The sequence below is a fragment of the Muscardinus avellanarius genome (genome assembly GCF_963383645.1).
Source record: "Muscardinus avellanarius genome assembly, chromosome: 11".
In the NCBI taxonomy this organism is placed as follows: domain Eukaryota; kingdom Metazoa; phylum Chordata; class Mammalia; order Rodentia; family Gliridae; genus Muscardinus; species Muscardinus avellanarius.
Genome location: NC_137797.1, coordinates 71,937,342 through 72,071,485, shown reverse-complemented (window position 1 = coordinate 72,071,485; position 134,144 = coordinate 71,937,342). Strand labels below are relative to the sequence as shown.

Genomic DNA, 134,144 nt, shown 5'->3' with positions numbered 1-134,144 from the left:
AGGTGCTAAGCTAATGTTAGAAGAGCCTCATAGGCCAAGTGTGGTGGTGCGTGCCTGAAATTCCAACTAGTCGGGAGGCTAAGGAAGGAGGACAAGCTCCAGGCCAGCCTGTGCAACTCAGTGAGCTCCTGTGTCCCATCCTCCAACCCCCACATCCTTTGCCAAAAAAACAAACAACCCTGTTGGGGGTATAGCTCAGTTGACAAAGTATCCCTGAGTTCAATCCCCAATACCACCACCACCAAACCAACAAGCCTTAAATCCATCTCTCTCTTCCATCCTTCACAGCCTTAACTTTGGCTCTTACCTCTCACTTTTGGAACATTCTTTTTTGTGTGTATGTGGTACTGGGGATGGAACCTAGGTACCATTCTACCTCCGAGCTACTCCCCATCCCAATTTTATTCTTTTATTTTGACACAGGGTCTCACTAAGTTGCAGAGGACCTCACTAAGATGCTGACACTGGCTGTCAACCTGCAATCCTCCTGTCTCAGCCTCCCAAGTACTGGGATTACAAAGGTGTGTCACCACGCCTGGCTTTTTGGAACATTCTTTAAACTGGTCCCCTTGCTCTAAATCTATTTCTAGTTTAATTCATCCTCTGTGTTTTCCCCAAGTTCTCTCACTAATGAATCTCCAATGTGGAGGATTTTCAGCTTTAAGCAACCAAAACTTACTCGTTTCTGAAGTGGTTCAGTCCACTGACAGAAAGCTGTTAAAAGCATTCCCTGCAAAATACACTCGTTTTCAGGGAATCTTCCATGTGTCCCCTTATTACAAAACAAAGTTCAAGCTGAGTGTAGTAGTGCACAACTGTAATCCTAGTATTTGGAAAGCTGAGACAGAAGGATCAAAGATTTGTGGCTAGCCTTAGCAATTTAGGCCCTCTACAACTTACGGAGACCCTATTTCAAAATAAAAAATAAAATATAGCTGGGGTGTAGCTCATAGGTAGAATGCCCCTGGGTTCAATCCCCATTAAACACACACACACACACGCACGCACACGCACACACACCTAAAAATATAAATCTAAAACAATCTAAACTCTGAGCCAGGCATGGTGGCTTACATGGTGGTTTAAGAACTGAGATTAGTTCTTGGGAAGCTGAGATAGGATAGCAGTTTCACAGCCAGCCTCAGCAACATGATGAGGTCCTCTACAAATTAGTGACAACCTGTTTCAAAACAAAAGAATAGTGGGGTGTGGCGATGCATGCTTGTAATCCCAGTACTTGGGAGACTGAGACTGGAGGATCACAGGTTCAAGGCCGGCCTCAGCAACTTGCGAGACCCTCTGTAACTTTGTGAGACCTTGTTTCAAAATAAAGAATAAAAATATAGGACTGGGGGTGTAGCTTCAAAATAAAGAATAAAAATATAGGACTGGGGGTGTAGCTTGAAGGTAGAATGGCCCTGAGTTCAATCCCCAGTAATGAAAAAACAAAAACAAAAACAAAAACAACAAAAAAAAACAAAACCCAAAAGAATAAAACAGGCCTGGGCGTATAGCTCAGAGAAAGAAAGCCCCTGGGTGTGGTGGTGCATGCTTGTAATCCCAATACTTGGGAGGCTGAAACAGAAGGATCCCAGGTTCGAGGCCAGCCTCAGCTACTAGGCCCTCTGCAACTTAGCAAGACTGTTTCAAAATAAAAAATAAAATAGGGCTGGGGGTGTAGCTCGGAGGTAGAATGCCCCTGGGATTGATCCCCAGTACTGCAAAAAATAAAACAAAAAATACATAATGCTTTATAAACCATAATACATTTACAAGTTAGTGAAAAATGATACATTATTTTTAATTTAATGGAATGAGACTGTTCTTGCTCAGAAATCCTCTTACTTTGTAGAAGCACTATCCTTTGCCTCAGGGACCAACTGCATATCACCTTACCATTTTGCTTCTTTTTCTTTTGTATAATCTAATGGACACCACCTCTCTGCAGGCAGGGATAATGTGGCAAAGAGGTACTCTTAGCACATAACTGATCAAAAACAACAACAACAACAAAAAAAAAAAAAAAAAACGTGAACTTGCTCTACAACTAAAGTAACAGATGATAAAAACCAACTTAGAAAAGTTACTCTGCCTGACAGAATTTAAAGTCTGTGGAGCAGATATGTGGAAGCTAGAGGGGAAAAAAATAGGCGGCCAGTAAAGTAGTGAAAGGGAGTGAGGGAGGGAAGAGAAGAGAAGAGGAGAGGGAAAGGGAAGGCACTGGGAAAGAAACAACAAATAATGCTACAGACATAAACGAATGTATCACTATGAATCTCACTATTACATATAATCACAACTCACCAATAAAGACAAACAAACAAAACAAACCGAAGCAGGAAGTGGATAGGAGGGGTTCCAGAAGTGATGAGGGACGTGGGTCCAGGCATGTAGCAGGCAGCCTGCAGCATCTGTGGGAGAGTGACAGGGACCCGCCACACAACTGGGCAGTGCCTGCTCGCCCAAAATGAGCTGTCAACACGCCTGCTTAGAGGTGCACGGCAGGACGAGACTTAAACTTATCCAAGGGACTCAGCGGCCTCTTAACACTGAAAGAGTCCCTCCTTCACGGCAACCTCGATTCTGTCTTCAATAAAGGTATGTGACCTCGCTGCATGCAGTATAAAACTTTCAGAGCTCCCTCCAGAGAGGGTTCGCTGGAATCACAATTAGGCACCGGGGTCCAGGAGCTACCTTCAGGCATGGGCGGAGGGCGGTTGCCCTCATGCTAGATCACAATCCTATTCATAATGCAAACTTTTGAAAGGGCTCGAGGTGATAAGAAGAAAGGAGACCTGACTGCCGCGGCTCCAAGGAAGGAGTCACTGCTCGCTTGGGCCGAGGATACATACGGTGGACGCAGGGCAGGCACCGGTGTGGCCCAGTCCTAGGAAATGCGCCCAGCCAAGGAGCAGGGGCACGGAACAGACCAGACATCAGGCTGCCGCTGGTTTGCTAGACATCGCGCCAGCCCCAGGTCGGCTCGCTCCTAACGGGGCGGGGGGGAGGGGGTCTCAGGCTCCACAGCGCCTCCCGCCGCCCTCTGCGCTCCTCACCGTCTCCATCCCAAAAGGCGCCCGCCGCTTCTTTTGCTTTGGGACGCTCACTGGGGCAGGGCCCGCCCACATCCGGTGCGGCGACGCCACTTCCGCCTACGTCACGGCGGCGCAGGCCCAGGCGGAAGGCGGGGAACCCACCCTTCCGGCGGCGGCCTGGCTCCGAGCCGCCCTCCCCAGGGTCCTTGCGGCCCTCACGGATCCGGCTGACGGCGACGGTCACGGGACGGAGCCGCTTGTATTTAAAATGTTCTTTTTTTTATTTGTCGTTTAAAAACAAACTTGGAAGAAGCAAAATCCAAAACTTGCCCTTTGCCTCTCGCAACATAAATTATGTACAGTTCAGAATGATCGCTGATACAAAACATGCCAAGGACAGGATCGCTGGGGGTGGAGGGAGAGAGGGCGCTTTAAAAAAGGGAACCATTTCATCCGTTGTTACGAAGGACCAACCTTGCTGTACAGGATACACACAACACAAAATAAAGTCTTCACGGGATTCACACTTGTCAGCGATTTATTTTTTTTTAAAAAGGGGGAGGGTCCTGGAGGTGAGGGTAGAAGACGGTAAAGGGGAAAAACTGAAAATTGAATATGTGCAAGTGTAAACCAACCCAAAATACAAACGGGGGGGGGGTAGGGTGGGGGTTGAGGAAGGGAATTCTGATGCAATTATACAGGCAGGGTACTTTAAAAAAAAAAAAAAACAACAACCAAAATTCCAACCTTGTAGCTTGGGTCTGAGTTATAGTTTATATAAAAATTAAAAACTGTATAAGGTTTCTTCACTAAATTCTACAGGACTATCGGATACCTAGCATATGCTTACAAAGTCTGCCCCATCCCCTCTTCCCAATTCCAGAGCCCAAGCCCCAACCAGAGCCTGACTCACTGGAGCCAATCTCCCCCTCCCAGTAGCCTAGACCTTTTTGCTCTTGGAAAAGGAGCATCTAAGGGCTGTGGCTTTGGGGGCAGCTGCCCAGTCTCTCCACTGTATGATCTAATTACAGTGGGTTCCTGTGGGAGTGGGGGGTTGTTATTCTCTTAAACATTTGCAGCTTGAAACAGTTGAGGAAGCAGCTAAAAAAAAAAAAGAGAGAGAAAGAAACAAAGAAATTTCCCTACCCCCATTAATCCACAACCCCCCAAATTCAAAACAAAACAAAAACAAACCTAAAATCACAACAGCGACCTTGCTCCCCCTCTAGCAGGCCTGCCCATCTGCCACCACCAAGCCCACCCCTACACTCCAGACATCTGATTCTTGAAAATATTAATTACAAAATGCCCTTTGCCCACAGCCCCTAGGAGAGAACTGCATATGAGTTTCATCTTCATCCCCATGGCTCCCTACAAGAGGGGTCTGGCACCTCACCCATCCACTACCTAACCCCACTCCCAGGAAGAGGTTCAACTGCAGCACAAGCTTGGGCAGAAAAAGGAAAGGTAGGCAGGGAACCCATTACCCTCTGGCTCCCCCTGGGGCCAGCTCACTTTTGTGCGTTATAACATAGTCCAACTATACAACAGGGGGTGGGAATTGCCCAGCCTCTCTCTATACCCCCCACCTTACAGCAGTCACAGCCAGGGGGTGGGGAGTGGGGGGTGAGGAAAAGGGCGGTAGGTTGGGTAATGGAGGGGGCCCCCCCACAAGGGGAGCTCCATGTGTCCGCCCCACACCCCCCTACCATTTATAAACTGGTTTTGTAAAAAGAAAATAGATATATTTATATAGAATATATAAAGCACAAAAATTAGTAGTTTTACATTTGCTCTCCCCGGGGGTGGGGGGAGAGGGGAGGGTTCTCACCTCCAGCCGGCTCCCCCATGCCCCACAAGACTATGTACAATCCCATGTATAAATAGATAAATACCCCCCACCCTCCCCGCGCTGACACTAAGCTCCCCACCCCCACATCACCACCCCTTCCCACCAGACCAGCAGCAGTTTGGTGACTGAGGGAAAGTGGGAGCTCCGGGCCACACCCTGCCTCACTGGGTACGGGCATGCCACTCAGGGATAGCCCTCACCCTACCCCACCCACCCCATCCAGGGGCTGGAGGGCAAATGGGCTCATGATGAGGTTGGGAAAACAGGAGGGAGATATCCTGGTCCTAGGTTTAGCATGCCCCTCCTGCCCCATGTCCAGATGGAGAAGGAAGTCTTAGAGCAACTAGGGGCCAGTCATCCCCAATCTTCAATCACCATTTGCCTCAACCACCATCCCATGCCCATAATTAAAAACAAAGATGGATTTTTTGTTGTTGTTTTTTTCTTCTTCCTCCTACCCCCCTTCCACCCACTCAGAAGAGGGCAGTGAGGTGGGGGAGAGGGTTGGGGCAGTAGGGAGCTTGGAGAGGGTCTCACATTTCAAAACAGCAAAAAATCCAACACTTAAATGAGGTAGGTGTGGGTGCGGGGTCTCCTTGCCTGGCTCGCCCAGCTCGCCCTCTGAGCAGCTAGGTGCCTCTTTCCCGTTCATGTTGCATTTGTCAGAGTGGAAAACAAGGAAACACAACCCATAGAGAGACAGAAACACAGAGGAGAAGAGGGAGACAGAGACAGATAGAGAGGGAAGGAGATGGGGGTGCGGGTGGGGGCAGGACCTGGCAGGCAGGGCCAGGTGTGGGACCCGGCCTTTGGGATTGTCAAGCTTAGTCAAGTCTCTTTGCAGCCTTGAGTCGGGCCGGAGAGGTCAGTGGGAGCAGCAGGGCTGTGAGGCCCGGCCACACATCCTCCTCCCCGCTCCCTGCTGCCTCCCAGATGCTTCTGGGTAGTCCCGGCCCATATCCCCCTCAAACCTGAGATGCACAATGGCTGCTTCTGTCTGGCCCCTCCTGGAGCTAGGGGCAGAGATGCCAGCCTGAGGGCCGGTAGTGGGGAGAGGGTTGTCCCTGGTGCCCAGGGTGGGCTTGGCCTAAGGGCCCTCTGCCCAGCCTCCTGCTCCAGGGGCTCCGGTCAGCCGGCAGCCCCTGCCCTGGGTCCTAGCTCTGGCTGCTACCTCTCTTCCCCCTTATCCCTTTCAGGGAAGAGGTTGGGGTGGGGGGACTCCCCTGCCTGGTAGCCTCAAAGCTTCTTAGTTCATCCATTTCCGACAATTCCAGGCTCCACAGTGACAGGGGATCTTGTGCTGATCGTCTTCAAAATCAAACTGATAGTCATAGGTCAGCTGCAAAGGGAAAAGAGCACAATAAAGGCTTGCTCCCCAAGGAAGGGGGAGCAAGCCTTTCGGGTAATGGCCTTGGAACCCAGCTCCCAGGAACTGCAGAGTTGAGGAGAGAGGGAGGAGCTGCTTGGTCACTCACTCAGGATGCTTTCTCTTACCTCTTCTCCTTTGGGGATCCGCCGGCTGGAGATGATGATGATTTTGTCCTCCTTGTCAAATGTCACGACTTCCGCCACACAGTTAGGGGCACAGGAATGGTTGATGTACCTAGGCAGTGGGATAGTCAGTGATCCATTCACCTGAGTGGATCTGAGTGGAGACAGTTTTGGCTCCCCGTTGGCCTACACTCAGGTGGCCACTCGCTCTCTTTTTTCTTTTTGCTGTACTGGGGATGGAACCCAGAGGCATTTGACCTCCAAGCTACACCCCCTGCCCTATTTTTTTTTTTTCTTTACTTTGAAACAGGGTCTCACTGAGCTGCAAAGGGCCTCACTAAGTAGCTGAGGCTGTCCTCAAACCGCAATCCTCCTGTCTCAGCCTCCCAAATGCTGTCTCCTAAATCCCTCTTTTCTCTCACCTGGCAGGGCCTCCAGTCAACGTAGCATCAATCACATGTTCATTGTTTATTCGGAACATATAGATGCCTCGGTTCTAGAAAGGTAGAGGTTGCAGAAGAAGGGACAAGACTATTAGGTAACAGACTCAGGCTGCTGGCTTATCTAGCATGTGCTTCTTCATTTCTCCTACCTTTCCCCCCTCCCTCCAATAGCTTTCCACCTGCCCCCCTGTACCCAAACCTTCCCTTGGCTCAGTATGGACCATGCGCCGCAATGGCCCCTTCCTTAGCTAGCCCATACCTGCTCTTCATAGATTTTTTCCCGCCGGTTGGCCACCTCGTTGCGAATGATGGTGCCAATATATTCGATGACCATTGTGTGCTTTTCTAGGTCCTTGGCTGCATAGAGCCCCAGGCCTTGGATACGGGAGCGAGCCAGATACACATTGTTCTTCCACTCGGTGCGCAGGCGCCGGTACTGAGATGACTTAGAGTGCACAAACTGCTTGCTGTACGGGGTGTTGGTTTCGCCTGTGAAGGTGCTCTGATATGCCTTAGACATGCTGGTGCTGTTCAGGGTATGGGGCCTGGGAGGTGATACAGTCCATGACAAGAAAGCTCTCTCTCAGACCAACCACATACCACCCACCTCCTCCCTGGGGTGTACAACACTGCAGTTAGGGGCATGTGCTGCTGGCAAGCACTGGACGTGCTGCCTGGGGGGAGGGAGGAGTGCAGGCACCTGGGTCTCAGTTATGGAGGAGGCAGCAACTAGCCACGAAGACCCTTCTGGCACCCTGGGTGGCACAGACAGCCCAGGATGGGGATGGGTATGGAGGGAGAGAGGGCATCAATTCCCCTACACTGAGCCTACTCTCTCATGCCTTCCCTTTCTACCACCCTCCTGCAAAATCATATACAAGGTCATGCTTCTCAGGGAGGTCTTCCCCAGGTAGGCCAGGCCTAGAATTTAAGCTGATGGTTTGCTCAAATGCCCGAGTCCTACCTTCTGCACATATTGGGGCTGTGTCTACCACAGTGGACTGGATTCTATTAACATGGGCTGGGAATCTGCAGCCTATTCTTGCCTTTCTTCAGACTGTCCCATTCTCTGACACATACTGGGCTCTGTGCAGTGGCTCAGTGCAGGGGAATAACTGCTGCCTGGCAGGGTGCCTTTTCACCACCCTAAGGCGCCAGCCAGACTCCTGCCCACCCCAGAGCAGTGGTTTTCAAACATTTGGTTTTTTTTTTTTTTTAACTTGGTAGAATTTTCTTTTCTTTAACAAAACGTGCACTAGAACTCCAGTTTTTTTTTTTTGTTTTTTTTTTTTTTTTTTTTTTGGGTGGTACCAGGGCTTGAACCCAGGGGCATTCTACCTCCGAGCTACACCTCCAACCCGATTTTTTATTCTTTACTTTGAAACAGGGTCTCACTGAGTTGCAGAGGGCCTCACTAAGTAGCTGAGGCTGTCCGCGAACTGCAATCATCTTGTCTCAGCCTCCCAGATGCTGGGATTACAAGAGTGCGCCACCACGCCCAGCTTTCCAATCTATAAACTATGTAAAAAAACAGAGCTTGTCTGGTTAAATCCAATTTGGGTATGGTGGAGTTACGCATAAGGAAGGAACTTGGCCTTATGTGTTCCAGGGCTTCCTGGAATACATGCACCAGAGTTTGAAAACCACTGTTGTAGAGCATCAAGGACTGGGACTGCCTAGGGGTAGTCTCTGACGCTCTACAACAACCTAGAGCCACCAAAGGCCTTTAAGAAAGCCCTGCTACCGTGGATCCTGCCTCCCTCTACCCAGGGAACAAGGTCAGGCTACTGTGGTACACAGAAAGAACAGTGACCCACAAGTCAAGAGGTCTGGGTCCGGCCCCAGCTTTGTGACCTTTATCTAGTCACGTAGTCTTTCTGGGCCTCAGTTTTCTCCGCTGTAAAATGGGGGTCATACCACCTGCCCTACCTACCTCATAAGGTTGTTGTGAGGATCAAATGAGATAATGGATGTGAAAACGCTTTGAAAAAAAAAGTATAAAGTGCTATACAAATGTAAGGTCTTATTATTTTCCTATTATATTTCTAAGTATTTTTAATACCAACTCTGCCTTGGGAAGGGAAGGTGACCCTAACACTCACAGGGTGTCTTAGGTTTGAGAGAATCAAAGGCCCCCCTGGAAGCAAAACAGGAGAAGGAAGAAGTGACCAGGTCCCTTAAATAAGTCATAATATTTCACCACTGTTTACCCAGAGCCTTCCCAGCAGCAGTTCCCAGAGTGCCCAAGACAACCCTGTCCTATACCTCCAGTCAAGCCAGTACACCTGAGAAGACTGGGGGAAGGAAAGGGACACCCTAGTGATACCCGTGTACCCTTTAATCAGGAGATCTAAGAGTGAATCCCCCGTTTCTCTGAGGGAATGCTGATCTGAACCCCAAACTCTCATCATGTGGCCAGAGGATCCCTACCAACACCCACACCCATAGCCCGTGGCCCCGGCCCCACAAGCTCACCGTTTGTAGTGTGTGAGGATTTTAGGCTCTGACCGAGCACAGCCAGTGGGGTTGATCATGAGTGGCAACTCCATCAGGGGGTGGCGCCCATAGCGGAATAAATAGTTTTGACAGCTCTCCACCCCAGGCAGCTGTGGGCACAGGTAGTGCTTGTCTTAGTTCGAGCTCCTGTGGGGCAAGGCCAAGGTTCCCAATGCCCAACTAGTCCCCCAGCTTCCAGCCCCTTGCTTACTGATTCAGCTATGCGAAGCACAGCATGCACCGTCAGACCAAAGAGCTCCTCGCCTTTCAGGTATTCAGGGAAGAGCCGCAACATGTCAGCCTCTTTTCTCATGGCAGCCACAGGCTCAATGATGCGATTCCACACAGCTAGAAGGCAGAGAAAGAGCCCTCAGAGCAATCTCTGCTCACCACCCTCCAGCCCTAACCCCACTCCTAAGCTGTGGTTGTTTTCTGTGGCTTTTACATCTCCCTGATGTAAAGAGGTATGGATCTTCGGGACCCCTTCTGATCTCCAAGACCCACTCTCTCTTAAGCCAGAAGCCTTCAATTCTGAAGGGGAATTACAGAGCCTGTGAGAAAGAAACACAAACCCAGGTTCCAGACACCTTGGGAGAGGCCACAGACTTATTCAAAGAACACATACACTTTGGAGTTGGAAGGACTTGGGTTTGGGTTCTAGTATTGGCCATCAGACCTTAATCCCAGTACTTGGGAAGCTGAGACAGGAGGATCACAGGTTCATGGCCAGCCTCAACTACTTAGTGAGGCCCTCCATAACTTAATGAGACTCTGTTTAAAAAAAAAAAAAATACGGGCCGGGCGTGGTGGTGCACACTTGTAATCCCCGCGCTTGGGAGGCAGAGACAGGAGGATCGCGCAGGTTCGAAGCCAGCTGCGCGCGCTGGCTTAGGAGACCCTGTTTCCAAATAAAAATGTAAAAATAGGTCTGGGAGTGTAGCCCGGAGTAGAAGGGCTTCCAGGAACCCCAGTACCACCCAAAAAAAAAAAAAAAAAAAAAAAAAAGGGCTGAGGTATAGCTTGGAGATAGAATGCTCCTGGATTCAATCTCTAATTCTGCAAAAGGAAAAAAAAAAAAAAAAAAAAAAGACTCAGTTTCTTTCTCCTTTTTCATCTTTTTTTCTCCTTTCTTCAGTGCTGGGGACTGAACCCAGGGCCTTAGGTATACTAGACAAGCCCTCTACTACTGAGCTAAATCTCCAATTCCTGTACTCCATCTCCAGCATGACCTTACCTAACTCATAGGGTTATATGAACAAAATAACCTATATAAAACACTTACCTTGGTTTGTGGCTCAATAAAAGGTATCTGCTCTTTATTTTTATTATTAATACAAACATCAAGATAAAAGTATTTTATATCCAGAGGATTAAGCCTCACTGGTACCAAGAAGCCAAAGCTTACTTTGTAGAACTGGCACTAAATATCCAAAGGACTTAGGTGCTTTGTGTATTTAACCCCAGGATTCCCTTTATTTTTTAAGATAAAGTGTGGAATTATACTTTTAAAAAATTTATTTATTTATTTATTTATTTATTTTTGTGGCACTGGGGGTAGAACCCAGAGGCTTTCTACCTCCAGGCTATACTCCCAGACCTTTTTTTAATTTTATTTTATTTGGAAACAGGGTCTCACTAAGTTGCTGAAAGCCTCACTAAGTAGCTGAGGCTGGCTTCGAACCTGTGCGATCCTCCTGTCTCAGCCTCCCAAGCGCAGGGATTACAAGCGTGCGCCACCACGCCTGGCGGAAAAAAGAATTTTATATAGGAAAAAATACACACAAGAACTTAGAATCAGGTTGGGTACACCAGATGATGGGGATCTCAGAACTGAATCCTTTCATTCCACTGAGGGTAGGAACAGAAGCTAGAATATGTGAAAGTAGACAGCAAAATATTTTCAATTACAAAGAAATTTAAAGTCACTGAGAGAGTATGAAACATGTTCTCTGGGGATTTCATGAGACCCCTGCCTGCCTGCCTGCCTGAGGAAGGGAAGGATCATCTGCAGGGGGACTGCAGATACTCAACTGACATAAAGTGATCCCTGGGCAAAGCTTGCCCCCCCCCCCGCCCTGATTTTGGTGGTACCGGAGATTGAACCCAGGGGCATTCTACTCTGAGCTCTCCCCCCAGGCCTATTTCTTGTTCTTTATTTTGAAACAGGGTCTCACTAAGTTAAGAAGAGCCTCAATAAATAGCTGAGGCTGGCTGTGAACCTGAGATCTTCCTGTCTCAGCCTTCCAAGTAATGGGATTACAAGTGTGTGCCACCACACCCGGCTAAACTTGCCCAATTTTATACTAGTGTTTCAACGGCTCAATGCTCACCCTGGGGAGAGGCATCAGTGAAGACCAGGTCCTCCAGGCCCTGCTCCATGACTTTGATTACAAACTCCGGCTGCCCGTTGTTCTCGCCAATGGAGCAGCGATAGCAGCAGCGACGATTGTTGGTGCGGAGGCTCCAGTAGATGCGTGTGGCCTCATAGCCCACAGGGTAGAGGGCAGTGGCACTGTGGAAGTCTGCCATCTGATGAGGAAGCAGCTGTCCAATAGCATGGAACACAAGGCCTCCCACACGGAACATGTGCAGCCGCTCTCCCCGCTGGATGATGCTGGCAATTTGCTTCACCTCATCCCGTTCAATGTAGACCCGCCGGAAGACAGCGAATGAGCTCAGCTCCTGCTCACAGGGCCCCTTGATCTTATGCATAGGACACAGCATTGTCTTGTCCTTAAAGAACATGCACTTGGCGCGAATGGCACAGGCAAAATGGTAGACATTGGGGCAACGCATGCGATTGCAGCTGCTGGTGGCACCGGTTCGCTGGCACAGGGAGCACTTAGTTAGCAGTCCTCGGTGCAGGGCAACCTCCACATTCATCAGTGCCCCGCCCTGGGTCTCATACACCTCCGTGGACCAGAGGGCACAGTTGAGGTGCACCCATAGGTCCAGGTCCAGGTTTAGCAAGCGAGCAGGGCCATCGGTGGCCCCGTCCCCCTCCTCGTGGCAGAAGCAGCAGCGCCGCATGTCTCGCGGCACCTTGTCTGGTCGCAAGGCTGTGCCAAGCTGCTCCATGAACTCCGCCACTTCTCGCTCATCCTCCTGCCGCCCACTGCTCTTCTGGATGGTCAGTAGCAGCCGCAGCCGCTTCCAGCGTACCCCTTTCCACTTCTTGAGGCGAGGGGGTCGGGAATCTTCACTCTCTTCAGGGGGTCGGGCTCGGGGCTTGGGCCGGGCAGCCTCAGGGGATGAGGCCAGCGGCAGGGGTGAGGGCAGGGGTGGCTCCACCGAGGGTTCAGCAGGAAGTTCGACCGGGGGCTCAGCAGGAGGGCTGGCAGGAGAAGGTGCCAAGGGGGAGGGTGGTGGGGAGGGTTCTTCGGGCGGTGGAGCGGAGAGCTGTCGCACATCCAGATTGGAGATATTGTAGGTATAGCTGTGCTGGGTGGGTGGCTCTGGGATGGGGCTCTCCTACAGGAGGGTGCCCTGGATTGTTAGTGCCAGCTCCACAGCTAACTAGCCCTCTCCCTCCTCTCACCATAGCCTCTCTCCCTTTGCCTTCTTTGCCCTAGGCAGCACCTTCTTCCTAACACCAGCCCCTTTTCCTCCCCCAGACCCACCTGTTTCAGGAGGCTCAAGATGTCTAGCTGGCTCTTAAGGGTGTAGCCAGGCAACACTGCATCAAACTGCTTCAGCCAATCAGGGCCAGCATCTGGACTCTTGATGCCCAGACCCTTTTCTTTCCCGCCTGCAGGAAGGAAGGGGTCAGAGCCTCCCACAGGAACCCTTCCCCTCTGGTCCCAAGGCGCTCTTCTGCCCCACTCACCCGGGCCCTCAGCTTCCCCTTTCTTAGGCTCAATGCCTGCCCGGGCAGGGCTCTCTGGGAACAGCACCTCATAGGAGTTGGGGATCTTCATGCTTAACAGCTCTGCCACTGCCACCATCACACCATTCAGATTCTGCCAGGGCAGGGAAGGGATGGGAGAGACGTGTCAGCAGTGTCTGGTGTGAGCCCAGGTGGATGGGGACAAGGACACTCTGAACCCACTGCGCAGGGGTTGGTCAGAGCTGCCAGTACCATTCTCGATCTTCTCACGCAGCTCCCTTTTCCCAAACTGCTGTAGGTACTTGGAGGAACTCACAAGAATGGAACATTAAGTGAGATTTAAGAAATGGTACCCACTGTACCCACAACTGGGAGATTTACTCCATATTTGCAAATTAAAGGACCTGAGGGGTGTGTGTATGTGTGTGTGTATGTGTTTTGCTGGGGACTGAACCTAGAGGTATTCTATCTCTAACCTATACCTCCTAGACCAAATTTTTCCCGCCCTGGTACTGGGGATTGAATCCAGGGGGCATTCTGCCTCTGAGCTACAACCCCCAGTCCTATTTTTTATTATTTATTTTGAAACACAGTCTAAGTTGCAGAGGGTCTCACTAAGTAGCTGAGGCTGGCTACCAACCTGCAATCCTCCTGTCTTAGCCTCCCAAATACTGGGATTACAAGTGTGCGGCACCATGCCTAGCTTCCAATTTTATATTTATTTTGAAACAGGGTCTCCCTAAGTTGCTGAGGGTCTCACTTCTTGTTGAGGCTGTCCTCAAACCTGCAGTCCTCCTGTCTCAGCCTCCCAAGTGGGATTACAGGCGTGTGCCGAGATGCCTGGCTTGAGGGACCTTGTAGTGAAGAAGGTAGGTACTTGTATTTTAATTTACTTTCTGATTTCTTTGAACACAAAACCCTGCAAATGTTCAAACACAACAGATAGCATTTCACCAAATGTGACCAAGGAAACACTTGGTCTTGTAGCATTTGTTGCACAATACACAGCAGGCTGATCTGTCCGTCTTAACTACTGAACGATAAACCCTGGAGGTGAAAATGTACTTCGTTTACCCTTACCCCACAGCCTCGAGTGTGGGCTTTCACACATGGCAGGTACACAGACAAATTTTTGAACGAACAGTTTTTTTATACTGAGAAGCTCCAGGGACTGCCTTCTGAACAGGGTCCCCTTGGCTTGAGGCACCCCAGGACACACCTTGGCTGCAGCAGCAGAGACTGTCAGCATGACTGACACCTCACTTCCTTTGCCCTTCTCCCAGGTTGTGGAAGGCAGCTTCCCAGGGACCTCCAGGTCGAGAGCTCCATAAGGTTTGGTGTCTGGGAAGACTGGATGAGAAAGAGGGGCTTGTGTAGACTCAGCTATCTCCCTCAACCATTCACCCCAGCTCTGACAGCTCAGCCAGGCTGGGCATGCCCCGTCCCCAGAGCAGCACGTACCTGGGATGCTGGCCCGAGGAATGATGGGGATGACAGGAGAGAGAGCCCGGTCACCCTGCTCCCACCGCCCTGCACCCAGCTGAGGGAAACGAGGCGCCTCCTCCCCCAGGATGCTCTCGGGGGACGAAGCTGGCACAATGCTATCAGGGGAATCGCTGTCCTCGTCACTCTCCATTCTGTGGGGCAAATACAGACACCCATTGGTACAGCCCCGTGTAATCCTTCTTCCAAATACAGAGATCAGTAAGTGTCACAGCCGTACTTAAAACTTGCCATTGGCAAGGAAAGCTGAGGCAATCTGTCTCCCACCCCATTCTCCACCCCCATTTTCAGCCCCAGCCCCACCTGACGTCCTCGGTCTGATTGTGAGGGGGCGTAGGCAAGGCAGCCAGCAGGTCTAGACTCTTCACCTCTGAAGCATCTGAAGGGTAGGTAGGAAGGAAAGTCATAGTGAGAATGAAACTTCAAGCCCAAATAGCATGAGAGCTTAGCTTAGCTATTATTATGATTAACCATCAACTCACCTACCAGTTTGGGGCAGACAACCTATATTTTCCTGTATGCCAAACACTAGGCTTTACGTACACTTTTTTCTTTTTGTAGTACAGGGGATTAAACCCAGGGGTATTCTACCTTTGAACTGCACCATCGGCACTTTTATTTAGAGAGGGGTACTGGAGATTGAATCCTGGGGCATTCTACCTCAAAGCTACACCCTAGCTGTTTTTCTGTGTGTGTGTGTGTGTGTGTGTGTGTGTGTGTGTGTGTGTGTTACTGGGAAAGCTACACCCTAGCTGTTTTTCTGTGTGTGTGTGTGTGTGTGTGTGTGTGTGTGTGTGTGTGTTAGTTACTGGGAACTGAACCCAGGGGCGTTCTACCTTAGAGGTATACCCCCAGCCCTTATTTTATTTTGGCTCTGGAGATTGAACCCAGAGACATTCCTACCTCCAAGCTATACCCTCAGCCCAATTTTTTTTTTTTTTTTTTTTTGCAGTATTGCAGATGAAACCCAGGGGTATTCCACCTCTGAGCTATACCCCCAGCCCTATTTTTTATTCTTTATTTTGAAACAGGGTCTCACTGAGTTGCAAAGGGCTTCACTAAGTAGCTGAGGCTGTCTGTGAACCAAGATCCTCCTGTCTCAGCCTCCCAAATGCTGGGATTACAAATGTGTGCCAGTACACCCAGGTCTTTTTTTTTTTTTTTTTTTTTTTTTTTTTTTTTTTTGCAGGTCTGGGGATGGAACCCAAGGGCATTCTACCTCTAAGCTATACCCCCTGCCCTATTTTTTATTTTTTAGTGGTACTGGGGGTGGAACCCAGAGGCTTTCTACCTCTGGGCTATACTCCCAGACCTATTTTATATTTCATTTGTAAACAGGGTCTCACTAAATTGTTGAGAGCCTCACTAAGTAGATGAGGCTGGCTTTGAACCTGTGTGATCCTCCTGTCTCAGCCTCCCAAGTACTGGGATTACAAGCGTGCGCCACCACGCCTGGCTTATTCTTTATTTTGAAACAGGGTCTCACTAAGTTGTGGAGGATGTGGAAGCACATGGTAGCTGAGCTACTAAGTGAGCTAAGGCTGTCCACGAAACCTGATCCTCAAGTCTCAGCCTCCCAAATGATGGGATTGCAAGCATGCACCACCACGCCCAGCTTTTTATTCTTTTTTAAAAACAAGGTCTCACTGAGCTGCAAAGGGCCTCACAAAGTAATAGCTGAGGCTGTCTGCCAACTGCGATCCTCTCAGCCTCCCAAATGCTGGGATTACAAGCGTGCACCATCACATCTGGCTCCCCCAGCCCAATTTTATTTCTTATTTGGAAACAGGGTCTCACTAGGTTGCAGAGAAACTGGCTAAATTGCCAAGGCTGGCTTTGAACCTGTGATCCTCCTGTCTCACCCTCCCAAGTACTGGGATTATAGGTATCCAGCTGTTTTAAAATTTTGAAACAGTCTTACTAGATTGTTGAGGAGCTCTCTAAATTGCTCAGGCTATCCTCAAACCTTTGATCCTTCTGTTTCAGCCTCCCAAGTACTGAGATTATAGGTGTGCACCACTGCATCCAATTTATTTTTTGTTTGGTGTTACTGGGGATTGAACCTAGGAATGTTCTACCTCTGAACTACACCCTTAGCCTTATTTTATTTTTTATTTTGAAACAAGTTCTTGCAAAGTTGATTGCAGGCATGTGCTACCACATCCAGTTTATACATACATACACACACACACACACACACACACACACACACACACTTTACATAGATATATAGATATATTTTTTTTTTTCTTTTTTTTTACTTTGTGGTACTGGGGATTGAACCCAAAGGTTTTCTATCTCTAAGCTACACCTTCAACCCAATTTTATTTCTTATTTGGAAACAAAGTCTCACTGAGTCACTGAGAGCCTAAGTTGCTGAGGCTGGCTTCGAACCTGGGATTCTCCTGTCTCAGCCTCCCAAGTACTGTGAGATGACAGGTGTGCATTACCACATCCAGTTCCAGCTTTCTTTTCTTTTCTTTTTTTTTTGCGGGTCTGGGGATGGAACCCAGGGGCATTTGACTTCTGAGCTACAATCCCTGCCCAATTTTTTATTCTTTATTTTGAAACCGGGCCTCACTGAGTTGCAGAGGGCCTCACTAAGTAGCTGAGGCTGTCCGCAAACCACGATCCTCCAGTTTCAGCCTCCCGAATGCTGGGATTACAAGCATGCGCCACTACGCCTGGCTTCCAGTTTTATTTTCTTTTTGAAAATTTCAATTACCATGCTCTAGCCTCAAATTTGCAATCCTGTCTCAGATTCCCATGTACTGGGATATAGACAAGTGTCATTGTGCCAGGCTTTAGGTATACTTTTTTTGTTTTAGTCTTTTTTTTTTCGACACTGGAGAGCAAACTCAGCTTTGTATGTACTAAGCAAGCACACTACCACTGAGCTAGGTCTCAAGCCCTATTTTTTCTTTTTGGTATTGCAGATTGAACCCAGGAGTATCATAGCTTTGAGCTGTTCCCCAGGTCCCCAGCTCTACTGTATTTCTTATTTTGAAACAGGCTCTCACTAAGTTGCTGAGAATCTTGTTAAATTGCTAAGGCTAGCTTCAAAGCTGCAATCCTCCTTTTACAGATTCCTAAGTACCAGGACTACAGGCATGCACCACCATGCTTTGTTCTTTGTTTTTACTTAAAACTTTTTTGAGAGCTGGGCGTGGTGGCGCACGCTTGTAATCCCAGCATTCGGGAGGCTGAGACCTGGAGGATCACGGTTCGCAGACAGCCTCAGTTACTTAGGCCCTCTGCAACTAAGTGAGACCCGGTTTCAAAATAAAGAATAAAAAATAGGGCAGGGGGTGTTTCTCAGAGGTCAAATGCCCCTGGGTTCCATCCCCAGACCCGCAAAAAAAACAAACAAAAAAAAACCAAAAAAACGTTTTGTGTCTGTGTGGCACTGGGGACTGAATCCAGGGGCATTCTACCTCCGAGCTACACCCCCAGCCCAATTTTGTATTCTTTATTTTTCTTGTTTTGTTGTTTGTTTGCTGTACTGGAACCAAGAGGACTTCTACCACCGAGCTACACCTCCAGCTCTATTTTTTTCTTTTTTCTTTTTTTTTTTTTTTTTTTTTTTGCGGGTCTGGGGATGGAACCCAGGGGCTTTTGACCTCCGAGCTACACCTCCTGCCCTATTTTTTCTTTAATTTGAAACCGGGTCTCACTGAGTTGCAGAGGCCTCACTAAGTAGCTGAGGCAGTCCGCGAACCGCGATCCTCCAGGTCTCAGCCTCCCAAATGTTGGGATTACAAGCGTGCGCCACCACGCCCGGCTCTTTTTTCTTTATTTGGAAATAGTCCCACTAAGTTGCTGAGGACCTCCCTAAGTACCTGAGGCTGTTTGTAAACTGCGATCCTCCTGTCTTAGCCTCCCTAATGCTGGGATTACAAGCATGAGCCACCATGCCCAGCTTTTATTTATTTATTTATTTACTTGTGTGTGTGTGTGTGTGTGTGTGTGTGTGTGCGCGCACGCACGTGCGCGGCGCGCGCGTGTGCTACTGGGGATGAAACCCAGGGGTCTTCTACCCCCGGGCTACACTCCCAGACCTATTTTATATTTTTATTTGGAAACAAGGTCTCTTAAGCCAGCAAGGCTGGCTTTGAACCTGAGTGATCCTTCTGTCTCAGCCTCCCAAGTACTTACAAGGGTGTCCCACCCCAAGTGGCTTCCAACCCTATTTTATTTCCTATTTTGAAATAGGGTGTCACTGAGTTGAAGAGGGCCTCACTAGGTTGCTGAGGGTGGCCAAGAACCTGTAATCTTCCTGTCTCAGCCTCCCAAGTACTGGGAATACAGGAATGTACAATCATGCCTAGCTTTAATTTTTTTTTTTTTTTTTTTTTTTTTTTGTAGTACTGGGGATGGAACCCAGGGGCATTCTACCTCTAAGCTACACCCTCAGCCCTATTTTTTATTCTTTATTTTGAAACAGGGTCTCATTGAGTTGCAGAGGGCCTCACTAAGTAGCTACGGCTATCTGAGAACCATTATCCTCCCATCTTAGCCTCCTGAATGCTGGGATTACAAGAGTGCACCACCACACCCAGCCCTATCTTTTATTCTGTATTTTGAAACAGGGTCTCAATGAGTTGCAAAGGGCCTCACTAAGTAGTTGAGGCTGTCTGAAAACAGTGATCCTCCTGTCCCAGCCTCCCAAATGTTGGGATTACAAGCGTGTGCCACTATACCCAGCTTCTTTATTATTATTATTATTTTTTTTTTTGGTGGTACTGGGGTTCCTGGAAACCCTTCTACTTCCAGGATACACTCCCAGACCTATTTTATACTTTTTTATTTGGAAACAAGGTTTCTTTCTTTTTTTTTTTTTTTTGGTGGTACTGGGGTTCCTGGAAGCCCTTCTACCTCTGGGCTACACTCCCAGACCTATTTTTACATTTTTATTTGGAAACAGGGTCTCCTAAGCCAGCGCGCGTGGCTGGCTTCGAACCTGCGCGATCCTCCTGTCTCTGCCTCCCAAGTGCGGGGATTAGAAGCGTGTGCCACCACGCCCGGCCAAGGAAACAAGGTTTCTTAAGCCAGCATGGCTGGCTTCGAATCTGCGCGATCCTCCTGTCTCTGCCTCCCAAGCACGGGGATTACAAGCATGTGCCACCACGCCTGGCTTTTATTATTTTTTTTGAAACAAGGTCTCACTGAGTTCCAGATGGCCTCACTAAGTAGCTGAGACTGGCTGAGAACCTGCAATCCTGCAATCCTCCTGTCTCAGCCTTTCAAGTACTAGGATTACAGGTGTGTGCACCACACCTGGCTTTGGACTGTGCTTTCTTTTTTTTTTTTTTTTTTTGTGGTACTGGGGTTCCTGGAAGCCCTTCTACCTCTGGGCTACACTTCCACGGGCTACACTCCCAGACCTATTTTTTAACTTTATGTGGAAACAGGGTCTCTTAAGCCGGCGAGGCTGGCTCCGAACCAGCACGATCCTACTGTCTCTGCCTCCCAAGCATGGGGATTACAAGCGTGCACCACCACGCCCAGCTGGACTGTGCTTTCTAAAGTCTCACACTCTCCTTTCCACCCACCTCCTCTATTGCCTTTGCTCTAGTCTCCAGAAGCCTATCCTTGCCCTCCTTTGTCTGTCATATAAAGGCCCTTTTCACCCAGACAGCCTGTCCTGTAAGCTTGCAAGGCAGCACACAGCCACTTGTTTCCTATACTGTGTGGCAAGACACAGTCATTGCTCGGACCCAAGCCATCAAATACCTCTGGGGAAGGAAAAATGGCTCTTCACTTACCCCTCAGTGCCCCTTCAGTATCCCGGGCAGAGGCTGTGTCCTTGGGATGTTCCCCCAGTTCTTCAGAGGGAGTGACACCATTCACCATCTTCTGCTGCACCGATGGGGGTGGGGTGGGGGGCAGCGACGAGGGTGGTGTCGGCGGGTTACTCAGGTTATTCTGGGGGTGGGGTGGGTGTTGTGTGCAAGATGGCATAGGGAGACTAATATAATCTCCTGGCCCCACACGACATCAGCACTTTCCTCAGGTCTTCCACCCCCATCCCCACCTCCCCAAGAACTTCATTATTCCCAAAAGGTATTGCCATTTCTCTGACCTTGGTAAGCAGCTGGGAATAGTAGTCAGGGCCACTGGGAAGTGCTCCACTTCCAAAGGTCCCCCTCAGCTGGCTGTGCCCACTGATTGAGCAGCCGCTGCCAAAGGGGGCAAAGAGGCTAAAATTGGCAGTGATGGTGGGTTCCGTCAGGGGCAGCAGGGACAGCTCCTAGGAGGGGTAAGATGACAAAGTTGGAAACCACAGCACTATACTTCTGTCACTGCACAACTGGGGACATGGTGCCCCTTATCCTGGGATGGGACCAGGGGACTGGCTCCTGGGAGGGGCGTCACCTGCTTCAGCTGTTTCAGCAAGGCCTCGTTGGCCCTGACCCCGTCCTCCTTCCGTAGCTTCTTTCGGGAGCTCACCAACCTGTCGCTTGCCTTCTGTACCCGCTTGGGCTTCGGTGTTAAAGGCTTCCTTGCTGCTGCATCCTAAGCCAGATAAGCCCTGTGAAGGCTGCTGCCCTTATCCGTAGGGCCCTCACCTGTTCTGACTCAGACCTGGTCCCTCTTGCTGCCCACCACTCCAGGCCCCACTCTGTCTGCCGTTATATCCAGAGTACTCACCTCCTTGTTGCCGGGAGTACCCTGTAGTTTCTGCTCCAGCCCTGCCAGCTTGCTGTCAATGTGCCCGTTGATCTCAGCTCGCAGCCCCTCAGGCCCCCGCCCAGCGCCGAGTTGTACATTCTTTGCCCGTAGAAGCTTCTGCAAGAGCAGATGCCCAGCCTCTGAGCGTGGGCCTGCCAGCAAGAGGTGGTTGCTGGTACCTGGTGCCCCTATTGGCTCCCCATTGGCCTCCCTCTTCACCGCTTGGGCTCCCAGGGCGCACGGTTCTTCCCGAGGTTCCTGCTTGATGCTGAGATGGGGTGGCTCAGGCACCACCTGTCCGTTCACCTGATCCAGATGCCCAGGTACCAGGCTGCTTTGCTCTGGCTTCTGGGCTTCTGCTAGGTTGTCTGGGGGGTCCCAAGGTCCCAGCCCCTTGCCAAAGAAAGTATCCGCAAGCTGGGCAGCAGCAGGTGAGACCCTCCCAGGAGGAATCTCCGAGGTTGGCCCCTGGGGCTTTGGAGTCCCTGGATGGGTAGGGGTGAGCTGGGTGCTGGGGGAAGGTAATTGGGAAGAAGGTCTCTTTGGCTCTTGGGGGCTGGATGGTGGAGGTGTGGGATGAACAGGGCCAAGGATTGGTCCTGTGGATAAGGCTCCTTGTGGGGCAGGGAGCCGGGATGGGCCCTGAGGTCGAGGCCCTGCCCCTAGCTCCTGGAGGGGGCCTGTTTGAGATCCAGGGAAGCCCCCAGGTTGAGGTTGGCAGCCCAGGAGGCCCTGGAGGGGAGAGGGCTGGGTTCCAGGCTCCTGGTAGGGTGGAGTCTGACGTATTGCCTGACTCTGCTGCAGCTGCCGCTGCATGAGGAGTGCCTGAAGTTGCTGCTGCTGCTGAGGACTCAGATGCCGCAGCTGTGGGTTTTTGGCCAGGACTCCTTGGAGCTGTGCTCGAAGCTGACCCATTGTAGGCATGACTCCAACGCCAGGTAGACCCTGCCCAGACTGGAGGCCAGGTCCTGGTTTGGAAGGCTGTGACCCTGTATTAGTTTGCATGGGTCGCTCTAGCCCAAGGGGCTGTTGGGGGCCCAGAAGGTTCTGATTCATGGGCCCAGCCTGCTCCCCTAAGGAAACAGAGGGTTGGCCCAATAGGTGGGGCACAGATGAGGCCTCAGAAGATGATCCGTTGCCTAGTTGCCCATGGCTTCCTACACCTGCTGTATGCAGCAAGTTAACTTGCTGCTGTGGTTGTCCTGGGGGCCTGAGAGGTGGCTGTAGCTGCAGAGAGTTGGGTTGAGGCTGGGCCTGGGGCTGGACCAACAGGAGTTGTGAATCCCCAGAAAGAGAGGGCTTTACCTCCGCTGGTTCAGCAGCCATCGATTCAGGTGTAGTCCCTATTGCTAATGGCCCTCCCTGATGTGTTGAGGGCCCCTCAGTGACCTCTGAAGAAAGAGCCGTCTCTACAATATTTTGTTCCTTGCTCGTCAGGAGGAGGGTTGGGCCCAGGGCTCCAGGGCTAGAAAAATGTTGAAGAGGCTTGGCTGGCATGCCAGGGCCAAGTGTCACCTGCTGCTGCTGAGGAGATAATAAAGTTCGACTCTGGTTCAAGAGGCCCATCTGCTGTTGCTGTTGCTGTAGTTGTTGAAGCTGCTGCTGCTGCTGTTGCTGCTGAAGCTGCTGCTGTTGCTGAAGCTGCTGCTGCTGCTGTTGTAGCTGCTGTTGCTGTTGTAGCTGCTGTTGCTGAAGTTGCTGCTGTTGTTGAAGCTGCTGCTGCTGTTGTTGAAGCTGCTGTTGTTGTTGAAGCTGCTGCTGCTGCTGCTGCTGCTGCTGCTGCTGCTGCTGCTGCTGCTGCTGCTGTAAGGAGCCCAGGGGCTGAGTGTTGAGTTTGGGTTGCCCACTGTGTGATATTAGGCCCTGCTGAAGATGAGAAAGCCCTGCCATGGATCCCTGCTGTTGGTGCTGTTGCTGGGCTGTGACCAGCCGGTGTCCCATAAGGCCATGACCCTGCTGTGCCAGCTGGGGGGAACTCAGCACCCGGGACTGGGTCATAAGCACCTGTCTGTGAGAGCCCTGAGGGCCCAAAGCCCCAGGGTGTTGTTGTTGCTGCTGCTGCTGCTGCTGCTGCAACACTGCCACCGGGGCAGGACCCAGCATGCCCTGGGCCCCCTGGGATGGTTGGGGGGACAGCTGCTGGGCCAGGAGGCCCTGGTGGCTGCTGGGAGGCAAAAGACCCTGGGGTTTGGGACCCAGAGCCTGATTTGTCTGTACCCCAGGCCCCTGCTGCTGCTGAATTGCCACCTGTCCAAGGAGGTGCTGCTGCTGCTGCTGTTGCTGCTGCTGTTGCAGTTTCTGGGCCAGCTGCATGCGTTGCTGCTGCAGCTGCAACTGCCTTTCCTGTAAAAGCCTTGAGTCAGGTCCAAGGCTTCGGAGAGCAAGGTTGCCAGGGAAGAAGCCCCCTGAAGGGCCAGCTAAGGACCCAGCCCCACCAGAATGCTGCTGTTGCTGCTGCTGGGCCAGGGCAGTGTTGAGAAAGGGGCCACCAGGCTGTCCAGGTAGTCCCATGCTCCCAGGTGGGAGGCGAAGACCTCCAGCTTGCCCACCCGGGGGCCCTTGTGGTGGCTGCAGCCCATGGCCAGGGAGTAGCTGGCCAGGGAGTTTGGTAAGTAGCCGGGGACTCTGAGAAGGACTGAGAGCCAGCACGGCTGAGTGCTGCTGCTGTTGCTGCTGCTGTTGCTGCTGCTGCTGCTGCTGCTGTTGTTGCTGTTGCTGCTGCTGTTGCTGCTGCTTGTTTCGATATTCTGCCATGAGATTAGTATGCTCCTTCTGCTGTTTCCGGACCTAACATGGGAGGGTAGAAGAGGTCAGCCTGAAGCCTGCCCACCCATGCTATCCCTGGTCCCTGACTTCTGGGTGATAGGTTGAGGTATGCTTCCCTCACCTGATCCAGCTGCTTCTGGATCTTGCTCTGCTGCTCTGTAACCAGCTTCAGTTTCTCGGCATCAGCTTCTGGGAACTCACGGCCAGCCTTTTTGGCAGTGCGCTGCTTGGCACACAGAGCCTTCCGGGACTTGCGGTGCACACCAATTTGCTCCTCTAGCACCTTCAGCTGCATCTGTAGGAGCTGCTGGGTATGGAACAGCCACTCCTCATACTGCCGCTGATCAGCCTCATCTAGGAGAGGAAGCATGATATCCGGACCTACAAAATGATGATGGCAATCCCTCTCCCTCTGTAGGTCCCTAATCACTTCTTTGTGCCCTTCTACTATGCCCCATACTCACTGATCACTCCCTGGGCAAAAGTAGGTGGGTTGGGACGAGGCTGGGAGGGGTCACTGGCATTCCGCTCCTGTGATGAGAGGAACTGCTAAAAGGTCATCGTTCCATGCTGGTCCCTAAGAAAGGTGGCCCAATAGCATAGCACCCAAGTGCTTACGCCCCCCACACAAACTTACCTGGCCACTCCCAGGTACCACATGGTTTTGCAGATCACTGCCGGGTCCCCCAGAGAGCCTCTGGGCTAGTAAGGACACTTGCTGCCTGGAGTTCATCAAAGAATAGAGGATTAAGTGTTGGTGAAGGCAAAGTTGAAAGGCAAAGTGGGACAATTAATGGGGTAGGGGCAAGAAAGGTAAGTTATGACTGGGAAAGAAAAAGGCCAGCCCCACCCCAGCCCCAAGTCTTACCTATTCATACCAGGTGCTACCCCAATGCTGCCCTGAGCCATCACTTTCTTGATGCCTTTCAAAGCTACCATCTTGGCCTTTGCAATGGGATCAATGATATCTTCTGCAGCAAATTTGTCCAGGTCTAGAGAGGAAAGAGCTAAATAAGCGAGGCTTCGGGATCAATGCTCCTGTGGATAGCTAGGTGTGGTGCTGCACACTTGTAATCCTAGTACTTGGGAGGCTGAGACAGGAGGATAGCAGGTTCAAGGACAGACTCAGCTACTTAGTGAGGCCCCCTGAAACTTAAACCCTGTTTCCAAATAAAAAATAAAATAGGGCTAAAGCATGGCTCAGAGGTAAAATGTTCCTGAGTCTCATTCCCAGGACCACAAAAAAAAAAAAAAAGGGAAAAAAAAGTTACATGGTCTGATTGCTGTTCTAACACCTTGACTTCCACCAAGCCATGAAGAACAAAGGTTTAGCTGGACAGAAAACCCACTGAGATAGAAGCCAGGTGGCCTAGTGATGTGTGGTCCTACTTTTACTCACAATACTATGGAATGGAACTTGTTTTATTTTTATTTATTTTAATATTTATATTTATTTATTTATTATTTATTTATTTTGCAGTACTACAGATGGAACCCAGGGGCATTCTACCTCTGTGCTATACCCCCAGCTCTATTTTTTATCATTTATTTTGAAACAAGGTCTGAGTTGCAAAAGGCCTCACTAAGTAGTAGCTGAGGCTGTCGGGGAACCTCAATCCTCCTCAGTCTCTGTCTCCCAAATGCTGGGATTACAAGCATGTGCTACCACATCCAGCTTTTTTTTTTTAAGGTACTGGGGATTAAACCCAGGGCCATTGTAGACCTCCAAACTACATCTTCAACTCCCTCCCTTTTTTTGAAACAGGGTCTTGCTAATTTGCTGAGGGACTTGCTAAGTTACTGAGACTGTCATCACACCTGCAATCCTCCTGTCTCAGTCCTATAAGTAATGGACTATATATGTGTGCCACTATGCCCAGCTCTCAGTAAATATTTGTTGAGTTAACAGATCAATGTCATTTCACCTCTCTAAGCCTCAGTTTATCTCTATTTGATAGAGATCATGATCCCTATTCTGTTCACCTCGCGGAGCAGGGAAGGATGACATGTAACAAGAATGTGGGTATACTTTATGACCTAAAAAGTACTCTCCAAAATAGTGTTCTCAGAGGGCGTGGTGGCACACGCTTGTAACCCCGTGCTTGGGAGGCGGAGACAAGAGGATCGTGCAGGTTAGAAGCCAGCCGTGCTGGCTTAAGAGACCCTGTTTCCAAATAAAAAATATAAAATAGGTCTGGGAATGTGGTACAGAGGTAGAAGAGTTCCATCCCCAGTACCACCAAAAAACAAGTGTTCTCAGTACAACTAGCACAGCTCAAGAACCTAAGATGTGGACACAGTGGCAGGCAAAACCCTAGAAGCTAAGCATGGTTTAGGACACAAAAAAGCATCACCTATAAACCAGTGTTCTGCCAATCCAAGATGCTGGGTGAAAACAGAAATAAGCAACCATCAAAAACTCAAGCTGGGCATGGTGGCACATACTTGTAAATATAGCTACATGGAAGGCTAAAACAGGAGGATCACAAGGTTAAGGCCAGTCTCAACTACTCAGAAAGGCTCTCCACAACTTAGTGAGAAAATAAAGACTAGAAAATAGGACTGGAGTGTAACTTGGAGATAGAATGCCTCAATCTCCAGTATTGTGAAAAAAAGTCTCAGGATGTAGCTCTGTGGTAGAGCACTAGCATAGTATTTATGAGGTCTTGGGTTCGATCACCAGTACCACAAAAACAAACAACCCCCACATTTACATATATCTCCACTGCTCAGAAAACTGAACTGACAAGCCAAGTATGATAGTGCATGCTTGAAATTCAAGTACTTGGGAGGCTGAGACAGGAGAATCACAGGTTCAAAGCCAGCCTCAGCTACTTAGGAGGCCCTCAGTAACTTAGCAAGACTGTTTCCAAATAAAAAATTAAAAAATAGGCCTGGGAGCTGGGCGTGGTGGCACATGCTTGTAATCCCAGCACTTGGGAGGCTGAGACAGGAGGATCGCACAGGTTCGAAGCCAGCCTCAGCTACTTAGTGAGGCTCTCAGCAAATTAGCAAGACCCTGTTCCCAAATACAGTATAAAATAGATCTGGGAGTATAGCCCCGAGGTAAAAAAGCTCCTGGGTTCCACCCCCAGTACCACCAAAAAAAAAAAGGGTCTGGGGGTGTATCCCAGAGGCAGAAGGTCCCTGATTTCCATCCCCAGTACCACAAAAATAAAATAAAATAGAAAACAAAAACCAAACTGATTCCTTACTTTCTGAAGGACTAACCAAACTCGTTCTGGAATTCTGAGGCAGTTAAGAGGAGTCCTAGAGTTCAAATCTAGCTCTGCTAATTGCTGTATAATCTTGGACATTTACTTTTTTTTTTTTTTTTTTTTTTGGTGCTTGGGATTGAACCCAGAGGCACTGATAGAATGCTACAACCTCAGGCTTTATATTTTTTATTTTGACACACGCTCTTGCTAAATTGCTGAAGCTGGTGTGGAATCTGCAATCCTCCTGTCTCAGCCCCTAAGTACCTGGGATTATACGCATGCACCAATACACTCCGTGGACAAGTTACTTTTAACTTTATGCCTCTTCTGTAATCAAAGGCAATAGTGCCTACTTAATGAGACTGTTATGATGAGATTAGACAATGAGTGTAAAGCACTTAACATACTATGCTTAGCAAATAGTACTCAGTAAGTGCTGCTATAAGTGAGGTTTTCCTCTAAATTGCGCCTCTTCTTTTTTCTTTTTTGTGGTACTGGGGTGGAACCGAGGGGCTTTCTACCTCTGGGTTATACTCCCAGACCTATTTTATATTTTATTTGGAAACAGGGTCTCACTAAGTTCCTGAGAGCCTCACTAAGTAGTGGAGGCTGGCTTCGAACCTGTGCAATCCTCCTGTCTAAGCCTCCCAAGCGTAGGGATTACAAGTGTGCGCCACCACGCCCGGCTCTATTTTTTTTTTTAATTATTTATTTTGAAACAAGGTCTCACTGAGTTGCAAAAGGCCTCATTAGCTGAGGCTGGCCATGAATCCAGATCCTCCTTTTTCAGTCTCCCAAATGCTGGGATTACAAGCAAGTGCCACCACGCCTGGCTATTTATTTATTCATTCTTACAGACATCTGAACTGCTATATGTCAAGAACTGCTTACTCCTTTCTTTTCAAAAGCTACAGTGCAGCCGGGTGTGGAGGCACATGTTTGTAATCCCAGCATTCGGGAGGCTGAGACCAGAGGATCATGGTTCGCAGACAGCCTCAGCTACTTAGTGAGGCCCTTCACAACTTAGTGAGACCCTGTTTCAAAATAAAGAAGCCGAGCGTGGTGGCACACGCTTGTAATCTCCGCTTGGGACAGAGACAAGAGGATCACACAGGTTCGAAGCCAGCCTCAGCTACTTAGTGGGGCTCTCAGCAACTTAGTGAGACCTGTTTCCAAGTAAAAATATAAAACAGTTCTAGGAGTATAGCCCAGAGGTAGAAGGCCTCTGGGTTCCACCCCCAGTACCACCAAAAAAAATTTAAAAAATAAAAAACAGGACAGGGGGTATAGCTCAGAGGTCAAATGCCTCTGGGTTCCATCTCTAGACCCCCCGCCCAAACACACACACACACACACACACACACACACAAAAGCTACAGTGCTTCTGCCTACCCCACTAATATTCAGCCAAAGCCCTATGTCCAATCTCCCTTAACTAGGGCTTATTTTAGGTCATGAGCCTCAGGGCCCATTTGGTGATAATAATGATCACACATAAGTAACTCAACCAGCCAGAAGCTAAGGTTACCTGTGTCTGGGAAGAAGCTGTTAGCCAGCTGCTGCTGCATCGCCAGTTGCTGGGGCTTCATGCACATGGAAGGTGGCATTGTGCCCATTGGTTTCTGTGCTAGCACTGGTTGTGGGCTCTGCTGGGGTACCAAGCCTGCCTGCCCCCCATGCTGCCCACTTAGCATATGCCCTTGGTTGGAGACCATGGCCATAGATGAGGTCAGGCGCTGCTGAAGGGCATGAGCTGGTGGCTGGGTGGGCATCAGTGGTTGGCCCAAGCCTGGCTGTCTGGCAGCCCCAAGACCCAGGGCAAGCTGCTGTTGGGGCCCAGCCAAAGCAGAAGAGCCCTCATGTGGCAAAGGCATAGCCTGAGCAGGGCCTGGTGTGGACATTAGGGAATGTTGTTGCTGCTGCTGCTGCTGCTGCTGCTGCTGCTGCTGCTGCTGCTGCTGCGCAGACTGCTGCTGCTGTTGCTGCTGCTGCTGCTGCTGCGCAGACTGCTGCTGCTGCTGCGTAGGCTGCTGCTGCACTGAGAGCTGCTGCTTCTTCTGTAGCTCCTTCTTTTCATGCTCCAACAGATCCTCAATGAGTAGAGGCAACTCACTGGCTACCAGTGAGCTCTCCATTTTGTCCAGCTCATCCCCAGATGCTGTGTGTCCTCCAGGCAAAGTCAGGGCCCCACTCTCTAGCTCAAACTTTTCCAGCAGGGAGGATCCTCCTGGGCCACTCAGTGGGCTAGGGGTCAGCAGGTGAGCTGGTGGTCCTCCAGTGGCCCCAAAGGGTCCCTTCTCAGTTGTATGCCCACTGCTGGAAAATGGTCCTGTGCCCATACGGGTGTCCCGGGTACCCATCATGCTCTGTCCTGGCTTGAGCCCAAGACCAAGGGAAGTGGTAGCAGGTGCTGGCTCTGCTTTGGGTGCAGTAATGGTGAACTGGCAAGGGGAAGGGTGGCGCCCACCTTCTTCCACCTTAGGCTTCACCTCAGGGAGCACAGATGCCAGGCGGGGCTCTGATGCATCAGCAGCAGGAGTAGGGCGCTCCTCAGGGCCCAAGGGTCCTGGCTCAACTCCCCGCAGCAGGGCCTCCCGCTCAGCCTTTTCATTTGCAGACTCCACCAGCCGGAGGTGCTCATTAAAGATGTCCTTCTTATCCCCAGTGTCCAGTTCAGGGTCAGTATATGCCAGCAGGTCAAATTCATCTCCGTTGAGTAGGTCATCCAGGTGGGGATCATTAGTCTCCAAGTTTTCCAGAGTGCCCAGCTCATCATCACCCTTGGCGACGTCCACACCCAGACCCAGGTGAGCAAGCTCTTCATCATCCTCTAAGGCTTTGTGGGCATCAAAGTCATCATCCAGCTCAGAATCCTCACAGGGTAACTTCCCAGTTTCCAGCGAGAGAGGAGGGGCGCGGCCAAGCTCAGTGCTCGAAGGGGGCCGGCTGACCAGTTCTAAGCCAGTTGGCAGGGCTGGCCCCTTAGTATGGGGTGTTGGATGGAGACTATTGTTTAATTCAGGGGCTGGCGGGGCTGAGGGTTTCTGTGGGGGAAGGCCAGATACCGCCAAGCCCCGAAGCCCTTCAGGAGCAAGTCGGTGGGGTTCCTCACTTACAGGGTAGAAACGGGGCCTCTGAGGAGGACCCTGACCAGGAAATGGAGCCCCTCCAGGTCCTAGTCCTTTCTGTACATTGTGCCTCAACTCAATGAACTGGGGAGGACCAGCTGGACCAGGCACTGGCTCAGCAGGGACTGGCAGACGGGTGGGAATTCCTGCCAAGGGGGAACCTAGTGCTTGGCGGCCAAGTTCAGGAGTTGATGGAAAGCGAGTAGACATGGCAAGTCGCATGGAGGTTGCTGCTGTTGCCTGTTGCTGCTGATGCTGTTGTTGCCATAGTTGCTGCTGCTGTTGCTGTTGTAAGGGCAGGGACCCAGGATAGGGCGCTCGTTGATAGAAAGCCTGGGAGCCTCCTACCAATTGCCTGGAAGAATAATGCAATAGTCAGTGAGATGCAATCAAAATGGAGAGCTAGAACAGAATTAAAGCAGTGAAACGGAGTGTGGTGGCGCATGATTGTAATTCCAGCATTCGGGAGGCAGAGACCAGAGGATCTTGGTTCTCGGACAGCCTCAGCTACTTAGCAAGGCCCTTTGTAACTCAGTTGAGACCCTGTTTCAAAAAATAAAAAGACTAAAAAATCGGACTGGGAGTTTACCTCAGAGGTAGAATGCCCCTGGGTTCTATCCCCGGTACCAAAACTCTCAGTACCTGGGAGGCTGAGATACGAGGATCCCAGGTTTGAGGACAGCCTCAGCAAGTAATGAGATGCTCTTCAACCTAGAGAGACCCTATTTCAAAAATAAGTAAATAGGAAGCTGGGCGTGGTGGCACACGCTTGTTATCCCAGCATTTGGGAAACTGAGACAAGAGGATCATGGTTCAAGGACAATCTCAGCTACTTAGTGAAGCCCTCTGCTACTCAGTGAGACCCTGTTTCAAAATAAAGAATAAAGCCGGTGTGGTGGTGCATGCTTGTAGCCCCAGCATTCAGGAGGCTGAGACTGGAGGATCACGGTTCGTGGACAGCCTCAGTTACTTAGTGAGACCCTCTGCAACTTAGTGAGACCCCGTTTCAAAATAAATAATTTAAAATAGGGCAGGGGAGCCAGGCGTGGTGGTACACGCTTGTAATCCCAGCATTCGGGAGGCTGAGACCAGAGGATCGCAGTTCGTGGATAACCTCAGCTACTTAGTGAGGCCCTGTTTCAAAATAAAGAATAAAAAATAGGGCAGGGGGGTGTAGCCCAGAGGTCAAATGCCTCTGGGTTCTACCCCCAGACCCGCAAAAGAAAAAAAAGAATAAAAAACAGGGCTGGTGGTGTAGCTCAATGGTAGAATGCCCCTGGGTTCCATCCTCAGTAGCAAACACACACACACACACACACACAAAGCAAATAGGCTGGGTGTTGTGGCGCACACCTGTAATCCCACTACTTGGGAGGCTGAGACAGAAGATCACAGGTTCGCAGCCAACCTCAGCTACTCAGTGAGGCCCTCCATACTTAGTGAGACCTTGTTTCAAAATAAAGAATAAAAAATAGGGCTGGGGGTTATAGCCCAGAAGTAGAATGCTGCTGGGTTCAACCCCCAGTACCACACACACACACACACACACACACACACACACAAACCCACCAAAAACAAATAAGTAAGTAAAGCCAAAATAAATAAATAAAATAGGGCTAGGGGTACACCTTGGAGGTAGAATGCTAAATTTAATCCCTAGTACAAAAAAAAAAAAAAAAAAAAGAAAGCAGTGAGAGGGAAAGAATGAAGAGTAAGTGATACTGGAAAGGATTGGTGAGAAAAGAAAAACCAGAGGGAGCATACAATGGTGACAAAATCTATTCCTTGGCGTACCCCCAGGGAACTGCCTGGAGCCTCACCTGCTATTCACATCCATAGTGGAAGGTGTGGCTGGTGGAGGTGGCCGGGACAGTCGGTCATCACTGGGGAAGGCCCCTGGCCCTAGGATAGGGCCACCCAGCTTGCCTGGGGGTAACCCCATGAGGCTGCTCTTGTCCTGAAAAAGAGAGAAAAAGTAAGTAGAGCCACCTTCAGCATCCTGGCCCTACCACCCCTTGCGGGCCTCTCTATCTACCTGGGTCCCAGTGAAGGGGGTCTGGCCTCGACTAAGCTGCTCAAAGGCAGGGCTGCTAGGCTCAGCACCCCAGCTGCCTGGGGGCCCCACTGCGCCTGCAGCCGCTGCAGCTGTTTCCTTCTCCTGCCGCAGGGTGTTGCGCTGTATCTGCTGCCGAATCAGCAGCTCCCGGAGTCTCTGGCGCTGTGCAGAAAATGAAGAGTAAACTCATTCTATTCCAATCATGGGGCTGACACAGAGACAACAGAGGAATGGGAGAAAGCTCAGCTCCAGAGTGTCCACTCACCTGCCGTTGCTTCTCCAGCTCTGTCTGGCTGAGGCTAGACATGCCTGGGTCCTGAGTACCTGGGAGTTCTGGTGCTGCCAAAGAACTACTCATTGCAGATCCTGGGTCTTCTCTCTTTTCTATTGGAGAAGTGATGCCTGCCCGCTGTGAGGCTCCATGGGACAGGTAGGGGAGGGATCCGTCGGGTGCAGGTGGTGGCAGAACTGACGCTGGGCGTAGCGGGGACAGCCCATAGCCCTCTCCTGTGGACCCGCTGCTGGGCCCCAGGGGGCTGCCCGAAGGGTGGAAGTTCCCCGTGGCTACTGCGTAGTTTGTGCTTTGAGGCTTGCCCAAGGTGGGGCCAGGCCCAAAATGGCTGTTGATCCCATGGGGTGGAGGGAGACCAGGCTGAGGGACAGGGGCCTTTAAGGAAGGCTCCCCTATCGCCTGAGGGAAAGTGAAACGCATAGGAGAGGGAGTGCCCACAAATGCACCTGTCCCAGGGGAGCGGGCAAAATTTGGGGGCTGTCCACTTGGGACCTTGGCATGAAGCTCACCTGCTGGCCCCGAGGGCAGGGCTGCTGGGAAGCCCCCAGCCCCCAGCGGAGTGTGGGCTAGAGGCCCAGCCTTAAAGGCAACTTCAGGGGGCTGGGTTCGGGGTGGCTTATGCAAGGGGGCAAATGGGTCACGGGACTGAGGGCGTGAGGGTGGACGAGAATAAGGGTCAGGGGATTGAAAGCGAGGGGTAACGGGGGATGGGCAAAAAGCCTCAGCAGACAGAGGACGGGGAGTCAACGGGGACTGGGAGCTGGACTGGGACTGAGGACTGGCTGGCACTCGGGAAAAAGGGTCAGAGGGCAGTGAGCGAGGGGGCAGAGCACAGCAGCTCTCAGGGGGTGGGGGCTGGGGTCGAGGAGTCAATGGGGGTTGGGCATAGGGGTCGGGGTAGGGACCAGGACGAAAGACGTCAGGGTGACTGGGAGGAGAAGGGGCCAAAGCCTGGGCAGGAGGTGGGTCCTGGGGCCGTAGGCCCAGGCCCGGGCTCTGGGGCTCTACCTGAGATGCCCGAGGGGTCAAAGGGGCTTTGAAGACATCAGGTGCCTTCAACTCCATGCCACCCAAGTGGGGGCCTGAGGAGGGTGAGTCAACAAAGCCCAGGTTTGGGGGCCCATAGCTAGGAGAAGATGCCCCAAGTTCTTCCTTCTTCACCTCTAGGGCCTTCCGGGACTCTCCAAAAGGTGGAGGTGAGAGCAGGGGCTCGGAAGCCTTGCCTCCCACTACCCCTGGGCTCTCAGGCACAGCCAGGTTGTCCAGTGAGGGACAGCGGGGTTTGAGGAAGGGGTCAGGTGTGGAGGGCTGGTGTCGTGGAGTGCCCGGTGGTGTAGTATGGAATTCTCCCGGCTGGCCAGTCCCAGGACGAGATGAGGTGCCCAACACTGGGGGCTGAGCAGGAGCCCCAGTTGGACTCGGATAGGGAGGATAGGTAGGTGGTGCCGCAGGGAAGCGGGGCTCCAGGGCGTAGGCGGGGGCCAGTCCAAAGGGGTCCTGCGAAGGCACTTGGGCGGGCACCTGGGACGGGAGCTTGAGGAAGAGCTCACCGGGCGAGTCGGGGCCGGGCACTGTGCCCGCTGGTGGCTTCAGGAACCCGTCCGCAGAGGTAGACAAGCCAGCGGGGGTGGTGGGACTGCCAATGAAAATGGTGGGGGCCACAGCAGGGGGCGGACTGCCCAGTGCCCCTGGCTGGGGGGGAATGCGGAGATGGAGGGCCGGCCGATCAGTCTTACGGGCTATGTCGCCCACCTTGGTCTGCTTGTTGATCTGGCTCTCAGCCTGCTACAGGGGAGACCAGCACAGAGCAGTTAGGCTGCTGCGCGCAGGCCCCAACTCTCCCACCCCAGAGGAACTATCCTCCTTTCAGACTTGGATGACTGGGCTTCGTCCCGCCCCACTCACCTTCTGCACCTTGTTGATGCGATGAGCTGCCCGGTTATCTTTGGCCTTTTGCTGAGGGACATAGAACACAACATAGGGCCTAGCACTCAGTCTCAAGCCGTTCCCCATCCTTTGTAATGTCATTCACACACCCTCCCCAGAAGCTCATCCCTCCCAGCCCAGTTGCTTTAGGGGTGGGGGAAGCAGGAGCTGAGGTGAACGTCCCAGAGACACCTCCCTCTATCTCAATTCCCAGGCTGGCCCATGCTTCTTTCTGTCTCACCAGGTAGGGGGCTTTGTCAGCAGCTGGAACCTTTCTCCAGAGCTTCATGATTTGTTTGCAACGGCTAGACCAATCTGGAGGGCAGAGGAATTGGGTTAGAGAAGGGCAGCTGACCCTCCATCTGCCCAGCTGCCAAGTTGTTTCCCTTGCCCTCTCTCCATAGGTACCTGGGTAATCTTGCTTGAGATTAGGAAAGTTAATGTTGGCATAGAGCACAGGTGAGATGGTGGAGAGCTGGCCCAACTCCTCATCTTTCTCCCAGCGCTGCAGACTCCGCTGGTTGTAGGAGAGTCCGTCGCCCTCACCCTCTGTGGTGGGAGTGGTGGGGGTGGAAGGCGTGGTGCCCCCAGAGCCTGTCCAAGGGCTGTCTGGCTCACCAGGTTCTGGGCTAAAGAAGCCCCCGCGCTCCCTGGGGCGCAGGGGCAGAGAGTCACAGGGGGCAGTGGAGCCAAGACCCACCCCAGACAAACTGCCCAGCGCCCCAAGCCACTGCCCTGCCCCAACAGGGAAGGGCCATTAACACGAATCTGAGATGTGAGAGGAAGTATTGCTACAGTGGCCCAGGTGTCAAAGGAAGGGAAGGCATGGACCCAGTTGGAGGGAAAAGACAACAGGGACTGCCCACCAACGTTAAGCATAGATACCAACCTAGAATCCAAGAATGGAGACTGGCAGAGGCCTGGGTAGGAGTCCATTGGGCTGCTGGAGGGGAGATTACCCAAAGGGAGTCCACCTATGAGAGGGATAGGATTAGAGAAAAGGCAGCAACTAGCCTACCCTGAGGATAAACTTGGCTGTAGCAGTCTTTGAATGACTCTTCCCTCTGTATTACCTTGGAGAAAGGGCCTCTGCAGTGGTGTACGGCTGCCTTCTAGGCTGGGGGTTCCACAGCCCAGATTCTGCTCTCGTTCGGAACCCAGGACATCCTTAAAGAGTTGCTGCAGGTCCTTGGACTCCATCTTGGGCAGTTCTGTGGTAGAGTGAGAACACTGCTGAGGAAGACTGAGAGGTTTGGGTGATACCACAGGTCTACATATGGTCATGGCCAGGGAAGGTGCCCAGGACTTCCCACCAGACCAGTTCCACAGTAAGACTTCTCCTTTTCTCATGGAGCACCCATGGGAAAATGCATAGAGAAGATCCTTATATGCCTTACCTTCTGTAGAAATCCTGTCTAAGTCAGAGCTAAGCATCCCTTCACCTGGGGTGCCTGGCTTCTCAGGGTCACTGGGCACTGGGGATGCCTTTACAGCCCCATCCTCAGATCCTGCAATTACAACCAGAAACCCATCAGCCAAGGCCATGGAGGGAGGGAGGTATCCTACTGGCTACCCTGAACCACAGAGTGGCAAGAAACAGTTTCCAGCCCCCAACCCTGAGAGTGCTCAAGGACAGAGCCATTTGATAGAGGCAAAGCCAAGAGAGGACAAAGTTGCCAGGCATGGTGGCACATGCTTGTAATCCTAATACTTGGGAGACTGACGGGGGAATCACAGGTTTGAGGACACCCTCACCAAGTAGTGAGATTTTCACAAACATATGAGACCCTGTTTCAAAATAAAAATAAAATAGGGCTGGAGTTATAGCTTGGAGGTAGACTGTTCCTGGGTTCTATCCCCAGTACCATAAAAAAAAAAAAAAAAAAAAAAAAAAAGAGCCAGGGGTGATAGCGCAAGCTTGTAATCCCCGCACTTGGGAGGTGGAGACAGGAGGATCACGCTAGTTTGGAGCCAGCTTTGCTGGCTTAAGAGACCCTGTTTCCAAATAAAAAAATATAAAATAGGTCTGGCAGTGTAGCCCAGAGGTAGAAGGGTTTCCAGGAACCCCCAGTACCACAAAGAGAGAGAGAGAGAGAGAGAGAGAGAGAGAGAGAGAGAGAGCGCGCGCGCGCACAAAGTCCCTGCAGCAGCCCTTACCTGGTATATCTGCCATGCTTTCAGGGCCACGAGATTCTTCATCTGCAACATCTGGACCTTCATCTCCTGCAAGCCAACAGTCCCCACTCTAATGAGAGATGCCCTACATCTGATGCCCAGAATGGGTCCCCAGTTCCACAAGCCAGGGACCTTGGCTCACCCTTAACTCCTGGAGAATCTCTCTCCCCTGGCAAACAGCCTTGCCAGTTTCTAGGCAAAAGGCAAGTTAGATCCCATTAAACCACTTCACTTCCACGTAACCAACCTTTCTGCGAGGTGGGGAGCTCCTTCCTATCTGAGCCTCCATCTCCCCGGGCTTTTGGGGTTCCTAGTCCAAAGCTTGGCCGGCCCACCCCTACTGCAAAAAGGGCCTTCCGGCTCAGGTCCAGGAGCTCCTTCCCAAAGAATGCTTCCTGTGGGAGGGAGTCAGGAGAAACAGCTTCTTGATATCCTGTGGGTAGATACCTCCCCCACACTTCAGAATTGGAGACTCACCTGCAGGTAAGCAGGAAACATGTCCTCTAGTTTGCTCTTCTTGCGCCCTCGCCGTTGCTGCTTCTTTTTCTCATCCCCATCTGCAAGGCTCTGTTCTGTAGGACCTTCTGCAGGTAGATCAACAGGTATCACTGTGGACAGAATGGGAGGCTCAGGCTCTCTGGGGGCACTGGCATGCTGTGCCCAACTTGGCCAGATGACACTTTCTGCCTATTCTCTCCCCTAATGCCAGCTAGGTCTGCCCTCCTCTTGGCCCCTGCAGTGAGTCCCCAGCCCAGGTGTCCCAAGTATTGCCCTGTGGGTGCCACAACCCCCACCTTCTCCCAAGCCCCACTGGTGCCCTCACCCGTCTCACCCTCGTCGGGCTGCCCATCCCCACTCAACACCTCCGCCTGTGCAGCAGGCCCCTTTTTCACACGTGTGTGAGATTTCCGCTGTCGCACCATGAAACCACCAATGCCTATGAGGAGGCGAAGCTGAGGATGAGAAGCTACTGGGGACCTGGAGAGCTGCCCTCACCACCCGCCTCTCCACGCCAGGACCTTACCAGGCCGATAGGGTTTACGCTTGCGTTTTTTGCTTTCTTCAGTGTCCTCTTTGCCAGGCTCCACATCAGGGCTGGTGGGGCCCTCCAGTTTAACTTCACACTCCATGTGCTCTATGCTACCTGCATATGGTGTCAGAAGAGATGGAGGCAGATCAGAGAGGCACAGGCCTTATGACCTTTGTCATCCTGCCTCGAGGGTATCCTGCCTCCATCCTGCTGGAGGGGGCCTGGAAGTGGCCCTCTCCCAATATCCAACTCCCATGAGTACTCCCCTATATTGCCTCTCCCAGAGATCTCCCAGGCCAACCTTCACCCTTGAGCAGCTCATCGGTGTCCAGGTCCCCATCCTTCTTGTCATCGGGGCCAAGAGCATCAGAGGGTTCCGAACCCTCTAGTCCTGCCTCGCCTGGGAGGCCCAGCCGTCCTCGGCGCTGGCGCCGCTTGTGCAGTGGTGACAGGGTCAGGTTGCGCAGCACAGCCATGCCAGTTTCTGTCAGCCACACACCCTCAAAGCGGAAGTACTGAGGCTCTGTACAAGAGGGAAGAGCATGTGACTCATGGACACAGGCTCCAGGGAAACCAAAACTCCCAAGTTTCAACCAAGGTCCCCAGCTAAGACAAAAGAGATGAAAGCCCAGCCTAGGGTCTGAAGGCTGGGGAACACAGGCTGCCAAGAGTAATGGTTGAGGCCTGGGTCTCCATCAGTGACCTGAGGGATTCAGAGAGGGGACAGCTACTGCAGAAGCCTGACTTTGCTAAGGATTAACCGTAGGTTCACCAAACAGATTCTATAGCTGTCGGGGCCTATGAGGATTCCTACTTGCTAAATGCTGACACACACTGACCCAAATGCCAGTAGTCTCCATATCATGATAGGAGATGGCCTCAGTCCCCTTCACTGAAGAAGAAGAAAGAGCTCTTCTCTCTGGAGATGAAATTCTGGCAATAAAGAGGCCATTCTGCCTGGTGGGAAGTATGAGAAACTGGAGGCCTCACTTCTAGTCATAACTTGGCTACTAACTTATGAGGTGACCTTGGGCAGGCCATTCAACCTCCCTGGGTCTACTTGCATACTCTAAAAATGAGATAAATTTGGGGGACTGGAACTAGACTATATGGTATCTAAAGGCTAATCTGGCTTTGACATGCAAAATTTCTGTGACTCACCTGGCTCCTTCACTTTCATAGGCACTAACTCTGGAGGGGCAACAGGTGCTGTGGAGGGAAGGACAAACCAAGGCAGCTTGGTGTGCCATCCTAATGCAAGACACCCTTACCTTGCTTCCTCCTTGCCCTCCCAGCACCTGATACTCACCCACAGGCTTTACCACGTAGGGCTGGCAGGACACACAGTCAAAGCCCTCATCAGCCGCCTGCTCCACATCATCCTCTGTGAAGAGGCTCTCGCAGCCAGCATGCATCCACCTGGGAGAACAGAGACCGGGGGGGGGGGGGTGGTGGTGATGAGACTGCAGGCAATGCCAGGCCGACACCCGGGAAGTGGGCCCACGCAAGGGAAAGGGATGCTCTCACCGTTCACAATGGCGGCACTGGATTAGCAAGTCCTCTTCCACGTATGGAGCATGACAGATAGGGCAGGTGACCAGGCTGGCACAGGGCCCACAATGTGTATAGCTATTCTGCCATTCACAGTGGAAGCCAGGTGAGGCGGCCCCACACTGCATACACGACACACACCTGGCAGGGGCAGAGACCCAACTTACCCAAGGCACCTAGAGGCACCCCCACTGAGAGCCAAATATGCAGCCTGGTTTCCTACACGCCTCCTCTGTCATGATTCACCACCATATCCACACTAACATCTAAAATGCAACTGCCCTATCCTCTCAGGCCCCAGACTCCTTAGAAGACCCCAGGTCTCCTTACCACTTGCATTTCCAGCCACCCTTGGGCACAGTGAGCAGTGGGGGGTCCAGGCAGTATGTGTGGTAGCTAATATCACAGTCATCACAGAGCAGCAGGCGTGAAGGGTCGGAGGCCTGGCCACACACCTCACACACGATACACTCCACACAACGCCAGCCCTTTAGCAGCATAACCTTGGTGATCTGGTGCAAAAGACAGGGATTCCTCAGGGTGAGGGAAGAGAGGGGGACTTATATGGGTGGTGCTGGAGAACTCCAGTGCACAGGGCAGACCTCCAGTGAGCACAGGAAAGCTTATATAAAGTACCCACACCCCCAAAAGAGTGGCTTAAATAGGCTCCAGGGATCTCTGCCAGTCAGAGAACAGCCTTACCAACCTCTGCCTTACTATGACAAGAGGAGTAGGAATCTTTCACTAGCCAAGTCCCAGGAAAGATCATGCACAGATTTGTGTTGTATCTCCCCCAATTTTTCTTGAACATTTACAACCTATTACTAATACAGTTAGTGAATTTTAGCAATAAATTAAGTAATAGATTAATATTATTGAGACCTCCAAAACAACTGATCATGCTTAGGTCAAATACATTGCTTTCTCTTTGTGGATATGTATTTATTTGATTTTATATTCTAATTCCAAAATATACCACATTTTCTACTAGTAAACTTATCATTATTTTTATAATGGGTCCACCACAAACTGTAAAGACAGTTTAAGTTTCCCCAAGGAGAGTTTGGTAGCCAGTGGTGACTGAAGAATGACTTCCAGAGCAATGGTCACGTAAGTAGTAATGTGGCCAGGAGTGAGGGTTAGGGTAAAGAAAGAACTGACTCTGTTGCCCAGCCCAGTCTCTTGGGCCCTGAACTCACCTTGCTGTTGACGCAATAAGGGTGATAGCACTGAGAGCACTGCGAACAGGCCAGGAGGTGGCCCTCTGCTCCCCGGCCAAAGCTGCCACACACCACACACATGTCCTGGGGAAAAAGAAACTTGAATGTCCAACCAGGTCTCCTCATTCTACCCAGTCCCTGCCAACAATTAGAACATTAACCCAATAGCACGGAGCCCGGAAGTCAGAAGGCCATCCCACAGCATTAAGACACAGGGCCACCATGGGATCCAGCCTCTCCTACTCAACTCATAGGAACTGCACCTCCCTAGGATGCCTCACTCGCCTAATGAAGTAACTTGAGTTTATAAAGCCTGATGAGTAAAGGTAAGAAGAAATTACTAAAATGTAAGACAGGGTAAAGAGTGGGTAAGAGTCACATATGTAACAAAAATCTGTCCACTTTAAGATCATTCAGATGAGCCAGGTATGGTGGGACATGCCTGTAATCCCAGTACTTAGGAGACTGAGACAGGAAGATCACAGGTTCAAGGGCAGCCTCACCAAGTTAGCAAGGTCCTCGGCAACTTATCAAGAACCCACTTCAAAACAAGAATAAAACAGGGCTGAGGAGTACAGAACACCCTAAAGATAGAACACCCCTGGATTCGATCCCCAGTACCACAATAAAAATTTAAAGAAAAAAATTATTCAAGTAAGAACATATATACAAGCTCTCTTGACTATAAGCTTCAAAAGGGCAAAGACCATCTCTGTTTTTTACACTGCTACACGATATACACCAGAAGTAGGTCCCTGGTTTTCCCCCATCTAACCCTCCTATCAACACACACACAAACACACACACACCCCTGGTTTTCCATCTAACCCTCCTATACACACACACACACACACACACCCCAGTATGCCAGCTCTTGTTGCTGAGGATGGGACTGCCAAATACAGTACCTGCATTAGAACAAATTTGTCTGTGTTGGAGAAGAGAACCACAGTATTTTGCATGGTGTCGTCATCTTCTTCCTCCTCTTCCTTGCTGGGAGAGCTATCGATATCAGCCACCTTATAAGAAGAAAGTTGTGGAACATGAGAAAGATATGCCAGCCCCAACTAAGCTGTTTCCCTCTTTGGCACTGGGGAAGTAGCTGTGAACCTCTAGCGAAGATGAAGGACAGATGCCAGGACCAAGAGGCAGAATATCCCAACTCCCAAACTGGACCTCAGCAATGGTTTAAGATAAGCATGAGGACCAAGTGGACAGGAGGACAGACTTAGCTAAACAGTTCCTAGGCTAGCAGGCAGGCAGACTAGCATCCAGGGTACTGACAGGATACAAAGGGTACTGATTTTGTGTGTGTGTGTGTGTGTGTGTGTGTGTGTGTGCGCGCGCGTATGTGTTACTGGGGATTAAACGCAGGGGCATTCTACCTCCAAGCTATACCTCCAGCCCTTTTTTATTTTTTGTTTTGCAATAGGGTCTTGTTAGGTTTCTGAGTCTCACTACTTGCTGAGGCTGTCCTCAAACCTTCAATCCTCCTGTCTCAGACTCTCAAGTACTAGAATTACAGGCATGCATCACTATGCCCAGCTCACGGGTGCTTAATTATGAAGAGGCTATGTGAAGCATGCTTGGAGGATAGGAGGCCTCTCCTTACTACCAGAGTCTCAATGGAAGAAGTTGTTGATTTGAGCCGGGCCCGTCCTCTCCCACGTCCTCCATGTGCTCCTCCCCGAGGCCGCCGTCTTCCTGGGAAACTACTGCTGCGACCCTGAGTGGAGGAAGAGGACAATTATAGAAGAAAGTTGAGGACTAGTGTGTTGGGTCCACAGGCTTGGAGGGAAAAAAGGAGATAAATGGACAAAGTTTGACTAGTAATAAAGCCCAGTAGTCCCACTCAGAGAAGGGAAAAAAGCTCCCAAATATTAACAAGCAGGTGCCTCTGTCTCAACCTATTACCCTCTCCAAAGAAAGAGTGGCCAACATGGTACAAGGAGAAAAAAATAGAGACTTGAGAGACCCAAGCTTCTGGGTCCTAATTCTATTAAAAAATGACAATAAACCTGTGTAAATCAGTTGCCCTTTCTATGTGTAGTATTCTTAGTAAAAGATGAAGTTAGACTGACTAAAAGATCTCTGCAAGTATAGGATTCAGCAAACCAAGTATGAAGGTATCAGTGGCACAAGACTGTACCTCCGACAGTAGCATGACCATGACCATGACCATGTACAGTGGCTGGATAGCCCCTCACCTGTTTGATTCGGGAACGGGCTGGGGAGCTGCGCCGCCGCCCCTTGTCCCCCTCAGCTTTGCCTCCGCTGATAGCTGTCCCAGCATCACACAATAGTGAGTCATCAGTCTCTGGCAGAGAGTCGGTACAGAGCCGCAGGGAGCCCTCATCTCGGGCTGGACTAACATCTGTAGATACCCCCAGCTCCATGGACAGGGAACCGCCCCCCTCAGGGTCAGGAGAGCCCAGCAGGGGCTCTGAGCCAGGAAAACTGGCACTGGCATCGCCCTGGCTCAGATTAGAGATCTCATTAACGATGTCAGATTTGATGAGAGTGGGTGGTGTGGGGCCTGCTGGTGCACGGGGCTCCTCCTGTTCTTCACGGGGTGAGCCCTGCCCTGCCTGCTTGCATTCAGGACCATAGACCTCCATAGGGGTCACAGGGGCCAGCTCCTCGGGGTCCAGGAGCACAGGGGAACCTTTAGGTTCACTAGCCAAACTTCCAGGAGTCTGGCCAGCCTCTGGCTGTGAACCAGAAACATCAGTTACATCCAGAGGGGCTATGTCTTCCCCCAAGCCAGAGAAGTCATCTAGGGCTGGGGCAGGGCTGGGGGCAGGACAGGAAAGGTCCCCCATGGGAGAGGGAAGAGGACTGGTGGCACTAGGTTCCAAGGCCGGACACTCAAGTTCCGGCCCTTTCTCAGTCTCCATCTCATGCACCTCAGGCTCCTCCAAGACCTCCGTTGCCTTCTCCATGGGACTCAAAGGCGAGGGGATGGACAGTGGCAGAGCAGGTGGAGAGCCCTGGGAAGGAGGGGAGTTTGGGGGAGGCAAAGGATGCTGAAGGAGTGGAGAACACCTCGGGGGAAGGGGTTCCATCAGGATGGGAGAAGCAGGTCCCACTGGGGAGTTTGGAGATGGAGGAAGGATCATCGGGGGCACAGGCTCAGGGTCAGTGCAGTTCGCTTCTGGCGGAGGGCTGATAGGCGTCTCTAGGATGGGGGCAGCCAATGGCGACTCAGAGTCACTGTCCCCTTTGGCACCAAAGGGGTACTCTAACTCCCCCAAAGGAGACAGAGCTGGTGGGGCCGCAGCTGGGATAATGGGTGAGAGTGGAGGAGGAAGAGGATCTGGGGGGAAGAAAAAAAGAGGAGGTCTTAGATTAGATGTGCCATAAAGAGTTAAGACTTTCTCAGAGTAAGGGGGTGCTAACCCCCCCCTTACCTGGTGGCATCAGCTGAGGTGACAAGGATGGTTCCTCCGATGGGGACAAGGGCAGCTCCTCAGGTACAGGGGATAGAGGTGGTTCCCCAGGCTCAGACAGAGCCGGCTCTCCAAGCAAGGGGGACAAGGGTGGTTCCCCAGATGGGGGGAACAAGGACAATTCCTCAGGTGCGGGACAAGGGCCTGGCTCCTCAGGAGGCTCTTCAAGCTGAGGGGACCTGCGTGGTTCCTCAGGCTGGGGGGACAGGCGCGACTCCTCAGGCATAGGGGATAAGTGGGGTTCCTCAGGCTGGGAGGTCAGGCGCAATTCCTCAGGCTGAGGTGATGGGTGCATTTCCTCAGGCTGGGAGAACAAGCATGGTTCCTCAGGCACAGGAGACAGGTGCAGTTCCTCAGGCTGAGAGGTCAGACATGGCTCCTCAAGTGTAGGGGACAGGCATGGCTCCTCAGGCCGAGGAGACAGGTGCATCTCCTGAGGGTGGGGACAGAGTCTCGGTTCCTCAGGCTGAGGGGACAGGTGCAGCTTCTCAGACTGGGAGCAGAGCTGGGGTTCCTCAGGCAGGGGGGACAGTTGCGGCTCTTCAGGCTGAGGGCAGAGTCTCAGCTGCTCCTTAGGCAGTGGCGACAGGGGTGATTCTTCCAGCGGCAGGGACATGAGCGAGTCCTCTGGTGGCGGCGAAGCAGCTGAGTCTTCAGGTGGTGGAGATGTGGGAGAGTCCTCAGGGGGTGGAGAAAGGCGTGAAGCCTCAGGTGGAGGTGATGTGGGAGACTCCTCAGGTGGGGGGGACAGGGGAGATTCCTCAGGCGGTGGGGACAGGCGTGACACCTCAGGTAGAGGGGACAAGTGTGATACTTCAGGCAATGGGGACAGGCATGACACCTCAGGTGGGGGGGACATAGGCGAGTCCTCAAGAGGTGGAGACATGGGTGAGTCTTCAGGGGGTGGAGACAGGCGAGACGCCTCCGGAGGTGGAGACAGGGGCGACTCCTCGGGTGGGGGAGACAGGGGAGACTCTTCAAATGGTGGGAACAGACAAGACGCCTCTGGTGGTGGAGATGTGGGTGACTCTTCAGGCGGAGGGGACATGGGTGACTCCTCTGGTGGTGGAGACAGGCGAGATGCTTCAGGTGGCGGAGAGCTGGGCAATTCCTCAGGTGGCGGGGAAAGTGGAGACTCTTCAAATGGTGGAGACAGGGGTGATGCTTCTGGTGGTGGGGAGAGGGGTGTCTCAAGAGAGGGAGATGGGGGTGATTCTTCTGGTAGAGAGAAGGGCGTCTCCTCCAGTGGAGAAAAATGTGATGATTCCGGTGGGGGAGACAGAGGAGACTCCTCGGGCGGCGGGGACAGGGGAGACTCCTCGGGCGGCGGGGACAGGCGTGACACCTCGGGCAGTGGAGATGCAGGTGATTCCTCAGGTGGCGGGGACAGGCGTGAAGCCTCGGGTGGTGGGGATGTAGGTGATTCTTCAGGTGGTGGAGACAGGGGTGACTCTTCAGGTAGGGGCAGCAGTGGCATCTCCTCATTTAGGGGGGCCTCCAACGGGGGCTCAGGTTGAGCCCCTGCTCTCCCTGCAGACACAACACACTATACTCCTACCTAGCTCAGACGTACTCCACAGAGTACAGGATTTAAGGCAAAGCAAAACTGTCTCTTGCCACAGAAGAGAAGGGGATTAGTTTCAGGGCCCCTCAAACCCTACTCACCTAGTGGTTTGGCTTCACATTGCAGGGGCCCCGATTCCTTGGGTTGCATAGAGGTCACGTGCCCACCCTTTGGCTGCCCTTGGCATGCAACGCACAGAGCATCGGGCTCATCAGTGGGGATATCGCCAGGCTCTGGGGGTGAAAATCTGCAGAAGGTAACAGGGGAGCAGGCGTTGTGGCTCTCGCAGAGCTCTAGAGAGCACTGGGCAAGGCACGAGTACTGTGGTCTACACCACCCACCCTAGGGCTCTCCCCTAAAAGCTCATGGTTTAATATGGCCCCTGCCAGTCTCAGTTCTCCTGACCCCCGCCCCCAACCCCATCTCAGTCTCAACCAGTCCACACCACTTACCTGCTACAGACAAGGGGAGGCTGCTCAGCAACAGAACTGATAGGCTGGCCTCCCTGGGCTTTGTGACAGCGGTGACAGAGTGAGTAATTCTCAAACCACTCAGAGTTGGGATTCAGCTCTGCTGAGCCTGCCCCACAGGACCGGCACACCCGGCATGCCTGGGGGAAAGGAGACAGAACAGGCACTGGTTAGACTGACAGCAGAATGGAGAAAAGTATAGAACTGGGCACTGCAAGGAGACTCTGGAGACACTGTAGGAGGCAGAATCAGGAGACACTCACCTTACACTTCCAAGAATGAGCAGGCAGTTCCTCCATGGGTGGTTTTAAGCAGAAGGTATGGTATCCTTTGTCACATGTCTCACAGACCAACATCTTAGAGTCATTCCCAGGTTTCCTGCAGGAACACAGGGAATATTACAGAGTCTTCCTGCCCTCCTTTCTAACCCTAACCTGTGCTTTGCCTAAAGTTTCCCTCCTTCCCTCCTACTCTTACCTGCAAGCTTGGCACACTTTGCATTCAGGGCACTGCCAGCCAGCACGTTTGCGGGCAGTCAGAGCAGTGTCCAGGCAGGCCCCGTGATAGTGATGCCCACAACTGGTACAGAAGAACAGGTCACACAACTCCCCCGGCCCCTCACACACGGCACAGCGCGCCTCCTCTGCAGTGTGAAGGGACAGACAGCACACATCAGCTATGGACTCCTTAAAATTTAGCACAGTGCCAAATACATATCGGAAATTCCATGGACACAGAATGAACGAGTAACAAGTAGTTACTGAGAACCTGCCCAATATATGCCAAATACTTATTCTAGGCACTGTAGACACCGCAGTAAATGAGACAAGCAAAGCTCTTGTGCTCACAAGGTTCACACGTATTTTAGTGGGGCAGACTGATGGCATATAATTATAGACGCTGAGTAGTGCTCTGCAAAGTATCAAAATCCACAGCACATTTGGCCCCCTATTTTCCCTACGTCCAAAGGACAAGACTTCTCACCCAGATGTGCAGCCCCCTCACTGTGCTCTGGGCATAGCAGCTGCAGTGTTTTCATGGATAAGAAAGAACCACTGGCAGTCGCACAGGGGAAGTGGTAAAGCCGTGGACATCCAGATGAACGGCAAGGGATGGAGGCACCGAGCCTGGTGCAGTGGGAGCAGCGCTGCCAGGATAGAAACAAAATATCAGTCAGCCAGCTTTCTCCAGAGGAACAGTTTAGGCACTAGCTCTGCCCCAGTATGTCCACTGTGCTTCTCATTCTGTGCTGAATCCCAAATGCCCATCAGCCATGCCCACGCTCTGCAAGCCCAGTTCTGCCTTTCCCAATTCAATCCCCTGGCCTTAACCCTACCTGTGAGATCCCTGAGAAGATGGCCTTGTCCACACCACATAGTTCTGGGCCCTCTTGCCCCCATACACCTGCTGACCATGCAGCACACCAATGGTGTGCCCAACAGGACCCTTCACAGAGGAAAGAGGCCAATAGAAAAGAAAAAGTTAGCGACCAGGTAACTGCTGGCTCAAGTCTTCCCAGCCCTGACCCTATTCCCTGCCCTTCTTCCCCTCACTTACCTCCAGGTTCTCCTAGGTGGGCAGGTGTAAGGCCCTCAGGAAAACCAATCTGTGCTAGGTCCTCACTGGGCCCTGGGTTCCCCCCAGGGGGCACCACAGGAGACCGAGGCCAATCAAATGGCAATCTGAAGCACCGTAGCTCCCGCTGCCCATGCAGACTTGGCTCCCCACAGTTACAGAGAGCACAACGTCGCACTGGACCCACACTGTGAACACACAGGAGTTAGCAACATGCCAGGCCCCTGCTACTGCCCATGTTCCCAAAACTCATTTTTCTGAATCCTCTCCTTGAAATCCCCAAACTCTCAAATCTATTTTTCCCCTTTTTTGGTGGTACTAGGGACTGAACCCAGGGACATTTTACCTCCAAGCTACACCCCCAGCCCTTTTTAATTTATTTTTTCATTTTGAAACAGGGTCTCACTAGGTTGCTGAGACTCTCGCTAACTTTTCTAAGGCTATCTACAAACCTGTGAACCTCCTGTTTCAGCCTCCCAAGTACTGGGATTATAGGCATGTGCCACCAAGTCCAGCTTCAAATCAAATCTTTGTGTGCCCTCATATCCCCATTTCTCCCAAACAAGATACCTGCAGTCCTGGGGTGGCTCCTCAAGCCTGGGAATCCCAGAACTGGGGACAGAGACCTCCCCCACGTGTGGGTTGGGAAGGTCTGGCTCAGTGGCACCTGACTCCTCCGAGGCTGCAGGCCCATCGCCTGAATGAACGACATAGTAATATTCATCAGTCTGATTTAATACTAAGTCCACACACCAGACTCATGAGATAATCCAAGACCCTCAGTGGATCAGAGATGGCATTTTGACTTTCAAAGAACAAAGTCCTTCAATATCTATTACTTAGACTTAATTCATGTCTTTGTACCAGGACCAAAAATATAAGGTTGCCTATGAAAAACTGAAAGCTATCTGCAAACCCAGAACTTGCCCTACTCACCTGCAGGTTCTGAATCTTTATCCTCACCAGACGGCTTCTGGCTGTCCATCCCTCTCTCCGACGGGGCAGGGCCCTCTCGGGGAGACCTGTTGATGTTGAGATATCTACATAAGTCTCCCCAATAAGTGTTTTCCCCAGAGTCCCAGAAGGAAGTTATCTACAGATACCAGAACCAAGCCTTACCTACGACCTTCCACACTAATACCAAGGAAATAGCAAGGAAAGTCATTCTCCCTGACCCTTATTCTCCTTGCCTAAGCCTTCCCCAGATAAACACATACCCTCTTCTCTCACTCTGGACTTGCAGGAATCTACTCTATTTTCCCACTTTCGGTCTCCTTCATAACAATTTCCAGGGCAATAGCATCCAACTAGTAGTACTTCAACGTATACCTAGTACTACCCTTTACCTCATCTCAGACTACCTGGCTTCTTTTTTACCCTTCAGTACTAGGGATTGTACTCAGCAGCATACCATCTCCTAACTACACCTCCGGCATCCTTTTTTTTTTTTTTTTAATTTGAAACAGTGTCTCACTAAGTTGCAGAGGGCCTCACAAGTAGCCTAAGGCTGGCTGGGAACCATTGATCCTCCTGTCTTAGCCTCCCAAGTACTGGGGTTATAAGTGTGTGCCACCACCCCAGCTAGACCACCAGGCTTCTAATGACCTATTCCCTGGTCTTTTTCCTCAGGTCTCAAGTCAGCTATCATCCTTGAGGCCTCAAAGTGTCAGTGACAACCTAAGGGTAAATCCATGAAACCTGAGTCCAGCCAAAATCACTCTATCAGAGGCAGCATCCTGGGGTCTTGCAAAAGACAGAACACACTATTAGAACTAAAACCTATCTATGGATGGATTACCCCCACCTCTATCAGTTTCAACTAGGATATTCCAAAGACAACAGAAGAAATCCCAATTTCCACCCAAACAGAGCTCAGGCCCACCCCTGGCTCTTGCCCTGAGCCCTGGGTCTCACCCAGTCTGAAGGCCTTAGGTTGTTGCCGTTAGCAACGCCAACTGCCCTTCCTCCTGGGATGTCCCCAGTAGTTAATAGAAGTGGGCCTTAAGAGTTACTGAGCATGTGTAGCCAGGCTCAAGGCTAGGCATGCTGGGAGTTGTAGTCTTAGGAAGCACATTGCCACTTGGAGGAGGTCTAAATGTGGCAGGACATAGCAGAGCAGAGTAGCTTCCTTCCTCTTCTGTCAAGCAGGGTTTCCACACACACTGGGTGTGTGGGGGAGTAACGGTCCCTCATCCCCCTTCTAGGATATGTCAGCCTGAGCCAGAGCCACATGAAACACAGTAACATTATACCTAAAAAAGTTGAGATACACCTTTTGGCATATTTTCCTCAACCTCAGAAGGAACTAAGCACAGTACAAAAATAGGAGTAAAGAATGGGAAGTATTACAGAGTTGAAGACCCTATAGAAGAAAGAAGAGAAAAATAGGTGCCAGCAGCTGTTAGTGAGAAGGGTAGACCCTTCCCTTAATCAGAGAAAGACAATATACAATGTTCCTAGAGGTGATAGTGTGTGTTTGGGAGTCTTAAAAAAAAAAAAGAAATATAAATAATATAAAGGTTTGAGAAATTTATCTCCCATGTTAAGGACAACCCTGTCCTCTCAAGCTGGAAGATAAAAACCCAGTCAACAGCTTGGGGTTGAACGACAGGGGGAACCCTCAAAGGTATCCACGACTGGGAAAACAGTTCCCTGACTACTACAGTATCAGTCCACCTTCTATGAACTCATACTTCATTTACAGATGTTGGCAATGAGCCCTTTCACAAGGAGGCTATTTTACTTTTCCCCTAACACTCAGAATCCATGAAATAGAGAACGTAAAGCATCACCTGCTACCTGTCATTTCCATTCCCAAACCATTTTTCCTAAACCTGCTATACAATCACATTTGAAAAGAAAGTAGAATGGATCACTTGGCTGGTTCACAGACCTGCTCTGGAACTTCAAGGGGCCTTAGAAGGCCACCTATGGAAAGTGGGAGTAGAAAGGGCACCAGCCAGGCCCCTCTTCCTATTCAGTGGTAAGAAGGTCTGGCCATACCCAGAAGGTCCAAAAGGGCCTCAAAGTTTCCTAAATGCACCTTACCACCACATGTCCCCAAAGATCCTCCACCAGCTCTGCTCTCAAAGTTGAGGCCAAATGAGTTGCAAACAAAAAGAAATAAAAAGCAACAGTGATAATACAGTGGGTAGGAGGACTGCCTCACACAAGGCCAGAGGGACAAATTCCTCTGCCCTCCCCCGAGCGCAGCCCTCTCAGGCTGGTAAAGCTGACAATGCTCAAGAAGGTACAGAAACCACCTTCATTCAGCCTTGGGAAACAGGGTACCAACATCCTCCAAAGTAAGAATCCCATTCATGGGCCCATGGAAAAAGAGAGATTAAAAAGCAAGGAGCAAAGTGTTCTCTTATCTGTATCAAAAGGAATCCAGGGGCACCTCTAAACAGCCTGAGCCTTCATCCCCTATTTCTCCACCCCTGCAGTGAAGCATCTGCATCCCAATGCTGAGTCCCCAGTTATCAAGCCTCTGAACACATCTAAACAAATAAAGGCAGTTTCCCCCATCCTACCATTCACAGCCAGTAGACAGACACACATACATACCAAGGGGTTTTGACTGGATCTAAACTGAGCTAGTGCCTGACAGGCTTCCTCTGAGCTAGGGAGTAAGACTGTACTGACACCCTTGGTCCTGTGCCTAAAAGGATCAGAACAACAAAAAAGAAAGCAAGGATTTATTTCAACCCATTCTCTTCCCTGCCTTCATCCCAGACCAACAGCTTTTGCTCCATTTTCCCAGCCAAGGGGGGGAAATGAAGGCTTGGAGAGGTGAAAGGCTAAAGCAGGCCCTTGAGTGAACAGCTCTTCAGTAGGACTCAGGACTTCCTGGTTCCCAGCCTGAGAACAAACCACACCCCTCTCCACCCCCATTTTGGGTCAGCCTTCCAGGAAGGACCCAAATAGCAACAATGGCCCCGCAGACCCTCCGCAGACCCTCCGTTTTGCCCCTGGGTCATCCTGGGGGCAGCCATAGCTAACAAGGTGCAATCCCACTTGACAAAGTTGTTTGGGACAGACAACAGGAAAGACCCTTACAGAAGGCAGGAGCAGAGAGCACAGCTGACAGCTCATCTCTCTCCACCACCTGTGTACCACTTCTCACCTCCCAGAAATCTTTCAAGGGCAAAACCTCTACTTTTCCCTTTCCAAGATCAGACACAAGGAGGAAATCTAGTATATGTATGTTGGGGGGGGGAGGTGGAGAGTGAGGGAGCAAAAGGCACTAGCCAAATCCCTGCTGGGCAGCATGACAGGTGTGAGAGGGGCTGTCCCAACCCAAGGCCCAGAGGCTGAGGCATAAGGCTCATGCTCACCCTTCCTGCGCGCACGCACGCGCGCGTGAACACACACCCCTTCTTCCCCAGCACCTCTTTACCAGGGCTGGAAACACTGGCTTCCAGCGGAAGAGTACAGACCAAGTCATTTCTCTTCCAGAGAGGTACAGACCACCCTATTCTGCAGGGCTAGGATATAATCAGAGGACCAGTTAACATTCCCTGGCCAGAAAAGGGCTGGAGAAGTCTGGAAAAGCCCTGCAGGATTGGCCAGGGACTCATGGACAGCCGGCTCTCCACGCTAGGCCCAGAGAAAGCAGGAGACAAAAGCCATTTTTTGCAGCCCACATTCGCAGGGAACAAATCTCAACGGCCTCCTCTATAATCCCCTGGAGATTATGTCCATCCTGAGAGGAGGGGAGGCAAAGCAGGATAAGACAGCACTATGCCTCATTGGGGTCACTTTGGCCGGCAGGGGTAGTTTAAAGTTAAACAGAGGGGTCAGAGATGCCCCAGCCCTGCTTCTTCTTGCCCCGGCCACCCCCTTCCTCATGCTAGTCAGTTTCCACACACCCTCCCCTCTGCCCAGAGAAAGAAGGCCTGGTGAAGGGAACGAGCTCCTTGAGTTTCCCAAAGGCTGTTTTGAGTGCCCGGCTGGGTTAGGAACAACCTTAAACTACAACCTGGCAGTAAGTCGACCTGGCAGTGGCACCCTCCCCCACCCCACCCCAAGTTGTCTGTCCCAAGGCCCTTAAGAACCCTGGGGGGAGAAGCAGCAGCCTGGGATTGGTGCTGGCATCGGGGCCTGGGTCCTAGTTTAGTGGAACTCCCACCAACACAAAAATAAACAGGCAGAGAAGCTATCTGGACAGGTTCCCAAACTCCCGTGGTTCCCTGTACCCCCAGTCTTTAAAGAGGCACACCCCAAGACGCCAGGGCTCGGTTCTGCCCGGGCAACTGGCTCAGGTTCCCCTGACAGACCCTGCCAAAGGAACCTCCCTGGCTCTGGCACCCCGTTCTACAACCTAAAGGCCAGCAACCGGCCAAGATAGTCCATCTGGCTGTGCCCCCAGTCCAGCCCTTTCTGGGCCCTGGCCGGGCGGACTTCACTCACCTCTTCACAGGGCGATCCAGAAATCCTCATCCGAGAACATGGCCAGGGCCCGGGCCGCTCCCCGACCTCCAACCGCCAGAGCGATCACAGCCGCCCCCTGCACGGGGGGGGGTTAGGGGGCCAAGAACGGCAAATCCAGGGCGGAGTGGCCACCCTCCCCCCCCGAAAAAAGCAAGAAGCCGAAGGGGGGTTCTCTGCCGCGGGTCCCAGCAGTTTAGGTCTCCATGGACAGCCCCGGGGCGGCGAATCCCGAGCGGACACAAAGAGAGCACCGGTGGCTTTGATCTCGGGCGGGCCGGCTCTGCATCCGCGGCTCCGGGCGGCCTCTCAGTCCCGGGGCCCGGCCAGCGCCCCGGCCGCCCGCGCCGGGCTCGGGCGCAGCGGCGCGCTCTCCAGATGGACCGTCCAGGCGCCTCCGCGGCGGCCCCGAAGGCGCGGCGGGCGCCGGCCGGCGGGGCGCAGACCCCGGGGCCGCCCGCGCCCTCCCGGCGGCGCCCCGGGCCGCGCGGGCGAGGCGGGCGAGGCGGCCGGGCCGGCGGGCCGCGGGGCTCGGCTGACACACGCCCGGCGCCGGCGGCTCGGGCCGCGCGCTCGCCGGCGGCCGGAGCCCCCCACCTTCGGCTCCCCCCGGGGAAGGGAGGAGGGTAGGTGGGCGAGGAAGAGGAAGGGGCGGGCTGCGAGCCCTCGGCCCGCGCCCCGCCGGCCGCCCCAGGCCCCGCTCGCCTCCCGGCCCCGCCGGCCTCGGCGCTGCCCCGCCCCCGGCCCGGCCGGCGCCCGTCGGCGGCGCCCTCGACCCCCGGCAGGCTGCGATCGCGGGGGGCCTAGAGGTGCATGGCCCGGCCCCGGCTCCCGGCGCCGGGGGGTCAGGAAACTGAGCGGAAAGTGGGGAACGAGGCAGCCATTTGCAACCGGAGAGGAAAGTAGTGCAGCGCGGCGCCGCTCCGCCTCCCCCTCCGCCTCCTGCTCGGCCGGTAGGGTGGTTCCTGCGAAGGGGCGAGTTCCTGGCCCGAGGTCCGGGCGGCGGTCGCGGAGATTCGTGAGGCCTCCGGCGCGAGCCCCGCGGGGGCCTGGGGCCTGGGGAGCCCCGCTCGAGAAGGGGAGAAAGGAGAAGATGTGGCCCTATTTTGTGTTGGAGCGGGGCGGCGTAGGAATACGGCCCTCTCGGAGGAAAGGCTGTGACTCTGCAGTTCTACGCACACGCCGAGGGATCCCTCCGCCGCAGGTTAACCCCGACCGCGCCGGGCCGGCCGCCGGCGGACACGTGGGAACGAAGCCCCCGTCCTCGCCGCCCGCGTCCGGGAACTGCGTCCCCTGCCTCCTGGGCAGTGAAACTAGGATTCGGGCCGCTTTGTAATTCCTTTTCCGTGCGGTCATTTGGTCCCTGCAACTCCAGCTGCCCCCTTGCCTCGGCCAGGGGTAATTTTTCCCGGGAGGGGGATGGAAGAAGAGCCAGGAGATTGGCCGCTGCTCTGCATCTTGGGAACTGGAGTCCACAAATGGAGAAAGTGAGGCAGGGCGCCTGGCGCTGCAGCGGGTGGGTTCTTGCCACGTTCAAGGGCCCCGAGAAAACTGCACGATCCCCTACTATTTCCTTCTAGCTTCCAGACCTCCTCGCGAGTAAACACTGGTGGTGCACTCACAATCACCACACACAACGCCTCCCCATGAAAACATCCACTTAGAACTTCTCTTCCTTTTCAGGGCGCCCCACCCCCATCTCTAGTCTATGGGAATCTTCAAGACCTTGTATCACTCTATTAGTAAACTAAGTTAGCCTCGCTGCCGCCTGGCCGGAGTACTGTCACTGAACAAAATCTCCTGGCCCTGCCCTGGAGGAAAGGGGGGTAAGCAGGAGACACGCTAACTGTGCTAGATACTTTATATCTTCTTAGTTATTCTTCACTTTATGAATTACATGGTGTTATATCCATATTACAAATGAGAAGATTGAGGCCAAAATAGCTCAATAAATTGCCCAAGGACTCACATCTAGTGAATTGAGCCATGATCCAAACCAAAGGCCATAGATTCTACACACACACACACACACACACACACACACACACACACTTTTTTTTTTTTTTTTTTTTGCGGATCTGGGGATGGAACCCAGGGGCATTCAACCTTCGAGCTACACCCCCTGCCCGATTTTTATTCTTTATTTTGGAACCGGGTCTCACTGAGTTGCAGAGGGCCTCACTAAGTAGCTGAGAACCGCGATCCTCTGGTCTCAGCCTCCCTAATGCTGGGATTACAAGCATGCCCCACCCAGCACACAATTTTTTTAAAAAGAAGAGTGGAAGCCAGGCATGAAAAGAAGAGTGGAAGCCAGGCGTGGTGGCGCACGCTTGTAATCCCAGCATTAGGGAGACTGAGACCTGGAGGATCGCGGTTCGCGGACAGCCTCAGCTACTTAGTGAGGCCCTCTGAAACTCAGTGAGACCCGGTTTCAAAATAAAGAATAAAAAATTGGGCAGGGGATGTAGCTCAGAGGTCGAATGCCTCTGGGTTCCATCCCCAGACCCGCAAAAAAATTTTTTTTAATTAATTAAAAAATAAATTAAATAAAATAAAAAGAAGAGTAGAAGAAGAGGCAGGCAGGTTAGGTTCAGGACTAGTTTTGTGAGGAAGAGTTTATAGCACACCGCAAGAGAACTTTCTGCAATAATGGGAAGGCATATCTGGGTGTGGTGGCACACACTTGTAATCCCAGTATTTGGGAGGCTGAGGCAGGAGGATCAAAGGTTCGAGGACAGCCTCAGCAAGTACTGAGACTCTCATCAACCTAGGGAGACCCTGTTTCCATTTAAGAAATAAAGTTGATCTGGGAGTGTAGCTTGGAGGTAGAATGCCCCTGGGTTCAATTCTCAGGACCACAATAAATAAATTAAAAATAAATAAAAATAAGGCCGGGCATGGTGGTGTAGGCTTGTAATCCCAGCATTCAGGAGGCAAAGACCTGAGAATCACAGTTTGCTGACAGCCTCAGCTACTTAGGGAAGCACTTCACAACTCAGTAAGACTCTGTTTCAAAAATAAAAAAAGAGTAAAAAAATAGGGCTGGGGGTGTAGCTGGGAGGTAGAATGTCCCTGGTTTCCATCCCCAGTACTGCAATAGAATGAAAGGAAGTAAGGAAAGAAGGAAGGATGGATGGATGGATGGATAGATAGACAGATAGATAGGGCTGGGTATATAGTTCAGAGGTAAAATGACCCTAGATTCAATCCCCAGTACTGAAAAAAATAAATTGCAGATAGAGCCTGGCATAGTGGCACCCACTTGTAATCCCAGTACTTGGGAGGCTGAGACAGGAAGATCATAGGGTGGCTCCCTCCAACTTCAGCTACTCAGTGAAACCCTCTACAACTTAGTTTCAAAATAAAGAATAAAAAATAGTAGCCAGGAGTGGTGGCAAGGTTTGTAATCCCAGCATTTGGGAGGCTGAGACAGGAGGATCACCATTCGCAGACAGCCTCAGCTACTTAGGCCCTTTGCAACTCAGTGAGACCCTGTTTCAAAAAAGAAGATAAAGCCGGGCATGATGGCGCATGCTTATAATCCCAGTGCTTGGGAGGCTGAGACAGGAGGGTCGAACAGATTTGAAGCCTGCCTCAGTTACTACTTAGGCTCTCAGCAACTTAGTGAGACCCTGTTTCCAAATAAAGTATAAAATAGGTCTGGGAATATAGCCCAGAGGTAGAAAAGCCCCTGGGTTCTACCCCCAGTACCACTAAAATAAATAAATAAATAAATAAATAAATAAATAAATAAATTAAAAAAATAGGGCTGGGGGTGTAGCTCAAAGGAAGGAGTTCAATACCCCGAGTTCAATCCCCAATACAAGAAATAGTAATAATGAAAAGAAACTATACATATATTATCTAGTATGATAGCCACTAGATATATGTGACTACTGAGCACTTTTTTTTGTTATGTTTTGTTTGTTTTTGTTTTTTGTGGTGCTGGGGATTAAACCCAGGGGCATTTACCTTTGAGCTATACCCCCAGCCTGATTTTTTCTATTCTTTTTTTTTGTGTGTGTGGTACTGGGGATGGAACCCAGGGCATTCTGCCTCCAAGCTACACCCTCAGCCCTATTTTTTAATTTTATTATTTTGAAACAGGGTTTCACTGAGTTGCAAAGGGCCTAAGTAGCTGAGGCTGGCTGCAAACCCGGGATTACAAGCATGCACCACCACGCCCGGCTCCTTTATTTTGGAAGAGGGCCTCACTAAGTAGCCGAGACTGGCCAGGAACCCAGATCCTCCTGTTTCAGCCTCCCAAGATTTGGGATTACAAGCGTGCACTACCACACCTGGCCTACTGAGCACTTTGAAATGAAAGTGGCACAACTGAGGAACTTTGGTTTTAATTAAACTTATAAAGCCAAATGTGGCGTGTGGTTTCCAAATTGGATAGTGCAGGAGACCTGGCCATCATCGTAGAAAGGATCAGGACTAATCCTCTGCTGTCTATACACTGGGATCATGTTTTCTGCTCTGACCAAGTACATTTCAGTAAAAGAAAAAGGAAAAAAATATTGCACCAGTGATCTTACACTTATCCCAGTTATAATACTTAAGAAAAGCTGGAAAATGAATGGTACTTCCCAACTGTCTATACCCATAGGCAGAAAGAGGGAAATTCTCACCAGAAAGACCTCCAATAATAACACTAATAATAACACTGACCGATAGGCACCGTTTCTTTTTCTTTTTTCTTTTTTTCTTCTTTTGCAGTACTAGGAATAGAACCCAGGGGCACCCTACCTCCAAGCTATACCCCCAGTCCTATTTTTCATTCCTTATTTTGAAACAGGGTCTCACTAAGTTAGAGAGGGCCTCACTAAGTAGCCGAGGCTGATCACGAACCCAGAACCTCCTGTCTCAGCCTCCCAAGTACTGGGATTACAAGGGTACGCCAGCACACCCAGGTGATAGGCACCATTTCTTAAGGGCTTATTATGCATGATGAACTATGCGAGCCATTATATATATCACCTTATTTAATTTGCCCCTCAACCCTCAAACAGATTTAACTACACTTCACAATGAAAAACTGAGGCAAGAGTTTTAAGTGTTGGCTCAAGGTCACAAGCCTAAATGAAGAAGTTATTAACAAGCTATAACCACGATCCTTTACTGTTTTCAGGCTTTGAGACTACTTATCAGTACACATGTAGGAGGTCTCAAGTGGTTATGTCTCTCCCAGACCTCATGCAAATGGCAGTGGTAGGCTCCTATAATGATAATGACTATCCCTGTCAGATGTACAAAAGGACTTAATTGTAATAAGGAGGGGAAACTGACAGTCCTGAAGAAACTTGTAAGCCACTAAGATGGGTTTTGGCCAATTTATTTCTAGCATCCTTTATTTCTTTTTAGAATCAGGATCAGAAAAGCAAAAACAGTTGGCAGAACTTTTTTTTTTTTTTTTTTTTTTTTTTTTTTGGTGGTACTGGGGGTGGAACCCAGAGGCTTTCTACCTCCGGGCTATACTCCCAGACCTATTTTATATTTTATTTGGAAACAGGGTCTCACTAAGTTGCTGAGAGCCTCACTAAGTAGCTGAGGCTGGCTTCGAACCTGCGCGGTCCTCCTGTCTCAGCCTCCCAAGCACGGGGATTACAAGTGTGTGCCACCACGCCTGGCGAGTTGGCAGAACTTTTAAAAATCAACACAACAAACCATCATCTCCAACTAAAAGCCCGAAGCCAAGAACAGACAAAGTCACAGCTAAAAATCACACCTAGATGTTGTCCTCCCTTCCTTCCCAAGAAAACTCACTGACAGGGTACTTCAGCTTCCTCCAGTTGGCAGGAGAGGTCTTTGTCCTACATGTGAATTTTTATCACTTGAGTAACGCTTACGATTCCTTGGAGGAGCCGGGCATGGTGGCACACGCTTGTAATCCCAGTACTTAGGAGGCTGACACAGGAGGACCACAGGTTCAAGGCCAGCCTCAGCTACTTAGTAAAGCCCTCGGTAACTTAGTAAGACCCTGTTTCAAAATAAAGAATAAAAAGTAGGTGGAGGGAGTAGCTCAGAGGTAGAATGCACCTGGGTTCAATCCCCAGCACTGCAAAAAAAAAAAAAAAAAAAAAAAAATTCCTTAGAGGAGCCAGACATGGTGGCAAATGCCTCTAATCCCAGTACTTGGGAGACTGAGTCCGGAGGATCAAAAGTTGGAGGACAGCCTCAGCAATTTAACAAGACTCTCAGCAACATAGTAAGACTTTGTTTCAAAACAAAAGATAAACCGTGCATAGTAGGGCATACTTGTAGTCCCAACATTTGAGAGGTTGAGACAGGAGGATCGTGGTTCATGGATAGCCTCAGCTACTTAGTGAGGCCCTCTGCAACTCAGTGAGACCCTCTTTCAAAATAAAGAATAAAAAATAGGGCTGGGCATCAAACTCAGAGATAGAATGCCCCTAGGTTCCATATCCAGTACTAAAAAAAAAAAAAAAAAAAAAAAAACAGGGCATGGTGGCACACTCTTGTAATCCCAGTACATGGGAGGGGGAGACAGGAGGATTGTGGTTCATGGACAGCCTCAGTCAGCTACTACTTAGTGAGGCTTCTTGCAACTCAGTGAGACCCTGTTTCAAAATAAAGAATAAAAAAACAGGGCTGGGGTATAGCTTGAAGTAGAATGCTCCTGGGTCCCATCCCCAGTTCTGTTAAAAAAATAAATAAATAAAAAATCATGCTAGGATATAACTCGGAGGTAGAATGCCCCTGGATTCAATCCCCAGTACCACACACACACACAAAAAAGGCCAACCTTAGCAACTTAGACCCTTAGCAACTTATTAAGACCCTGTTTCAGAATAAAAAAATAAAGAGACTAGGATGTAGTTCAGAGGTATAATGTACCTGGGTTTAATCCCCAGTTAACAAAAGCATAGAGGCAGGGCTGGAGATGTAGCTCAGTGGTAGAATGCTTACCCAGCATGCATGGGGCCCTGGGTTTAATTACCAATGCCACAAATTTTTTTTTTTTTTTTTTTTTTTTTTTTGCAGTATTGGGGATGGAACCCAGGGGCATTCTACCTCCAAGCAACACCCCCAGCCTTATTTTTTCTTTATTTTGAAACAGGGTCTCACTGAGTTGCAAAGGGCCTCTTAAGTAGCTGAAGCTATCTGCGAGCCACAATCCTGTCTCAGCCTCCCAAATGCTAGGATTACATGCACCACCACGCCCAGCTTCTCCCACCCTTTTTTTTTTTTTTTTTTGCAGGTCTGGGGATGGAACCCGGGGCATTCAATCTCTGAGCTACACCCCCTGCCCTATTTTTTATTCTTTATTTTGAAACCAGATCTCCCTGAGTCACAGAGGGCCTCACTAAGTAGCTGAGGCTGTCCATGAACCTCAATCCTCCAGTTTCCGCCTCCCAAATGCTGGGATTATAAGCATGCGCTACCACGCCCGGCTTTCAAAATTTTTTTAATTTCCTATTTCTTTTTTTTTTTTTTGGTGGTACTGGGGTTCCTGGAAGCCCTTCTACCTCTGGGCTACACTCCCAGACCTATTTTTACATTTTTATTTGGAAACAGGGTCTCCTAAGCCAGCACGCGCGGCTGGCTTCGAACCTGCGCGATCCTCCTGTCTCTGCCTCCCAAGCGCGGGGATTACAAGCGTGCGCCACCACGCCTGGCTTAATTTCATATTTCAATGTGGCTAATGAGAACTACCTAGTACAGCCTAAGGCTCAAAAAATAAAAGAAAAATGGAGGCAGAGAGACACAAACCTTTCATGCTGAAATATACCCATCCTCCTACTGAAGAGGTTAGTCAGTGAGACAGAGAAAAAATGTAGCTTAGCTGGCCAGGCATGGTCAGTAATCCCAGTACTTGGGAAGGAAGATAGAAGGATTGCAGGTTCAAGGCTAGTCTTAGTAACTCAACAAGACTCTGTTTCAAAATAAAAAATAAAATAGCTTGGAAGAACACTCCTGGGTTCAACCTCTAATACCAAAAAACTAAAGATGTGAAAGGTACAAAAATATCACCAAACATATGAAAAGAGTAAAGAATAGCTATTGGTATGAAAGGGACTAGGGACATGAGGAGCATTGTTTTATTTCTCTTTCTCTCTCTCTCTCTCTCTCTCTCTCTCTCTCTCTCGTGGTACTGGAGATGAAACCCAGGGACAGTCTACCTCCAAGCTATATCCCCAGCCCTATTTTTTATTCTTTATTTTGAAACAGGGTCTGAGTTGCAAAGGGCCTAAGTAGCTGAGGCTGTCTGCGAACCACGATCCTCCTGTCTCAGCCTCCTGAATGCTGAGATTACAAGCATGCACCACCACACCTGCTGTCTCTTCATTTTTAATACAGGGTCTGAATTACAACGGGCCTCACTAAGTATCTGAAGCTATCTGAGAACCACGATCCTCCAGTCTCTGCCTTCCAAATGCTGGGATTACAAGTGTGTACCACCACGCCCGGCCCAGGAACATTATTTCTGAATTTTCTCCTCAAGTTTCTCCGAGAACCAAAATCTTCACAATACTTTTAGTTCTCTGCCTTTATGCTGTGTGTGTGTGTGTGTGTGTGTGTGTGTGTGTGTGTGTGTATACACATATGTTACTGGGGATTACTTGGAGTATACTTGGAGGTATACTGCCTCCAAGCTACACCCCCAATCTTATTTTTATTTTGAAACAAGGTCTCACTAGGTTGTTGAGAGTCTCACTATTTGCTGAGGCTGTCCTCGAACCTGTGATCCTTCTGCTTCTCAAGTTCTGTGATTACAAGTGTATGCCGCCACGCCAGGCTTCTTATTTCATTATTTATCAGGAGTGAAGGACTTCCGTCCTCTTCCCCAAACCCTACCCTCTGAGCCTCAGCAAATAGCAGGGCTCTAGGATGACAGTGAGATCAGCCTGTGGCCGCTGGCCACTAGAGGGTGGTGTTTCTGTAGGTAAGGTGATCTTAAGAGCCTTCAAACTTGGATGCATGAGGCAGCCAACTGCACCCAGTATGGTATAGATTACTATAGCCGAATAGAAATGTGAGAAGTAGTAAGTGGTAGAGTAATGGTCCTTAATTAATGAGAAGTAAGGAACAGGAAAAATCTTCTCCACCAAAGACCATCATTCCTTGAAAAAGGAGATACTGGCCCTGAGTTATCCTCAGACACAAAGAGGTCAACAACAAAGGACTTCTCAGTTTATTTGCATATATACATCGTCACACCAGGGAACCAGATCTTCTTTGGGGGTCACCAGCTTTCCTGGCTCACTGAACACCCAAAACCTATACAGGAGGATGGGTCCTGGGTAAACAATGCCCAGGAATCATATCCCAACCCCACAGGTTCTAACAGGACTCCTTTAGCAAAAAAAAAAAGGGGCCTGCAGAGGCCAGTATCTGTAAGACATCCTTGCCCTTTTGTAAACATTAACACTCAGGCCTCTAGAGCCTGGGAAATGTGTGCAACTATGAGGTGTGTGCCCACACTGTGTGCCAGAGGGCTAAAGATGCAGCTGGTATCCATACCCATTTAGTCCTGGAGATCTCCCCCCACGCGCACAATGGAGGCTAGCAAGTGCCAGAGGCATAAACGTGGCAGCTATCCCTTGCCGGAGGCTCACATGAGGCAGCATCAGCGTTCTTGCCCATAGGAATTCCCCACACAGGCAATTTCTTGGATGACTTTGGTGAAGATGCCTTGAGTCAGCTATAAGGGAAAAGCATTCAGGATAAAAGCCAGTTAGTTCAGTGCTAACACTACCCGGCTCTGAGGCTAACACTCCACTCCCCACCTTCCCCACCACCAAGCAGTGTATAAGGAGACACTGCTACCCCAATCCTGCACCTCCATAGTCTTCAGGCCCAGCACCTGATTCTCTCGAGCAGATGATTCCATAAATGTCGCACCCCGGGATTCTGCTAGTTTCTTCCCTTCAACTGCCTGTACATCTCTGGAAGCAAACTTAGAACATAAATGAGGAAGATAGCAATGTCTCCAAGTCCTCTGCAAAATCTTTAGAGTCTAGAGTTCCACTGATGCTTTTCATCTTCCCAAGGCTTGATACAAGGGCCCAAAAAGGAGAAAATAGAGGTAAGCAAAGGAATGATAGGTGAATCTAGAACCAAGCCCTGAAATATACAACTGTGTCTTTTGTGACAGAAGAATTATCTTTTCTTAGCCTTTGTGTTAGAAACAAAGACAAGTAAAGCTGGGCATGGTGGCGCAGGCTTGTAATCCCAGCCTTTAGGAGGTTGAGACAGGAGAATCGCAGTTCACGGACAGCTGCAGCTACTACTTAGGCCCTTTGCAACTCACTGAGACCCTGGTTGAAAATAAAGAATAAAAAATAGGGCTAGGGGTGTAGCTGGGAGGTAGAATGCCCCTGGGTTCCATCCCTAGTACTGAAAAAAAAAAAAAAAAAAACAGACAAATGAGCCAGGCGTGGTGGCGCACATTTATTATCCCAGTAGTTGGGAGGCTGAGACAGGAGGATTGCAGGTTCACAGCCAGCCTCAGCTACTTATGTGAAGCCCTCCACAACTTAGTGAGACCCTGTTTCAAAAGAAAGAAGCTAGGCGTGGTGGCACACGCTTGTAATCCCCGCGCTTGGGAGGTGAGACAGGAGGATCACACAGGTTCGAAGCCAGCTTCAGCTACTTAGTGAGGCTCTCAGCAACTTAGTGAGACCCTGTTTCCAAATAAAATATAAAAAAGGTCTGGGAGTATAGCCTGGAGGTAGAAAGCCTCTGGGTTCCACCCCCAGTATCACCAAAAATTTAAAAAAAAAAAATTAAGAATAAGCAGCCGGGCGTGGTGGCGCATACTTGTAATCCCAGCATTTGGGAGGCTGAGATTGGAGGACTGCAGTTCCCAGACAGCCTCAACTACTTAGAGAGGCCCTCTGCAACTCAGTGAGACCCTGTTTCAAAATAAAGAATAAAAAATAGGGCAGGGACACACTTGTAATCCCCGCGCTTGGGAGGCTGAGACAGGAGGATCCCATAGGTTCGAAGCCAGCCTCAGCTACTTAGTGAGGCTCTCAGCAACTTAGTGAGACCCTGTTTCCAAATAAAAATATAAAATGGGTCTGGGAGTATAGCCCAGAGGTAGATAAGCCCCTGGTTTCCACCCCCAGTACCACCAAAACAAAACAAAAAAATAGGGCAGGGAGTATAGCTCGGAGGTCAAATGCCCCTGGGTTCCATTTCCAGACAAGAAAGAAAGAAAGAAAGAAAGAAAGAAAGAAAGAAAGAAAGAAAGAAAGAAAGAAAGAAAGAAAGAGAAAATAAGCTAGGCATGGTGGTGCACCCTTGTAATCCCAGCACTTAGGAGGTTGAGACGGGATGATTGCACAGGTTCGAAGCCAGCCTCAGCTACTAAATGAGGCTCTCAGCAACTTAGTGAGACCTTGTTTCCAAATAAAGTATAAAATAGGCCTGAGAGTATAGTCCGGAGATAGAAAAGCCCCTGGGTTTCACCCCCAGTACTACCACCAAAAAAAGAAAGAAAGAAAGAAAATATATATATGCATTATAAGCATTGTGGCCCATGCTTATATTCCCAATATTGGGAGACTGAAACAGGAGAATTGCAGGTTCTTGGCCAGCTTCAGTTACTTAGGCCCTCTGCAACTTAGTGAGACACTGTTTCAAAATAAAAAATAAAATATGGCTGCAGGTATAGCTTAGAGGTAGAATGCCCCTGGGTTCAATCCCTGGTACCACATACACACACAAAAAAAGTGACAGATTAAATGAGTTATTTGAGTCAGTGGCAGAACCAAGATTAGAGCTTGACTGGTTCCTAGTCTAGCTCACTTTCCTTTACCCAAAGCAGCAGAGATTTACATACCTATCTGGAGAGAGATCTGCCTTATTCCCGACTAGTATTACTGGGAGCCTTAGAGGAAAAAGCAGTTGTACAAGATTCCCTCCCATTCTCCATGGACCCCAACCTCCTTCACATTAAGACTGGACAACTACCCATCAGACCAGGCATGATATATGTCCCAGCCTCCTCATTGATTTGAACAATTCACTACTCAGCTATCTCCCATCCTCTCATGCCCATACTATCTATACCCCAGGGCCACTTACTGGGTTTTCCCATGGCTTTTGTGTAGCTTTTGGTATAGACTTTCAATGACTTTGAAACTTTAAACACAAGAAATGGAAATTATAACATTAGTTCTGAAACAGTCCTCAAGTCCTCCCAAGTCCCCCACTCATATCCTTGGTAACTTACCTACGTAAAGAGGTGACAGACACCGGGCCTGGTGACGCATGCTTGTAATCCCAGTGCTCCCGGAGGCTGAGACAGGAGGATTGCACAGGTTCGAAGCCAGCCTCAGCTACTTAGTGAGGCCCTTTGCAACTCAGTGACACTGTTTCAAGATAAAGGATAAAAAATAACGTTGAAGGTATAGATCCAAGGTAGAATGCCCCTGGGTTCCATCCCCAGTACGGAAAAAAAAAATAAAGAGGTGACAGAATATACAAGCACATAACCATGGAGCCCAGTGATAAATGAATAGAGCAGAATGTTGTACTTAAGAAATAGAAACATCAGTACTGAGATCCACACCACTCAGATGGTAAAGGTTGTTGGGAGAGCATCCAGGTGACCCTTCTTGGGGTACTCCCTGCTCCATTCAATGTTTATGGAGCAGCTCAATGAGTCCTCCACACAGTTAGCAACTAAAATGCTGTTCTTTTTTTTTTTTTTTTTTCTGTTCTGGGAATGGAACCCAGGAGCTACACCCCCAGCCCTATTTTTTATTCTTTATTTTGAAACAGGGTCTCACTGAGTTGCAAAGGACCTCACTAAGTAGCTGATGCTGTTCATGAACAACAATCCTCCTGTCTCAGCCTCCTGAATGCTAAGCTTACAAGTGTGCACCACCATGCCTGGCTCTAAAATGCTTTTGTAAACATTTTCATAAAATTTTGCACTGGGGATTGAACTGGAGGGAGGACATTCTACCTTTGAGCTACACCCCAGCCCTATTTTTTATTCTTTATTTTGAAACAGGGTCTCACTGAGTTGCAAAGGACCTCACTAAGTAGCTGATGCTGTTCATGAACAACAATCCTCCTGTCTCAGCCTCCTGAATGCTAAGCTTACAAGTGTGCACCACCATGCCCGGCTCTAAAATGCTTTTGTAAACATTTTCATAAAATTTTGCACTGGGGATTGAACTGGAGGGAGGACATTCTACCTTTGAGCTACACCCCAGCCCCATTTTATTTATTTTGAAACACAGTTCTGCTAAGGTGCTAAGGCTGGCTGTGAACCTACGATCTTCCTATCTCAACCTCCCAATAACATACTTTTCATTTTACTTTACACAGAAACCACAGAGGCTACCAGACTTCATCTCCGAGGGTTGATCTGCCACTTTGGACACCCTACTCCAGCTGGTACCTGCCCTGCTGTGTCCACCAGGTGTAGGTGAAACTCATCTTTGCCAGTAGTCACGATCTTGCTGTAAGCTGAAAAGAAAACTTGACTGTGAGGTGCTTCATAGGGCCAGCGAAGTGTGCCCTACACATTACTAACCCTGGGGTGACATATATGGATCAGAGCCAGGGAGCTCTCCAAGAAACTGGAGAGAAAGTAGGGTTCTTTATCTACACTATCCTGAACTTAGTACCTTGCAAAGTCCATATTGTAGCCACTAATAGAACAGAAATGCTGTAAGAGATTATATATAATATATGTGTGTGTGTGTGTGTGTGTGTGTGTGTGTGTGTGTGTGTATTTTTTTCCGCTGATACTGGGGATGGTACCCTTCTACCTCCAGGCTACACTCCCAGACAGACAGATAAACATTATATATATATATATATATATATATATATATATATATATATATATATATATATATAATTTTTTTTAAACAGGGTCTCTTAAGCCAGCAAAGGCTGGCTTCCAACTGCGATCCTCCTGTCTCTGCCTCCCAAGTGGGGATTACAAGCATGCACCACCACTCCCAGCTTTTTTTTAATATAAATTTTTATTGATGCATTGTCGTCATACATCTCAATGGGATAAAAAAAACTTGTGGAGATATACTTGCACACATCACCCAATCAGCCCCTACCCAATCTCTAACCCCTTCCCTTCCCCTCCCTCCTACCCATCCTTGGCTTCCTGATTGACTCTGATATGTTTAAGTACATGAGATTAGATTTTTTTTTTTTTGAGGGTCTGAGGATGGAATCCAGGGGCATTTAACCTCCGAGCTACACCCCCTGCCCTATTTTTTATTATTTTTAATTTGAAACAGGGTCTCACTAAGTTGCAGAGGGCCTCACTAAGTAGCTGAGGCTGTCTGCGAACCCCGATCCTCCTGTCTCAGCCTCCCAAATGCTGGGATTACAAGCATGCGCCACCACGCCAGGTTTGGAATTAGATTTAATGACTAAATAAGTCAGCCCTTGGCAACAGGGAAATCCCAAATTATGGAGTTGGGTGGGGCACCAAGCCCTCCAGGCTGTATCCCCTTCACAACAAAGGAGAGAAGACCACTCACTATTCTCCACTGTAGGATCATAGCCTTCCAAGAATTCGCCTTCCACAAACTGATGTGCCAAAGATGTCTTCCCTGTAAGAAGTAGTTGTATCCAAGTCATCCACACACATTCATGTAGTCTGTCCTTTCAGACGGTGGCTCAGAAACAGAGGTACCACAAATTGGTCACCCAGCCGTGAGTGCTCCTAGCAAGGCTTCTCAGCCACTCTTCACTGGCTCTGCAATGCAACCAGCACGCTGCAGGAGGCCTTCCTGCATCCTTTTCCTCCCCCACCCCACCTCTGGGAATGCCCAGGATTCTCAGGATCGAAACCGCTCCGCCCCAGGACACCTGGGACAATTTGTTCCACAGAGACCCCACCCCTACTCCCACAGTACCGCCGTGGACCACTCTGAGGTTCCTGCAGCCCAGCCACAGGGCCGCCTACGAGCCCGCCTTCCTGCAGCCCTCTACAGAACGCCGGCCTCTCTTCTCCACGCCTCTCCTCACCTGGCTTCTTAGATGCCACAATTCCTGCGGGTCGCGTCCCGCGGCAGCGCGCGCTCCGGCCTTATATAAAGCTGCGGTGGGTCGGCCATCTCTGCAGGGCGGAGACACCCACAGAGCGGTACCCGAGGACGACACCTTCCCGGAGCGGACGAGCGGCCCGCAGGAGCCCGCCCCGAGGGGCTCGAGCTACTTGGGGCTGAGAGAGCCCCGAAGAGGCGTCTGAGTGTAGGCAAGTGCAGGATTGGTGCCGGGAAGTCCTTCACCCCAAGCTGCCAACACAGGCTAAAGAAAAACCAAAACAAGCGCCGCGCCCGGCGCAGGCCACGTGACCACAACACAGCGAGGCTCGGGAGAGGGGGCCGGGCGCCCAGGGAAACCCGGAGCCGCGCTGCCTAGCGGGGACCCGCCCCCAGGCCGCTCGCCATTGGTCCAGCCGGGCGGTGGGCGGAGCCCCCGGCGGGGGGAGGGGAGGCTGGGCTCACGCGGAGCGGGACTACCCCTGCTGCGCTTGCGTGGACTTGAGCGGGTTCATTCATAAAGAAACAGAAAGGAACCCGGGGTCCTAGAGGTATTTGCTCGTTTGCAGCCTTGCAGAAGAGGCTGCAAAGTAATATGGATGAAAAATACCTAAAGGTTTAAGGAAGGAAGGAAACGGGAGATTGCTCAACGACAGTACAAGCTTTATTGGAATAAAACCTGCAGGATCTCCAGAAAAGGTTGAGTTGGATTTTCTGGCCAAAAGATTATAGGCCTCCCTTTGGCTGGCGAGGTCTCTAGGGCCCTTGGCTAGGGGGAAAAATAAGACAAAAGTTCCAATAGATTCCCTCTGCTCCCCCCAGCCTGTAGCCCCAAACCTTTTGGGTTTTCTTTGGTTGTTGTTTGTGCGTGTCTGAGGTGAAACCCAGGAGCATTCGACCTCTGCCCTATTTTTTATTCTTTATTTTGAAACAGGGTCTCACTAAATTAGTGAGGGCCTCACTAAGTAGATAAGGCTGCCTGCGAACCGCGATCTTTCGGTCTCAGCTGGGATTACAAGTCTGTGCTACCATGCCCGGCCCCAAACCTTTTGTTAAAGTTTCTACCAGCAGAGTGTGGTGGCCCACGTTTGTAATCCCAGCAGTCAAAGACAGAGACTGGAGGATCGCGGTTCACGGACAGCCTCAGCTACTTAGTGAGGCCCTCCACAACTTAGTGAGACCCCGTTTCAAAATAAAGAATAAAAAATAGCGCAGGAGTTATAGCTCGGAGGTCGAATGCCCCTGGGTTCCATCCCCAAACCCGAAAAAAAAAAAAAATGTTTCTGTCACCTCACAGGGTCTAACTTCAGCACTGCTTTTTTTTTTTTTTTCTTTTGGTGATACTAAGGGTGGAACCCAGGGGCCTTCTACTTGGAGACTATATACCCAGCCCTATTTTTTAAAATTTTATTTGGAAAAGGGTCTCCATAAATTGCTGAGAGCCTCACTAAGTTACTGAGGCTGACTTCGAACCTGCAATCCTCCTGCCTCAGCCTCCTAAGTACTGGGATTACAGGTGTGCACAACTACATCTGAAAACACTGCAATTCTTGTTCTTTGGAAAATCACTACAGTGTGTGATTAGTTAGAGTTTTTGTCGTCATTATCACCATGATGACCAAAAAATTTCAACAAATATTTATTGGGAAGCTGGGCGTGGTGGTGAACGGTTGTAATCCCAGAATTTGGGAGGTTGAGACAGGAGGATCGCGATTCGAGGACAGCCTCAGCTACTTAGTAAGGCCCTTTGCAACTCAATGAGACCTGTTTCAAAATAAAGAATAAAAAATAGGGCTGAGGGTGTAGCTAGGAGGTAGCTCGGTGGGTTCCATCCCCAGTACTGAAATATATATATATATATATATATATATATATATATATATATATATAATTATTATATATATAATATAATATATATATATAATTATTTATTGGGTATATACCACATGCTCCAGACAATGCTCCAGCTTTGGGGGTAGAACAGACATGACAGACACACACTCTTCTCTCACAAAGATTAAAATTTATTGAAGAGAGGCGCTGTTGAGGTTGTAGCTCAGTGTTAAACCACCCCTTGGTTCAAACCCTACTACCCCCCCCTCCAAAAAAAAAAACTCCCAGGCTGTGAAGAGACTGAGGCTTCAGAGGGACAGGAGAGAAAGGAGGGAGGGAGTCAGTAAGAGGTAGTAAGAGGCTGTTACTAGCAGGCTAGATGTGAGAGAGAGAGAGAGAGAGAGAGAGAGAGAGAGAGAGAGAGAGAGAGAGAGAGAATGTGTGTGTGTGTGTGTGTGTGTGTGCGCGCGCGCGCGCGCGCACGCGCGCACACGCAATTAAACCCATGGACCTTCTCTCTCAAAGCTACCCCCAAGCCCTCTTTATTTTATTTTTTACTTTGAAATGGCCTCAGAAGTTGCTGAGGCTGGCTGAAAACTGCAATCTTCCTGTCTCAGCCTCCCAAAATACTGGGATCACTAACGTGTCACCATGCCTGGCTCCTATTTTTTTTTCTTCTTTTTTTGCAGTACTGGGAATTAAAGAATAAAAAATAGGGCTAGGAGTGTAGCTCAGAGGTATAATGCCCCTGGGTTCCATCCCCAGTACCGCAAAAAAAGGGGGGGGGCAAAAGATGAGGTGAAGCTGGGATGGTGGGGCATGCTTGTAATCCCAGCATTGGGAGGCTGAAACCCAAGGATCCCAGTTCGTGGACAGCCTCAACTATTTAGTGAGGCCCTCCACAACTCAGTGAAACCCTGTTTCAAAAATAAAAAAGACTGCCAGAGGTGGTGGCACACGCTTGTAATCCTCACGCTTGGGAGGTAGAGACAGGAGGATCGCGCTGGTTTGGAGCCAGCCTCACTGTCTCCTCCTGTCTCAGCCTCTCATGTACTGGGATTATTAGCATGAGCTACTGTGCTAGTCTTTGCAATGACATTTCTAATGGCAACATCATAGATTGCTATGTCTCAAACAATAGACAAAATAAAGATAAAGTATTCTCAGAAAAATGTTTTAAGTATCTCTGTGAAAAGTAAAAACATCTGTACAATGTTTACATCAAAACTATGTTGCAAGCCGGGCATGGTGGCGCATGCTTGTAATCCCCCGCGCTTGGGAGGCAGACAGGAGGATCGCACAGGTTCGAAGCCAGCCGCGCACGCTGGTTTAGGAGACCCTGTTTCCAAATAAAAAATGTAAAAATAGGTCTGGGAGTGTAGCCCGGAGATAGAAGGGCTTCCAGGAACCCCAGTAGCACCAAAACAAACAAACAAACAAAAAACTATGTTGCAGCTGGTCATAGTGGCACATGCTTGTAATCCCAGCATTTGGGAGGCTGAGAGGAGGATCATGGTTCATCGTGAACAGCCTCAGCTACTACATAGTGAGGCCCTTTGCAAATCAATGAGACCCTGTTTCAAAATAAAGAATAAAAAATAGGACTGGGTTGTAGCTTGGAGGTAGAATGCCCCTGGGTTCAATCCCTAGTACCGTAAAAAAAAAAAAAAAAAAAAAAAAAAAAGTTGCACCTAGTGTTTGGGCGGCTGAGATAGAAGGACTGCCTCACTACTTAGTGAGGCCCTTTGCAACTCAGTTAAGACCCTGTTTCAAAATAAAAAAATTAAAAATAAAAAAATAGGGCAGACAGCCTCAGCTACTTAGTGAGGCCCTTTGCAACTCAGTAAAATGCTGTTTTAAAATAAAGAATAGCTGGGTTTGGTGGCACATGCTTGTAATCCCAGCATTCGGGAGGCTGAGATAGGAGGATCGCGGTTCGTAGACAGCCTCAGCTACTTAGTGAGGCCCTTTGCAACTTAGTGTGACTCTGTTTCAAAATAAAGAATAAAAAACACCAGGCGTGGTGGCGCACGCTTGTAATCCCTGTGCTTCGGAGGCTGAGACAGGAGGATCACGCAGGTTCAAAGCCTTTTGTAAACAGGGTCTCTTAAACCAGCGAGGCTGGCTTCTAACCTGCGCAATCTTCCTGTCTCTGCCTCCCAAGCACGGGGATTACAAATGTGTGCCACCACGCCCGGCGCTCTGTTTTTTATTCTTTATTTTGAAATAGGGTCTCACTAAGTTGCAGAGGGCATTCCTAAGTAGCTGAGGCTGTCCGCGGACCACGATCCTCCAGTCTCAGCCTCCCAAATGCTGGGATTACAAGTGTGTGCCACCACGCTCTTTAGTCTTTATTTTTTATTTATTTATTTATTTATTTAATTTTTTTGCAGTACTGGGGATGGAACCCAGGGACATTCTACCTCCAAACCACACCCTCAACCCTATATTTTATCCTTTAGTTTGAAACAGGGTCTCACTGAGTTGCAAAGGGCCTCACTAAGTAGTAGCTAAGGCTGTCCTCGAACTGCTATCCTCCTGTTTCAGCCTCCTGAATGCTGGGATTACAAGCATGTGCCACCACACCCGGCTTTTAGTCTTTATTTTGGAACATGGTCTTACTTAAATTGCAGAGGACCTCACTAAGTAGCTGAAATTGGCCGCTAACCTGCTATTCTCCTGTCTCGGCCTCCCAAGTAGTAGGATTACAAGAGTGTTCTATTACGCCTGGCTCCCAGAGACATGCTAACTTTGAGCTATAACCCTTGCCCTATTTTATTTTATTTTATTTATTTTTTTTGCAAGTCTGGGGGTGGAACCCAGTGGCATTGGATCTTCAAGCTACATCCCCTGCCCTATTTTTTATTCTTTATTTTGAAACAAGGTCTTGCTAAGTGGAGGGCCTCACTAAGTAGCTGAGGTTGTCCACAAACCGCAATCCTCAAGTCTCAGCCTCCCGAATACATGTGCCACCATGCCCGGCCTTATTTTATTTTTTAATTTGGAAATAAGGTCTCACTAAGTTGCTGAGAGCCTCACTAAATTGCTGAGGCTGACTTCAAAATTTGTGATTCTTCTGTCTCAGCCTCTCAAATACTGGGTTAACAGGCATGTATCACCAAGCACAGCTCCGTGAGACCCTATTTGAAATAAAAAATGAAAAGGGCTGGGATGCCGGGTGTGGTGGCTCATGCTTGTAATCCCAGCATTCAGGAGGCTGAGACCTGGAGGATCGCAATTCGCGGACAGCCTCAGCTATGTAGTGAGGCCCTCTGCAACTCAGTGAGACCTGGTTTCAAAATAAAGAATAAAAAAATAGGGCAGGGGGTGTAGCTCGGAGGTCAAATGCCCCTGGGTTCCATCCCCTGACCCCCAAAAAAAAAAGAAAAAGAAAAGAAAAGGAAAAGGGCTGGGAGTGTAAGCTCAGATATAGAAGGCCCTTGGGTTCAATTTCCAGGGCCAAAAAGAGACAGAGAAGAAAGAGAGAGGAAAAATAAGAAAAAGGATAGAGAAACCCAAGCTGGGCGTGGTGGCGCACACTTATAATCCCAGTACTCGGGAGGCTGAGACAGGGGGATCATGGTTCACAGACAGCCTCAGCTACTTAGTGAGGCCCTCTGCAACTCAGTGAGGCTGTTTCGAAATAAAGAATAAAAAATAGGGCTGAGGGTGTAGCTTGGAGGTAGAATACCCCTGGGTTCCATTTCCAGCCCCACAAAAAATAAAATAAGAAAGAAAAAGAAAACCCAATAGAACCAATATAATTAGAATAAAATATTAAATAATCCTGTGAGTAGCAAGGGACTACAAGATATAGCCCTGAAAATAGTACAAGTGCTGGGCATGGTGGTACACACCTGTAATCCCAGTTCTTGGGAGGCTGGGGCATATAAAATAGGTCTGGGAGTATAGCCTGGAGGTAGAAAAGCCTGTGGGTTCCACCCCCTGTGCCACAAAAACTATAAATAAATAAAAATAAAAAAATAAAAGGGCTAAAGTGTAGCTGGGAAGTAGAATGCCCCTGGATTTAATCTCTAGTACAAAAAAAAAAAAAAAAAAAAAAAAAAACCCACCAAGGTTTGGTAAACACTGCAATAAGCAATAGAGTTTTGGCAGTTTCTTCTGAGGGCAGTAACCTGAGGATAATTGGCTTTGTGGCCCTGTGGAGGACTGGTGGCCTTTGGAGGAGGATATACCAAGAGAGGTTGGGGCTAGAGGCAGGAAGCCCTAACAGGAAGCAGTATCCAAGAGGGGAAATATAGGGCCTGGACTAGGGCAGTAGCAGAGAGAGCCCTGAGGATTCAGACAAAGGGCACTCCAGAAAGAGGCTGCAAACTAGAGCCAGGTGCAGCAGTGCATCTATAACCCAGCTGCTAAGGAGGCTGAGACAAGCAGATCACTTGAGCACAGGAGTTCAAGGCTATTCTGCATGACATTGCTGGGCCCTGTCTCAACAACAGTCAAAAAAGGAAAAGAAAAAGAAAAATACTAAAATCTTTTTTTTTTTTTTTTTTTTTTGGTACGGGGAGGGAACCCAGGGGCATTCTACCTTTGAGCTACAACCCCAGCCCTATATTTTATTCTTTATTATGAAACAGGGTCTCACTGAGTTGCAAGGGCCTCACTAAGTAACTGAGGCTGGCTGTGAACTGCGATCCTCCTGTCTCAGCCTCCTGAATGATGGGATTACAAGCGTGTGCCACCACACCCAGCTCTAAAGTCTTAACACACTGCAAGGCCTATTGGTATTTGTGTGTGGGGGGATACTGGGGGTGGAACCCAGAGGCTTTCTACCTCTGGGCTATACTCCCAGACCTATTTTATATTTTATTTTGAAACAGGGTCTCATTAAGTTGCTGAGAGCCTCAGTAAGTAGTTGAGGCTGGCTTCGAACCTGTGTGATTGATCCTCCTGTCTCAGCCTTGCAAGCGCGGGGATTACAAGAGTGTACCACCACGCCCGGCGGCCTATTGGTATTTTCAGGGTTTGACAAATATTTGTTTAGAATCAAGTTTCTAGATCCAGGAGAAGAGTCCCTGTCCATTTACATGTTAAGTTGCCTTATTTAAGTCTCTAAGCAAGCCGGGCGTGGTGGCCCACGCTTGTAATCACCGCGCTTGGGAGGCAGAAACAGAAGGATGGCGCAGGTTCGAAGCCAGCCACGCGCACTGGTTTAGGAGACCCTGTTTCCAAATAAAAATGTAAAAATAGGTCTGGGAGTGTAGCCTGGAGGTAGAAGGGCTTCCAGGAACCCCACTACCACCAAAATAAATAAATAAATAAATAAGTCTCTAAGCAAGCTGGGCTGGTGGCACACCCTTTTAATCCTAGTACTTGGGAGGCTGAGATAGGTGGATCACGCAGGTTCGAAGCCAGCCTCAGCAAATTAGTGAGGCTCTCTGCAATTTAGTGAGACTCAATTTCCAAATAAAATATAAAATAGGTCTGGGACTGTAGCCCAGAGGTAGAAAGCCCTGGGTTCCATCCCCAGCACCACAAAATAAATAATAAATAAGTAAATAAGTAAATAAATTTATAAACAAGTCAGGCATGGTGGCCCACGCTTGTAATCCCAGTACTTGGGAGGCTAAGACAGGAGGATTACACAGGTTTGAAGCCAGCCTCAGCTACTTAGTGAGGCTCTCAGCAACTTAGTGAGACCCTGTTACCAAATAAAATAGAAAATAGGTCTGGGAGTGTAGCCCAGAGGTAGAAGGTCCCTGGGTTCCATCCCCAGTACCACCAAAAAAATAAATAAAATAAAATAAAGAATATAAAATAGAGCTAGGGTGTAGCTCAGAGATAGAATACCCTTGGGTTCCATTCCCAGTACTGCAAATAAATAAATAAATAAATAAATAAATAAATAAATAAATAAGAAGTCTCTATCTCTTGTAACCTCATGAAAGCACCTCCTTCTGGCTTCAGGCATCTCATACAAAGTGATTTCCTCAAGGTCACACAGCTGGTGAATAAGAACCAAAGAAAATATACAGGCTTATTGTTTTTAACTGTAGGATTACAGTTCAGTGAAAAGCAGTCAGTTTAAAAATGATAACTAATGGTATGATGCTTGATCCTCCCCAGGACATTCCCAAGGGTTTCTAAGCCTTAGTATTAGAGTCTTTGAAATAAAGTAAATTCACCTCCCCACCTTGAAGAAGAAGCCCCTTCATATTTAGACGATTCTAACCATTACTGAAAAACAGACAATTAAAAGATGACTCCATTCTCATCAGTTTATGGAAGGAGAGAGAAAGGAGGCCTATACCTCCCTTCTTGTTGTGGTCCTAAAGTGCTTTCATGTTTTGGGCCAATCTGTCCAAAAGAAGATGGGTGACTTAGGCTCCAGTTTAGTTAAGCAAAAGATATGCAATATCTTTTCTCAAAAATTCTACGAGACCCTGTAGACTAGCCAGGGACTAGAACAAGGAAGAGATGTGTGTGGAGGAAGTGGGATTAGTCCCAGCTCAAATGTTGGGTGGAATCCCAGCTGCTGCAGCTGCTGAGGGCTTAACCAGCTGTTTCCTGGGCAGCTGCAATGTTCAACCAAGGCCTGACACTCAGGGTCTCAGCTTGTGGCCATCAGCTCCACGGTAAGCCAAAGTTCAGCTCAGAGGATCTCTGGAAGGCAAAAGGAAACAGCAGAGAAAGAATCCAAAATTCCTAGAATTTCTTTTTGTTTGTTTCTTTTTTCTTTCTTTCTTTTTTTTTTTTTTTTTTTTTCAGTACTGGGGATGGAACCCAGGGACATTCTACCTCTAAGCTACACCCCTAGCCAGCCCTATATTTTATTCTTTCTTTTGTTTTTCTTTTTCTTTTTTCCTTTTTTTTTTTTTTTTTTGTTGTTGGGGGGGTCTGGAGATGGAGCCCGGGGCTTTGACCTCCAAGCTACAGCCCCTGCCCTACTTTTTTTTTTTTTTTTTTTTGTGGTACTGGAGTTCCTGGAAGCCCTTCTACCTCTGGGCTACACTCCCAGACCTATTTTTACATTTTTATTTGGAAACAGGGTCTCCTAAACCAGCGCGCGGCTGGCTTCGAACCTGCGCGATCCTCCTGTCTCTGTCTCCCAAGCGCGGGGATTACAAGCGTGAGCCACCACGCCCGGCGTTTTTTATTCTTTATTTTGAAACAGGGTTTCACTAAGTTTCAGAGGGCCTCACTAAGTAGCTGAGGCTGTCGGGGAACTGCGATCCTCCTGTCTCAATTTTCCAAATGCTGGGATTACAAGCGTGTGCCACCACGCCCAGCTTTTCTTTATTTTGGAAAAAGCTCTCACTAAGTTGCAGAGGGCCTCACTAAGGAGCTGAGGCTGGCTGCGAACCTGTGATTCTCCTGTCTTGGCTTCTCAAGTACTGGGATTACAAGAATGCGCTACCACATCTAGCTAAAAGTTTCTAGAATTTCTGTTTGGACACTTTGGTGTTTTTTTTTTTTGTTTGTTTGTTTGTTTGTTTGTTTTTGCGTGTCAGGGGATGGAACCCAGAGGCATTTGACCTCCCAGCTACACTCCCTGCCTAATTTTTTATTCTTTATTTTGAAACAGGGTCTCAATGAGTTGCGGAGAGCCTCACTAAGTAACTAAGGCTGTCCCGCGAACTGCAATCCTCTGGTCTCAGCCTCCCAAATACTGGGATTAAAACCGTGTGCCACCACGCCCGGCTACTTTGGTTTTGAAGTTAGACAACTATTTTCTCTTCTTTTATGTTATATGGTCCCAAGGAGAGAAATTTGGAGAAAATTTGGGTTTAGGTTTCCAAGAGGAGCAAAAGTCAGCCAGGGTTGGGTATCTGCTTCAGTTTTTGTATCCTATCCTACTCCTCTCCATTTTCTCTACAGCATCCTAGCTGCTCCCATAATATGCTTTATATAGGAATTTCCTCATGACTGCAACTAAAGCAGGGACGGCCCCATGCTCAGATGAGAACCAATCTACTTTGCTATAATGACTATCTAAAATGCCCTGCTGTAATCCCAGCATTGGGGAGGCCAGAGGATAGCGGTTCACTGACAGCCTCGGCTACTTAGCGAAGCCCTTCGCAACTCAGTGAGACCCTGTTTCAAAAATAAAAAGGAAAGCCGGGCGTGGTGGCGCACGCTTGTAATCCCCGCGCTTGGGAGGCAGAGACAGGAGGATCGCGCAGGTTCGAAACCAGCCGCGCGCGCTGGTTTAGGAGACCCTGTTTCCAAATAAAAATGTAAAAAAAAAAAAAAAATAGGTCTGGGAGTGTAGCCCGGAGGTAGAAGGGCTTTCAGGAACCCCAGTACCACAAAAAAATAAAAAATAAAAATTAATAATAATAATAATAAATAAATAAATAAATAGGAAAGCCGGGCGTGGTGTAATCCCAGCATTTGGGAGGCTGAGACCAGAATCGCGGTTCACAGACAGCCTCAGCTACTTAGAGAGGCCCTTTGCAACTCAGTGAGACCCTGTTTCAAAATAAAGAATAAAAAATTGGGCAGGGGGTGTAGCTCGGAGGTTGAATGCTTCTGGGTTCCATCCCCAGACCCGCCAATAAATAAATAAATAAAAAAAATTAAAAAGGACTAAAAACTAGGAGTGGGGGTATAGCTTGGAGGTAGAATGCCCTGAGTTCCATCCCAGTACTGCAAAATAAATAAATAAATAAATAAATAAATAAATAAATAAATTTCTTTGTGTGTGTGCAGTATTAGGGATTGAACCCAAGGGCATTCTACCTCTAAAGGTACAACTGCAGCCCTACTTTATTTTTACTACTTGCAGAGGTTGTTCTTAAACCTGCAATCCTCCTGTCTCAGCCTGCCAAGTACTGGGATTACAAATGTACACCACATGTCCAGCCTTTAAATTGTGTTTGTTTGTTTGTTTGTTTGTTTGTTTGTTTGTTTTGAGGTACTGGGGATAGAACCCAGGGGCATTCTACCACCGAGCTACACCCTCAGCTCTATTGCTTTTATTCTTTATTTTGAAACAGGGTCTGACCAAGTTGCAAAGGGCCTCAGAAAGTAGCTAAGGCTGTCCTCAAACCACGATTCTCCTGTCTCAGCCTCCTAAATACTGGGATCACAATCTTGCGCCACCACACCTGGCTGAAACTTGTTTTTGTGTTTGTTTTTGGTGGCACTGGGGTACCTGGAAACCCTTCTACCTCCGGGCTACACTCCCAGACCTATTTGGAAACAGGGTCTCCTAAGCCAGAGTGATCCTCCTGTCTCTGACTCCCAAGCGCGGGGATTACAAGCGTGCGCCACCATGCCCGACTTAAACTTGTATTTAAAAATTTTTTTTCAAAGCCGAGCATGGTGGCATACGCTTGTAATCCCAGCATTTAGGAGGCTGAGACAGGAAGATTATGGTTCACAGACAGCTTCAGCTACTTAGTGAGGCCCTTTGCAAATCGGTGAGACCCTGTTTCAAAATAAAGAATAATAAAAATAGGGCTGGGGTGTAGCTCGGAGGCAGAATGCCCTGGGTTCCATCTCTAGTACTGCAAAAACAAACAAACAAACAAAAACAGAAAATAAAAAGGGGCTGTGGGTATAGCTGAGAGGTAAAATACCCTATATTTAATCCCTAGTACCACAAAACCAAAAACAAACCAAAAAAGGTATCCCTTAGCCACGCATGGGTGGCACACAACTGTAATTCCAGTTTTCTTTCTTTCTTTCTTTCTTTCTTTCTTTCTTTCTTTCTTTCTTTCTTTCTTTCTTCTTTCTTTCATTTGTGGTACTATGGATGGAACTCAGGGGCATTCTATCTCCAAGCTACACTTCCAGCTCTTTTTTTTTATTATTTATTTATTTATTTTTGGTGGTACTGGGGGTGGAACCCAGGGGCTTTCTACCTCCGGGCTATACTTCCAGACCTATTTTATATTTTATTTGGAAACAGGGTCTCACTAAGTTGCTGAGAGCCTCACTAAGTAGCTGAGGTTGGCTTTGAACCTGTGCGATACTCCTGTTTCAGCCTCCCAAATACTGGGATTACAAACGTGCGGTTCCACACGGGGTTTTATTCTTTATTTTGAAACAGGGTCTCACTGAGTTGCAAAAGTCCTCACTAAGTAGTAGCTGAGGCTGGCCTCGAATCTCCAGTCTTAGCCTTCCGAATGCTGGGATTACAAGTGTGTACCACCAAGCTTGGTCAGTACTTTATTTCTATTTTATTTTTTGTGGTACTAGGGGTTGAACCCAGAGGCATTCTACCTTCAAGCTACACCTTCCAGCTGGATTTAATTTTTATTTAGAAACAGGGTCTCGCTAGGTTGACTTGAATCTCACTACCTGATGAGGCTGTCCTCAAACCTGCAATGCTCTTGTCTCAACTTCTGAAGTAAAGTGATTATAGGCATATGCCATACTGAGATGACAAATGTGTACCATCATGCCTGGTGGAACATGCTTTTCATCCCAACATTTGGGAGGCTGAGACAGGAGGATTAGGGTTCAAGGACAGCCTCAGCTGCTTAGTGAGGCTCTCTACAACTTAGTGAGACCCTGTTTCAAAATAAAGAGTTAAAAATAAGGGCTGGGGCCAGGTGTGGCTGCGCATGCTTGTAATCCCAGCATTCTAGGGGCTGAAACAGGAGGATTGCAGTTCGCGGACAACCTCAGCTACTTAGGCCCTCTGCAGCTTAGTGAGACCCTGTTTCAAAATAAAGAATAAAAAATAGGGTAGGGGGTGTAGCTCAGAGGTCGAATGCCCCTGGGTTCCAAAAAAAAAAGGACTGGGGGTGTAGCTCAGAGGTAGAATGCACCAGAAAGAAAGAAAGAAAGAAAGAAAGAAAGAAAGAAAGAAAGAAAGAAAGAAGAAGAAGGAAGGAAGGAAGGAAGGAAGGAAGGAAGGAAGGAAGGAAGAATCGCTCTGGAGGGGTATCTTGGAGGAGAAAGGCCTCTGAGTTCCATCCCCAGTACCATAAAAAAAAAAAATGTGGTAGTACTGGGGATGGAACCCAGGGGCCTTCTACCTCTGCCCTATACCCCCAGACCTATTTTACTTTTATTTATGTGTGCAGTGCTGGGGATTGAACCCAGAAGGCATCCTACCTCCGAGCTACACCCACAGCCCAATTTTTTTTTTATTCTTTATTTTGAAATAGGGTCTCACTAAGTTGTGGCGGGCCTAAGTAGCTGAGGCTGTCCACGAACTCAGATCCTTCTGTTTTAGCCTCCTAAGTACTGGGACTACAAGCGTGGGCCACCACGCCCAGCTATTTTATTTTATTTGGAAACAGATTTTCACTAAGTTCTGAGGCTGGCTTTGAACCTGTGATCCTACTGTCTCAGCCTCCCAAGTATTGGGATTATAGCCATGTGCCAGCATGCCAGGCTGCTGTCTTCTTATAATCCTACAAGATCAGAACCTCACCCTTATGACTTCATTTAATCTTGATTATTTACTTAGAAGTCCTGTCTCCATATACAGCCACACTGGGGTGAGATAGGGCTTAATATCTGAATTGAGGGGGATATAAACATATGGTTTATTACAAAGCTCAATATCCCTTCTTTTTCTCTAATAAAAAGAAAAGAAAGCAGGTATGAGGGCACAAGTTTGTAATCCCAGCATTCAGGAAGCTAAAACTGGAGGATTGGGGTTCGAGGACAGCCTCAGCTACTTAGTGAGGCCCTTTGCAACTTAGTGAGACCCTGTTTCAAAAATAAAGAATAGCTGGGCATGGTGGTGCATGCTTGTAATCCGAGCGCTTGGGAGGGTGAGACAAGGAGGATCGCACAAGTTCGAAGCCAGCCCCAGCTACTTAGTGAGGCTCTCAGCAACTTAGTAAGACTGATTCCAAATAAAGTATAAAATAGGTCTGGGAGGATAGCCCAGAGGTAGAAAAGCCCCTGGGTTCCACCCTCAATACCACCAAAATAAATAAATTAATAAATAAAATAAAGAATAAATAAAGAATAAAGATTTAAAAATAGGGCAGGGGGTATAGCTAGTAGGTAGAATGCCCCTGGGTTCCATCTCCAGACCCACAAAAAAAAAAAAAAGAAAAAGAAAAGAAAAACCCTGGGCCTTATTCTTTCTGTGTTTGTGTGCCACTTGCCATAAATTTCTGCCCAATATATATATATATATATATAATCTCCCCCTGGGGCATTTGACCTCCAAGTTACACCCCCTGCCCTATTTTTTATTCTTTATTTTGAAACCAGGTCTCACTGAGTTACAAAGGGCCTCACTAAGTAGCTGAGGCTGTCCGTGAACCGTGATCCTCCGGTCTCAGCCTCCCAAATGCTGGGATTATAAGTGTGTACCACCATGCCTGGCTAAATATATGTATTTTCTTAGCAGAATGGCAGCCAGATAGCTTTAGTTAGGAAGGGCAGTCATCCAGTGTGGCAAAAGAGGAGCCAAGGAAAATGAGAAATAACTGTCTGAGCCTGGTATGGCGGTGCATGTCTATAATCCCAGTACTTGCAAAACTGAAACCAGAGGATCACAGTTTCATGACCTTAGTGAGACCCTGTCTCCAAATGAGAAATATGGCTTGGAAGTAGAACACCTTGGGTTCAATCCCCAACACACACACACACACACACAAACTGCCAGAAAGCGAACAGGATTTTATTTATTTATTATTTATTTATGTATATATTTATTTATGTATATATTTATTTAGCGGTACTGGGGATGAAACCCAGGGCACTCTACCTCCGAGCTACATTCACCACACCCCCTTTTTTTTTTTTTTTTTGCTGGTCTGGGGATAGAACCCAGTGGCATTTGATCTCTGAGCTATACCCCGTGCTCTCTTCTTTCTACCTCCGGGCTATACTCCCAGACCTATTTTATATTTTATTTGGAAACAGGGTCTCACTAAGTTGCTGAGAGCCTCACTAAGTAGCTGTGGCTGGCTTCGAACCTGCGCGATCCTCCTGTCCCAGCCTCCCAAGCGCGGGGATTACAAGCGTGTGCCACCACGTCTGGCTGAGGCTGGCTTTGAATCTGTGGGATCCTCCTGTCTCAGCCTCCCAAGCATGGGGATTGTAATTGTGTACCACCGCGCCCAGCTTTCATTCATTTTTTTTGTGGTACTGGGAATTGAACTCAGGGACATTTTACCTCCTAGCTATACCCCTAGTCCTGTTTTATTGATTTATTTATTTTAATTAATTATTTATTTATTTTTATTTATTTTATTTTATTTTATTTTATTTTATTTTGCGGTACCAGGGATGGAACCCAGAGGCATTGTACCTCCAAACTACACTCCCAGCCCTAGTTTTTCATCTTTTTTTTTTTTTTTTTTTTTTTTTTTTTGCGGGTCTGGGGATGGAACCCAGGGGCATCTGACCTCCGAGCTACACCCCCTGCCCTATTTTTTTTTTTTTGAAACCGGGTCTCACTGAGTTGCAGAGGGCCTCACTTAGTAGCTGAGGCTGACCGCAAACCGCGATCCTCCAGTCTCAACCTCCCAAATGCTGGGATTACAAGCGTGCGCCACCACACCCGGCTTAGTCTCTTTCTTTTTGAAACAGGGTCTCACTGAGTTATGAAGGACCTCACAGGGTAGCTCAAGCTGTCCAGGAACCATGATCCTCCTGTCTCAGCATCCCAAATGCTGAGATTTCAAGCATGTGCCACCATGCCCGGCTTCATTTATTTATTTATTTATTTATTTATTCATTCATTCATTCATTTTGCGGTACTGGAGATGGAATTCTATCCAGGGGCATTCTATCTCCAAGGTATATCCCCAGCCCTATTTTTTATTCTTTATTTTGAAACAGGCTCTCACTGAGTTTCAAAGGGCATTACTAAGTAGCCTAGGCTGTCCGCAAACCATGATCCTCCAGTCTCTGCCTCCCTAATGCTGGGATTACAAGCGTGCACCACCACACCCGGCTTTTTTCTTTTCTTTTCTTTTTTTTAAATAGGGTCTTGCTAAATTGCTAAGGGTCTTACTGTTAGATGAATTAAGTTTCTATTCCAGAAACCCTCCATGAGTTAAGTGTCCGTTTCCTGAGAGGCCCTGTTCTGACCAGAGAAGCCACCGCCCCCCCTCCAGCCGGACCTGTTCAGTTACCAGTAAGACTTGCCCTCTCCTGGTCCACCTTGGCCAATCAGTGAAAGGACATTCCCCACTGACCCCGAGCCAGTCACCTGGCCACAGGACCCCCAGTCAATTAGTTCAAAAGGCATTTCTCCTAGCCTATTAGCCCCCAACATGTAACCCCGAGCCGTTTATAACCCTGACCCCGGCCTGCGCTTTCTCTTTTTTGTACTTCTTTCTCTTTCTCCCCCTCTGCTTCTCTCTCTCTCTCCTCTCCTCTCCTCTCCTCTTCTCTTCTCTTCTCTTCTCTCTCTCTCTCTCTCTCTCTCTCTCTTTTTCATTCTCTTTCTTTGTTTCTTCCTTTCATGCTGGCCCCTCCAATAAATCTCTTGGCTACACGGAGGTCTCTGGTGTGGTCAAACTTTGTCCTTTCACTTACTAAATTATTTATTATTATTATTATTATTATTATTATTATTAATTTGTGGGTCTGGGGATGGAACCCAGGGGCATTTGACCTCCGAGCTACACCTCCAGCCCTATTTTTCATTCTTTATTTTGAAACAGGGTCTCACTGAGTTGCAGAGGGCCTCACTAAGTAGCTGAGGCTGTCCGTGAACCGCGATCCTCCTGTCTCAGCCTCCCGAATGCTGGGATTACAAGCGTGCGCCACCAAACCCAGCTCGCTTACTAAATTATTGATGCTGGCTTTGAACCTGTGATTCTTCTGTCTCAGACTCCTAAATACTGGGATTACAGACATGTCCACCATACCCAAATCCATTACCTTCATCCCAGATTCCAAGTCTTTCCACCTACACACACATCCATATCCTATTCAGGCCCTCTTTTCTCCACAAGGCCTTCTCTGTGCCAATGTGACATTTACAGCCAGCTCATCCTGATTAAGAAACAATGTTGCTTTAGTAATTCAACATTTTATGCGTTTATGTGTACTTCTCTAAGAAAGAAGTTCTTAATCTTTTGTGTGGCTTTCAGTGCCTAACACAGTGCTACACTGTAGATGTTCAGCAATTCTGCTAGAAAAAAAAAAGAATTATAAAGGTCACCTGAACCTTTTTGTGTGTGTAGCGCTAGGAGTTGAACCCAGAGGCATTGTATCTGAACTACAACCCTAGCTTGGTTTTTTTTTTTTTTTTTTTTTTTTTTTGTATTGAAGATTGAATTCACTGGTGTTATACCTCTGAGCTACATCTCCTTTTTTTTTTTTTTTTTCTGGAACTAAGGATGGAACCCAGGGGTATTCTACCTCTGAGCTACACCACCTGCCCTATTTTTTTAAATTCTTTCTTTCTTCCTTCCTTTCTTTCTTTCTTTTCTTTCCTTTATTTTTGCAGGTCTGGGAATGGAATCCAGGGGCATTCAACCTCCAAGCTACACCCTCTGCCCTATATTTTACTCTGTATTTTGAATCAGGGTCTTACTAAATTGCAGAGGGCCTCACTGAGTAGCTGAGGCTGTCCACGAACCGCGATCCTCCGATCTCAACCTCCCGAATGCCAGTATTACAAATGTGTGCCACCACACCCGGCTATTTTTTTATTTTGAATCAGGGTCTTGCTAAACTGCTAAGGCTGGCTTTGAACCTCTTATCCTCCTGTACTTCCAAGTACTGGGATTATAGGCATGTACCACCATGCCTGGCAAAAGCTGTAGTTGTTTGTTTGTTTGTTTATTTGTTTTTACAGTACTGGGGATAGAACCCAGGGTCATTGTACCTCCAAGCTACTCCACCAGCCCTATATTAGTCTTTTTTTTTAATTTTTCTATTGTTTATTTTTATATTTATTTATTTATTTATTTTGCAGTACTGGGGATGGAACCCAGGGGCAAACTACCTCCAAGCTAAACTCCCAGCCTATTTTTTATTCTTTATTTTGAAACAGGATCTCACTGAGTTGCAAAGGGCCTCACTGAGTAGTAGCTGAGGCTGTCCATGGACCGCGATCCTCCTGTCTCAGCCTCCTAAATGCTGGGATTACAAGTATGTGCCACCTCGCCCAGCTTTAGTCTTTTTATTTTTGGTAGTACTGGGGGGTGGAACCCAGGGGCTTTTCTACCTCTGGGATATACTCCCAGACCTATTTTATATTTTATTTGGAAACAGGGTCTCACTAAGCTGCTGAGAGCCTCACTCAGTAGCTGAGGCTGGCTTTGAACCTGTGCGATCCTCCTGTCTCAGCCTCCCAAGCACTGGGATTAGAAGTGTGCACCACCACACCCAGCTTTATTCTTTATTTTGAAATAGGATCTCATTAAGTTGTGGAGGGCCTCACTAAGTACCTGAGGCTTATTGTGGACAGTGATCCTCCTGTCTCAGCCTCCCAAATGCTGGGATTACAAGTGTATGCCATCACGCTCAGCAAAAACTAAAATTTTTTTTAAAAGATGAAAAGAAAGAAGAAAATATGAAGTGTGTACAACGTGGAATGTGTTTCCAGCACCCGATGTAGGTGAATGAAAGGATGCTAAGGGTAGCTTAGCCCATTGCTAGCTGCTGCCTTTATCGTGCATTACCTGCAACTCTGTTTGCTTTCACCTTCTTGACTCTAAACTCGAGGGTCACAGAGGTGAGGGACAGGAGGGGGAAACTTTGATGTGTAAGAAATTCTGGACCACCACAGGTCTACTACTACTATTACCTCCAGCTTTCAGAAACCACAGAGCTGAAACTAGGCACAAGGGATACAAAGGTGCCCCACAGTTTGGAAGGCCTTTCTCAACCAAAAGCAAGTCGATTTCTCACCAGCTCCTGACACCTGTGGCTTGATTCTGGCAGCTTATAATGCCCTAAGCACCATCTCTGCCTCCTGGGAGAGAGTTTCTTTGCAAAGGTTCATTAGAGCCAAATATATAATGTAATTATTTCCTTTGATGGCCACCAGAGGGCAGTGTACCGTAGGCCCCTGTGGGCGCAGAGGCTCACATAAAGATCAATCTATTTAGCAGCATAGTCCATACAGGCAAGAGTCCTCCCTGGAAGTACTAACCACTCCTGACTATTCCTCAGACCCGAGATGCTCCCCTCCCAGGGCAGTCCAGCTTCTCCTGAGCTTTCAATCCTACCTCTGGGGCACCTGTACACTTGAATTTCAGGTGTCAACTGTGTTGAAACCCAAAGGTTCCCCAAACACCCAGGCCAGAGAAGCAGAACCACCAATAATGGAAGAGGGAGGAAGAAAGGTGATGGGAGAAGTCAGTAGACAAAACAGCGAGGGCTAGAAGTCAGGAAGGAAACTAAGGTTGTAATACTTATATGCCCTTGGCTAGGAAGCCAGTTTCCCCACATACACCCAGGCCATTCCTGTTCCCTGTAGCCAGCCCTTCAGTAGGAAAGGTTTCATTCTACCTCCTCTCCCTTTAGGCTACAATTGTGTGTGGACTGTAAGTTATTCACCAGGAATTCCCATGGGTGGTTGGCTGGCCCAGCAACATCCCAGAAAAAACATCAGCTCCATTCAGATCTTGTCACCAGGGCAGAATGGGGGCCAGACTGATTCATGGCTTTGAGGGAGGGGCCAGGGCAGCTAACAATAGGGGACTGAGATGCTTATTTATTTATTTTAGTCTTGGGGATTAAACCCAAGGATGTACTACCTCTGAACTCCTACCACAGCCTTTTATGTATAAATGTATTTATTTATTTTTTGTGGTACTGAAGATTGACTACAGAGACATTTTACCTCAGAGCTATACCCTCAGTACCCCCTTCTCTTTGTTTGGTACTGGGGATTGAACCCAGGGGCATTCTATCTCCATGCTACATCCCCAGACTGTTTTTTTTTTCTCTTTCTTCTTTTTTTGGTGGTATTGGGGTTCCTGGAAACCCTTCTACTTCCGGGCTACACTCCCAGACCTATTTTATACTTTTATTTGGAAACAGGGTCTCTTAAACCAGCGAGGCTGGCTTTGAACCTGTGCAATCCTCCTGTCTCTGCCTCCCAAGCATGGGGATTACAAGGGTGTGCCACCACGCCTGGCTCCAGCCTGTTTTTATTTACTGGGAAACAGGGTCTCACTAAGTTACTGAGAGCCTTGCTAAGTTGCTGAGGCTGGCTTTGAACCTGTGTGATCCTGTCTCAGCTCCCAAGTACTGGGATTACATAAGCATGTGCCTCCACACTCAGCTTTTTAAAATTTTGAAACAGGGTCTCGCCAGGTTGCCGAGAGCTTCACTGAGTTGGTGAGACTGGCTTCAAATCTGTGATCCTAAACCGAGTGTGGTGGCGCACGCTTGTAATCCCAGCACTTGGGAGGCTGAGACAGGAGGATCACTGTTAGAAGACAGCATCAGCTACAACAACTTAGTGAGGCCCTTTGCAACTCAATGAGACTGTTTCAAAATAAAGAATAAAAAATAGGGCTGGGGGTATAGCTCGGAGGTAGACTTCCCCCTGGGTTCCATCCCCAGACCCACAAAAATAAATAAATAAATAAATAAATAAAATAATAATCTGATTCTCCAGTCTCAGCCTCTGGAATTACAGGGTGCACCACCATACTGGCTCACTTCCCTTGCCTTCTTATTTTGTTTATTTTTTGTGGTCCTGGGGATGGAACCCAGAGGCATTCTACCTTAGCATTACATCTCCAGCCCAATTTTAATTCTTATTTGGAAACAAGGTCTCACTAGGTTGATGAGAGTCTCACTACTTGCTGAGGATGTCCTCAAAATTGTGACCCTCCTGTCTCAGTCCCCCAAGTACTTGGGAATACAGGTGTATGCCACTATGCCCAGTGCCTCTTTTATTTTAAAACAGTCTTGCTAACTTGCTGAAAGTCATGCTAATTGCTAGGGCTGTCCTTGAACCTGTGATCCTCCTGTCTCAGCCTCCCAAGTAATGGGAATACAGGCATAACCACAGCTGGCTGAGATACTCTGAATATCATTACTGAGAGGGGCCTGAGTCCCAGCTGGAGCCCCTGTAAGCATAAAAGGGATGTTCATGAGCCTTCCCTCTCCCTGGACAAGCACGGCCCCTCTAGAAGTCTAGAGGGGCAGAATGTTGATCTTCTTCCGGTGGGAGGTGGGACAGCAGCCTAAAAAGGGCCTGGCTCTTGCTGATGGATTGGGACATTCCTCTGAATGGCAAACGATGGGAGAGGGTCTCAAAGTCCCTGCTAAGGAAGGAATAAGATGTTGACTCAGGTTGGTCTCCTTTCTCCCCATCTCTGGAATTGAATTGCCCTCGGAATGGAACTGTTTTCCAAAAAGCACCTGAAAGCCTTCCCTTTATTAGCCCATCTGCAGAAAGACGTGAGACATCTGATTGTCAGGCCGTGTTAACGCCCGGTCGCAGGCCCCTCGCCTGGGTGGGCCGGGCGAGCACATCGTTATATTACAATTTATAAATAGTAAATAAAATAAAATTATTATCAGGTGGCGCTGAGGCACTCACTGGCGAAGAAGAGGCTGCCCAACAGTCCTCGCTAAGGAGTGCCCACCATCAACTCCATCTGCCCAGAAACGGGGAGCACCTCTTAGTTGAAAGTTGCCTCTGAGCGAGGCAGTCCCCCCACAGAGCCCGTTTCCCCGGCCCGGCCCACCCTCCCAAACCCGAGGGCTCAGCCCAGCAGCTCCTCGGCCACGCGGTAGAGGAGGCGCGAGTACCAGTGCATGCCGGTGGGCTGCGCCGGGCCGCCGGGCAGCAGCGCGCCCAGCGCGTGCAGCAGGCGCAGCGGGGCGAAGGCGCGGTGCGCCCACTGGTGGCTCTCCAGCACGGCGTAGCACGAGGCGAGCACGTCGTTGACCAGCAGCGTGCCGTGCGCCGTGAGCGGCGCGAACACGCCCACCGCCTCCTCGCGGGCCACGCGGGCCACGCGCGCCGGCCGCAGCGCGCCCCCGCCGGGCGCCAGCACCGAGTCCCCGGCGCGCAGGCGGCGCGCGAACACCGGCGCGAAGTCCCCGGGCGCGGGCGCCGGCCCCCGCGCCGCGAACACCAGGTGCCAGGGCGTCAGCAGCAGTTTGCGCGGGGGCCGCTCCGTCTCCACGGCGACGAACGAGGCCCGGCGCTGCAGGTCCCGGTCCAGAAAGAGCAGCACCGGCGTGGGCACCACGCGCCCCGCGGCGTCGGCCGCCAGCACCCAGTCCCCGCCGTGCAGCTCCCGCAGCCCCTTCCGCTCGCCGCTCTGCAGGCGCACCGTGGCGTTTCCCGGGAAGCAGCCGCCGGCCCGCACGGCCAGGGAATTGTCTGCAGGGAGCAACCACAGAGAGGACTGAGTCAAGACGAGCGGCGCCAGGACGGGGCTTCAGATTCTCCAAGGTGTGGGCTGCGCCCAGTGCAGACCCCCGGGTCCTGCACACGGCACCTTCCCACGGGTCTGTCCCCAGCCGAGGCAGAGATGGAGGGTGGCTTGCCACAGTAACGCCCGACTGGTCTCCCCGAGGATTGCCACGGGGCCATTGTACACTCAGACTCCCGGAGCGAGCCCCCTTTGGGCGACCTTACCGCCCGCCCCCCCTACTGTACCAGCTTTGACCGACACGTGGACGTGGTTTCGGGACTCGTAGTAGACCCAGTCGAAGCCGGCTTCCACTGCCAGGCGCGCCAGCAACCCATACTTATTGCGGTCGCGGTCGGACGTGGTGATGTCCAAAGCTCGGCCTTCGTAGTGGAGTGAGTCCTGAGCGTGGTGGCCGTCCTCGTCCCAGCCCTCGGTCACCCGTAGGCGCACCCCGGGCCACATGTTCATCACGGCAATGGCCAGCGCGTTCACCCGCTCCTTGCAACGCTGGCGGGGAATAAAGCAGTCAGTCTCCCCACGACCACCGTCATCACCTTGGGGGCAAAAAGACTTGAATAGGAGCATCGATTCTTCTTTGTTTTCTGGCCCCACTCCACCCCGACTGTTCTGGAGAAGTGAAAATCTGCATAGCTATAGTCGCCAATCTGCACCCTTTTCCCAGGGCGTAGGTAGAGGACTTGGTGTCACCTCTGAGGCGGAGAGGGGGCGCCCAAGTCTAGAACCCCATTTTCAAAGGCCGCCCTTCACCCCTACTCGGTCTGGGATCTCGGCCCAACCTGAAAGTCAGAGTCCAGAGGGCGGGTGGAACTTGGTTAGGGAGGCCTGGCTCCGCTAGAGAAGCCCCTGTTTGAGTCTGGCCCCCGCCCCAGGCCCGGGCTGCCCTCCCTCCGCCTGATTCATCTTTTGTTTCGTTGCCTTCCCTGGCACTGGGCATCGCTTCCTTCCTTCCTTCCTTCCTCCTCCTCCTTTCAGCCCCTAGCATTAACCCCTTCGTGGTCTGTGTGCCCCCCACAGAGGTACCCGGGAGGAGCCGTGCAGGATCAAGGCTACTGGAAAAAGGGTTGGGTGGCGGGGGCTGCACGAAGTACAATGGCCATTCTCCGGGATGACTTAACTGAGCGAGAATCCCGGGCCGAGGCCGGGAACGCGCCGGGAGAAGCGGACTCAGCAGCTCCAGCCACAAAGGCGCTTTTCAAGCCGCCCCAGCCCAGGGAGTGGAAAGGGCAGAAAGCCGCGCCTCCCATCCCTGCTCCGGCCCGCCAGGTCCCCTCCCCCAGAGCGACCAGTCCTCCCGGTCCCAGCTAAGGCTTTGCCGCCCCGAGAGCCTTCGTCTCTCGACATCGCTGTCCAGGGATGCTCATGGGGTTAGCACCTGATGATACTGGACGCCGCTCTTCCGTGGATCTGGGGGGCCCCCTGCAGGGTGGGAGTGGAGAGGAGGGAAGGAGCGGCGTCTGGAAGCCTGCACCAGGGGGAGCGAGGCCACGGTTATCTCCGCTGCGGCTCAAGTCGGAGCTGGAGACCTTGGCGCGCACCATAGCACCGACGCCGCGGGAGGAGCGCAGAGAAGACTTCCTTTTCTTCTTCTCTCTAGGACCTCTGACCTGGGACTCGGTTTTCTCCTAAATGCCAGGGGGACATTCCCTCCCACCCCCTGTCCTTCTTCCCTAGTCATCTCCACCTCAGCAGGCTTGGGGATGAAGGGGTGAGAGCAGGAAAAGTGGTAGCTCCTTCCAGCTTCTTTTTTTTTGGTCCCCTGAGGAGGCCCTGACCTGCGGGGGCAGCAGCCCAATGCAGAGCCAACTCAATGAGGCATTTTGCAGCCAGGGTGTGGGAGATAAGCAGGACTGAGGGGTTCTCAGGCCTGTCAGGGGCCTTCCTGAGCCTGTCCCTTGTTTGGCCTCTGCTGCAGGTGGCAGCCAGAGGAGAGGGCCATAGTAATGTTCTCAGACCAATCTTTGGGTAGGAGGAAGGCTTCAATGCAGGAGCAAGAAGAAATTTTCTCCCCTGGACAGGTTTTCTTAACAAAGTAAACCTGGAAAACTATGGCAATTAATCAGAGGAAATCCGTACCCCTCCCTTCCCCCCCCAACCTCCCCACTCCATACACAATTAGGTGGTGTAATGGAAAGTGTATAGTACTTAGAATCAGGAGTCCTGAATTCTAGTTTTAAGCAATGCCACAAACTAGTTCTGAGACTTTGATTAAATTGCTTTTCCTCCTGGGATCCAGCAGCACTCAGATGTAAAGTGAGGAGTGGGGTGGGGTGGGGTGGGGTGGAGGAATGTGGCTTCCAAGTACTTTTCCAGTTCTGACACCATTACTGGCCAGAGGTGGTCCTTCTCTTCCAAGGCATGATCAACCTCAACCTAGTAGTATCAGATGATAGATACAGCAAATGCTCACTAATGGTAGCTGAAATTTTTTTTTTTGGGGGGGGGGCTACTGCAGATTGAACCCAGTGGTTTTCTACCTCTGAGTTACACCCCCAGCCCTATTTTATTTTTTATTTTGAAACAGGGTCCCGCTAAGTTGCTGAGTCTCGCTAGTTATTGACCCTGGTCTTGAACCTGTGATCCTCCTGTTGTCTCCTCCTCCTCCTCCTCCTCCCCCCAAGTACTTGGATAACCAGCATGTGCCACCACACCAGTTAATTCTTTGAAGGAAAGCCCTGAATGTGAGGGCCCTGGGAGTCCTCTGCTCCCCTGGTGGCCCATCTGTTCTTTCACTGAGGACTGGCTTTACCCCCAGACTGTCACTTGGGCCCAGGAATAGTCCAATCCTGGTTCTAGGACCTCGTTCTAGAGACAAAGGCCATTCCTGCCCAGCCTCCTCAGGTAGATGGCCTGGTGACCTGACCCTGCCACTCTTTTTCCATCCCCCTTCAGTTTCTTCTCTTTGGCCCATAGATATTTTCCACAATCAAACCAGAAGCAGGGTAAGGGTTGTGCCTTCTGTCTGCTGCCCGGCCAGCTCCTGGCCCCCAGCTCACCCCAGCCCTTCCTGCCTGGCTTGGTGGCTGACCCCCGGTCCACGCCTCAGCCATTTCCCGTCTCGTCTGCCGCCATCCTCCTTTCCCTGCCCCGGCCTCTCCTGCTTCACTCTCACTACCGACCCTCCTCCCCTCCCCGTCCCAGCCTCTCCCAGCTGGGATATTTCCTAACCGCTGTCCAGCCAGCAGGTCATTTCTTCCTTTAGGAGGGGGTTTTCAGGGGAGGTCTTTGCTTTAAGAAAAGCTGTCTGTGGATGAAGTCCGCTCCCCCTCCCGGGCACCATAGGCGGAGGCCCGGCGGTGCCGGCGCAGGTGGGGACCTCCTTACCTCCGTCATCAGGCGGTCCGCGCCGCTGTTCTCCTCATCCTTGAAGATGATGTCGGGGTTGTAGTTGGGCACGAGGTCCCGGAAGCGCTCGGAGCCCCTGGCCACCCTCCCCTCGGCCGGCCCACTGGCGCCCAGGGTGCGCTCGGGCACGCCGGGCACGGACTGCTTGTAGAGCAGCGGTGCAAGCTGCTTGCGCACATAGCGGCGCCGGCCGACGGGGCCCCGGCCCGGCCCGCAGCTCTGGGCAGGCAGTGTCAGAAGTGCCAGGCAGCACAGGGGCAGCAGACGGGCCGGCAGCGCCATGGGTGCAGCAGGCCTGGGCCCAAGGAGAGCGCTCCGGTCCCACCAGCGCTCCTGTCAGTGGGGCATCTCCACAGCGCCAGAGAGCGTGGCGGGCAGAGCTGCCCCTGGAGTGCCCGGGAAAGCTGTGACTCTGCACACCTGGCTGCCGTTAGCTCTGTCTACATGCCCCACGGAGCCCCGGGACCTGCTACTGATGGACCACCATAGCAGGGAAGGGGAAAAGTGGGTGAGTGCCAGCCTAGCCAGTCTCCACTGCCAAGGCTCGGACCGGGTACTGCCAGACTCCGCCCTAAGTGGCCCCTGGCCCCGCCCCCCGCCCTTCTCCCTGGGCGGTCCCGCCCCCTCCTAACCGGGTGAGGGATCTAGACCTTCACCTCTGTTACTTTTGCGACTGAAGTGTGTCCCATCCTGGAAACCATGCAGGCACCTGCCTAGGAAATCCTTGTAGCTTTACAGTCCTTGGCTGCCTGGATAAGCATCCTTCTATCTCCCAGCCTAAATTTGGAACAAAACCTCCTCCTCTGGTGCCTGAATTGGTCTTTGCTCTCCCAAAGCCTACCCTGGCAGGCCGGTGCCCTCTGCTGTCATCCAGGAAGTATGGGTTCCAATTTCTGCCCAAGGCCAGCCAAGTACTTTGAGCTTACAACCAGAGCCTGCCTTCTCTGTGGTCCTCCCCAGTTTCTCTCTCCACACTCAGCAGTAACTAGAAACAGGAGGCATGGATGCCAGGCCACCATTTTCCCTAAGTTTAGTCCTCCCCAGGAACTTCTCTAGAACCAGAAGCAGAACTTAACTTGGTACTTGTAGTCATGTTTAGGATTTCCAACTTTTGTGCCCTCAATCCTTGTGAGACACCAAACAGGTGTTTCTTTTAAAATGAATAACTTGTCATTTCAAAGTTGCAGAGGGGACTTAAAGTCCTAGTCTGTAAGAGGCTAATGACCACTCCCCTCGCCTTCCGCTGTGCACCCTCTCTAGTCTCCTCTCAGGTCTCATTTTACAGGCACTTCATCCACCAATTTCCATCATTCATTCTTTTTTTTTTGGGGGGGGGTCTGAGAATGGAACCTAGGGGCATTCAACCTTCCAGCTACACTACACCCCTTGCCCTATTTTCTTTATTCTTTATTTGAAACAGAGTGTCACTAAGTAGCTGAAGCTGTCTGTGAACTGTGATCCTCTGATCTCAGCCTCCCAAATGCTGGGATTACAAGCCTGTGCCACCACACCTGGCTTATTCTTTATTTTTGAAACAGGGTCTCACTGAGTTGCAAAAGGCCTCACTAAGTAGTAGCTGAAGCTAGAGACAGCATGGTGGCACACATTTGTAATCCCAGCATTGGGGGGGGGGTGTTCTGCTACTCTGCGAGGCACTTTGTCACTCAGTGAGAACGTTTAAAAAATAAAAAGACTAAAAAATAGGGCTTGGGATGTACCTCGGAGGTACAATGTCTCTAGTTTCCATACCCAGTAAAAAAAAAGTAGTAGCTGAGGCTGTCCTGAAACTCCATCCTCCTGTCTCAGCATCCCAAATTCTGGGATTACAACTGTGTATCACCATGCCCGGCCTTTTTTATACCCCGCCCCCTTGTACTGGGGATGGAACCCAGGGGCATTCTACCTCTGAGCCACCCCCAGACTTATTTTTTTATTATTTTTTTATTTTTATTTTTTTGGGTCTGGGGATGGAACCCAGGGGCACTTGACCTCCAAGCAACATCCCCTACCCTATTTTTTATTCTTTATTTTGAAACCGGGTCTCACTGAGTTGCAGGGGGCCTCACTAAGTAGGTGAGGCTGTCTGCGAACCGCGATCCTCCAGGTCTCAGCCTCCCGAATGCTGGGATTACAAGCGTGCGCCACCATGCCCGGCTTTATTCTATATTTTTGAAACAGGGTCTCACTGAGTTGCAAAGGGCCTAAGTAGTAGTGAGGCCCTTTGCCTGGAACCGGGATTCTCCTGTCTCAGCCTCCCAAATGCTGGGATTACAAGTGTGTGCCACCATGCCTGAATCCCTTTTTTATTCCTTATTTTGAAACAGGGTCTCACTAAGTTGTGGAGGGCCTAAGTAGCTGAGGCTGTGAACCTGCAATCCTCCTGTCTCTGCTTCCCAAGTACTGGGATTACAAGTGTGTGCAACCACTCTCAACTAAAAGAAATAAAGTTTCTTAAAATTAATAAGCTGCAGCCGGGTGTGGTGGCGCACGCTTGTAATCCCCGCGCTTGGGAAGCTGAGACAGGAGGATCACACAGGTTCGAAGCCAGCCTCAGCTACTTAGTGAGGCTCTTAGCAACTTAGTGAGACCCTGTTTCCAAATAAAATATAAAAAAGGTCTGGAAGTATAGCCTGGAAGTAGAAAGCCTCTGGGTTCCACCCCAGTACCACCAAAAAAAAAAAAAAAAATTAATAATAAGCTGCATCCCAGAATTTGGGAGGCTGAGACAGGAGGATCGCCATTTGCAGACAGCCTCAGATACTTAGGCCCTCCACAACTCAGTGAAACCCTGTTTCAAAATAAAGAATAAAAATTGAGCTAGGGGTGTAGCTTGGAGGTAGAATTCCCCTGGGCATCCCCAGTACTGCAAAAATAAATAAATAAAATAAAATAAGCTGGAGCTGGGTGTGGTGGCACACCCTTATAATCCCTCCTGAGACAGGAGGATGATTTAGATTTGAAGCCAGCCTTAGCTACTTAGGGAGGCTCTTGGCAACTTAGTGAGACCCTGTTTCAAAATAAAAAATAGGTCTGGGAGTGTCGCCTGGAGGTAGAAGGCCCTTGGGTTTCATCCTCAGTAACACACACACACACACACACACACACACACACACACACACACACACACACCGGGCATGATGGCGCATGCTTGTATTCCCAGTACTTGGGATTCTGAGACAAAAGGATGAGTTTCATGGCCAGTCTCAGCAACTTAGACCATCTACAATTTAGTGAGACCTTGTTCCAAAATAAAAGAATAAAATAGGGCTGGAGTTGTAGTTCAAAGGTAGAATATCCCTGGGTTCCATCCAAAACACACACACACACACACACACACACACACAACTATCTGGCACCATTCTAGACAAAGCTGTTTTTGTATTTTTTGTTTTTGCCATACTGGGAATTGAAACAAGGAGTGCTCTACCTCTGAGGTACACTCCCAGTCCTTTTTTGAGATAAGAACTCACTAAGTTTCCCAAGATGGCCTCGAACTTGCTATTTTTCTGCCTCAAATCATTTTTTTTTTTTTAACTGGGGATTAAACCCAAGGGCATTCTACCTTCAATCTACATCCCAGCCCTGTATTTTTTATTCTTTCCTTTGAAATATGGTCTCACAAAGTAGCTGAGGCTGGCCACAAACCTGTAATCCTCTTGTCTCAGCCTTTCAAGTACCGAGATTGAGATTACAAGCCTGGGACACTGCCCCGCTGAATCCAGGGGCATTCTACCTCTGAGCTACACCCCAGTCCTGTTTGTTTTTGCAGTACTGGGGATGGAACCCAGGGGGCATCTCCTCTGAGCCACACCCCAGCCTAATTTTTTATTCTTTATTTTGAAATGTCTCACTAAATGGTAGAGGGCCTCACTGGGTAGCTGAGGCTGTTGCCATCCTTGAATGCCATCCATGAATCTCGATCCTCCTGTCTCAGTCCCCCAAGTACTGGAATTACAAGCATATGCCACCACACTGCCTTATTTTATTCTTTTATTTGGAATCAGGGTCTAAATTGCAGAGGGCCTCACTAAATTGCTGTCTGACTACTGATAAGTAAAATAAAAAATTAAATGCGAGTAAAATAAAAATAATGTGCGTACGGCGGAGTGTGAAAAACACGAGAGAGGTCCGGTACACGTGGCATGTAAAGTTTTAATGGCACGGCTCTCCCGGGGATCAGGGCGAGGCACCGTGGGGCCCGCGTGCCTGTCCGAAGCTAGAGGACGCGGGCTCTCCTTTTAAAGGCATGCATCTCGCGAGATGGGGGTTTTACTCGTGGGAACGCCCAATTCTCGCGGGGGGTTTCAGCCCCTCCCTTGCCCTGCAGAGGTCATGTGACACAAAGTCACATGAGTGCAGGACCCAACTTAACATTCCGGCCTTTTGATGGTAGGGATAATGGATGACGATTGGACCCTCTAACTTCTTCCTGCTGTCAAGGGGCGTCGTCAGGGGCCCCAGGCCGGGAGGAGTCAGGAGTTCAGTCCCCCAGAAGGGGGTGCAGGTGGGTGCATAGCTGCAGTGCGAATTGGAGGTTACCCTGGACAGCTTAGTGATGTGCGCTTGAGGAGGCTTGAACAGGCAAGGGCTATTAAAGAAAAAAACAAATCATGAGATTGAGCAGGCGACCAAAAAGGAGACTGGTTTACTCAGTACCTGGAGAGCTACCCTGAGCTGGCAAAGAGGATGGAGGTTGAGGGATCCAGGAGCCATCAGTCTTCAGCCAGGCTGAGTAGGGCCAGCGGCGGGGCCTGGTCTGGAAAGGTGCTCCCCCTGTGTTGAGGCACCTGGGGCTCACCCTTTTCCAAGGGCACTGTTCCAGTGGCCCTCCTGGCCACACGCCGAGCAGTCTGATTGGTAGGCGTGGCTTTGCCCCACTTGAGGCAGGCTCCTGGAGGTAGTTGTTGTTGCAGTCCTCCACACCTAGGTGGCGCTCCAGGGGGCTGAGCCGCCACCGCCAGCCAAAGGGCAGCTACCAGGGATCTGCTTTTTGGCAAAGTCGGAGTGTATGCTCCATTTCCGCCTGTTTCTCTCTGGAATTAAAACTTAGATGCTATGTTAAGGTTCTGTCAGCTGTGACGGACCTATACTCACAAAGAGCGCGTCCCGGGGCTGGTGTCCGGCAAGAATGGCAACGCAGACTCCCCACGGGCAGAGGGTGTCGCCCCAGCCCCGGCGTTTCCCACAGCACCTAGGGCGCGCCCACGCGGGCCGCCCAGCAAAATTGCAGTCTGGCGCGGGCCAAGATGGCGACTGTGACACCACCAGGCAGTGACTACGCGCCATCACAAAATGGCAGCTGGCGGGAAAATAAATGGAAGCTGATGGGGGAGAGCATTTGGAAGGATACCAGACCGCTTATAAAAGTTCCTAACTATTCCTGGGCCACCGCAACCTATTTCCCAACTCGTATCAAGGCAGACAGGCTCTCAGGGCATCTGCTAGTATAAAGGTTCGACTCCCCATAATTGGTTCGCGGGCAGAAACGAAGAACAGGAAATGGGCGTCCCCGATTTCCCTGCTCAATCGTTCGGAAACAGAGGTTAAGAGATAGGGAAGAACGTCTTCATTCCTTCTCAAAACCGGAGGATGACCTGGTCATCCGCAGCGTGGTCCCAGTGGACCGGGGGACAATGGGTCACCAAGCGCTTGGATTTTTAGGTCCCAGTGGACCGGTAGACCCAAGTCCGGAACCCGCTAACCAAGGGAAGGAGGCAGTTTACCGGAGTATAGTGTTGTCGGCCAGCGCTGGCTGTGACAGAAGCGCTGAGAAGCTGCTGGGGGCGCGGTGGAGCCAGGGCGCGCGGATGCCGGTGGCTGGTGTGGACGGCACTGGCGGCTGGTGGGATCAGTGGGGGCGCGCAGGCGGCGTGGCTTGCCAGGCCTGCGGCGTGGAGACAAAATGGCTTCCAGGCACGCGCCAGACGCTGAGGCTGGGCCCCGAGGAGCATCGCCAGTGAGCCTGGCTCGGGGCGGGTGGGGCAAACCGGCCAGAGGTCCCGGCGGTGACCGGAGAACCAAGCTGGAACGGTGCTTTAGGAGGTCCAAGCGGCAGGCAGAGGTCCTGGCCCACGCAGGCAGTTGGCAGGCAGAGCAAGTGCCAAGCTGCCTGGCTCGGGCCGGAAAGATGGCCGCTGACTCCTAGGATTGGTTAGGAGTGGAAAGTGGGAGGGATTAAAGATTGTGAGGCCTCCAGTGAGGCCATGAGGTGGGAGGGGTTAAAGATGGCGAGGCCTCCATTGAGGCCATGAGGTGGGAGGGGTTAAGGATGGCGAGGCCTCCAGTGAGGCCATGAGGTGGGAGGGGTTAAGGATGGCGAGGCCTCCAGTGAGGCCATGAGGTGGGAGGGGTTAAGGATGGCGAGGCCTCCAGTGAGGCCATGAGGTGGGAGGGGTTAAGGATGGCGAGGCCTCCAGTGAGGCCATGAGGTGGGAGGGGTTAAGGATGGCGAGGCCTCCAGTGAGGCCATGAGGTGGGAGGGGTTAAGGATGGCGAGGCCTCCAGTGAGGCCATGAGGTGGGAGGGGTTAAGGATGGCGAGGCCTCCAGTGAGGCCATGAGGTGGGAGGGGTTAAAGATGGTGGGGCCAAGATGGCGGCCCCCCCAGTGATTCCACGTGTGCAAGATGGCGGGCCAAAGCTGGCGACCCCCCCCCCCAGTAATCCCATGTGGCTGCTTACCGGAATGGCCAGGCCCAGGCAGCAGGGGTGGGCAGGCACAGGGTGAAGGGCGCCAGGGCGCGAGTCCGAGTGGAGGAACCAGCTGGAGCGCGGGCTGGACTTGGCGGGCTGGGGGCTGTTTAGCAGAGTGGCGGCCGCCTAGATGGAGGAGGCAGGCGGCCCCGGCAGGCGGGTCTAAGCAACGCCAGGCGTGGAGAAGACATAGGTGCGCGGTGTGGCGCAGTCCGCGGGCGGCGCGTTCCCATTCCAGCGGCGGGCGGCGTGGGCAGGCGGGAACGGCGGTTTTAGGAGGTCCAAGCGGCAGGCAGAGGTCCTGGCCCGTGCAGGAGGTAGTCCACGCAGGCACGGGGCGGCAGCGGCGGCAGTGGTGGGAGCAACGCCTGCAAGCGGAGCGCTGGTGTGGGACCTCACAGTCGAGCTGCTGGCGGGTCGGAGAGTCCGGGGCTCAAAAAGAGAGTAAAAATAAAAAGAGAAAACAGAAAAAAAAAAAAAAGGAAAAAAATGGGGAGGGACCCAAGAGTTCTCCCGGTTCGGCACCAAATGATAAGTAAAATAAAAAATTAAATGCGAGTAAAATAAAAATAAGTGAGTACGGCGGAGTGTGAAAAACACGAGAGAGGTCCGGTACACATGGCAAATAAAGTTTTAATGGCACGGCTCTCCCGGGGATCAGGGCGAGGCACCGTGGGGCCCACGTGCCTGTCCGAAGCTAGAGGACGCGGGCTCTCCTTTTAAAGGCATGCATCTCGCGAGATGGGGGTTTTACTCGTGGGAACGCCCAATTCTCGCGGGGGGTTTCAGCCCCTCCCTTGCCCTGCAGAGGTCATGTGACACAAAGTCACATGAGTGCAGGACCCAACTTAACAACTACAAACCTGATCTTCCTATCTCACCTCCCAAGTACTGAAATTACAAGTGTGCCACCATACCTGGCCCTGCCTCAGTCTGAGTTGCTGGGATTATAACCATGTATCATTATGACTGGCCAAAGCAGGTTTTTTGTTGTTGTTGTTTTGATTTTTTTTTTTTTTTTTTTTTTTTTTTGCTGTACCCAGGATGGAACCCAGGAGCATTCTACTTCTGAGCTATACCCCCAGCCCTACTTTTTATTTATTTTTTTTTTAATTTTTGGTAGTACTGGTGATGGAACCCAGGGGCCTTCTACCTCCGGGCTACACTCTCAGAACTATTTTATATTTTTATTTGGAAACAGGGTCTCTTAAGCCAGTTGAGGCTGGATTCAAACCTGCACGATCCTCCTGTCTCTGCCTCCCACGCCTGGCTTATTCTTTATTTTTTGCGGGTCTGAGGATGAAACCGAGGGGCATTTGACCTCCAAGCTACACCCCTGCCCTATTTTTTTATTCTTTATTTTGAAACTGGACCTAAGTAGCTGAAGCTGTACGCAAACCGCGATCCTCTGGTTTCATTCCCAAATGCTGGGATTACAAGACTGCTCCATGCCACCACACCCCACTGTCCAAAGCAGTTGTTTTTTTGAGGGTGGGGTCTGGGGATAGAACTCAGGGGCATTCAACCTCCGAACTGTACCCCCTGCCCTTTTTACTTTTGTGTGTGTGTGTGTGTGTGTGTGTGTGTGGTACTGGGGATGGAACCCAGGGCGTTCTACCTCCAAGCTGCATCCCCAGCCCTATCTTTAATTCTTTATTTTGAAACAGGGTCTCACTGAGTTGCAAAGGGCCTAAGTAGCTGAGGCTGTCCCCGAACCTTGACTTCCAGGTGTCAGCCTCCCAAATGCTAGGATTACAAATGTGTACCACCACACCCGGCTCCAAAACAGTTTTTAAGTGCAGCTTTTATCTCCAAGGCTAACTGGCTAGACTACCTTAGGGTGCTCAGCAAGAATTTTGGAGGCTGGGAGTGGTGGCACAGGCTTCTAATCCCAGCATTCGGGAGGCTGACACCTGAGGATTACACAGGTTCGAAGCCAGCCTCAGCTACTTAGTGAGGTTCTCAGCAACTTAGTGAGACCCTGTTTCCAAATAAAAATATAAAATAGGTCTGGGAGTATAGCCTGAAGGTAGAACCCCTCTGGTCCACCCCCAGTACCCCCCCACACACAAAGAATTTTGGAAATCTTTTTTTTGTGTGTGTGGTACTAGAGATTGAACCCAGGGACAGTCTACCTCCAAGCTACACCCCAAACCCTATTTTTATTTATTATTTATTTATTTATTTATTTATTTATTTATTTATTTATTTATTTATTTATTGTGGTACTGGGCATGGAACCCAGGGGCATTCTACCGCTGAGCTACACACTGAACCCTATTTTTTTTTTTTTTTTTTTGCGGGTCTGGGGATGGAACTCAGGAGCATTCAACCTCCAAGCTACACCCTCTGCCCTATTTTTTATTCTTTATTTTGAAACCAGGTCTCACTGAGTCACAGAGGGCCTCACTAAGTAGCTGAGGCTGTCCACCATGCCCAGCTCTGAACCCTATTTTTTATTCTTTATTTTGTAACAGGGTCTCACTGAGTTGCAAAGGGCCTAAGTAGTAGCTGAGGCTATCTTTGAACTGAGATCCTCCTGTCTCAGCCTCCTAAATGCTGGGATTACATGTATGTGCCACCATGCCCAGCTTCCAAGCCCTATTTTTTATTTCGTGCGTGTGTGTGTGTGTGTGTGTGTGTGTGTGTGTGTGTGTGTGGTGCCTGGGATAGAATCCAGGGGCATTCTACCTCAGAGCTATACCCCCAGCCCCAATTTCTTTTTTACTCTTTATTTTGAAACAGGGTCTAAGTTGTGGAGTGCCTCACTAAATAGCTGAGGTTGGCCATAGACCATGATCCTCCTGTCTCAGCCTCCCAAGTTATGGGACCACGAGTGTGCACCACCACATTCAGCTGAAAAATCATTTTTGTATTCCTTACTCACCTTCCCCTCATCCAGCTCCCAGGACAATACGCACAGAACTTTGTGTGCATTAGAATAAAAGCAAGCTGGGCTGGTGGCACACCTGTAATCCCAGTACTTGGGAGGCTGAGACAGGAAGATTTGAGAATAGATGCAGTGATGTACAAAACTGCTCAGCAATTTAGCAAGATTCTTGTGTCAAAATAAATAAATTTAAAAAGGGAGCCAGGTGTGGTTGTGCATGCTTGTAATCCCAGTACTTGGGAGGCTGACACAGGATCATCTCAGGTTGGCAGCCAGCCTCAGCTACTTAGTGAGGCCTTCTGCAACTTAGTGAGACCATTTTTTCAAAGTAAAGAATAAAAAATAGGGCTGGGGTAGAATGCCTTTGGATTCAATTCCCAGTACCAATAAACAAACAAACAAAACAAACAAGGCTGGGCATGGTGGCAGTTTGTAATCCCAGCATTTGGGAAGCAGAGACCAGAGCATCATGGTTTGCAGATAGCCTCGGCTACTTAGTGAGGCTCTTTGCAACTCCGTGAAAATAGGGCTGAGGGTATAGCTGGAGGTACAATGCCCTGGGTTCCATCCCAATATTGCAAATAAAATAAAATAAAAGCACTGGGAGCCTGGCATGGTGGTACATTTATCTGTAATCCCAGTACTTAAGAGGCGGAGACAGGAGGACTACAGGTTTGAAGTCAGTCTCAGCAGTTTAGTTAGACCCTTAGCAACTTGTTTCAAAAACAATAAATACATACATAAGTAAATAAATAAATAAAAGCAGGGCATGGTGGTGCATGCTTGTAATCCCAGCACTTGGGAGGCAGATACAGTAGTACTGTGCAGGTTCAAAGCCAGCCTTAGTTACTTAGTGCTCTCAGCACTTTGGTGAGACCTTGTTTCCAAATAAAATATAAAATGGGTCTGGGAATCGCCGGGCGTGGTGGCGCAAGCTTGTAATCCCAGCGCTTGGGAGGCTGAGACAGGAGAATCGCACAGGTTCAAAGCCAGCCTCAGATACTGAGTGAAGCTCTCAGCAACTTAGTGAGAACCTGTTTCCAAATAAAATAGAAAATAGGTCTGGGAGTATAGCCTGGAGGTAGAAAAGCCCTTGGGTTCTATCCCCAGTACCACCACCACAATAAAAAAGGGTCTGGGAATGTAGCTCGGAGGTAGAAGCCCCTGGGTTCCAATAGAACTGGGGAGTAGCTTGGAAGTAGAATGCCTCTGAGTTCAATTCCCATCACCACCACCAGAAAAAGAAGAGAAAAAAAGTGTGGGAGGAACTTCAAGGGATTCAATGAGTATCTGCAAAGATGAGGTTGGGTTCTTCTCAGAAGTAGGAATCAAAAACCCTTAGCTGGACGTGGTGGCGCACGCTTGTAATCCCCGCGTTTGGGAGGCTGAGACAGAAGGATCACGCAGGTTCGAAGCCAGCCTCAGCTACTTAGTGAGGCTCTTAGCAACTTGGTGAGAACCTGTTTCCAAATAATATAAAATGGGTCTGGGAGTATGAGTATATCCTGGAGGTAGAAAGCCTCTGGGTTCCAATCCAAGTACCACCACCAAAAAAAAAAAAAAAAAAAAAAAAAAAAAAAAAAAAAGAAAGAAAACCCTTGTCAGCCAGTCGCTTCTTTTACTCCATAGCTAACTGTCTCACCAGGCAAGACAAGACAGAAGGCATGGGTATACAGGGGAAGGGTGTCTTATTCCTGTGTTCTTGCCCTTTACTCCTAATTCCCAAGGTACAGAAACAAGGCTGTGAGTATGAGGAGGGGTCAGGGGACCAGCCAACTTTAAGCAAGTAGGAGGGGCGTCCCATAGCCCAAATGCATGGCCTAGTTCCAGATTCCTGTATCCAAAGGACTCTAAGAATGCAGACAACAGGGAAGAAAAAGGATGGTGGAAACATCTCTCAGTTTCTCTCACTTGGTAGACTTAGTACTAGTAGGAAAAAGGTTGTTCAAATAGACATAGAGACAGGCTCTTTAAAAAAACAAGCAAACCCTGGGATCAACTTTATTGCTGATGTGTGCAGCCTCTTCTTCCCTATCCCCTTGGTCTCTCCAGTGGTCCAAAGCCCCTCTAGGATAGCACAGTGCTTAGGTTCTGCTGGACAGAGGCAAAGGAGACAGACAACCTGCCTCCCCAGTTGGCCCCTAGTCCAGCCCCACCCCCAACCCGACCCTATTGCACATCAAATCATGTAAACATGGCTACAGCCCCGAAACTGCAGTGAGGCAGATTGATGTGTAAACGGATTTGGGACCAGGAGCCAGACCCAGTCGCCAGCCCCACCCAGTGCTGAGGCCACAGTTAAGTCTTGGAAAAGCAGGGGGCCTGGTCCCAAACTCTGGCTCAGATTACGCAACAGTGCAGATGGCTCAGCTCCCCTCTGCCACCCACCCTCTCAGATTCCAGGTCCTGAGTTCCAGCCACCCTTGGGCTCCCCTCCAGGCTTAGGCAGCAGATGGCAGTGTCCAGTTTTCTCTCTCCCACTCCCAGCTGGAGGTCACTGGTGCTGGGTCTTCCTAGATGCCCGGGGGAAACCGGAGACAGGCAGCGGTAGTCTGTCCAGCCCTGGAGAAGAAGGGGAGGTGGGTGGTAAGCAGGAGAGCTTAGGTCTAGTCCCTGAGGGATAAGACAACCAGGGTATAGAACGAGTGGATAAGATTCATTACACAGAAAGCAGGAAGCACGCCCTCTCCTCTGCTCTCACTCTGGACTCCTGGTCCAGAGTGCCCTCTCTTACAACCACCCCACCAGCCAGCACCTCCCACTCCCTCTCACCAAAGGCCCGGATCAACTCTGCCCGCACAGCTGCAGTGAAGGTCTTCACCAGACAGAGTGTGGTGAGGCCAGCAAAGGCTGCATTGTAGAGGAACACGATGTAGAAATTACCCAACCAATTGAAGCGTCCAAAGTCACCCAGCAGGTCAAAGCGGGTAAGCCCTGGAGTACAAAGGATAGAATTAGGCAGGGGGCTTCCCAATCCCTGATAGGAGCCCACCTTTCTGCTGCCTCCCGGTGGCCACATCTCAACACTGCAACTGATAACTTGGCCTCTCCTAAGTGTTAATACTCTCTCAAACTCTGTTCCAAGGCCAGTCCCCAGATGCTGAAGAAAGTGTCAGCAGCTAAGTCTGCTCCAGTTTCCCTTTCAGAGTCAGCTTCTTTTCCTACAATGGGGACCACTCTCACCCCAGCTCCCTAGGGAGTTGACCCTAGTAATAGGGTCATCAAGTTTTCTTTAGAACACAGAGCAGTTGGATGGCTAAGAGCTTAGACTGACCAGGCTGCTTTGGTTGATATCTCAACTCCAACTAGCTGTGTGATCTAGGGCAAGCTTTTTTTTTTTACTTCAGTACTGGGGATGGAATCCAAGGGCATTTTATCTCTGAGCTACACCCCAACCTCTATTTTTTACCCTTTATTTTGAAACAGGATCTCACTAAGCAGCTGAGGCTGGCTGCGAACCTTCAATCCTCCTGTCTGTCTCCCAAGTACTGGGATAACAAGTGTGCGCCATTGTGCCCGCCTTGTTTTTATCTTTCAAATACTTTCCATATTGTTCTATTAATAATATTTCAAGACACGCCGGGCGTGGTGGCGCACACTTGTAATCCTAGCATTCGGGAGGCTGAGACCAGAGGATTGCGGTTCGCGGACAGCCTCAGCTACTTAGTAAGGCCTTCTGCAACTCAGTGAGACCTGGTTTCAAAATAAAGAATAAAAAAAATAGGGCAGGGTGTGTATCATGGAGGTCAAATGCCCCTGGGTTCCATCCCAAAACCTGCCAAAATAAATAAATAAATAAATAAATAAATAAATAAATAAATAAATTCAAGACTAAACTCATAGCCAGGCATGGTGACCATGCTTGTAATACCAGTATTTGAGAGACTGAAACAGGAGGATCCCAGGTTCGTGGACAGCCTGAGCTACTTAGTGTGGCCCTCCGCAACTTACGGATACCCTGTTGTTTTTTTTTAATGATTTTATTTATTTATTTTATTTATTTATTTTTTTTTTGCGGGTCTGGGAGTAGAACCCAGGGGCATTCGACCTTCGAGCTACACCCCTTGCCCTATTTTTTTTTTTTATTCTTTATTTTGAAACTGGGTCTCACTGAATTGCGGAGGGCCTCACTAAGTAGCTGAGGCTGTCCGTGAACCGTGATCCTTTGGTCTCAGCCTCCTGAATGCTGGGATTATAAGCATGTGCCACCACGCCCAGCTACAGATACCCTGTTTCAAAAAAAAGAATAAAGCCGGGTATGGTGGCGCACGCTTGTAATCCCAGCATTCAGGAGGCTGAGACTGGAGGATCACAGTTCGCAGACAGCCTCAGCTACTTAGTGAGGCCCTCCACAATTCAGTGAGACTCTGTTTCAAAATAAAGAAAAAATATTGGACAGGGGGTGTAGATCAGAGGTATAATGCCCCTGGCTTCCATCCTCAGACCCGCAAAAAAAAAAAAAAGAGAGATATAATGGAGAAGAAACAAGCCTTAGCGGACAGGCCTCATTTGAGAAACATGAATATTCTTCCCTTACTAGATTTCCAATTCTCTAAGCTTTTTAGATCTCCTTGAAATATGCAGCTGGATCTGTGCACACAAGATGAGAATCTGGTTCTTAATCTTCTGAGGGGAATTATTAAAATTGTGCTTTCTGCTGCACAGTGAATATTTTGTGAATGCCAATCCTATCAAAAGTCTCTCTCAAATTGTTTCAGAAGAAGCCGAGCTCAGTGGCACACACTTGAAATTCTAGTACTTGGGAGGCTGAGACTGGAGGATCACAGGTTGAAGGACAACTTCAACAATTTAGTGAGGGCCTCCAGAACTTAGTGAGACTCTTTCCAAATAAGAAATGGAATTGGGCTTGGGATGTAGCTCAGAGGTAGAATTCCTCTGGGTTCAATTTCCAGTACCACAAAATAAATAAAAGTAAATAAAATAAAAACAAATTGTTTCAGAAAGTATGTGAATGACATTGTTGGCAGGGTTGGAGTTAAGAAACTGTACTTAAAAGCATAGTGTCTTTTACATATATGAAAATATCCACACCAATCTCAATAACATGTGCAGGGAAGGGGGGTGAATGGGGTGGGATCCAGAGGGAAATGCGGAAGTGATCTGTGGATATTTGTTCCTATCACTCTGAAACTCATGGTGATTACAATGCATCAATAAAAGAATATTAAAAACATGTAACCTTGCCGGGTGTGGTGGCGCACGCTTGTAATCCCTGCGCTTGAGAGGCTGAGACAGGAGGATCGCGCAGGTTCGAAGCCAACCTCAGCTACTTAGGCTCTCAGCAACTTAGTGAGACCCTGTTTCCAAATAAAATATAAAAAATAGGTCTGGGAGTATAGCCCAGAGGTAGAAAGCCTCTGGGTTCCACCCCCAGTACCACCACCAAATAAAAAAAAAAGGAAAAGAAAAGAAAAGAAATAGGGTGGCGCACGTTTGTAACCCCAGCATTTGGGAGGCTGAGACTGGAAGAATGCGGTTGTGGAGAGTCTCAAATGCCCCTGTGTGTTCCATCCCCAGACCCGCAAAAAAAAAAAAAGGATCTCACTAAGTTGTAGAGGGCCTCAATAAGTTGCTGACGCTATCCTTGAACCTACAATCCTCCTTTTTTTTTTTTTTTTTTTTGAAACAGGGTCTCACTGAGTTGCAAAGGGCCTCGCTAAGTAGCTGAGCCTGTCCACAAACCAGTCGCAGCCTCCTGAGGAATTACAAGTGTGCGCCACCACGCCCAGCTATCAAAAAAGGGTTTTTCTGTGTGTATAAAGGATGGAGCTCATGCATGCAAATGAAAATGATCATCAGATGATCTATCCAGAAGGAAGACGAAAAAGTGCTGCTCTCCCACCAAAAAGTAGAAGTAAATAGGCAAGGCACTGGCTGTAGCAATTGTAAAAAAAAGTATAAGCTTTGAAACAGCACTACTATGAAGCTTAGCATAGGCACTTTACAGAACCTCCAGAGGGTAGTATCCCTCATAGGTTTGTTGTGGGAATTAGATAACATACCTTCTAAGCCGGGCATGGTAGGGCATGCTTGTCATCCCAGCACTTAGGAAGCTGAGACAGGAGGATTGCAGGTTTAAGGCCAGCCTCAGCTACTTAGTGAGGCGTTCCACAACTCAGTGAGACCCTGTTTATCAAAATAAAGAATAAAAGCTGGGTGTGGTAGCATATACTTGTAATTCCAGCATTTGGGAGGCTGAGACAGGAGGATCATGGTTTAAGGACAGCCTCAGCTACTTAGTGAGGCCCTTTGCAACTTAGTGAGGCCCTGTTTCAAAATAAAGAATAAAAGATAGGGCTGGGGGTGGAGCTCGGAGGTAGGATGTCCCTGGGTTCCATCCCAGTACTACAAAAAAAAAAATAATAATAATAATAATAATAAATAGCCAGGCGTGGTGGCGCAAGCTTGTGATCCCCGTGCTTGGGAGACTGAGACAGGAGGATCGCACAGGTTCAAAGCCAGCCTCAGCTACTTAGTGAGGCTCTCAGCAATTTAATGAGACCCTGTTTCCAAAATAAAATATAAATGGGTCTGGGAGTATAGCCTGGAGGTAGAAAGCCTCTGGGTTCCACCCCCAGTACCTCAAATAAATAAATAAATAAATAAAACCCTTCTAAGCAGCAGTAGATATTAAACAAAAGCCAATTCCCTTACCTTCTTTTGTGACTTACCTAAAGTTCGAGAAAAGACAGGAAGTGCTGAGCTTAGGACCAGGAGACAGACACAGTTCCCAATGATCTAGGTAGAGCAGGGAGAAGTGAAGGTAGCAGAGCTGACAGAAACTAGTACCTACCCACGGCCCCAGGAAGCCTCCCTCCTCCTTCCTTTCTCCCAGCTACCTGTGTCATGGCTGTGTCCCGCCATCTGGGCCGCAGGCTCCGGAAGAGTGGAGAGCTGTAGAAGCCCACGACCGAGGACACCATCAGGTAACTGCCACTGGGTTAGGGAAGAATTGGCCAGCTGTGAAGGGTTAATAAATGCCCCATCTCAAATGAAAGGGACTTCTCTCCTAGACCTCCTCTTTTTTTTTTTTTTTTTGCAGTACTGGGATGGAACCCAGGGGCATTTTACCTCCAAGCTACTCCCCCAGCTCTTTTTGGTCTTTTTATTTTTGAAACAGGATCTCACTGAGTTGCAAAGGGCCTCGCTATGTAGCTGAGGCTGTCTGCAAACTGTGATCCTCCGGTCTCAGCCTCCTGAATGCTGGGATTATAAGCGCGCACCAACATGCCCAGCTCTTTTTTTGGTGTGTGTGGAACTGGAGATTGAACACAGGTGCATTTTACCTCTGAGCTGCATCCCTAGACCCATTCATTCATCCATCCATTCACTCATTCATTCAGTGGTACTGGGGATTGAACTCAAAGGCATTCTACTTCTGAGGCACACCCCTAGCCTATTTTATTTTTATTTTGAAACAGGGTCTCAATAGGTTGATGCCAGTCTCACTACTTACTGAGGCTGTCCTCAAACCTGCGCTCCTCCAATCTCAGCCTCCCAAGTACTGGGATTACAAGCATGCTCCACCACACCTGGCTTTATTATTATTTTAATTTTTTGGCACTGGGGATTGAACCCAGGGGCATTCTACCTCCGAGCTATACCCCAGCCATATTTTTATTCTTTATTTTGAAATAGGTCTCACTAAGTTGTTGGGGACCTTATTAAGTAGTTGAGGCTGGCTGCAAGCCTGCGATTCTCTTAAGTACTGGGATTACAAGTGTAGGCCGCCAGACCTGGCTTTTATTTTTTATTTTGAAACAGGTTCTCACTAGGTTACCAACAAGGGCTAGCCTTGAACCTGCGCTCCTTCTATCTCAGCCTCTCAAATACTGGGAATATAGGTATGTGCCATCATACCTGGCTTCAGCCCTCCCCTCCTTTTTTTTTTTTTTCCACTACTGGGGATTGGACCCAGGGATATTCTACCTCCAAGCTACACCCTCAGCCTTATTTTTTAGTCTCTACTTATTTTTGAGTCTTTATTTTGAAACAGGGCCCAAGTCACTGAGGCCAGCTGCAAACCTATGATCCTCCTGTCTCAGCCTCTCAAGTACTGGGATTACAAGTATGTGCCACCACGCCCAGATTCCAGCCCTTTCCTATCTATCTATCTATCTATCTATCTATCTACTATCTTTCTTTCTATCTATCTTTCTTTCTATCTATCTTTCTATCTATCTATCTTTCTATCTATCTATCTATCTATTGGTACTGGGGATAAAATTCAGGAACCTTCTACCTCCTGTCTATACTCCCAAACCTATTTTATATTTTATTTGAAAACAGGGTCTAAGTAGCTGAGGTTGGCTTCAAACCTGCAAAATCCTCCAGTCTTAGTCTCCCAAGTACTAGGATTACAAGCATGCACCACTAAGTCGAGCTCAGCCCTCTTTTTTTTTGTTGTACTAGGGATGAAACCCAGGGGCATTCTACCTCCGAGCTCCACCCCCAGCCCTATTTTTTATTCTTTATTTTGAAACAGGGTCTCACTGAGTTGCAAAGGGCCTCACTAAGTAGCTGAGGCTGTCCTTAAACCACAATCCTCCTGTCTCAGTCTTCCAAATGCTGGGATTACAAGCGTGCACCACCATGCCCGGCTCAGCCCTCTTTTTTTTTTTTTTTTTGTGGTGGTACTGGGGGTGGAACTCAGAGGCTTTCTACCTCCAGGCTATACTCCCAGACCTATTTTCTATTTTATTTGGAAACAGGGTCTCACTAAGTTGCTGAGAGCCTCACTAAGTAGCTGAGGCTGGCTTTGAACCTGTGTGATCCTCCTGTTTCAGACTCCCAAGCGAGGGGATTACAAGCGTGTGCCACCACGCCCAGCTCAGCCCTCCTTTTACTTTTTTTTTTTTTGTGTGTGTGTGTGTGTGTGGTACTGGGGGTGGAACCCAGAGGCTTTCTACCTCCAGGCTATACTCTCAGACCTATTTTATATTTTATTTGGAAACAGGGTCTCACTAAGTTGCTGAGAGCCTAAGTAGCTGAGGCTGGCTTCAAACCTGTGTGATCCTCCTGTCTCAGCCTCCCAAGCACGGGGATTCCGAGCGTGTGCCACCATGCCCGGCATCAGCCCTCCTTTTTAAGTTAAGTCTTTTCCTTCTTCTCAACCCAAGACTGGTGAAGACACGCCCCTTCCCAATCACTCTTCCAGATGCCAGCAAGACAGTCCCAAAGCAGCTCTGCTTAGAGTCCCAGGAGACTGGTTTGGAGAACAAAGGCAATGGCGGGTTCCAAAAGGATACAAGATGAGTACAACCTGGATGACAGCACCGAAGGAGCCCAGCTTGGAGAAGGAGACCTGGCCCAGGGAGGCATCCTATGAAGTGGAAAAGCATCACTGAGATATACTGCCATCAGTACCGCCCAACACCCAATCTTCCCGCTGTTCTTAGCTTCTGCCCCTCTTCCCAACCTTTTTTAAGCCCTCCCCAAAAGAGATGATGGAAGGACAGCCCAGTACCTGCATGCCCCGTGGCATGGCAGCCTCATCAATGAGCAGCTCCAAGATGTGGATGGCCACAAGGAGCACAGACAGGCCCTGTGTGAGGCAAGATAACAAGCTTCCAACCCTGCCCCAGCCCAAAGTGGTGCCCAGAATTCAATGTTAAGAGCAGAGACTCTGGTCCAACATTTTCCATTTCTAAGCCTAGACGTGCTTCCCACTAGCTGTGAGAGACCTCCTCAAGGCTATTATTAGCAACAGAACAAGAACATTTTTTTTTCCAGTACTGGGAATTAAACCCAGGGGTATTCTACCTCTTCCTCTGAGCTATATATACCCCCAGCCCTATAAATTTTTTTTGTTGTTGTTTTTTTGTTTTGGTGGTACTGGGGTTCCTGGAAACCCTTCTACCTCCGGGCTACACTCCTAGACCCACTTTATATTTTTCTTTTTGGAAACAGGGTCTCTTAAGCCAGCGTGGCTGGCTTCGAACCAGCACGATCCTCCTGTTTCCGCCTCCCAGTGTGGGGATTACAAGTGTGCGCCACCATGCCCGGCTATCCTTTATTTTTGAAAAAGGGTCTCACAGAGTTGCGGAGGTCCTCACTAAGTAGCTGAGGCTGGGCGCAAACCTGTGGTCCTCTCCTCAGCCTCCCAAGTACTGGGATTATAAATGTGTGCCGCCATATCTGGCCATTTTTATTATTATTACTATTTTGCGTGTGTGTGTGTGTGTGTTACTGGGGGTGGAACCCAGGGGCTTTTCTAACTCTGGGCTATACTCCCAGACCTATTTTATACTTTATTTGGAAATAGGGTCTCACTAAGTTGCTTAGAGCCTCACTAGGTAGCTGAGGCTAGCTTTGAACCTGTGCAATTCTCCTGTCACTGTCTCCCAAGCACTGGGATTACAAGCATGTGCCACCATACCCAGCTATTATTATTATTATTTTTGTAGTGTTGAGATTGAAGCCAACATCCAAGATATACTCCAATCCCTATTTTATTTTTTATTTAAAGACAGAGTAAGCTGGGCGTGGTGGCGCATGCTTGTAATCCCAGTATTCGGGAGGCTGAAACCAGAGGATCACAGTTCAAAGACAGCTTCAGCTACTTAGTGAGGCCCTCCTCAACTTAGTGAGACCCAGTTTTAAAACAAAGAATAAATAAAATAGGGCAGGGGGGGTGTAGCTTGGAGGTTGAATGCCCCTGGGTTCCATCACCAGACCCGCAAAAAAAATAAATAAATTAATTAATTAATTAATTAATTAAAAAAAAGAGTGTCACTAAGTTTCTTAGAACCTTGCTAAATTCTGCAGGCTGACTTCCAGCCTGCAATCCTCCTGTCTCAGTCTCCTAATTACTGAGATTACAGGCATGCACCACCAAGCCCTGCAACATAACATCTTTAAGGATATTATCAAATACACTGCTTCCAGAGGGATTGCAAAAAGGCTAAATAGAAAAATGTACCTATGCACTTGTAATCCCAGTACTTGGGAGGCCGAAACAGGAGGATCGTAGTTTCATGGCCAGCCTCAGCTACTTAGTGAGGCCCTTCGCAACTTAGCAAGACCCTGTTCCCTGTTTCAAAGTAAAGAATAAAAAATAAACTGTAGGTGTAGCTTGGAGGTAGAATGGCCCCAGGTTCAATCCCCAGCACCACAAAAAATAAAAAAATAAAAAGTACCTAAGGATTTAGGAGTATAGCTCAATAGTATAGTGCTTGCCTAGCCTAACCTAGCTTATGCCACTGGCCTATACCCCAATTCTATAGGTCCAGAGCTAAAATTTCCAGGACTTTATTAAAAAAAAAAAAAAGAAAAAATGTCTAGAAAAAGGTACTTTGATTTTTTTTTTTTTTTTTTTTTAGGTTCTGGAGATGGAACTCAGGGGCATTCTACCTCCAAGCTATATCCCCAGCCCTATTTTTAATTCTTTATTTTGAAACAGGGTCTGAGTTGCAAAGGGCCTCACTAAGTAGATAAGGATGTCCACGAACCCTGATCCTGGCTCAGCCTCCCAAATGCTGGGATTACAAGTGTGTGTCAACACACCCGGCTAGAAAAAGGTACTTTATCCTTTGACTAGAAGACTAGTGAGGCATGATGGTGTACACCTGTAATCCCAGTACTTGGGAGGCTGAAATAGGAGAATCACAGGTTTGTGGCTAGCCTTAGCAACTAGTAAGGCCCTCCTCAACTTAGTGAGACCTGTTTTAAAATAAAGAATAAAAAATATGGATGGGGGTATAGCTCACAGGTAGAATGCCCCTGGCTTCAACCTCTAGTACTGCAAAATAAATAAATAGATGATAGATAGATAGTATCCCAGTACTTGGGAGGATGACACAGGATTGTAGGTTTGAGGATAGCCTCAATAGATAATTAGATGCTCATCAACCTAGTGAGACACTGTTTTGTTTTCTGTGGTACTGGGGATGGAACTCAGGGGTATTATACCTCCAAGCTACACCCCCAGCCATATTTTTTCAGTCTTTTTATTTTTGAAACAGGGTCTCAGTGAGTTGCAAAGAGCTTTGCTAAGTAGCTGAGGTCATCTGCGAATCGTGATCCTCCAGTCTCAGCCTCTCAAATGCTGGGATTACAAGTGTGCGCCACCATGTCCGCCTGAGACCCTTTTTGTTTTGTTTTTTTGGTCCTGGGGATGGGACTCAGGGGCCTCTACCACCAGGTTACACCCTCAACCTATTTTATATTTTATTTTGAAACAGGGTGTCACTAAGTTGCTGAGAACCTCACTAAGTAGCTGAGGCTGGCTTTGAACTTGTGTGATTCTTCTATATCAGCCTCCCAAGTACTGGGACTGCAAGCATGCACCACCATGCCCAACTGAGACCCTGCTTTAAAATAAAAATTAAAATGACTGCCGGGAGTGGTTGTGCACGCTTGTAAGCACCGTGCTTGGGAGGCGGAGACAGAAGGATCGTGCAGGTTCGAAGCCAGCCATGCTGGCTTAGGAGACCCTGTTTCCAAATTAAAAAAAAAAAAAAGAAAAAAGAAAAAAAATATATAGAGAGAGTAGGTCTGGGAGTGTAGCCCGGAGGTAGAAGGAACCCCAGTACTACCAAAAAAAAAAATTTAAATTAAATTAAATTTAAAAATATGGATGGAGGTGTAACTTGGAGATAGAATGTACATGGGTTCAGTCCTCAGTACCTAAAAAAAATAAAAATAAAAATAAATAAAATAAAGAATAAAATCAGGCTGGGAGTGGAGCTCAGAGATAGAATGACCCTGGCTTCAATTCCTAGTACTACACAAAAAAAGACCTATTCCTAAATCTAGTAGTGGCAATAGTGGGATGAATTTGGTTTCAACTCTTTTTCTCATTCCAGGGCAAAACTGCATGACTACTTTTTGTGTGTGTGTGTGGTACTGGATTGAACCCAGAGGCATTCTACCTTAGAGCTACACATCCAGCCCAATTTTATTTCTTATTTGTAAACAGGGTCTCGCTAGGTTGACGAGAGTCCCACTACTTGCTGAGACTGTCCTTGAACCTGCAATCTTCCTATCTCAATTTCCCAAGACATTCCAGAGGTAGAATGCCCCTGAGTTCAATCTCCAGTATCACAAAAAATAACTATATAAAATGAAATAAAGAATTAAAAATAGGGCTGGCTGGGCGTGGTGGCTCATGCTTGTAATCCCAGCATTCTGGAGGCTGAGACCTGGAGGATCGCGGTTCACGGACAGCCGCAGCTACTTAGTGAGGCTCTCTGCAACTCAGTGAGACCCGGTTTCAAAATAAAGAATAAAAAATAGGGCAGCAGCTGTAGCTCTGAGGTCAAATGCCCCTGGGTTCCATCCCCAGACCCACAAAATAAATAAATAAATAAAAATAAAAATAAATAAAAATAGGGCTGGGCTGGACATGGTATCGCATGCTTGTAATCCCAGCATTTGGGAGGCTGAGACAGGAGGATCACAGTTCTGCAACAACCTCAGCTCTGTAGTGAGGCTCTTTGCAATTCACTGAGATGCTGTTTCAAAATAAATAAAAAATAGGGCTGGGAACCAGATGTGATAGCACACGCTTGTAATCCCAGCATTTGGGAGGCTGAGACAGGAGGATCGCAGTTCCTGGAGAGCCTCAGCTACTACTTAGTGAGGCTCTTTGCAACTCAGTGAGACCCTGTTTCAAAATTAAAAAAAAAAAAAATAGGGCTGGGGGTATAGCTCAGAGTTAGAAAGCCCCCGGGTTCCATCCCCAGTACCGAAAAAAAAAAAAAAAAAAAAAATAGGGCTGGGGTGTAGCTCCAAAGGTAGAATGCCTCTGGGTTCCATTCCCAGTACAGAAAATAACAAACAAACAAACAAACAAACAAAAAAAAAAAAAACAAAGGGCTGGGGGGTGTAGCTCAGAGGTAGAATGTCCCTGGGTTCAATCCCCAGTACCACCAAAATAAATTAATAAGGCAGGGGGTATAGCTTGGAGGAATATACCTAGGTTCCATCCCCAGTACCAAAAAATAACAATAATAGCTGTTGCACTTCACTGAGTGCTTACTTTGTGTCCTACCTTGTACTGAGCACATCACTCCCCCACCCTTTTTTTTTGCGGGTCTGGGGATGGAACCCAGGGGCATTTGACCTCTAAGCTACAGCCCCTGCCCTATTTTTTATTCTTTATTTTGAAACTGGGTCTCACTGATTTGCAGAGGGCCTCACTAAGTAGCTGAGGCTGTCCGCAAACTGCGATCCTATAGTCTCAGCCTACAGAATACTGGGATTACAAGAATGCTGGGATCACAAGCATGCGCCACCACGCCCGACCATCAATCCCCATTTTATGGATGAATAAACAGAAAAGTACAAGCCAGGCATGGTGGCACACCCCTATAATCTGCTCGGCTTTTTATTATTTATTTATTTATTTATTTGTGTTTGTGTACTGGGGGTGGAACCCAGGGGCTTTTTTACCTCCAGGCTATACTCCCAGACCTATTTTATATTTTATTTGGAAACGGAGTCTCACTAAGTTGCTGAGAGCCTCACTAAGTAGCTGAGGCTGGCTTTGAACCTGTGTGATCCTCCTGTCTCAGCCTCCCAAGCACTGGGTTATTTTTTATTGTGAAACAAGGTCTTGCTAGATTGCTGAGTCTTACTAAATTGCTGAGGCTGGTCTCAAACGTGTGGTCATAGCCCAACATGATGGCGCATGCTTATAATTCCAGTACTTGGGAGGCTGAGACAGGAGGATTGTGGTTCGCGGAAAGCCTCAGCTACTTAGTGAGGCCCTCTGAACTCAATGAGACCCTGTTTCAAAATAAAGAATTAGCTGGGCATGGTGGCGCAAGCTAGTAATCCCAGGATTCGGGAGGCTGAGACAAGAGAATTGCAGTTTGCAAACAGCTTAACGCTACTTAGCGAGGCCCTCTGCAACTCAGTGAGATCCTGTTTCAAAAATAAAGAATACAAAATAGGGCAGGGGGTATGGCTCAGAGGTAGAATGCCCCTGGATTCCATCCCCAGACTCATAAACACAAACAAACAAAAAAATAAAGGATTGGGCATGGTGGTGTATTCTCTGGGCTTGGGAGGAGGAGACAGGAGGATCGTGCAGGTTCAAACCAGCCGTGCTGGCTTAAGAGACCCTGTTTCCAAATAAAAAAAATATAAAATAAAAAATATAAAATACCTCTGGGCATGTATCCCAGAGGTAGAAGGGCTTCCAGGAACCCCAGTACCACCAAAACAAAACAACAACAAAAAGGGTAAAAAATAGGGCTGGGTATAGCTCAGAGGTAGAATGCCCCTGGGTTCCATCCCAAGTTCTGCAAAAAAAAATAAAAAATAAAAAAACCCGTGAGGCCGGGCATGGTGGCGCACACTTGTAATCCCTGCGCTTGGGAGGCTGAGACAGGAGGATCGCACAGGTTCGAAGCCAGCCTCAGCTACTTAGTGAGGCTCTCAGCAACTTAGTGAGACCCTGTTTCCAAATAAAATATAAAAAAGGTTTGGGAATATAGCCTGGAGGTAGAAAGCCCCTGGGTTCTACTCCAAGTACAAAAAAAAAAAAAAACCAAAACAAAACAAAAAACCCGTGATCCTCCTGTCATAGCCTCCCAAGTACTAGGATTACAGACATGTCACTACACCTAGCAAGGAAACTGCTATTATTGATAACCAGGTCCCTGCACCTCTGTCTTCTCTGAAGATACCTAAAATACTCTAGGGCCCACTACCCATTTCCACCAGTGCTTGTATACCCACTGTGAGCACCAGCAAGAACAGCATGGCCAGGGGGTAGCCCAGGTTCCGTTGCCAGGCTGAAGCCTTCCGCCGCTTCTCTGTGTAAGGACAGGACACTGTTAGCAAGTACACGGCGCAAGAAGCTACTCTTCTAGGGGAAATCCAGGTCCCTCAAGCCCAACCAGCCCACATACCCAATAGGACCCTCTGTGTCTGCAGAGCCAGGACCTGTCTGTGCAGCAGCTCCATGTCTAAAGGCAGCCAGCAGGAGGTGGGATCTGAGGACAGAGAAGATGCTGCTGCCCCTTGGTTCTGCAGCCCCTGCCCAGGCCAAGCCCACTACCAGAGTTAAAGAAAACTGCAACTCACTACAGATCCTGCGGGTCAGAGCCGCCTCCTCAAAGGCTGAGCAGTACAGCTGTTCTTCCAGGTCTTCCAGCAACTGAGGGCACATGAGTGGAAGCGACTGTCAGAGGCGCTTTGATTCCAAAGAGAACCTTGTTCATCCCAGGCCTATGCAGTCCCAGTCTTCCTGTAACTCTCGTTCACCACCCTGTAGCCAGTAGCTCTGTTTAATCCTCCCCAACTGCCTTGTGTTCAGTATTGTTATATCTGGTCACCAGCTCCAGATGACTGGGGTACAGGATATAGGAGCCAGTAAAGGCTGTGGCCCTATGCAATTGTGTATTGCACTATCATAGTGTTGTTTCATTGTCCAGCTACAGCTTTGTAGGAAGCTTATCCTGCAAGATCAAGTAGGCAAGGAATATTACATACCCGGGGCTTGACCAGCAGCTTCCCAGTGACTGAGAACATGCGGGCGAGACCTAGTGGAGTACACACTGTAGGGACAAGAGCCAATCATCTGTCAGACCCTAATCTCCATCCCCCCTGCCCTCCACACCCATACTTTCTCCTTCCACTCTGGTTGTTTTGGCCCAAGGACCCTACCTTCCCTTCCAGACTGCATACTCACCCAGGAGCAGTAGGACCCCAAGGAAGGAAATGCAGGAGTAGAGATAGGGCAGATAGTACTCCCAGAAGTCTAAGGGCAAAAAAAGACATGTCAGTTCATCTCCCTTCTCCTACTTACTAGAGTCTAGACAAGGACACAATATAAAAGTCTACAGGGGTTAGGTAAGTAATACAAATGAATAAAAAAGCTATCACAGTGTTAGCAGAAGAGGGAATGGTGGAGACAATAGTAAACAGTAGATCCCAAGCCCTATCTAAAGGGAACAAATGGTGTTTCGCCCCTGTCACCAGAGACTAGTGTAACCACAGCCTCTCCCTTGTCAAACAAAGCCAGATTGTCAGGGGAGGGGGTGTACTGGAGCCCAAACCAGGAGCATTCTACCCCCAGCCCTATTTTATTTTTTTTATTTTTTTATTTTTATTTTTATGTACTGAGGGCATTCTACCTCTGATCTATACCTTCAGCCCAATTTTTTATTCTTTATTTTGAAACAGGGTCTCACTAAGTTGCAGAGGATCTCACTAAGTACCTGAGGCTGGCCATGAATCTGGATCCTCCTGTCTCAGCCTCCCAAGTACAGTATTGATGGGACCCAGAGGCATTCTACCTCTGTGCCACACCCCCAGCCCAATTTTATTCTTTATTTTGAAATAGGGTCTCACTAAGTTGCAGAGGGCCTCGTGAGGCTGGCTGCGAACCTGGATCCTCCTATCTCAGCCTCCCAAGTACTGGGATTACAAGCATGTGCCACCACACCTGGCTTTTCTTTTTCTTTTTTCTTTTTTTGGTGGTACTGGGATTTCTGGAAGCCCTTCTACATCTGGGCTACACTCCCAGACCTACTTTTATATTTTTTAAATTTGGAAACAGGGTCTCTTAAGCCAGCAAGGCTGGTTCCAAACCAGCGCGATCTTCCTGTCTCCACCTACCATGAACAGGGATTACAAGCCTGTGCCCACCATGCCTGGTCACATCTGGCTTTTCTTTATTTTTTTTTTTTTTGCAGGTCTGGGGATGGAACCCGGGAGCATTTGACCTCTGAGCTAGATCCCCTGCCCTGCCCTATTTTTTATCCTTTATTTTGAAACCGGGTCTCATTGTGTTGCAGAGAGCCTATGTAGCTGAGGCTGTCTGCGAACCTCAATCCTCCGCGATCCTCTGGTCTCAGCCTTCCAAATGATGGGCTTACAAGTGTGCGCCACCACACCCGGCTTCATCTTTTATTTTTAAACAGGGTCTCGCTAAGTTGCTGAGGCTTGTTTCCAACCTGTGCTCCTGTCTCAGCTCCCAAGTACTAAGGATTACAGGCGTGTTCCATCACCCCTGGCTGATATCTGAATATTCATGTAAAACCTTCCAATTTTATATTCATTTATTTTATTATTATTATATTTTATTTTTTTTGGTGGTTCTGGGGGGTGGAACCCCGGGGCTTTTTTTCTACCTCTAGGCTATATACTCCTAGACCTTTTTATACTTAATTTGGAAATGGTCTAAGTTGCTGAGAGCCTCACTCAGTAGCTGAGGCTGACCTCGAACCTGTGCAATCCTACTGTCTCAGCCTCCCAAGTGCTGGGATTACGAGCATGCACCACCACACCCGGCAAACCTCCTAATTTTTTTTTGGTAGTACTGGGGTTCCTGGAAACCCTTCTACCTCTGGGCTACACTCCCAGACCTATTTTTTAAAAATTTTTTTTGGTAGTACTGGAGTTCCTGGAAGCCCTTCTATCTCCGGGCTACACTCCCAGACCTATTTTATATTTTTTTATTTGGAAACAGGGTCTCTTAAGCCAGCGTGGCTGGCTCCGAACCAGCGTGATCCTCCTGTCTCCGCCTCCCAAGCGTGGGGATTACAAGCGTGCGCCAACACACCCGGCCCAGACCTATTTTTATATATTTTCTTATTTGAAAACAGGGTCTCTTAAGCCAGCGAGGCTGGCCTTGAACCTGCCCGATCCATCCTCCTGTCTTAGCCTCCCAAGTGCGGAGATTACAAGCATGCACCACCACGCTCGGTCAGTGAGACCTGTTTCAAAATTAAGAATTAAAAAAACAAAATAGGGCAGAGGGTGTAGCTTGGAGGTCAAATGCCCCTGGGTTCCATCCCCAGACCCCCCCCCCACCCACACAAAGAATAAAAAATAGGCTGTGGGTGTAGCTTGGAGGTAGAATGCACCTGGGTTCCATCTCCAGTACTACAAAAAAAAAAAAAAAAAGTTGGGCATAGAGGTGCACACCCGTAATCCCAGTACTTGGGAAGCTGAGATAGGAGGGTTGCAGGTTAAAGAGAGCCTTGGTAAGTAGTGAGACTCTCATCAACATACTGAGACACTGTTTCCAAATAAGAAATAAAATTGGGCTGGGGATATAGCTCAAAGGTAGAATGCCACTGGGTTCAATCCCCAGTAACACACACACACACACACACACACATAAATAAAACAAATATGTTAGTAATTGGTTCATCCATCTTTAGAAAACTATTACATGCCAGTGGAACATTTGCGTAGGTTGGATATAGTCAGAAGTCTATCAGTTTGAAACTTCAGTCTAAGGAAGGGGTGCCAATCTTTGCTGTAGAGATATAGTTGTTCCAAGGCTCGCAGCTCAAGGGAGGGGGATAGAAGCCAAGCCTCTCACCATACAGTGACTCCCTGCTGGCCTTGTTGTTGTCCACAATGGCTGATGCCACCCACACCATGCCCAGCACCAGCAGAGTGAGGAGCATCAACATCACCACCGTCTCGTAGACCCGGCCCAGGACACCCTACAGGAGGAAGCAGTGGTGAGGTGGAAGAGGGGATCAACATCAGGGTAGTGTGGGGAAGGAAGGAGACTTCAGAGGTGGCCGCTAGGCTGGGGGAACCAGAGAGGTCTGGAATCAGGGGAGAGGAGTGGGTGTCCCCTTTTATTCTGCTAAGTGGCTTTGCTCTCCCACTCCCTGATCTGAGGTCCTCCTATATCCTGGTAGTCTTCATTGACAAGCCCCACTCCCAAGATCCATTCCCATCCTTATTTGCCCTGACATGACCCCAGAAGTCTGCACCATCTGAGCTCTCTGTTCTCTGCCTTCTGGATCAGCTTGCCTAGAGGAAGGAGCAGCAGGGAAGCTGAAGGCAGTCAGATGTTTGGTCAGGGATTTTTCCCGTGCTTCCTCCCATCTTTATCCTCATGGTTTTGGCAGTGGTTGTGACACTAAGACAAGAGAGCCTCTGCTTGATGGCCTCACATCCCAGTGTCAACTCTCAGTTCCAAAAACTGTCTCCTTCACCCCACATGCCTGGAGAGACTCTCTACTGCTATGATAGCCTTGGACTCCTTATTGGCTCACTTAATTCTGACTAAACCTCTAAAAACAGTCTCTTCACTAAAATCTCTCCTGTTGACCTCATTGAATGAAATTCTACTTCCTACCTGGATTGGCTGATATATCCCCTACTCACCTTTCTGGAGCCAGCGAAGCCCTCCGACTCGGTGAAGAAGTAAGCAAAGGGCATGAGGAAGATGAGGGACAGGTTGGAGAAGAGAAAAACGAGGTTCCAGAGGCCTAGAGCCAAAACGGAAAACCAGTGGTGGTCAGTAAAGGGGGAGGGTGCACTGGCCATATGGTGGTGAAAAGGGTGACACGGGATGACCAATTAGCCCACGGCTGCCTGTGTTGGTCTCCCTCCCCATCCTAAGCTGTAGCCCACAGCCACGCACCATGGATGAGGGAGCCATTGAGCCACTGGATGTAGTAGTTCCGCGGCAGTGAGAGCAGCACCTCGTTGCTGATGATGGAGAAGGGCAGGAGCAAGACAGCACCCAGGGCGACCGCCAGGGTAAAGGTACACAGCTCAAGCCTGGGAGAAGAGGACAGCATCCTTGCTTAAACCAGCACTCACTGTCCTGTGCCCAAGAAACCCCACTTGTCCCTAAGAGCACCTGTGGCTTCTAAAACCAGATGTAGCAGTGAGAGACCTAAGGAATGAGATGTCCAGCAGGGGTTCTATCCCTGCTGCTTTGGTACATGGGATGAGTATGACCTCTGGCATTCCTGGCACCTGGTCACCTGCCATGTCATTTGCCAGGTGGTCCCCAGGAATGCAGTCTGCTATATATGCCTATAGGGTGCTCCAGGCATGATGCCAAGGTCTGCTCAAGGACACGGATTTCTGAGCTTGCCTCTTTCAGCCTGGATAAGGGTCACCCTATATGGCTGTGCCCTGCAAGAAAGCACTAGGCAAAACCAGCTTCATAGCCCAGGCCTGCAACCCTGAGCTGTATCTGCTGGGGAAAAAAAAGGTCAGCTTTATATCCAATTGAAGAGAAGGGCTGTCTTCCAGTCCATTGACCAAGAGGGGCATCTCTATATTTTTCTCTGAAAATACCTCTGTAGTAAGGGCCTTCCTCTCAGAACTGAGGATCCCCTGCCCTCAGGGGTTTCTATCTTCCCCATACTCTGCCCTGTTTCCATCGGCCTGAACTCCATCAACTCGCCCCCACTAGCCACATGGAGGTGAAGCCACGCTGGAGTCACTTCCAAGTGACTCAGCCAACAGTTCCTGGCCATGAGACTCCCAGAAGCTCCTGGCCTAACCAGGGAGACAGGAACAGCAGCTTTTCTAAGCGTCGCTAGGGTGAAGTAAAGTTAGAGGAAGCCAGAAGTGGAGTGGAAGCAGTAACTCTCTCTCCATGTGTAACACCCTTCCTGCCCCCTGACCCGAGGGCTTCCCGAGATCCCAGCTCCTAAAGGAAGTGGTGTCAAGGGGCTGAGGCAGGGACTTACGCAATCTTGTTGACTGTGGCATCTTCATCATCCACTGCAAGAGACAGAGACATTGGGCAGCTCTGGGAACCAAACGGGTTATAATATCCCATCCCCTCCTTCTTCCATAATTGGAGGAAGATGTGGAAGGCGGCTCTGGGAGACCTTGTACTATGAACCCCACAACCTACTCTCTATGCCAAGATGGCATGTTAGAGATGAGTGGTCCCAGCCAGGTGTGGTGGCACAGGCATGTAGTCCCAGCATTCGAGAGGCTGAGACAGAAAGATCATAGGTTTGAGGCCAGCCTGAGCAACTTAGAGAGGCCCTCAGCAATTGAGTGAGACCCTGTTGAAAAATAAAAAATAAAGCCAGGTGTGGTAGCATATGCCTGTAATCCCAGTACTTGAGAGGCTGAGACAGGAGGATCGCAGGTTCAAAGCCAACCTCAGTAACTTAGTAAGACTGTCAGTACCTTAGAAAGATTCTGTTTCTAAATAAAAAATAAAGTCAGGCTTGGTAACACACACCTGTAATCCCAGTATTTGGGAGGTTGAGGAGGAGGATCACAGATTCATGGCCAGCCTCAGCAATTCTGTGAGGTCCTCTGCAACTTAATGAGACTCTATTTCAAACTAAAAATTAAAATAGGGCTGGGGGTGTAGCTCAGAAGTAGAATGCCACTGGGTTCAATCCCCAGTACTACAAAAAAAGTAAAAATAAAAAAAGACAGTCTCAGCAAGTAGTTGAGACTCTCAGCAACATAAAGAGAATTTGTTTCAAACAAAAAAGTGCTAGCCGGGCGTGGTGGCACACGCTTGTAATCCCCGCGCTTGGGAGGCAGAGACAGGAGGATCGCGCAGGTTCGAAGCCAGCCATGCTGGCTTAGGAGACCCTGTTTCCAAAAATAAAAAATAGGTCTGGGAGTGTAGTCCGGAGATAGACGGGCTTCCAGGAACCCCAGTACCACCAAAAAAAAAAAAAAAAAAAAAAAAAAAAAGTGCTAGAGATGTAGCTTGGAGGTAGAATGTCCCTAGGTTCAATCCCCAGTACCAAAAACAAAAAAAGTACAAGGTTTGGTAAGCACTGCAGCAAGCAATAGAATTTTTGCTCAGCAAGACCCTATTTCCAAATAAAAAATTTAAGCTGGGCATGGTGGTGAACATTTGTAATCCTAGTACTTGAGACCCTGAGACAGGAGGATTGCAGGTTTGAAGATGGCCTCAAGCCTCAGCAAACAGTGAGACTCTCATTAATATCAGCAAGACCTACCAATAAAAATATAAAAATATTTTTACTTTCAAAATAAAAATAAAAAATAGATCTGGGTATATAACTCAAAGTAGAATGCCCCTGGATTCAAACCCCAGAACCACTAAGAAAAAAAGAAAAAGAAGAAAAAAAAAAAAAAAGAAAGTCGGGTATGGCGGCACAGGCTTGTAATCCCAGCATTCAGGAGGCTGAGACCAGAGGAGGATCACGGTTCGCGGACAGTCTCAACTACTTAGTGAGGCCCTCTGCAACTCAGCGAGACCCTGTTTCAAAATAAATAATAAAAAGCCGGGCGTGGTGGCGCACGCTTGTAATCCCCGCGCTTGGGAGGCAGAGACAGGAGGATCGCGCAGGTTCGAAGCCAGCCGCGCGCGCTGGCTTAGGAGACCCTGTTTCCAAATATAAAAAAAAAATGTAAAAAGAGGTCTGGGAGTGTAGCCCGGAGGTAGAAGGGCTTCCAGGAACCCCAGTACCACCAAAAAATTAAAAAATAAATAAATAAATAATAAAAAATAGGGCAGAGGGTGTAGCTCAGAGGTTGAATGACACTGGGTTCCATCCTCAGACCCACAAAAAAAAAAAAAAAAAAAAAACCAGAAAGAAAGAAAGAAAGAAACAAAGAAAGAGTGAGTCTTGTGTAAACTATCACTTGATGCTTTCTGTTGAGGAACTGATGGCTCTTCCATGAGGTTTCCAGAATGATCAATGTAGCTATTTTCAGCTTTTATCTTTCTTAGCCATTATCTCCAGGAATAAACAAACACTTTTTTTTTGGTGGTACTAGGGGTGGAACCCAGGAGCTTTTCTACCTCCAGGGTATACTCCCAGACCTATTTTATACTTTATTTGGAAACAGGGTCTCACTAAGTTGCTGAGAGCCTCACTAAGTAGCTGAGGCTGGCTTCGAACCTGTGTGATCCTCCGGTGTCAGGTGTCAGCCTCCCGAATGCTGGGATTGCATGTGCCACCATGCCCAGCTAAGAATCACTTTTTATCTTCATGTTGATGAAAGCACTGGAATAAAGTCATTCTAATATGAAAAAAGAAGTTCCTAGTGCTACAAAAAGGAAAAATTAAGAAGCAGGGCTGGAGCCAGGTGTGGTGGCACATGCTTGTAATCCCAGTACTTGGGAAGCTGTGATAGGAGGATCAAAGATTCGAAGCCAGCCTCGGCAACTTAGCAAGGCCCTCAGCAACCTAGTGAGACTCTGATTCCAAATAAGAAAATCAGGCTGAGGGTATAGGGTATAGCTTGGAGGCAGAATGCCTCTGGGTTCAATCCCCAGCACCAAAAAAAAAAAAAAAAAAAAAGATCAGTGGCCCAGGTATAGAGAAAATATAAACGAGAAATCCCCCCACTTCTCTCCCGCCTCTTCACAAACTCTCCCATCAGTTTCCGCTTGGTGAAGGGAAAAGAAATAAGGGGAGAAGACAGGGGTGGTGGTGCACGCTTGGAATCCCAGTACTTGGGAGGCTGAGACAGGAGGATCTCGCAGGTTCAAAGCCAGGCTCAGCTACTTAGTGAGGCCCTCCACAACTTAGTGAGACCCTGTCTCAAAATAAAGAATAAAAAATAGAGGTGGGGGTGTAGCTCAGAAGTATACTGCCCCCCAAAAAAAAGAAAGAAAAAGAAAATTCCCTGGGGAATGATACCAGTGTAGCTGCCTTATTGAGTGGGGTTCGTGAGCCACCTTCAGGGAAGGAAAGGCTGAGGCGAGGGCAGGCTGAGCTGAGTAGGCTGGGGTAGAGGCTGAGACAAGTCCTTCTTTCCCAAACGCACGTCTATAGGAAGGAAAGCTACCATCTGAGTACACAAAGGCTCCTCATAGGGGAAAAGCTACCATCACCAGGTCCTAGGGCCCTGCTGGTTAGAAAGTCTCTGTGGTAGTTATATAAACACCAGGGAAGGAGTGGACACAGCATGTGTGCACAATCACAATTCGCCCTGCTACTATGCCCACTTGGGTTCACAAAGGGCCCTCGATTAGTCCACACAATGACAGCAGACCAGATAGACACTGTTATGTCCACTTTGTAAGATGAAGATGAGAGCTGGGCGTGGTGGTGCACGCCTGTAATCCCAGCATTTGGGAGGCTGAGACAGGAGGGAGGATCGGGTCTGCGGCCAGCCTCAGCTACTTAGTGAGGCCCTTTGCAACTGAGTGAGACCCTGATTCAAAATAAGAATAAAAATAGGGCCGGGGTTATAGCTCAGAGGTAAAATGTCTCTGGGTTCCATTCCCAGTACCACACACACACAAAAAAAAGATAAAGCTGAGGATTAGAAAAGCTACATGCCTTGCCCAGCAGCTTGCAGACACTTCTTTTTTTCTCCCCAGTACTGGGGATGGAACCCAGGGACATTCTACCTCCGAGCTATACCCCCAGCCCTATTTTTTATTTATTTATTTTTTATTTTTTGCGGGTCTGGGGATGGAACCCAGGGGCATTTGACCTCCGAGCTACACCCCCTGCCCTATTTTTTATTCTTTATTTTGAAACCGGGTCTCACTGAGTTTCAGAGGGCCTCACTAAGTAGCTGAGGCTGTAAGCGAACCGTGATCCTCCAGGTCTCAGCCTCCCTAATGCTGGGATTACAAGCGTGCGCCACCACGCCCGGCTATTCTTTATTTTTGAAACAGGGTCTCACTGAGTTATAAAGGGTCTTACTAAGTAGTAGCTGAGGCTGTCCTTGAACCGTGATCCTCCTGTCTCAGCCTCCCAAATGCTGGGATTAAAAGTGTGAGCCACCACACCCGGCTTTGCAGACACTTCTATCTAGACTTCTCACTACCTCCCCATGACCTTGCCTGTGGATGAAGGGAGTCTGGAGAGGCAAAGGCTCCAGAACAGCCCAGCACAATTACCTCTCCTTTCCCAGCAGGGACCATCACCAGTTCCCCTGAGGCTGGCTCCCGTGGTAACAGGAACTCAGGAGGAAGGAAGGGAAGTTACAGGTACCTGTGGTGAACTCAGCAGGCTTCTTGAAGCGGGTCAGGAAGATATGGCAGAGGATGTAGAGTGTTGCAAACAGAAGTATTGAGATCTGCGGCAGAAATGAGCTGGGATGAGAAGTTCTAATCTGTAGCACATTCCATACCCCCAAGCACCTGTTAATTCCACTGGGTCACTTCCTTGAAACAAGGCTCCACATTTCCTAAAGTTCTATCTTTTTCACTGGTAGTTCCTTCTAGTCAGGGCCTCTAGGAGCTCTAAGAACAGGACAGGGATGTTCTATGCACCTGGGGAAAGAGTACATGCCCAGACCTACAAGGACTTTCCCAGGAGAAAAAAACTAGCCCAACCCTGGTTGGTAAAGAGGCAGATGAAATACCTAGAGATACACAAGCACACATACCTAAAACTGGCCACAGAAGCAGAGGGAATATATTTTAGACATGTTGCTAGGAAAGGAAGCAGGTTTGAGGTGATCTCTGTATTGTCCTGATATACCACTCTTACTCCCTCTTCAACTCCTGAGCTGTACTTCACGAGAATATGTTAAAAATCATGTTTCTAAGCCGGGCGGTGGTGCATACTTGTAATCCCTGCGCTTGGGAGGCTGAGAAAGAGGGATGGCAGGTTCAAGGACAGTCAACCCAGTGAGATCCTCCTGGAAGGAGAGTGGGAGGGTAGGGATACAGTGCATATACTCATTAGCCTGGCCAAGTTCTACCGTAACTGTCAACTGGAGGTTCAGTCACTCAGAGCCACGGGACAGACCCTGAGAGGCCTGGCACTGGAGTTGGAAGTCACCTCTAGGCAGCTGCTCTTACCCAGAAGATGAGCCACTAGTTAGCTTGGCTCCACAATCAAGGCCAGAAAGTCCCTGGACAAGATGTTACCACACTTGTAGTAGGCTAAGAAGACAAGATCAGTCTTACGGGTCTTCTAGTCCCCAGGAAGAGCTGACTCCATAAGGAATCTGCATACATCTATCTATACAAAGAGGGAAGAGAGCCATGGGTCTAGACAGTTGTAGTTTTTGTGTGGGGGCGGGGGCAGTTGGTACTGAGGATTGAACCCAGGGGCATTCTACTTCTGAGCTATACTCCCAGCCCAGTTTTATTTTTTGTTTTGTTTTGCGGGGTATTCTACCTCCGAGCTACATCCCCAGCCCTATTTTTTATTCTTTATTTTGAAACAGGATCTCCCTAGGTTTCTGAGACTGTCCTCAAACCTGCAATCCTGTTTCAGCCTCCTAAGTACTAAAATTGCAGGAGTAGGCCACCACACCCAACCAGTTGTAGCTTTTGACATTAGGGAATCTGAATAGAAGGAGCCTTTTCTATTGTAGCTGCAGGATTTTTACAGCCCAGTGCTCTGCCCTGTGATTGTGTAATAGCCAGGAAGGTGGGAGGGCTCAAAAGGTCAGACTGGAGTTCCACGCTGTTCTAGCAGAGGCTAGGTTGTTTTCTAGCCTCTAGATGGTGGGGGAGGCACCGGCAGCCTTCAGGCTGCCCTTGGCCAGCACTGATATCCTCAGCTAATAACACTAAAGGATGGGGGACACATTCAAGAGGCAGCTTTTGTCCAAGGTCTCATCTCTACTGTTTTCTAGGAATGTGTGCCTCTGGCCCTACACTGTCTCAAGGCCTTCACAATATGACCTATGCCACCAGGAGGCCTAGCCACCAAATAATTCACAAGGGAGGCCTTTTGTTTTTTTTAATCTCTGAGCAACACCCCCAGCTCTATTTAATTTTTTTTTTTTTAATAGAATCTCACTAAGTTGCAGAGGGCCTTACTCAATTGCTGAGGCTGGCCAAAAACCTGTGATCCTCCTGTCTCAACCTCCCAAGTACTGGAATTACAAGTGTGCATTACTATACCTGCTGAGGTTCCCTCCTTCCCCCCCCCTTTCTCCTCCTCTTCCTCCTCCTCCTTCTTTTTTTTGTGTGTGGTACGGGGGAATTGAACTCAGGGGTATTCTGCCTCTGTGCTACGTCCACAGCCTTATTAAATTAAATTTATTTATTTATTTATTTATTTTTGCGGGTCTGAGGCTGGAACCCAGGGGCATTCAACCTCTGAGCTACACCCCCTGCCCTATTTTTTATTCTTTTAATTTGAAATAGGGTCTCAGTTGCAGAGAGCCTCACTAAGTAGCTGAGGCTGTCCGCGAACCTGTGATCCTCCAGTCTCAGCCTCCCAAATGCTGGGATTACAAGTATGCACCACCACTCCCAGCTCCCTATTTTATTTTTAAATTTTGAAAGAGAATCTCACTATGTTGCAGAGAGCCTCGCTAAATTGCTGAGGATGGCTATGAAACTGCAATCCTCCTCTCAGCCTCCTGAGTACTAGGATTACAGGCATGTACCACCACATCCAGCTTTTTCCCTTTTTATTTATTATTTGGGTACAAGGGCTACCCTGGAGAGAACTGGGGTAAAATAGCAGAAAACAGAGGAGAAAGATAAGAATTCAAAGCAAGCCTAGGGAAGACATGACTCACTAAGCTCCACTGCAAGCTGGAGCCCAGAAGTCCTTACTATGGGCTTCCCATCCTATGAGTCCATGGCTATGTGGCAGGTGTAGCTGTTGTTGTGGTGGCAGTGAGGGAGTAATCTTAGAACAGTGGCCGGGTGCACTCAGGGGCACTGAGGAGGCCATTGACTGAGGAGACTGGGAAGCTAGAAATTCAGCCTTGCAGAGTTTCAGAAAATACCAATGTACCCAGGCACAGTGGCACAAGCTTGTAATCCCAGCCACTCAGGAGGCTGAAGCAGGAGGATAACAAGTTCTAGCAGAGTCTGGCAATTTAGGGAGACGTCTCAAAATAAAAAGAACTGGGTAATCCCAGTACTTGGGAGGCTGAGACAGGATGATTGCAGGTTCACTGCCAGCCTCAGCTACTTAGGCCTTCTGCAACTTAGTGAGAACCTGTTTCAAAATAAATAAATAAATAAAATAGGGCTGGGGGTGTAGCTTGGAGGCAGAATTGCCCCTAGGTCCAATTCTCAGTACCATAAACATAAATAAATAAAAAGTAAAAAGAACCGGGGGTGTAGATGGGTAATAGAGTACTTTCCTAGCATGTGCAAGACACTGGGTTCAATTCTCAGTGATGTCCCCCCACTGCCACTCACAGACGGGGACACACATTAGGGAAGCTGGAAGAGCAGCCCAAGGTTTGAGCATGTGCTTGGCTTGTGGATTCAATCCCTATCATGCAAAAGGGCGCGCGCGCACACACACACCCCAAATCAAACAAAACAGATAAAAAAAACACCGACGAAGGGGAAAGAAATGAGGAGAAAACCTTGCTCGTTCCCTGTCTCCACACCTTAGAATCCCCGGAACAGGAGTCCTCGCTCCCAAGCCGGGGCCGACCCGCCGAGTCCCCCGGCCCTCCCACCCGCCGCCGCCACGCCTCCGAAGTCTTCCCCGGAATCGGCTCAGTGTGGCGACGTCTCCCTTCATTCAACATCAACTGGAGTCGCCCCCCACCCAGCTCGGGGGACGCGCAAATTAACCCGCCCGAAGCGACCCGGACCCCGGCTCTCCAGTCGGGCGAGGCCGCCGCAGACCCCGACCCCGGGCCGCGGCCCCGAGCGCGGGAGCCGCCGCTTTGTCCGCCAGCCCCTCGCCGGCCGCCGCCAGCTCCCGGTCGCTCGCCCGGGTCCGAGCAGGTCGGCGGCTGGGCCCGGGTGGCCCTCTCGGCCCGAGCCCCCCTCCCCGCGCCCCTGCCCCCGCCGCCCCCGCCCAGACCCGACTCACGATGCACTCGCGGACCCTCTCGTGGAAGAGCTGCTCTCGCACGGATAGCACTTCGTAGTCAGCCGCTTCCATAATCTGCTCAGCATGACTGGAGCGGGGGTGTCTCCGGGCCCGGGGAGGACCGGCGGGGATGAGGCCGCCGCCGCCGAGCACCCGGACCCAGCCTCCGAGCCTCTCCTCCCCGCTGTGACGGAAACTCGAGGCGATCTGGGGCTCGGACTCCAGCGTCGGGAAGCCCCGCCCTTAAAGGGGCAGGGACCAGCGTGCCCGGTTTTAAAGGCCTCGGGTCTGGACCTGCTCCCTCCCCTTTAAGGTCGGGCCACAGTCACGTTTCTACACAAACAGCCGCCACCCGGCTAGCTACCAGGAAGCGCCAAATTTAGACCTATCTTTTTAAGAGACTGAGTGACGACACAAGGGATGGGCAGGCCCTTTCGAGGGAGGGAATTCATTGGCTCCTGTGGAGCTGCCGCTCACTGCTAGAGGAGCGCTGATAGGTTTGTCCATGGAAGAAGGCGGGATCTGGGCCTACCTAAACGTCTACTTAAACTAGCAACGGTTCTTGTCACCTCCCGCGGTTGGGAGGTGATGGTTCCTGGATTTCAGTCGTGGTCAAGATTTTAGTTAGTGGTTAAATGAATCGTTTAGAGCAGGCCAGACAGGCAGGATGTGATAGCACCACGGGGATTCCAATAGACACCGCTGCCCAGGGTTGGGCGTGGTGACGCACGTTTGCAATCGCAGTATTTGGGAGGATTGCAGGTTTGCAGCCCGCCTCAGCAATTTAGTGAGGCCATCTGCAACCTGCTGAGACCCTGCTTCAAAATAAAGGAATAAAATAGGGCCGGGGTTGTAGCACGGAGGTAGAAGGCTCCTGGATCCCATCCCATTACCACCAAAAAGAAAAAGAAAGAAAGAAACCTAGTGTGACCCTGTTTCCAAGTAAAGAAATAAAATCGGGTTGGGACCATAGCTTGGAAGTAGAATGCTTTTGGGTTCAATCCCCCCCCCCAAAAAAAAAGAAAGATACGGCTGCCCAGTAACCTTAGGCTTGTAGCAGCATCTTGTATTTATATATGTATGTATGAATGTATGTGTGTGTATGTATGGTATGTATGTATTGTGGTACTAGAGGTCGAACTCAGGGGACTTCTACCTCAGGACTGTACCCCAGCCGTATATTTTTAGTTTTCTTATTTGGAAACAGGGTCTCCATAAGGTGCTGAGAGCCTCATTAAGTAGCTAAGGCTGTCTTGGAACCTGTGATCCTCCCATTTCAGCTTCCCAAGTAATGGGATTACAGACATGAGCCACCACACTCAGCTGTAGCACCATCTTCTAAAAACCTGTTTGGCCCAAGCCTGTTAATCCCAGTATTGGGGAGGCAGTGACCGGAGGATTCCAGGTTTGAAGCCAGCCTCGGCAATTTTGTGGAAGGCCTAATGTACATTAGAAAATAGTAAAGAAAATTGAATAGAGACTACAGAAATGTCCTAAAATTCTGTGAGAAAATGTCCATTGGGAACATTGGTGAATAGGGCTGAATCAA

The 134,144-nt window shown here is 49.3% G+C and overlaps 4 protein-coding genes across 10 annotated transcripts; all 4 read right to left on the bottom strand.

The window, feature by feature from the left end:
• Nucleotides 1-6,133: 6,133 nt before the first annotated feature.
• On the bottom strand, nt 6,134-48,723 carry KMT2D (lysine methyltransferase 2D; the record flags this gene model as incomplete). The annotated part of the gene is made up of 57 exons (XM_080704901.1): nt 6,134-6,226; nt 6,382-6,490; nt 6,801-6,874; nt 7,081-7,366; nt 8,755-8,802; nt 9,297-9,427; nt 9,529-9,665; nt 11,648-12,788; nt 12,938-13,065; nt 13,144-13,276; nt 14,363-14,526; nt 14,605-14,780; nt 14,950-15,025; nt 20,412-20,571; nt 20,729-20,896; nt 21,022-21,162; nt 21,298-22,864; nt 23,105-24,105; nt 24,206-24,438; nt 24,549-24,615; nt 24,722-24,806; nt 24,953-25,076; nt 28,831-29,128; nt 29,342-30,785; nt 32,251-32,387; nt 32,466-32,648; nt 32,752-34,563; nt 34,684-34,734; nt 34,946-35,019; nt 35,113-35,354; nt 35,594-35,678; nt 35,778-35,915; nt 36,102-36,212; nt 36,862-36,927; nt 37,127-37,274; nt 37,357-37,487; nt 37,712-37,816; nt 37,904-38,023; nt 38,211-38,432; nt 39,071-39,118; nt 39,219-39,328; nt 39,437-39,601; nt 39,791-39,972; nt 40,660-40,764; nt 41,589-41,699; nt 42,293-42,406; nt 42,888-43,996; nt 44,091-45,659; nt 45,795-45,940; nt 46,146-46,303; nt 46,427-46,541; nt 46,641-46,806; nt 47,148-47,310; nt 47,500-47,609; nt 47,721-47,926; nt 48,309-48,435; nt 48,675-48,723. The coding sequence occupies 57 exons, from the start codon at nt 48,721-48,723 to the stop codon at nt 6,134-6,136; spliced, it is 16,362 nt and encodes a 5,453-aa protein (XP_080561027.1).
• Nucleotides 48,724-62,763: 14,040 nt separating this feature from the next.
• Nucleotides 62,764-84,790, bottom strand: RHEBL1 (RHEB like 1; the record flags this gene model as incomplete). Its single annotated transcript, XM_080704900.1, has 9 exons — nt 62,764-62,838; nt 62,977-63,082; nt 64,984-65,031; nt 65,229-65,278; nt 65,596-65,679; nt 66,556-66,623; nt 67,667-67,738; nt 68,265-68,352; nt 84,785-84,790. The coding sequence occupies 9 exons, from the start codon at nt 84,788-84,790 to the stop codon at nt 62,764-62,766; spliced, it is 597 nt and encodes a 198-aa protein (XP_080561026.1).
• Nucleotides 84,791-89,583: 4,793 nt separating this feature from the next.
• DHH (desert hedgehog signaling molecule) lies at nt 89,584-93,888 on the bottom strand (the record flags this gene model as incomplete). The annotated part of the gene is made up of 3 exons (XM_080706379.1): nt 89,584-90,209; nt 90,489-90,750; nt 93,586-93,888. 3 exons carry the CDS (start codon nt 93,886-93,888, stop codon nt 89,584-89,586), a joined length of 1,191 nt encoding a protein of 396 aa, XP_080562505.1.
• Nucleotides 93,889-105,681: 11,793 nt separating this feature from the next.
• LMBR1L (limb development membrane protein 1 like) lies at nt 105,682-132,681 on the bottom strand (the record flags this gene model as incomplete). Of its 7 annotated transcripts, none has more annotated exons than XM_080705441.1 (17): nt 105,682-105,749; nt 105,960-106,121; nt 109,880-109,946; nt 110,048-110,138; nt 112,457-112,530; nt 112,675-112,752; nt 118,896-118,972; nt 119,069-119,152; nt 119,244-119,316; nt 119,652-119,716; nt 119,851-119,919; nt 122,494-122,620; nt 123,297-123,400; nt 123,556-123,695; nt 124,622-124,655; nt 128,834-128,949; nt 132,596-132,681. In XM_080705441.1, the coding sequence occupies 17 exons, from the start codon at nt 132,679-132,681 to the stop codon at nt 105,682-105,684; spliced, it is 1,515 nt and encodes a 504-aa protein (XP_080561567.1). The 7 variants fall into 7 exon arrangements, with proteins under 7 accessions (XP_080561567.1, XP_080561568.1, XP_080561569.1 ...); XM_080705442.1 differs by having other exon boundaries at nt 128,828-128,918; nt 132,596-132,667; XM_080705443.1 differs by having other exon boundaries at nt 128,834-128,918; nt 132,596-132,667.
• Between the last annotated feature and the right edge of the window lie 1,463 nt (nt 132,682-134,144).